General features: G+C 36.4%; 8 protein-coding genes and 2 pseudogenes across 10 annotated transcripts in view; 1 reads left to right on the forward strand and 9 right to left on the reverse strand.

Annotated features, from left to right (window-relative positions):
* Window positions 1-378, forward strand: part of LOC308641814 (olfactory receptor 4C16-like) — a 597-nt pseudogene extending 219 nt beyond the window's left edge. The window contains exon 1 of the transcript in view: window positions 1-378. This exon is cut by the window's left edge and continues 219 nt beyond it. The product of the transcript in view is annotated as an olfactory receptor 4C16-like (transcript).
* A 16,761-nt stretch (window positions 379-17,139) lies between these two features.
* Window positions 17,140-18,072, reverse strand: LOC308639050 (olfactory receptor 4C16-like; the record flags this gene model as incomplete). The annotated part of the gene is made up of 1 exon (XM_081277019.1): window positions 17,140-18,072. One exon carries the CDS (start codon window positions 18,070-18,072, stop codon window positions 17,140-17,142), a length of 933 nt encoding a protein of 310 aa, XP_081133145.1.
* Window positions 18,073-26,214: 8,142 nt separating this feature from the next.
* Window positions 26,215-89,041, reverse strand: LOC308641815 (uncharacterized protein; the record flags this gene model as incomplete). The annotated part of the gene is made up of 2 exons (XM_081280405.1): window positions 26,215-27,191; window positions 88,135-89,041. The coding sequence occupies 2 exons, from the start codon at window positions 89,039-89,041 to the stop codon at window positions 26,215-26,217; spliced, it is 1,884 nt and encodes a 627-aa protein (XP_081136531.1).
* Window positions 46,781-47,713, reverse strand: LOC308639068 (olfactory receptor 4C11-like; the record flags this gene model as incomplete). Its single annotated transcript, XM_081277052.1, has 1 exon — window positions 46,781-47,713. One exon carries the CDS (start codon window positions 47,711-47,713, stop codon window positions 46,781-46,783), a length of 933 nt encoding a protein of 310 aa, XP_081133178.1.
* On the reverse strand, window positions 55,668-56,600 carry LOC308639019 (olfactory receptor 4C46-like; the record flags this gene model as incomplete). The annotated part of the gene is made up of 1 exon (XM_081276960.1): window positions 55,668-56,600. One exon carries the CDS (start codon window positions 56,598-56,600, stop codon window positions 55,668-55,670), a length of 933 nt encoding a protein of 310 aa, XP_081133086.1.
* LOC308638859 (olfactory receptor 4C46-like) lies at window positions 65,835-66,773 on the reverse strand (the record flags this gene model as incomplete). The annotated part of the gene is made up of 1 exon (XM_081276749.1): window positions 65,835-66,773. One exon carries the CDS (start codon window positions 66,771-66,773, stop codon window positions 65,835-65,837), a length of 939 nt encoding a protein of 312 aa, XP_081132875.1.
* LOC308639151 (olfactory receptor 4C46-like) lies at window positions 75,590-76,519 on the reverse strand (the record flags this gene model as incomplete). The annotated part of the gene is made up of 1 exon (XM_081277221.1): window positions 75,590-76,519. One exon carries the CDS (start codon window positions 76,517-76,519, stop codon window positions 75,590-75,592), a length of 930 nt encoding a protein of 309 aa, XP_081133347.1.
* A 6,427-nt stretch (window positions 89,042-95,468) lies between the features above and the next one.
* LOC308639512 (olfactory receptor 4C46-like) lies at window positions 95,469-96,323 on the reverse strand (the record flags this gene model as incomplete). Its single annotated transcript, XM_081277730.1, has 1 exon — window positions 95,469-96,323. One exon carries the CDS (start codon window positions 96,321-96,323, stop codon window positions 95,469-95,471), a length of 855 nt encoding a protein of 284 aa, XP_081133856.1.
* An 11,582-nt stretch (window positions 96,324-107,905) lies between these two features.
* Window positions 107,906-108,820, reverse strand: LOC308641817 (olfactory receptor 4C46-like; annotated as a pseudogene). The gene has a single exon. The product of its transcript is annotated as an olfactory receptor 4C46-like (transcript).
* A 27,554-nt stretch (window positions 108,821-136,374) lies between these two features.
* LOC308641818 (olfactory receptor 4C46-like) lies at window positions 136,375-137,328 on the reverse strand (the record flags this gene model as incomplete). Its single annotated transcript, XM_081280406.1, has 1 exon — window positions 136,375-137,328. The coding sequence occupies one exon, from the start codon at window positions 137,326-137,328 to the stop codon at window positions 136,375-136,377; it is 954 nt and encodes a 317-aa protein (XP_081136532.1).
* Between the last annotated feature and the right edge of the window lie 6,851 nt (window positions 137,329-144,179).

The raw sequence follows: 144,179 nt of genomic DNA on the forward strand, positions 1-144,179 counted from the left end.
GCCTGTGCAGACATATATGTGACCAACCTCCTCCTGGTGTCCAATAGCGGGGCCATTTGTACAGTGAATTTTGTCATGCTCATGTTCTCCTATATCATCATCTTGCATTCGCTGAGAAACCACAGTGCAGAGGGGAGGAGAAAGGCCCTGTTCACCTGCATCTCCCACATCACCATGGTCATCTTGTTCTTTGGACCATGCATGTTTATATATACAAGGCCTGCAACCACCTTCCTCATGGATAAGATGATAGCTGTGTTTTACACCATTGGAACACCTTTGCTCAACCCTATGATTTACACACTGAGGAATGCAGAAGTGAAAAATGCAATGAGGAAGTTGTGGAGCAAGAAATTGGTCTCTGATGACATGAGATGAATGCCTTCATATTTTGTGTTGACCTGGAAGAAGTAAAAAGAATATTATCTTTTTATTGTTTGGTTAATATACTAAAAACTTATCTCCTATGGGTTAGTTCCTTCTGGAAAGGAGGAAGTGTACTTACAGACACTAATTAATGTTGAGTCAGGTTTAGTAGAGGAAGAATCAGCAATCCTGAAGAACCAGCATCACATAGTTGATGTCAGTGTCTGCTGCCATCTCCAGCAGTAAACAACTTCCAGGGACCATGGCTGCAGTAACCTTCAAGTGCCTGGGTGGCTGAGCATGGTGAAACAACTTTCTAGACCCACTGTGTGAAAGCAGAGTGTCCTGATTTTCTCTGGTCAGGGGAATTTTCACTTTTTCATCCTAGAGTTTGAGATGGGTGTGGTCTTGCCAATTCCTGAGATGATCTCAAGTCATCTTTCTTACTGTCTCTGGGCAAAGTCTTTTAGTGTTTCTTTAGTGGCTAAAATGTTGTTTTTAACAACCACATATTCATTAACCCACTTTTACTTGTAGTTTTCTGGCCAAACTGCAAGTTTTTCAGATTTTTCTGCTTTGATTTCTACTCCTGATCATCACATTATTTGGATAAAAGCTGCCAGCAATATCCTTGCCACTGCCTGAATACTGTTTCCTAGAATCTTTTTCCACCTGATTAATTCCATAACTTTTATATTCAGCCTCACTGAGAGTGTCAGGACATGGGGAAAATGTAGACAACTCCTTTGACAGTTTATTTTGGGGCTCACAGTTTCAGAGGTCTCAATCCATAGGCTGCAGACTCCATTCCTTGAAGTTCAAGGTGGGGCAGAGCATCATGGTGGAAGAGTGTGGCAGAGGAAAGCAGTGGGTGATATGGCAATAGGAAGCAGAGAGACAGATAGCTAGAGAGGCAGAAAGACAGAAAAGGGAGGAGAGAGAGAGAGACTCCACCTTGCTAGGGACAAAATATATACACTAAAGGAAAACACCCAATGAACACCTCCTTCAGCCATGTGCTACCTGCCTATAGTGATCATCAGTTAATTCCTATCAAGAGATTAATGCACTAATTGGGTTAAGGCTCATAACTCAAATATTTTACTTTCTTGCATTTTCTCACACATGAGGTTTGGAAGACACCTCATATTGTAACCATAACAAGTGGAAACCAGAGGGAAAACAAGTAATCTTATGAAAGTAGAAGGGAGAACAAGAGAGTAAAGAAAGGAGATCAGAGGAAGGGGGCAGGAGTCGGGCAAGGGGTGGTGCTGGATAATAAATTAATCAAATTATCTTATATGCAGGTATGTCACAATAAAATCCACTCTTCCGTATAATTAGTATGCAGAAATACAAATTAAATGAAAGAGAATCATCTTCAAAGCTTATTTTGTTCTTAGTTAAATATAGTTATACACATAGCTGAAGAAAAAAATTAAAGTAATCTTTTAAATAGAGTCTTTTGGCCATCATCATTTAAAATGATGAAGATTTTCTTAGAAATGTTTTTTCCTTGCTGATGAATTTCCACTATGAATAGATTGTATGATTTGGAGGAAAATATGTAACATATCTTTGATACCAGCAAACCATATTTGAAGTCTTGATTCTACTTGAATCCTACCTATATAATTCAAAATTTAAACTTGACTTTGAAATAATCAGCTCACGGAGATTCCAACATGGCGGCGGGCGCAGAGAGATCAAGTCTCTGACCTCTTCAGCTATGAAGGCATAGGGAGTCGTAAACAACCTAAATCTGTTTGCTCAGGATCACTAGGCAATGCTGAGCTGACGTGGACCTGGGGCGAACAGTCTGGGCCTCTCAGAACACACACTGAGCCCGGATCGGCTGAATTCAAGCTCCCGTTCGCCTGCTTCCCGCAGACAAACAGCTGTGACTCAGCACTAATCCATCCGGCTGAAACAACTGGTCAGCCCTTCTCATTCTCCGGAGGTAAATGCCTACCGAGCCTTCATAGGTAGTGGCCACAGGTTTGAAACGGGGCTTGGGAGAGACAGCAAGGACCCACCCGTTGCATTGGTCGCCCGGCAAAGGGAAACGAACTGTCGCCATTTGCAAGAGATACCACCATGGCAGAGAACTGACATCATCAGACTGCGGCGGAGGAGATAACTTCATTGAAACCTGCGGCTACAGGTGTGTAATTCCCTAGCCTTCCCTCTCCACACATCGGGGAAACCTTAAGGGCCCCTCCCAGCTCTCCCATAAGGGCCCCTCCCAGCTCTCCCGTGAGCACGATAGCCAGACCGAGGGAATCAGAGGTGGCGTGGGACCCGCGGCACCGCTCCCACCACTGCTGACAGCTGAGGTCTCTTGCACCAGCTACCGGGGGTGTGGCTAATGGAGGGCAAGTAAAATTCGCTGAGGATTCTCAGCCCCAAGCTCTACAAACTTAGGGTCTGAGGGAATGGCAAACTGGGAGAGTGTGCCCAGTCGTTCATGAAAACAGGGCTCCTGGGAGCAACAGACCTGGTGTGTAGCCAGTATTGTGGTGAGCGGCACCCATGAGAGGGGCCTGGCTAGAGAAAAAGTAGGAAGTGATTAGACACAAGAGGAGGCCCTAGGCACTCAGGATTGGAGACTCGCCCAGTCTGAGAGGAGCTGCTACACAGTGATTGGTTCCCGCGTATTGACAGGAGAAACTTGGCCTGGTGGGCACAGCGCCACCTACTGGAAGAGAAGTTAATCAAACTCTAAGACTGCATTTATTAGTTTTTTTTTCTTTTTTTTCTCTCTCTTTTTTTTTGATTTGGGTTTTTCTTTCATTTTCTTATTCTTTCTTGTTGTTTTTTTAATTTTTTTTATAATTTTTTTAAATTTTTTTTCTTCTAATTTTAATTTTTTTTGTCAAACTATTTTATTGATTGTTTAAAGCATTACATAGCTCATGATATATCATCTTTCATACATTTGACTCAAATTGTGTTTTGAACTCCCATTTTCACCCCAAATACAGATTGCAGAATCACATCTGTTGCATATTCACTTTTTTACATAATGCCATATTAGTGACTGTTGTATTCTGCTACCTTTCCTATCCCCTACTATCTCCCCTCCCCTCCCATCTTCCCTCTCTACCTCCCCTGCTGTTGTTCAATTCTCTCCCTTTTTTTCCCTCCCCCTTGCCCCTCATGACCTCTTAGGATTTTATGTATCATTGAAGGTCTCCTACCATTTCCATATGCTTTCCCTTCTCTCTCCGTTTCTCTCCCCCCATTCGTCTTTGTTTACTGTAGTCTTTTCCTCATGCTCTTCCTTCCTCTTCTGTTCTTAGTTGCTCTCTTTATAACAAAGCAGACATTTGGCATTTGTTTTTTAGGGCTTGGCTAGCTTCGCTTAGCATAATCTGCTCTAATGCCATCCATTTCCCTGCAAATTCTATGATTTTGTCATTTCTTAGTGCTGCATAATACTCCATTGTGTATAGATGCCACATTTTTTTATCCATTCATCTATTGAGGGGCACCTAGGTTGGTTCCACAGTCTAGCTATTGTGAATTGTGCTGCTATAATCATTGATGCAGCCGTATCGCTATAGTGCGCTCTTTTAAGGTCCTCAGGGAATAGTCCGAGAAGGGTGATAGCTGGGTCAAATGGTGGATCCATTCCCAGCTTTCCCAGGAATCTCCATACTGCTTTCCAAATTGACCTCGCCATTTTGCAGCCCCACCAGCAGTGTACAAGTGTATCCTTTTCCCCACATCCCCGCCAACACTTATTGTTGTTTGACTTCATAATGGCTGCCAATCTTACTGGAGTGAGATGGTATCTTAGGGCGGTTTTGATTTGCATTTCTCTGATTGCTAGAGATGGTGAACATTTTTTCATGTACTTGTTGATGGATTGTATGTCCTCCTCTGAGAAGTGTCTGTTCAGGTCCTTGGCCCATTTGTTGATTGGGTTATTTGTTATCTTATTGTTTAATTTTTTAAGTTCTTTGTACATTCTGGATATTAGGGCTCTATCTGAGGTGTGGGGGGTAAAACTTTGTTCCCAGGATGTAGGCTCTCTATTTACCTCTTTTATTCTTTATCTTGCTGATAAAAAACTTTTTAGTTTAAGTAAGTCCCATTTGTTTATTCTTGTTATTAACTCTTGGGCTATGGGTGTCCTATTAAGGAATTTGGAGCCCGACCCCACAATATGTAGATCATAGCCAACTTTTTCTTCTATCAGACGCAGTGTCTCTGATTTGATATTTAGCTCCCTGATCCATTTTGAGTTAATTTTTGTGGATGGCGAGAGAAAGGGATTCAATTTCATTTTGTTGCATGTGGATTTCCAGTTTTTATTATTTTTTTATTATTTTTTTAATTTTTTTTATTCTTTTTTTATTTCCTATTTTTTTCTTCTTTTGTCTTTTCATTTCTTTTCAATTATCTTATCCCCCCTTCCTTGAATTCTACCTGCTTACTCTCATTCTCTTTAGTGACTTCTTCCCTTCCCTTCTAATACCTTTCCTCCCAAGCATCTAATAAATTTATAGGAGTAAACAGTAACTCATCAGTCAAACAGAACAAGAAGTAACATGAGCAGCTTCAAAAAGCAAGGAAGAAAAGGAGTACAAACAATGCAGGACAGCCTAAATATTCAGGAGGACCTAGAGTCATCAGAAAAATGGTCATAAAAAGAACTCAAGGAACACCTTAGACAGATGGAATGGAACCTTAAAGAGGATACAAGACAGCAAATTCAAGCAGTGAAAGAACACATTGAGAATGAATTACATAAACAGATAAAAGAAGAAGTTAAGCATCTTTATCAGGAGATAGAGATTATAAAAAATAATCAAACAATAATTCTAGAAATGAAGGAAACGATAAACCAAATTAAAAACTCAATTGAGAGTATCACTAACAGAGTGGAGCAAGTAGAAGCCAGAACATCAGATAATGAAGACAAAATATATCATCTTGAAAAGAGTCTAGCCAACTCAGAAAGGCTGGTAAAAAATCATGAGAAAAACATCCAAGAGTTATGGGATAACATAAAAAAAACAAACTTACGAGTCTTCAGGATAGAAGAAGGTACAGAGATTCAAACCAAGGGAATGAGTAACCTGCTGAATGAAATAATTACAGAAAACTTTCCAGAAATAAAAAAGGAAACAGATATACAAATTGAAGATGCATACAGGACACCAAGCACACAAAATCACAGTAGACCAATGCCAAGACACATTGTTATGAAGATATCCAATATACAGAACAAAGAGAAAATATTAAAAGCTACAAGAGAAAGGAGACAGATTACATTCAGGGGTAAACCAATAAGGTTAACAACGGATTTTTTATCATTGACACTGAAAGCAAGAAGGTCATGGAACAACATATTTCAAACACTGAAAGACAATGGATGCCAACCAATAATTCTGTATCCAGCAAAATTAAGCTTCAGGTATGACAACGAAATAAAAATCTTTCATGATAAACAAAAGTTAAAAGAATTTGCAGCCAGAAAACCAGCATTGCAAAGCATTTTGAGCAAAACACTACACGAGGAAGAAATGAAAAACAATAACCAAAACCATCAGTAGGAAGTGCCTCGGTATAGACAGAGGGCGAGGGGAAAGATAATTGCTGAGGGCCATTGCCAAGTAGGAATGATGCATAGAAATTTCCTTGCCAGCGTACCCCATGTTAAATGGACTTGCCTTGGAATTTTGCTGTTGACATTGCATGTAAGGTGACCTTGTTCAAGGACCAGGGCGGATCCGGGTTTAGAGCTGATCAGGTTTGAGGAAGTATCCCGGTCCTTGGGTTTAGGGCGTTCCCGGTTTAAGACAAGTTTAAGGCATTCCCGGTATAAGACAATATGGGTTTTAGGGAAGTTGGAGGTTGAAGATTATTGTTGCTGGAAATAGGGCATTCCTGCTTCCTGAGCTCCCGTTGAGTTCTCCTGAGATTCAGAAAGTATTTTGGAAAAAAGCCTCATGGAGTAGGTGAATTGGGCGGCAGCAGAACTGGGATTTCCCCAGAACGTGTGTGTAGAGGCCGGTGTGAGTTCGGGAATAAAGATTGCTGTTTGAATCTACAAAGCTGTGTGGTGGCTCATGATTCTGTGCCCAGCCAAGACATTGGCATTTGGCGGCCCGTGCGGGGAACATCTGAAGAGAAGGTAAGTGAAATTGCTCACCCCTGAGGAAGGCGAGAGAATGGGTGACCATTTCAAAAAAGAATGTGTTCTTGTTTTGATTTATTTTGTTTTTATTTCAAGTTGCCTGTTCATAGAACTTTCTCAGGCAAACTGGGGAAAATGGTTGACTCAAGGTTTGAAGTTGTTCGCCACCAAGGAAAAGAAATTGTTAGAGGAAGGAGGCACCCCAGTAAGACCAAGAACAATTAGGGCATATGTTGATACAGTACAAAAATGTAGCCCATGGCTTTTTAGAAACGAGTTATTAAGTATATCAATGGGACCATCATGGTATCCTGTAGAAGAATTTTTCTTCAACAAGAAAGAGATGGCTAGTTCTGTTTACTACATTTGTCTAAGATCTTGGTTTTTACAGACATCTGATTAATTACCAAGCTAAAGTGTTAAAATATCAACCACTAAATATAAAATCAAGTACTCTTTACTTATTAAGTTCCATAAAGTAATAATATATTTAAACATTATGTGTGTTTTCAATAATTGGTAAATAGAAAAAGTTTAATATTGCTTTGGTCTGTGTCTTTGCTGAAACAAGGTTACTAAGTGTTAAGATTCTATCAGGTGTAATTTATATACAAAGAGTATAAGAAGTTTCAGTTGATTTATAAAAAGGGTTAATGGTTAAAAAAGAGATATAAAAAGATTCAAGATGTGGAAATATATTTTAATATAAAAGGTTAAAGGAAAAAGAAATGTTTCTAGATGAGATAATCTCTGTGCGGTAAAGTAAAAAGTTGTAAAATGCCATTTAAAAAGATTTTGAGGAAACTAGACTTAATTTAAAAGCTTGAGAAAGGAAGAAAGAAGAAAAAGGTATTTGTACATGGCAGATTGAGACAAAGCTTCTTAATGGAAAAAAAAAAAGCCTTTGGTTGAAGGGCAGCCATGTAAACTAACATTAAGGGATTTAAACAGAATCTAAGCCTCGTTTAAAAGAGTAAAGCTGTAGGTGGTGAAAAAGTACATTTAAAAGTACAGTATAGATGATAATTGGAAGGCTTTAAAAGGTTAAATTGAAGGTGGTCGAGATACCTTCATGGCGGAAAAAAGATTGCTTTACTCATCAAACTATTTAAATGTACTTATTAAACTATAAAGAGGGAGATGAGATAATCTTTGTGGTAAAGTAAAAAGTGGTAAAATGTCTAAATAAGTTTCAAAAGGATTTAAAATGTTAAATTGAAGGTGGTTAAGATGCCTTCATGATGGAGGAAAAAACCCCATGAAAATGGGAAGATAATAAAATAAAAGATATTTAGATAAGAAGATTAAAAATTTGAAGTGAAAAACTTTGAAGACAGAAGTATAGAAAGTTAAAAAGAAAAGATAAAGAAGATGTAGAAAGATAAAAAAGATGTAGGAAGACAAGAATTTTAAACCCACAGAATAGGAAACAACAACAAAAAAAAAAAACTAGGAGAGAAAAAAGCAACTAAGGGTAAATATAAAAACCTTAGAAGAAAACTAGAAGATAGAAACAAGATAAAAAAAATGGTTGAAAATGTCAAATAAAGGTATTTCAGATAGAAAATGCAAAAGGCTAAGATAACTATTAGATACAGACATTCAAGATAGAAAAAGGTAGAAGAGAGAAGTTTAAAGTCAAATATTGGATAAAATAGAAGAACAAGGAGATTATTAGTAATTTTTTTTCAAAAAGCGCATCAATTTTAATTTCTGGTGGTACAGAAATTAGAAGTCTCAGATGAGGGTGTTAAAATTTATAGACAAGAGTCAATTTAGAAAACATTAAACTAGAAGGAAATTAGTTTAAAACCACATCAAAAAATTAAAAGGACTAAAGTAATTCTAAAAAACTAAGGCAGAATGCTTTTGAAAGACTTAAATTTAAAAGGATCTTAAAGGGGTATATATCCCCCAAAGATAAACTTAAAATAACCCTTTTTACTCTAAACTTTCTAAATTTGGATTCATCAGGACTTAGTGCTGCAGAAAGACATATGTATCCGAAAAATGTACATAAGCCTAAGGTACTTTGGAAAGATATTCTAACAGGACAACGGAAAGGTCCTGATCCAGTTATTGTCTGGAGTCGGGGTTCCGTTTGTGTTTTTCCACAGGGAGAACAGCAGCCAATTTGGATTCCAGAGAGACTAACCAAAGCAATTTCTACAGAAAAAGAAGATGATTTGACTCAAATCCATAACAGCTGATATCCAGAGCTCCAGCTTGGCTATTCTTACATCTGTGACAGTGATTAACGAAGGTGTTTTTTTCAATATCTATTTTATTATTGCATTTTTCCCACATCATAAAGTTCGATTTTATTTTTGAGCTCATACAAACCTAGGTTAATGTTTTTCTGATCAGTTTTATTTTTTGACTGTGTTTTATTTTTTGACTGTGGAGTTTTAAACATTGCAATGGAGATTTCACCTAGGTAAAGATACAAGGCCTTTATTGTCTTATGTGTTGTATGCCATGTGTGCACACTTCTGTTTTGTGTTGTATGCCTGTATGTGTGTATGTCCATATTTCATATATGAGGAGTGCTCATGAAAAAATGGATCCGAATTTTTTTTTTATTCACGTGATTTAAATGGTTTAATTTAAATTAGGTAAACAGCTGTTAAGGATTGTTTTTAAAGGTGGTTAACAGATCTGTTTGTTTACTAATTTAAATTAGGTAAACAGCTGTTAAGGATTGTTTTTAAAGGTGGTTAACAGATCTGTTTGTTTACTTTCACCTTTCCTTTTCATTATATTTAATAATTCTGTTCCCAATGGCATTTCTTGTAGAAATAGATAAAGCAATCATGAAATTCATATGGAAAAATAAGAGACCCAGAATAGCAAAAGCAATTCTAAACAGGAAGTATGAATCAGGCGGTATAGCGATACCAGATTTCAAACTATATTACAGAGCAATAGTGACAAAAACAGCATGGTACTGGTACCAAAATAGGCGGGTGGACCAATGGTATAGAATAGAGGACACAGAGACTAATCCACAAAGTTACAACTATCTTATATTTGATAAAGGGGCTAAAAGCATGCAATGGAGGAAGGATAGCATCTTCAACAAATGGTGTTGGAAAAACTGTAAATCCATATGCAACAAAATGAAACTGAATCCCTTTCTCTCGCCATGCACAAAAGTTAACTCAAAATGGATCAAGGAGCTTGATATCAAATCAGAGACTCTGCGTCTGATAGAAGAAAAAGTTGGCTCCAATCTACATATTGTGGGGTCGGGCTCCAAATTCCTTAATAAGACACCCATAGCACAAGAGTTAATAACAAGAATCAACAAATGGGACTTACTTAAACTAAAAAGTTTTTTCTCAGCAAGAGAAACAATAATAGAGGTAAATAGGGAGCCTACATCCTGGGAACAAATTTTTACTCCTCACACTTCAGATAGAGCCCTAATATCCAGAGTATACAAAGAACTCAAAAAATTAGACAATAAGATAACAAATAACCCAATCAACAAATGGGCCAAGGACCTCAACAGACACTTCTCAGAGGAGGATATACAATCAATCAACAAGTACATGAAAAAATGCTCACCATCTCTAGCAGTCAGAGAAATGCAAATCAAAACCACCCTAAGATACCATCTCACTCCAGTAAGATTGGCAGCCACTATGAAGTCAAATAACAACAAGTGCTGGCGAGGATGTGGAGAAAAGGGTACACTTGTACATTGCTGGTGGGACTGCAAATTGGTGCGGCCAATTTGGAAAGCAGTTTGGAGATTCCTGGGAAAGATGGGAATGGAACCACCATTTGACCCTGCTATTGCCCTTCTTGGGCTATTCCCTAAAAGAGTAGAGGATAGGAAAGGTAACAGAATACAACAGTTACTAATAGGGCATTATGTAAAATTGCGGATGTGTAACCGACGTGATTCTGCAATCTGCATTTGGGGTAAAATTGGGGGTTCATAACCCACTTCAATCTAATGTATGAAATATGATATGTCAAGAGCTTTGTAATGTTGTGAACAACCAATAAAAAAAAAAGAGCATGCTACAGGGATACTGCCACATCGATGTTCATAGCAGCACAATTCACAATAGCTAGACTGTGGAACCAACCCAGATGCCCTTCAGTAGATGAATGGATAAAAAAAAAATGTGGCATCTATGCACAATGGAGTACTATGTAGCAATAAAAAATGACAAAATCATAGAATTTGCAGGGAAATGGATGGCACTAGAGCAGATTATGCTTAGTGAAGCTAGCCAATCCCTAAAAAACAAATACCAAATGTCTTCTTTGATATAATGAGAGCAACTATGAACAGAGCATGGAGGAAGTGCAGGAAGAAAAGATTAACATTAAACAGAGACATGAGATGGGAGGGAAAGGGAGAGAAAAGGGAAATTGCATGGAAATGAAGGGAGACCCTCATTGTAAAATTACATATAAGAGGTTGTGAGGGGAATGGGAAAATAAACAAGGAGAGAAATGAATTATAGTAGATGGGGTAGAGAGAGAAGATGGGAGGGGAGGGGAGGGGGGATAGTAGGGGATAGGAAAGGTAGCAGAATACAACAACTACTAATAGGGCATTATGTAAAATTGTGGATGTGTAACCGAGGTGATTCTGCAATCTGCATTTGGGGTAAAATTGGGGGTTCATAACCCACTTCAATCTAATGTATGAAATATGATATGTCAAGAGCTTTGTAATGTTGTGAACAACCAATAAAAAAATTAAAAAAAAAATAAAAAAAATAAAAAGAAATAATCAGCTCACTATTTTATTATCTTATTTTACACTGGAAATTCATAAATACTTCCTATATGTTCACAATTATTGTAGTGTTTGTGCAGCATTTTACATATGTCAATTTGCCAAATTTTCTCCTTGTGCTAAATTAAAATATGTGTATTAAATTAAAAATAATTTTATAAGGGCTGGGGTTGTGGCTCAGTGGTAGAGAACTTGCTTAGCACATGTGAGGCACAGAGTTAAATTCTCAGCACTACATAAAAATTAAAAAATTAATCTTTTTTAGTGCATTTTACAATTTCTAGCACATTTTACAGAATGTTTGAAATGAATATATAAAAGTCAAGAAAGAAGAGATCCTAATGTCATTTGATTAATAGTCATTAGAAAAAGTATAACAAGAGCAGTTTAATTAAAACAAAACACAAAATTTAACTGTGAAAGACCAATCAAGTGATTTGGAGAAGTTAGTCATTGGCAGTGCAATGAAATAAATAAGGTATGGAATAAGGTTTTAGGGAACACAATGAAAAAGGAAAAAACTTACGGAAATGGGGAAATTTAAGTCTGACCTTAATTGTGTTAAATAAAAAGAAAAAATTATTTCACTATTAATATATGATCAGCCTTGATAGTGGAGAGGAGGATTATTAATACTTATGATGAATACATATTTATTTTCTGCATAAATAATCTTATGACTATTTTTTAAAATTTTTGGTTACTAACCATAAAATCTATCCTGAAATTTAAAATTATATATTTAAAGCTATTTAAAATAATTTTAAAATTATGTTAGAAAAACTGAACAACTAAAGTCATGAGAGTTACATTTTGTTAGATTTGTCCAAGAATTGCAATAGGGATAGCCAATGGGCTTGAACCCAGGTACCTCTAGAGCCCTTAAGTCTTCTCCCAACTCTATGTGCACCTACTTCAGGAGCCTCTATACTCCATGCATTTAGGGAACTGGTTTTGGATGCTCATTATTGCATGGAAGGAAGAAAGAGCGAAAGGCCAATATGCATCTGATTTTTCTCTTGGAGTATTGTGATGTAACTCTCATTCTCATGCTTAGTACCCATAGAGTAAATTTTTATATTTTAAATATAATTTGAAAGCTACATACAAAGCATGAGGATTTTTTCACTGTGTTTCTGCTTAAGATATCTACTTCTTATTTTGGGTTAGAATTTAGACTTTTTTCATTTGTTGTTATGATTTCAAGAACAAAGATATTGCTTCAAATGCTGATCGGAATTGAATGACAACCAATGTGGAGTTTTTATTATATTCGTCTCATTTTTACATCTTCCTCTGCTTTGTATTCCTTGCATGCCAAAGTCTTCATAAAAGTCATTATTTTGAATAACAATAACGTCAAATATCCTTATTTGCCTGTTTTTCAAGAAAATTTTTCTCCATGGGTAAATACTCTAAAAATATAGCTGGTAGGCAACTATTTTTTTTAAAACTTGTGCCCTGTCTTGGGAAACAGGTATTTCAACTGAGACATCTGTTACAGATACAGAGAATTGAGAACTTTTTTTTACTGAGGTTTTCATTGCAATTAAAAAATGAAGAAATATTTAAAAAAATATGTTGTATTTTAGATCTGTAACAAATTAAGGTTTGAAAATTGTGTAGTACAAAGTAGTTTTCCTATTTACATTGTAATTGATGGAAGTTATTGTAAATAATCCTTAATAACCTGTTGGTGGTGTAATTTACTAATCATGAGTTTCAAATTGGGGCAATGCCATATCAAATTGATGAAATAGAAATTTCTATCATATTTCCCCCCATAGAAATATCATTTTGAACAACTTTCAATGTACAAATATCCTTTCACAAGAGTTAACAAACCAAGTGAGTGTTTATAGTACCTGAGTGTGTAACATAGACATTAGAAAAAGATGAATTTAAAGAGGTAGGAAGAACAGTTTTACTTTATGGGTGTCACCCGTTTTCACATCCCCAGGCATGAAGAGAGAGACTCCCTGTCAGGACAGAAGAGGGAAGGGAGCACTGCACTTTGCCCTAGACCCCTAAGCAGGGCCTGCCTCAGTGAAATCTAGTGCTGTGCAGACTCTTAGAGCTCCAGATTCTAGTCCCTGTACCTGTGGACTGAGCCTCTCACTCACCATGGCACCAGAGGCCCAGACTCTAGGCCTGTCTGGAAGTTCTTGGGGCCTGACTCACCACTAGCCCAACTCGAGTAGCCCTCAACCAATCCCACCAAAGGACTGATCTTGGCCCCAGGCACTAGAATGATCCAGACCCTAGTCATAGGCTGGTACCCACAAACTCAGTCTTTAAGGAAATCTTTCGGATATAAGCTCCAAGCTGGCAGCCATGGACTGAACTTCCAAGTCTGCCCTATTGCCAGGCAAGATTCTGTAGCCCCAGATCCAAGCCTGTCCCAAAGGACCAGGATTCAGGCCCCGTCCAGCACCAGGCTGGAACCTGTTACCCTATTCATTAGGCCATCACCATTTAATCAGAGTCCAGGACAAAGCCTGCAGACACAGACTCCAGAATGGTACCCATAGACTGAACTTCCAAGCCCTCCCTCATGCCAAACAGGATCCTATGATCCCAGGTTCCGGGCCTATTTCTTTTCCAGGATAGTCCCCCCTGACCTCAGGCACAGACTGGTGCTGTGGATACAGACTCCTTGTCCAATTAGCAGCAGGCTAGTCACTATGGCCTCACACTCAAGGCCAGCCCCTTCAGTCACACCAAAAGCAAATTAAGGGGCCAGTCTTTTCCTAGTAGTTTCCATTGCTGGACCAGCTCCCACAATCTCAATCCCCTGGACCATTATTGTTGGCCCAGGTTTCAGCTTTTCCCAGATGGATCTACCTTCCAGATCAGCATCCATATACCCAACATGCAGGCTAGCTGTAGCGGGCTCAGGCTTCAGGCCAATCTTCAAAGTTGCGGGTTACAGGCTAGCAACAGGCTGACCCTAGGCTACATGTACATAGTCTCCATGCCTACATCAGCTTAAGGCCAGTTTCAGGCTCCAGGATGGTCTGTGTGGTCCAAGATTCTTGAATATTTAGGATCCATGCCTTCTCCAGAAGACCTAGCATCAAAGTTCACCCCAGCAGACCCCAATGCCAGGATATTTCCCATGAACTGAAATTCTAGGGTCACCCTTATAGACCCAGGCTCCAAACCAGTTACCATAGACCCACAGTCTCATCTGGAGATTTGGTTCCCAGACAAAGCCCTATGAATTGAAGGTACAGGTTCATCAAAGTGGTGGAAGAACAAGGCCTAGTCCAGTTCCTAGAATACCCTGTAGATTAGACTGGCCCCTGTGGACATAGGCTGAAGTCCATCCACCGTGCACATAATCAAGAGATCCATCTCAGTGGGTCCTGGATTCAAGAAAAAATTCATGTACCTAGATGTGGTGCCTTCTAATTCCTGCTTACATTTCCCATCTGTTCTTGCAGTCTCTGTACTTTATCCATGAGAGCCTTGGCAGGGACTGAATGTCATGAATTCACAACTCCCGTGTTGAATCCTAACCCCAGCTGAGATACCATTAGGAGATGGCGACTTAAGGAGGCAATTCAATTGTGAAGGAAGAGTCCTCATGCGTGGAATTAGTGCCCTGACAACAAGAGACAAGGGGACCTGATTCCCTCCTTCTCTGCTCTCTGCCATAAGAGGACATGGGAAGAGGATGGACATCTGAAAACTAGCAAGAGGCCCTTCCAGACCCTGCTGGTGTCCCTCAATGAATGCTACTGCATCCTGGGTCTGGGTCCTGAGTAAGTTGGAGTGGGTGGATCTGAGCTGCTGGGCTTGTCCTCCCCAGGTGGTCCACTGGTCAGAAATGCTGGTCCTTCACCAGAAGATAGGCTCTGCTGAGTATCTGCCCCCTCCCCCCAGAAAGGGGTGAACTAGGCCTGCTGTGCATTGGGCCCCCTCAGAGGCTGGTGTGGTTGGTCTGGGAGTAAAGGCACTTTTTAGATCTCTAAATTTGAACATACTAAAATCTTTCTAGGAAATGTAGTTAAAGTCATTTAATGCAAATTACTCATGATAACCAGCATTCAAATTAATGTTTATGAGTACTTAATATTTCTCAATATTTAAAAAACTGGCACACAGAAATTATAATATTGTGCATTTAATCATGGCATTTGTACCATTTGTGTTTCACACTAGGAAAAATTTTGGGTTGAGGGCCACCAATATGTTAATAGAAGAAATACCAAAATTTTGTAAAAATTTCCAATAATACATTTTAAAAACTGATAATGGAAAGTTGGGTTTTCTGTTGTTAGCATAACTTATAAATATGCTTTCTTTTTAGGGCAGTTTTAGGTTTACATGAAAATTACACAGAAAGTACATAGAATACCTTAATAATGGCATTCTGCCCCTTATAGTTGTGCACGGCCCTGTTGTGGCCCCTTGCATTGGTGTTAAACATTTCTAATAATTTTGAACCAGTATTAATAAATTTTTACTGAAATTCACAGGTTTTGTTACTGTTTATTCTTTGTATTGTAGAATTTTGTGATAAATTTGTTGTCATGTATCTATTATACATGCATCGTACAGAATAGTTTCACTGTCCTGAAGATGTTCAGTGCTCCATTTATTCTTTGTTTTTCTTCTCTTCCTGAATCCCTGAAAACCACTTATTGTTTTGTTACTGTCTTCAGTTCTGCCTTTTCAAGGAGGAAAATTTATAATTCATACACTATAGTAAATATTTGTTACAAAGCTCAAATTCTCTTTTTGGTATTTCAAACTTTGTTAAAATCATTCATATTTTTAAAGTCTTCAACATCAACTGGTTATATATATTTTTACTTTGCAGTACTGAGGATTGAATTATGGGTGCTCTATCACTGAGCTACATTCATAATACTTTTTAAAATTTTGAGACAGGGTCTTGCTAAATTGAGGAACTGGACTTGAACTTGTGATCCTCCTCTCAGCCCCCTGTCACTGGGATTACAGGGGTACACCGATACATCTGACTCAACTGCTTGTATTCTTGCCTTATAATCCATATAAATGTATCATTTTTCATTCGTGTCATCTATGCCACAATCATAATAAGGCTCTATTATGAACAGATTTCAATAACTGTAATTTTTTAAGGAACCTAAGGTCACTCCTTCAAATTAGAAGCAACAAATTAGGACCATAAAGTAAATTTTAGGAAAAGAATGACTTTATTAGAAAAAGAAAATAAAACCACAAAGTCTGTGTAAGATCAAAGGACTACTTCTGAAGGGTGAAATTTCTGCCCATATTCTGCCTGTTCTGGAAGGTTCTTTGTAAACATAAGGTAAGAGTCCAAAGTATATTCCTTCAAGTATTGGTTTGGGGATTACCTAGATTATCCATAATGTTCACAATAACAGGAAACTTTACAATCATTGCATATGGTACATTCTGCTGAGTCAGGAGGAACAAATAAGTTGAGGTACATAATCAGATATAAGAAATTGAAATGTCTAACAAATAAGGCTATTTGGATGAGAGAGAAGCTGCCAGTCTGTGGATATGAGCATGTGGAAAAATATTGATAAGCAGAGAACACCAATGTGAAAAAAGACCAGACAAACACTAGATAAATTTCACAAAAGATCATAGGCAAATAAGAGAATGACACAGAAGGGAAAAATATTTAAGGCAGTAACCCTTATATATCTGTTGGCACCTCAACCAGTCTCATTTTCTACATATAGTCAATTCAAACTAACCAGTACACATGTATGCACATTTCCTAAAGGAACTCTCATTCACCTAGGGAATTTTCTATAAAATCTGCTATTAGAAGTTAAAAATTTCTATGTACTTCTTTTAGTTTAATCCAAAGTAAGAAGAATTCAAAAACCTCCATTCATCTCTTATCATCAGAGACCAATTGCTTGCTCCACAACTTCCTCATGGCATTTTTCACTTCTGCATTCCTCAATGTGTAAATCAGAGGGTTGAGCAAAGGTGTTCCAATGGTGTAAAACACAGCTATCATCTTATCCATGGGGAAGGTGGTTGCAGGCCTTGTGTATATAAATATGCAAGGTCCAAAGAACAAGATGACCACGGTGATGTGGGAGATGCAGGTGGACAGGGCCTTTCTCCTCCCTTCTGCACTGTGGTTTCTCAGCGAATGCAAGATAATGACATAGGAGAACATGAGCACGACAAAACTCACTGTACAAATGGCCCCGCTGTTGGACACCAGGAGGAGGTTGGTCACATATATGTCTGTGCAGGCGAGCTTCAACAAGGGTTCCAAGTCACAGAAGTAGTGGTCGATCTCATTGGGACCACAGAAAGGCAAACGCAAGGCAAGAAAAATCTGAACTAAAGAATGCACACAGGACCCCACCCAGGCCACAGCCACCAACACACTGCAGACTCGGCGGCTCATGATGGTCATGTAGTGCAGGGGCTTACAGATGGCCACATAGCGGTCAATGGCCATGAGGATGAGGATGAAGATCTCCAGGCAGCCAAAGAAATGCAATGAAAAGACTTGGATTATGCACTCACTGAAAGAAATAGTGGCCTTCTTCCAAAGGGCATCCACAATTGTTCTAGGGGCTATGGAAGTAGAGAAGCAGGTGTCAGATAAGGATAAATAGAAAAGGAAGAAGTACATTGGACTGCCTAGTGCCCGACTGGTCTTGATGGTGGTGATAATCAGCAAGTTACCCAGCAATGTCCCCAAATAGAAAAGCAAAAATGTAACAAATACTATTTTCTTCCTAAATGGATCTTGTGTCAACCCAAGTAAGATGAACTCAGTCACATTGTTGTTTAGCTGCATGATTCCATGAATGAGAGGATGGGGTGAATGTCAGATGATTTATCTGCAAAAGAGAATGGATTTAATTTATGGTGTATTCTGGTTAAGTTATGAAATATTTGAAAAAAGTAGTTCATGGTGCTGTGTGTGATTATGGAATATTTAAAACAAATATAATATTACTCTCTGGGTACCTTCCTGCTATGATATTTTAATTATTCATATCAAAACTTGATTCCTCAATTTTTAGTGACCACTTAGTCCCAGATATCATTTTTAAATAAGGATATGAATGTGATGCTTTCCTACACAATTCTTCAAAAACAACTCTTCTTAACTTTGGCATGATTTTGATTGATTTTGCAACTTAGATATATGAATTGCACCTACAAATTGTTTTTTACTTCTTTTTTTCATATTAAAAATTCTTGACAGTATATTTGCATGGTGAATACTTTGCATTAAAGACATATTTGATTGCCTTGGAGCTTCATGATAAAACCATAAAATCACATACTACCCTCAAACTCATACAGTTATTTATATGTGTAATAGTTACATATTTATGAAACTTCATTATAAAAATAAATGATTTATAGCTACATAAATAATTCTAATTCTCTGAATATTTACCAACATATATGCCAGCTTGAAAAGAGGAGTAAGAACCATTTGCTCTTTTCTATGATTCTTTTTAACCTTCAAGTATCTTTATAACATTTAGTATTTGACATTTAAAAAGGCACTTAAATGAATGCTCTTTTATAGTTTGTTATAGCTCAAAAAGTCCCAACTTTATTTTTATTGTTCCCTTTTCTGAAAAGCAATCTTAGAGCCTTCACAGTCCCAAAAGACATTAATTTAAAGAAGGAGTTTTCCTACTTGATAGTTAAACATTTTCATGGTTTATGTTTTTAACTTAATTTAGACCTGAATTGGTTGTGTGTTGTGGTTACTACCAGTCAGTTGGTTAGGACCAGATCAGGAACATAGTGTCTCAAACCTCACATTGAAATGTGAGAAATGACAGGGGATGTGGTTTAAAAAGACACAGAGTAATCAATAACCAATTTCATTCAATTTCTTTCCATTCCTTTCATACTCAATGTTTAGTCACTTTTCAAATGTCACTTTAAAAATAAAGTTTTCACTAGTATGTGTAAATATGTATAAGGGAGTGTTTATATATATATATATATATATATATATATATATATATATATATATATATATATGTGTGTGTATATATATATATATATATGTATATATATATACACACACACATATATATATATATATATATATACATATATATACACATATACATATATAACTATTACATATAGTTATTCATGTATATATGTAATTATACTATAGAATTATACATATAATTATATATAAATGTATATAACATCATTCCCATAGCCTACCAATTTTCAGGAAAAGCTCTTTTTTTATACTTATGTATATATTTTAAGATAAATTATGCATCATAAATACATATGACTTATTTAACTTTTTAATGATTTTTAGTCCTTTTCAAATATGTAACCAATAGTATCAGAATGACATTAAGTTCCCAGCAACTTCTGTAGCCACAAAGCCCATTTCAATCATTTTATATTCTAGATAAACCATTGTACATTCATCATGTATTTCTTGAGATCTTTGAAAACACTTTTCTGTGCCCCCAAGCACATTTCAAGGATTTTTTTCCAAATACAGTTTATTTTGTAATCTACAATACCCTGGATTCAAGATATTAGGGAACATAGTGCTCACACCACCAAATATTTACTGGAGTCTGTTATCTCATGTTATGTTCAGCTGCCTTGCAGGCATACTGAAGGTTAATATGTACATCCTATGGGATCTCTATCATGGGGAAGTGAAGAATCCAGATGTTAAAGCAGAGTAGAGTATTCAAGCTGATCTTGCTCCCTCCTTTCCAGAAGAGCCTTTTAATTTCCATCTGGTTAAACTTCAGGACTTATCTTTTGAGAAAGATCTCTAAGGCAGCTTTTGATGATAATCTTATGATAAAGAAAATTCTCATTCTTGGTCCCTACAAGCTTTCTTTACAGCTTGTAAATAACGTCATATATTACTCTTTAGCACACAAGCTTCCTTCCTAGAATGAAAGCATTGGAAAAATATGTTTTCTCAGGATATTATTCTCTAAGTTCCAAACCAACACCTGTACAATGTAGGTATCATCTAAATGTTTTTGAATCACTCATTCTTTACCACTTCTGAAATGCAATAGCATTTATCACTGTTGTAGTACTATGATTACCAAGCACATTAACATCATTAATTTACTGGGGCTTTCTATCTATCCTGTATGTAGAGACATAAACATGCTCCTAATTTATAAATCCAGGAACAAAATAAAATAATAATCTAAGATTGATTTTAAATAATTTTGCAAATTCACTCCACAACCTGAATTAGAAAAATTTTAACTTTAAAAAGCACCATGTTGGGCTGGGGATGTGGCTCAAGCGGTAGCGTGCTCACCTGGCATGCGTGCGGCCCGGGTTCGATCCTCAGCACCACATACAAAGATGTTGTGTCTGCCAAAAACTACAAAAAAATAAATATTGAAAAATTCTCTCTCTCTCTCTCTCTCTCTCTCTCTTTAAAAAATAAAAATAAAAAATAAAAAGCACCATGTTGTGATGTATGATATTGGGGATGTAAAACTCATAGAATGATCATTTTAAAGTGTTTGTGTTGTTTTTATGTTTGTTTCTCATGAATCCTTTCACCTTAAGGATAAAGGAAGAGGATTTACATGTCCTCTTGATATTAATTCATATTTTCATGTGTGTATGTGGGTTTATATACACATAATGGTTTGGAGACAAAAATGTCACTATAACGAGGCACATCCTGTAATGCCTGGTACAGTGAGTGGTGCACACCTTTAATCCCAGCTACTTGGGAGGCAGAAACAGGGAGGTTGCAAATTATGAGGCCATCTTGGGCAATTTAGGGAAATATTTCATTTAAAAAAAGACTTTAAGTATAGCTCAGATGTAGAATACTTCTGCCTTCAATCCCTACTACCACAAAAAAAAAAAAATAAGCATCAAAAACACATCACCTTTGAATTAATACTCACCTTGAATCTTCAGACAAAACCAGCCAAATTTAGAATGGAAAAATTTCTCAAAATTCTGTTAATGAACAGATAACTTGTTGGCATGGTCGGTACCAGAAGTGCTGGAAGCAAGGTAAAAAGCATTGTGTGGACAACAGAGGAGCGTGGAATACAGCGCCAGGGGTCTCCTATGATTCTATGCTACACAGGGAGATGGCAGTGAGGAGTCTTCTGCTCCTTCAGGTCTCTCTCTAGAACTACCCAACCCTCCCAGATTTAGTCTAATATACATCAGGAAAATATCTGTATTGACTTTATTTCTATTCAGAATTTCCCATTCTTTGTGGGAAAACTGATGTGCTCCCATGATGTTTTATTGCCCATAACCCAAATTTGGGAGTAATATAATCTACTCTCCTGGAGCTTCATGAATCCTGCTCATTGACCAAGACATGCCCTGGAGAACAGCCTGGTGTATGGTCCAGAGCTCATCATGGAATTCAGTACCAATGCCCATGCATTGTGTATCTAGCTGCCCCAAATATCATGAAATCAATGTACAGTTAGTTATTCCTCTTTTAAATGTTATGAGAGAGAGCAGGAGTATTGTGGAGAAGCAAGGGTAGTTTGGACAACACATTGAAGAAGTCTGAACAGAGCAAATATTGAAGAAAATGGAAAGCTCTTTATCCAAAGTATTTTCAGGAACTCCCTCCTGTGCTTTATCAATCAATCAATCAATCTATCTATCTATCTATCTTTCACTTTCATTACACAGTGTTTAGCCTATGAAGCATTATAATGTTTATTCTGAACAATAATGATTCTACTTATAAGTCTCAGAAATGTGTCAACTACAAATTATGTTCTTATGATACCATTTAGGAAACATGCAAGGAACACAAACCGTATAGTGTGATAAACAACATGCATTCCAGACTCTCACTTGTCAAAGTCATTATTTGCAATGCCCTTTTCTCTCAGTTCTGAGCAGTTCATAATCTCTGCTAATTTTTTGTACCAACCACCTACTGAGGATGTATTCTGCCAAGCAATTTAATTCAAAAACATGAATAGACTTTTTTTTTTTTTCATTCTTCCACTTGAAGAAATTGTGGTACATCTTAAATACTGAAGTCCTCCCTCTCCCCCCACATAAACATGGCTTTCACGTGCCTGGGTGCTCATAAATTTTTAGTTGAGCACAAAGGATATTTTTTTCTACCAATACTTGTTTTTATTCATTTATACTCTATATTAACATTAATCTAAAAGAAGCCATTTGAATTGTGCTTTAAAAACAAAAACCTTCCTTTCTCTGAGTATATGTCAGTAGTATAATCAGGAGACCTATAGAATTAAATTTTAAAGTTATTCTGGATTACTCTTTAATGATGCCTCTCTGTCCACAAAGACAGAAATAATATATTGCTTACCTGTTAGAGGACTCTCTGAATTAATGTCAGGTGTGCTCATCCTGTTTTTATAGAAAACTAGAAAATTAAGGTCCTCTCTATATTCCAGGGAGGTTATTTTAAGACATAATGATGTAAGGCATTAGTATCTAAGAGAGTATTATCCCTAAGGCTTCTCCTACTTTGCTGCTCATCAGCATGTTAATTGTAATGCACTTAAGTGTTGGTTTCCGACTATAAGAATAGCAAGCTGATCCTTCTCACAATAACTAATGAAATACAAACAAGGGTTTTGACATGTTAAGTACTCCAGGTTGAGCAAAGGTCCAGGGTCAAAGAGAAAAACCACCCATAGATAAGGAAGCAGAGAGTAGAGAAGGGGAATAAAAGAAAACCAAAGTGATACTAGTGAAAATAGAAGTGGATAATCAGGACACAACTCTATTCCTACCCAATGCCCTATGTTGCCTCATCTTGCTGTAGAAGACAAGTTCTCTAGGTCTTGTAATTAATTTGCAAGTACAATCTAGGGAAATCAGTGCAGCATTCTGAAATCACAGATTCCATGCTGTGGGCTTCAGACGCCCCCCACTACAAAACAACAGATTTATAGAATGTATTCTGAGGATTAATAATTACATTAAACATGGGTTGCAAAATAATTTTCAAATTAATTTCCACTTGGTTTGCTAACTCATGTGAGTAAAACGACACTTCTTAACAAAGACATTTGTATTGAAATAATTTTATTTTCCAAATATTTCTGTATTTGTCACTTTGCATTAGTTGTAATTTCAAGTCACATACATATTCCATGAGGTATAATTCAACAATAGTTCATGAGAGAAAAGTGAAGCTCATAGAAGTTAAGTGGCTTGCTCAGCCTACATGTTTAGTAAATTCATTAACAAGATCTGCACTAATGATAGTCTTATTCCATGGTTTTTAATATTTCCATATATTTTTCTACACCAGTTAAAAAAAAAAAAACCTAGAAAGCTATAAAAACACATTTCTATTGGCTGAGTGATGTGGCCTCAGGTTGTGGAGCTTAAAATCCATAGTGATTTAATGAGGTTATGTTGAAATTCAGGTATCCATGGGGTATGCAAATAGAAACGTTTCAGTTGACAGATGAAGACAGAGGAAGGTTTATTTTAAAAGTCTGAATTTCTAGACAAGGCTGTAGAGCTTGTTTTGGTAATCATTAATTTAAAATAGTAATTTAAATTATAATATTGGGTGAGTTCATCTGAGAAACAATTTGCGATATTAGAAAAGCCAATCACCCTTAAAATGTAGGATGACACCAGTCTCTAACCAAAGGGTAATATTGAAGTGACTACCCACCCTTCAACACACTAATCGAAAAAGAAATTATAAATTCTAATTGTCCCTGCAATTTAGAAAATTAATTTGTTGAAAACCATCTTTGACAGGAGACATGGTTGAAAAATCCTCTGTTGGGTTATAGGAGTGTATATTCTTGTTAGTGTGTGTGTGTGCATGTGTGTATGTGTGTGTGTGTGCGCACGTGTGTTGGTGTTATGCAAAGAAAAGATTGAAGAAATCTATGATGGACTCATATTCCCATGGTCGATTAATTATAAGACTCCCATTGTGCCTGATTTGTCAACTGTGGGACACCAATGTGAGCACTGGGTTTTATTATGTTTCAGGAAACAAATAACAAAAAATGGATATAAAAACAGAATATGAAGAAGCTACATAGGGAAAGATGTTAATACATAAGAAGGAGGCAGGGTCTAGGGAAGAATTGTTACTTTGGATTAGGCAGAGGAGAGTAGGGGGTATAGGGGTAGGGAGGATAGTAGAATGAATCAGACATTATTACCTTATGTGCATATATAATTAAATGATTAGTGTGATTCTACATCATGTACAACCAGAATGGGAAGTTATACTCCATTTATGTATAATATGTCAAAGTGCATTCTACTATCATGTACAACTAATTAAAACAAATACAAAATGAAACAATCAAACAAACCAAAACTGTGGAAGTGAAGGAAAATAATTTTTAAAAGTTCTGTTACACCATATCCATCTAAATCACAATTTCAGAGTGACTACCCACTCTCAAACATGATTGATCTAAAGGGAAACTATGAATTTTAATTATCTCTGCATTTTAGGAACTGAGTAGGTTAAATAATCATCTCTGACAGAAGACATGGTCTGAAATGGCCATATTTTCTTATTTAATAATGCTGAGGCTGGGGTCCTTATAATACACTGAAGCTAAGGAGTATTGACCCTTCATGGTATAGTTCAGGGCTTGCAAAACTACCATGGAGCTGTTAATATGCTCCTCACACTTGGGCATGACAATTCCATTAACAATTATAAATTGTGAATAATCTATACAACCCTTTGTAGACAGCACAAATAAACTGGTGGTACATGTTTATAATCCCAGCAGCTTGAAAGTCCCAGGCAGGAGGATTGCTAGTTCACACACAGCCTCAGCAAATTAGAAAAGCTCTAAGCAACTTAGAAAGACCCTGTCAAAAGAAAAACTAAAGAGGGCTGGGGATATGACTCAGAAGTGAAGCACCCCTGAGTTCAATCAGAGCAGTATTGTGCTCACCCCAATCTCATTGAAGAGAGACAAGCAGTATGAGGATTTTCTGAATGCCTATAGTCTTTTCACTTGTTTCTTTGACATTATCAACTTTGCAGATCATATCATTTTTATCTTCAATTTGGATTCTGTATCTTTGTCTTAAGTCTCTAAAAATACATTTTATCTTCAGTGCAGTTTTAAAAAGAACTTTTAGTTTGCAACATCTATTATTTTATTTTCCCATTTCTTGAGTCACCCAGTTTTGTTATTATACTTTCAATGCCTTAATGAATTAAGTAGCTGAATATCTCAAGGATTTTCACTAGCACATTTAGGAATCTCACAAATAGAGTTTTATCTTAATAGTGAAAGGAAATAATAAATTAAAATAAACTAAAATGTAAAAGAAAAGCCTCTGATTAAAAAGAATATAACTTTTCAAATAGGAACTAGCCATGAAATGAAATGTGAAGTCCTGATACACTGAATCCATTACTTTGCCTTAAAATGTTCATGAGGAAGACCGATATTTTGTTTTAAATCTGTTATAAAAGAAATTAAATACAAATAACTGTACATTGTTGGTAGATGTTCAGAAGTTTGAACAGGTAGGATTTTTATAAATATCTTCCTTCTTACCAAACCTGTATGCAGTGTTGTGAGATGTAACTCACAGGTAGCCAGAATTGAGCTCTCAGAAAAATTATGAGCCAGAATTGGTATTTTGGGGGAAGCTCCTGTCTATCGACCAGGAGAACAATTCATCAGCAAGGAAATCAAATGTAATGATATTAGAGTTCAAAGGGGTAGTCAGGAAGGTGGAAAACAAAAGACTCTTAAAAAGTCTATTGGAACATGATAATTTGAATACTCTATCTAGCACTGACACACACAAAAATGACTTAATATGGTCAACTAACTAAAAAAAAACTAAGAACCCCACAACATATGCAATGATAGTAAGATACATTCACAATATTCAGACATGATTGAATTCAATGTCTGTACTTATTCATCAAATCATAACTGAATAAGTATAAGACGTGGCCCTCAGTTCACACCTTGTTTTCTGATGCAGTTTTAACATGCCAAAGCTTTCTCATGGCATTTTTCACCTCTGCATTCCTCAGTGTGTAGATGAGTGGGTTGAGGAAGGGTGTTCCAATGGTATAAAACACTGCCACCATCTTGTCCATGGGGAACGTGGTTGGGGGGCGTGTATATATGAATATACAGGGACCAAAGAACAAGACAACAACAATGATGTGAGATGTGCAAGTGGACAGTGCTTTTTTCCTCCCTTCTGCACTGTGGTTTCTCAGAGAATGCAAGATGACAACATATGAGATCATCAAAATAACAAAGCTGCTGGAACAAATTGCCCCACTGTTAGTAACCAACAGCAGATTGATCATGTATGTGTCCATACAGGCAAGTTTTAGCAAGGGCTGCAGATCACAGCAGTAATGGTCAATCAAGTTGGGTCCACAGAAGGGCAATCTCAAGGCCAGGATAATCTGAGCAATGGAATGCATAAAGGACCCTATCCAGGCAAGGACAATCAAGATGTGACAGACCTGCCTCCTCATGATCCTTGGGTAATGCAAAGGCTTACAGATGGCCACATAGCGATCAGCAGCCATGAGGATGAGGACAAAGATCTCCATGCAGCCAAATAAATGCAGTGCAAAGACCTGTGTCATGCACTCATTGTAGGATATGACTTTCTTTGCAGAGAGAGCATCTATAATTAATCTAGGGGCTGTGGAAGTGGAAAAACAAGAATCAGCAAAGGACAGATAAAACAGGAAGAAGTACATGGGGCTTCCAAGTGTCCGGCTGCACTTGATGGTCACAATAATGAGCATATTCCCCACTACAGTTCCCATATAGAAAATTAAGAAGATTAAAAACACCATTTTCTGCCTCAGAGGATCCTGTGTCAATCCTAGCAATACAAACTCAGTCACATTGTTCTTTTGCTGCATCATCTCAGTTGATATAGGGGCATCACAATTTGGAAACCCCCTATCTGCAAAGAAGAAAAGAAGAAAATGTAAAATGAATACTAAACATGTATTTTTGAATATTAATTATCAAACATGAGGTTGAAACTTTCAAAGGGATTATCTTTACATTTATATATATATATTTTTTTCTGAATAACATTGAATATCTAGAATTTATTTAATGCATTACAATTTATTTAATGCATTTACCAATTATATTTGAAAATAAGGAAATAGCAAACTAATAAATAGCAAGAGCTTCCTCAGGCAAATGTGTGTGTGTGTGTATCACATTTAATATATAAAACCATAATTTTTCAAATACAAATGGATCACAGATCTGTCTTAAAAATTTAACAGAGGGCAAAGAATATATTACCAAACAGAATCTCATCTTTATTAAAAAGATTAAGAATATGAACAAATGCTCCATTTCATTCAGAGTTCATGCATTCAAATTAAAATTCCAGTTTGATATCCTTTGCACCTATATCAAATAAATAAAGCAATACTTTGATAACTGTCTTTTTTAACAAAAGATATGTAGAAATGTGTGAGAAATAGTTACACCTATCTTTGGTGGGTTCAAGTGTTTGCAAGCTCCTAGTGATCTCAAAGCTTGTAGTCTCACAACTGTACAAAGACATTGATCCAGAGATTCCTTTCCCTTAGTCACAGCCAGTCAAGCACAAAGAATCATTTTAGAGCTGATAAACAAATCCATCAAAGCAGCAGGGAACAAGACTAATACTGCAGCCCTTTCAGTGGTAGTTAAAAAGAAAAAGCAAAGGGAGGGCTGGGGGTATAGCTCAGATGGTAGAGTGTTTGCTTCCCATGCACAAGGCCCTGAGTTCAATGCCCTCTGAGTTCAATCCTTAGCAAAAAAAAAAAAAAAAAGCAAACTTTAAGATCAAAATGCTAATGAAAAAATCAAGGATGATACTGTTATGTAAATACTGATTACTATCAAGAAAACATTGTAAATTGTAATTCAAAATTTCAACAGGGGCTGGGCTCAGGGCCACAAACCTGCTTCCAATAGCCTCAGGAGGGAGGCTACAGCAGGATTTCTTGAGAGTTGAAAGATAGCCTCAGCAATAGCGAGGCACTAAGAAACTCAGTGAGACCCTGTCTCTAAACCCCTACAAAATAGGGATGGGGATGTGGCTCAGTGGTTGAGTGTCCCTTAGTTTAAAGTTTAATCCCTGGTAACCCCCCCCCCCCGCAAAAAAAAAAAAAAAAAAAGATTTCAACACGGTATTCTCATAGGATGATAAAATTTTCATTAACAGAAAAAAATATGCTTGCATATATATACATCCTTATAAAAATAAATATTATTTAAAAGACCATAAAATATTTGCAGGGTGGACACTGCTTTCTTTGAAGTGAGGAAGTGCTATTTCTACATGACTCTCTTTAATAATATTTGAAAATATTATTATATAATATTAAATATATAATCATACCCCAATTAGAAAAAAAGTTGAAATACCTTACCTTAGGAGAGACTATTATTCATATCAGCATGTTATTGATTCATCACAACTATCCTCTGTTGTGTACATAGGACAGATGTATTAATTTTAGACAGCACTGAGCTTCAGCAATAGGAGAGGTAATTGTAAGACTCAGCACTGTTTAAGTGCATCATAAACCACCACACTATATTAACTACAGGTTCACTTGCTTCATATGGATATTTTCTAAATATATTCCTTATGGGAGCTATTTAGGAAACAGAGATGAAGAAAACGTTCTTGTCTTCTATAATTAAGTAATATAAAATATGTTCATTTATATCAACAAATCAATTTTCTTATCTCTATAGATAGCTAGATTTAGATATGTAATCATCCTAACACATCTGTGTGGCACTGTGTATGTGTGTGTGTATGTGTGTGTGTGTATGTGTGTGTGTGTGTGTGTGTGTGTTTTAGGCATAAGAATGGTATATATTCGAGTAAATTGAATAAAAGAATCAAGATATTTTCTATGGATATAAATAGGTATTGTTGGGCTGGGGATGTGGCTCAAGTGGTAGCGCGCTCGCCTGGCATGCGTGTGGCCTGGGTTCGATCTTCAGAACCACATACCAACAAAGATGTTGTGTCCGCCGAGAACTAAAAAATAAATATTAAAAATTCTCTCTCTCTCTCTCTCTCTCTCTCTCCTCTCTCACTCTCTCTTAATAAAATAAATAAATAAATAGGTATTGTTCTATACCATTTTTTTACTTAGCTGCTATTGAAGAAAAGGTATTCCTACATTTCACAATATGAATGGCAACATCTAAAATACCAAAACTATTACTTCTATTTATACCTCATAACCATACCTATCAACAACCATACCAAGTAGTGCCACTTTCTATTTACTGTGCCTATTATTTTATTTTATTGGTACTTAGTTGTACATGACAGTAGAATCCATTTTGATAAAATTATAAAAGCAGAGGATTTATCTTATTCTAATTATGACTCTTTTTTTTTTCTGGTGGACACTATGGTGGAGTTCACTTAGGAAAATTATGTTACATTTATTCTTCTGTCTTTCAGAATATCATGCTAAGTGAAAAAAGCCAGTCCACAAAAACCAAAGGTTGAATGTTTTCTCTGATATGTGGAAACTAAACCACAATAAAGAGAAGGAGGGGAAAAAGAGAAGCTCAGTAGATTAGACAATGGGGAAAGACTGTAAGGAAGGGAGGATAGGAATTGGAGAGACAGAAGAATAAATCTACCATATATTTTTTTCAAAATCATGTTCTCATTTTAGATTGTAAAGCATTTCTATAAAATATCCTAAAGGTCCTATTCTTCAACAAAGCCCTGCAATTGTGTTAGATACTGGTTTTGACATTAATCTGATTCATTTTCTGCAAGTTTAAATACAAATCATACTAACCTTACCAACTTTGGCAAGATTAGAATGCAAGGTTAGAATGTTCATTTGCCCTCTTTCCAAGGTAATTTAGAGTCTACTTACTCAAAGGAGAATTTTAAATGTGGTCCTAAGTCAATCCCTGATTTTTCTGCAATCAAGATGTCTTTAATCTCACGAACAAGTTTGTGCTCTAAGCTGCATGCTGGAAGGCAAACTAAACTGGCTCCAGATTCATTCAGCACTTTCTGAAATCTTCCCACACACAGGATTTTCATTAGTACTTTCCTCCCTTTTGCCCGCCTTGGAGATGTATTTCATATGAATGATGCAAATTAAAGGTGTCGTGGGAAGAAATTCCCTGAAGTGTCCCATCCCTCTCAGGTGAAAAATAAGTCATATATGATGAGTAACTTAATCTTCAATTTATTTCAGATTATGAGATAAACAGGTTATTTATTCTTATAATTAAAGATACTAATTTGGGTAATACGTGGCAGTTTGGGCTAAAAAAATAAGTAGGAACTTATCTTCCAATACTATTCTCCAATAAAATGATAGTGCCTTTTTGAAAGAGTGTCTGTTTCCAGAACTGAACTGGCAATGCATAGGAGCAACTGGAGCATCTTACCGTGGTAGAGAATGGGTTATTGCTGAAACACACACACGCTCACAGTGATGGGCATGTGGGACAGGGATACAGGGTCAACTTAAAGAGCCTATAGGGATCAAAACTGAAAATATAGCAGCAACATAAGTAAGTAAACCATACTGAAATATAGCCTGAAGTATGACATATCCATCCAAAAGTCCACAGTGATATAATTGAATAAATAACAGAATAGAGGAGAGCAGAGAAACTTATATGAATATAAATTTGAAGTATTTGCAGAGACAAGGTGTCCTGGAAGTTTTAGAGGACACCCATGCCTTTTCTTGTGGGCTATGTGAATAGTGACTTCCTTCCAAACAAGATAGTATTGAATGGGGGACAAGTGGATACAGAGAGGAATGCAACCATGTCTGCCTCAACCAAGTGGGCAAGTTCCCAGCAAGTGTAAAGTCACACTGGTGGCACATACCCACTGATGTGACATGATAAAAATGAAACTTTATTTCTTTGATGTTTCTTCCTCCAAAATCTCACACTTCCAGGCTGAGTAATAGCAGGCAAGCAACACCTGAGGATGTTAATTCAAAATGTTGACTTGCTTTCCTGAAAAGGGTCAAAGTCATTGAAAAACAAAGACAGTATCCCTGTCTATCTGTGCTGACAAAAACACGACTAAATCAATGTGTCATCCTGGATAGGATTCTGAAGAGAAAAAAGGATATAAAAATTAGGATATCTGAATAAAATATGAATCTCAGTCAATAATTGTGTACTAATATTTATTAATTTGTTTTGAAAAATGTAATCAATAAATTAGCAAAAGACCTAAACAGATAATTCTCAACTAAAGAAATACAAGTGAAAACAAATACTTGAAAAAAAATGTTCAACATCTTTATCAATCAGAAAAATGGAAAACAAAACTTTGTTGAGATTTCATCACACTCCAGCCCAAATAGAAATCATCAAAAATACAAATAATAATAGATGCTGACAAAGGTGTGGGGAAAAAGGTATATTCACACAGTGCATTTGACTGCAAATTAGTGCAATCACTTTGGAAAGCAGAATAAAGATTCCTTTAAAGACTAGAGTGGAATCACCATCAATCCGACTTTCCCACTCTTTGCTATTTATCTAAAAGAATTAAAATCAGCATATTGTAGTGATATAGGCACTGAAATGTTTCTAGAAGTGTAATTCACAATAGCCAAATTATGGAACCAGCCCAGGTGTCCATGAGATGATGAATGAATAAAGAAAATGTGGTGCATATACACAGTGAAGTTTTACTCAGCCCTAAAGAAGAATGAAATTATGTTATTGGGTGGAAAATGGATGGAACTGCAGAACTTCATGATAAGTTAAATAAACCATACCCAGAGTTAAGGGTTGACTCTTTTCTCTCTAATGAAAAAGCTAAGGCAAAATAAAGGGGAAAGTGGGGGAAGGAAATGTGAAAATAGAAGGGAGATCAGAAGAAGGAGATGTTGAAGCTCAGATAATTACCACTGTCCCATCCTAATAGGCCATTGCTACTCTGCTGCTTTTAGGTTTTTCTTACACCATAGATTAATTTTGCCTCTTCTAGAAACTTATATAAATAAAATCATAAATAATGTATTCTTATGTAAATAAAATCATAAATAATGTACAGTTTTTTCATTCTTCAAAATATTGTTGCTATTCATTACAGGTATTGTGCATATCAGTGCTTCTCTCCTTTTTCTTGCTGAAGTATATTTCATTGTATATATACCAGAGTCTTCATTTTTTTTATTAATAGACACTTGAGTCTCTTGATGTTCTTACCTATTATTCACAAACCTGCCTAAATTGTACAGTACAATCATTTTATGAACATACTGTATTTCTTGAACAAAGAGCTAGAAATTGGATCATTGGGATATATTTTAAGTGCATATTTACTTACTTGGTGAGCAGTCAGAACTTTAATGGAAGTTGTTCTCTGTGGTGCACATCTGTAATCCCAGAAGCTCATGAGGGTGAGACAGGAGGATTGCGAGTTCAAAGCCAGCCTCAGCAACTTAGTAAAGCCCTAAGCAACTCAGTGAAACCCTGTCTCTAAATATAATATAGAAGGGAGCCCAGGCCCAGGTCAAGCCCAGGACTACCCCCAACCCTGCCCACCTGTGGGCCCTTCAGCATGCCCAGGTCTAGGCCTAGGACTGCCCATGCTGACCCAGGCAAGAGACCAGGCCTAGTCCACACCCATGGGACACTGCAGATGTTGCCATAGCTCTTGCTACAAAGCCCTCCCCACATAATGGCTTTCACTCTGGGAGAATAGACAGGGCCTGGAGCCATCTGAATCTCCAAACAGGCAGCCAAAAGCCATTGTAAGGCCACTCTTCCAGCCCCATCTCTGAAAGTGGTTGCATCCATCTTGGGACAATCCTACCACTATCTTTGCAATTGCTGCTACCATCTTTAGTTGCAGTAGCATCTATCTGGGGACACTGGCTGTGAACTGGAAGCCCAACACCAAGGTGAGGTACAGGTAATATGCAGGGTTATTCCAAAGTATAGGGTAGAAACTGTAATACTTCAGGTCTGCAGTGCAAGAAAGGTCAATACATTGACAACATGAAAACACAAGGGAAGAAAGTGCCCCAAAACAAACCAGGATACTACAATAATAGAATCCACTGACAGCACAGTTGATAAAATATCAGAGAAAGAGTTCAGAATGATCATAATTAAAATGATCTGTAATTGAAGAATGACCTGATAGAGCAAATATAGGAAAAAATTGATCATTCCAGCAAAGAGATAAGAGACAAATTCCATTGATCACCCCAACAAAGAGATATGGGAACAAATACAGGTAGCAAAATATTACTTCAAGAAAGAGATAGAAATTGTTAAAAAAAAATAAGAAAGCTTTGAAATGAAGGAAACAATAAACCAAATAAAAAACTCAATAGAAAGCATCACCAACAGACTAGATCACTTGGAAGATAGAACATCAGATAATGAAGACAAAATATACACTCTTTAAAATAAAGTTGACCACACAGTGAAGATAATGAAAAACCATGAATAGAACCTACAAGAATTATGGGATAGCATCAAAAGAACAAATCTAAGATTCATTGGGATATAAGAAGGTACAGAGATTCAAACCAAAGGAATGCACAATCTCTTCAATGAAATAATATCAGAAAATTTCCCAAACATGAAGAACGAATTAGAAAATCAAATACAAGAGACTTACAGGGAGGGCATCAAATGTACAAAATTACAACAGCTATACAGCACTGCACATTATAATGAAAGTGCCTGCATATAGAATAAGGATAAAATTTTAAAGGCCACATGAGTGGAATCAGATTACATATAGGGGAGACCAATTCGGATCTCAGCAGATTTTTCACTTCAGACTCTCAAATACAGGAGATCCTAGAACAACATATACCAAACTCTGTAAGAAAACGAATGCCAATCAAGAATCTTTTATCCAGCAAAATTAAGCTTCAGATTTGATGACAAAATAAAAACCTTTCATGATGAACAAAAGTGAAAAGAATTTACAGTGAGAAGCCTGCACTACAGTGCATTCTCAGCAAAATATTCCAGGAGGAGGAAATGAAAAATAACAATGAAAATCAGTGAAGGGAGGAACTATACTAAAGGGAAGACTAATCAAAGGAGAAACTAAGTCAAGTTAAAAAAATAAAAGAAAATATCCAGGAATACAAATCATATTCCAATAATAACCCCAAATATGAATGGCCTAATCTCACCAATTAAAAGACACACACTGAAAGATTAGATTAAAAAGAAGACCCCAAAATATGTTGCCTTCAAGAGACTCATCTCATAGAAAAAGACATCTATAGATGTAAGGGGAAAGGGTGGGAAAAACATACCACTCACATGAATCTCATAAATAGGCAGGGGTTTCCATCCTCATCAGAGAAAGTGGACTTCAAACCAAAGCTAGTGAAAAGGGATAAAGAAGGACATTTCATTTTGCTTAAGGGATTCATACATCAACAAGACATAACAATCATAAATATCTATGCCCCAAATGATGAGTCATCTATGTATGTCAAAAAAAACCTCCTCAAATATAAGAACCAAATGGACCACAACACTTTAATACAGTGACTTTAATACACCTCTCTCACTACTGGATAGATCTTCCAAACAAACAAACTAACTAACAAACAAAAAATAAACTATAGAACTCAATAAAACAATCAATAGTTTAGACTTCACAGACGTACATAGAATATTCCATGCATCAACAAGTGAATACACTTTTTTTTTCAGGTCAACCCTAGCCACCCTGATGACAAGTAGGAGAGGTAAAACTCAACTTACTAAAATTCATGATGAAAAAGGAAATACCACAACAGAAATTATTGAAATATAGAAGACAATTAGAAACTATTTTGAAAATTTATACTCCAGTAAAATAGAAGACTTTGGAGACACTGACAAATTTCTAGAGGCATATGATCAAACCAAACTGAGTCTAAAGGATACACAAATTAAACACATCAACTTCAAGCAAAGAAATAGAAAACACCATCAAAAGTTACCAAACAAGAAAATCCCAGGAACAGATGGATTCATAGGTGAGTTCTGCAAGACCTACAAAAAAGAAGTAATACCAATACTCCTCAAATTATTCCATAAAATTGAAAAGGAAGGGACCCTTCAAAACTCATTCTATGAAGGTAGTATCCTGATAGCAAAACCAGGCAGAGACATATCAAGGAAAAAAAATTCAGACCAATATCCCTGATGAATATAGATGCAAAAATTCTCAAAAAATTCTGGCAAATCACACACAAAAACATATTTTAAAAAATATTGCACCATAATCAAATGAGGTTCATTCCAGGGATACAAGGTTCAACATACAGAAATAAATAAATGTAATTCATCACATCAATAGATTTAAAGATAAGAATCATATGATTATATCAATAGATGCAGAGAAAGCATTTGATAAAATATAGCACCTTTTCATTTTTAAAACACTAGAAAAACTAGGGAAAGTAGGAACATACCTCAACATTGTACAAGATATCTATGCTAAACCCAAAGATAACATCATTCAAAATGGAGAAAAATTGGAAATATTCCCTCTAAAAATTGGAACAAGTCAGGGATGCTCTTTCTCAGCACTCCTGTTTAACATGTGGGGGAAAAGGAACCCTCATACATTGCTTGTGGGACTACAAATTGGTGCAACCAATCTGGAAAGCAGAATGGAGCTTTCTTAGAAAAATTGGAATGGAACCACCATTTGACCCAGATATCCCACTCTTTGGTCAATACCTAAAGGATTTAAAATCAGCCAACTATAGTGATGCAGCCACATCAAGTTTTACAGCAGGTCGATTCACAATATCTAAACTGTGGGACCAACCTATATGCCCTTCAATAGATAAATGGATTAAAAAAAACTGTGGTATATATACATAGTGTAATATTACTAAACATTAAAAGAGAATAAATTTGTGACATTTTCAAGTAAATGGATGGATTGGAGAATATTATACTAGGTGAAGTAAGCCAATCTCAAAAAAACCAAAGGCTCAATATTCTCACTGACAAGTGTATGTTGATCCATAATGGTAGAAGCATGGGAAAAGTGGAGAAACTGTGATTGGTAAAGGGGAAAAAGGGAAGGGAAGGGAAGGAGACATGGGGCAGGAAAGATGGTGGAATGAGATGGACATAATTACCCCAGGAACATGTATGACTGTACATATGGTGTGATGCTACATTGTGTACAACTATAGTAATTAAAATTGTGCTGCAGTTGTGTGCAATGAGTCAAAATGTATTATGCTGTCATATATACCTAACTAGAATTAATAGTGAGAGACCAACCTTGCACATGACTGAGTCACACTCCCCAACTCAGTGCTGAGGCATCCAGTTGCAGAAATGTGGCAGAACTTTCCCCACCTTTCTTGGGTTGAAGGGTGTGTCTTCATGCATGGGTGTGTCTTGCTACAGCCCCATGGGTGGTGCTATGCTCACCTGTTCCTTTGTAATATTAACCCTTTCCCTGTTTGGGATAGAATGTTCCATGGAAACACCTTTTGTGTGTCCCCTTCTTTTACTGTGCTCTTGGGTGTGGCCTACCTAGATGTCAGTCAACCTGCTGACAGCAGACATCATGAAGCTAGACCTGACCCCTTGTCTCATTTGAACAGCTTCTCCTCAATAAAAGGGGTCAGCATGTGTGGGCTCTCTTTCTCTCTCTCTCTTCCTGTGGACCCTTAAGGCCAGAGGAGCCGTCATAGCGACCACAAAAGAAAAAGGTATTTCTATCTCTTGTGTGGTTATTTTGTGCAGCCCAATTAGCTCAGTTCACCTGGAGTGACCCCTAAGCATTTTAATCACAAACAAAACCTGGCAATAAATAAATAAATACATGTAGTAATCAGAATTCTAGGACAGTTATTTATAATCCAAAAGGTAGGGACCCATGGTTAATTAGACTTCCTGAAAAAAGACTATGAGCAAAGGAGAACTGACCCTTTCCCTGGGCATAGGTTTTTTGCCATAATGCTTCTTATAATTTCATTTCACAACCAAGTCTGGTTTGCCATCACAGTATATTGATTGTAGAATATTTGGAAGTCTATATAGTGTAGATTGCTAGCAGAATATCTGTATAAGTGGAGACAAAAACAAACAAACAAACAGAGAAAACCAGAAAACAAACAAGAGAATAGGAGTGAATTAAAGGATAAGCATTGCAAAGGATCTTTCTAGTGGTCTGGTTTTTTTCATACACATATGCAGAAAATGGACATTTATTATATTTAATTGTTGATATGGCTGAATATCAGACTAAAGTGTTGTAGATAATGAATCCACAAAAAGGCCTTAAAGGTCTTTTCCCTGGAAGTGGGTGTCTTTGCACAATTGACCTTCTGTTGGACTGGGAAAGGCTAGAAACACTTTGCTCTGTAGAGCCCTAGCGTGGGACTGGACTAGTTTGCATGAATTGTTCAGGTACGCTCACTCCCATCTGGCTATTCCAATCAGCAATGCCAGGACTATCGGCTTATCTATTTCTCATCAAGGTTTAGTAAAATGAAAGGACAACAAAGGTCTGAAAGATAAATCTATGAAGAGGAAAGAGGGGGACCAGACTGCTTCAATAAAAACTGAAGGGTTTGGGAGCAGGTGATACCACAGTAAGTAGATGCAACTAGAAATTACTTTTAACCCAGCCCCTTGGTCAAAGTCCTTGATTGACATCCCTGCCTCTCTTTTGCAGAAGAGGCATCAATGTCTATTGACTTTCTACTTGAGAACTCAGGATTAGATAGATATTCACAGTTTAGGCACCATAATGAAAAAGGACAAGGTTGTGTCAATAAATTGCTAAGTGTTTTGCTGTGTTTGTATGGAGGTCTGTCAACCTCTTCTCCTAGAAGATGCATTTATTCTTGGACTGAGTCATGACTCAATTTGAGGTTAAGTCATTCAATCTGGCCCTGATCTATAGGACAGAAGACATTTCTTTGTATTTCTGGCATTTGATAGTATGTATTTTTAGTTTTTTTTTGTAGGATTTCCCTATGATAACTTGGAGCAAATTTGTAGGTGTCCTATAAAATTGTATAGGTTTATATATATATTTTTTGTAGATATAAGTATGGTGTACATTTGCATGAAGCAGCACCATAGAACTAAGAGATTTCTTATGGATACAAGTCAATAGAGTTCCACACTAGTCTATACTTAGTTGCAATTAGGGGAAAGGGATTCCAATTATATCAGTGGGAACATCATCACCAACAGAATTATCTAGAACACCCAAAATAGATGTTATTTGCATATATCAACTAAAGCTCCATTTATCAACAACCATCCCTAGTAGTGTCCATTTCCATCAGGAACTACAGTGCCCATTTTTTGATTGTTTGCTGTTGCTTTTAATCCATGTTCTCACTTTTGATTGGAAAGCATTCCTAGAAAAGACCCTACAGTTCCTATCCTTCAACAAAGTCCTGGAGTTCTGTGCTAGAAACAGGCTGTGACCTTAATCTGATTCATTTTCTGGAAGTATACATACAAATGAGTTAATACCAATCGTAACAACTTTGACAAAATAATGCAAGGTTAGCATGTTCATTTGCCCTCTTTTCAAAGTAATATAGAGGCCACTTACTCAAATAAGAATTTTAAAAGTTTTCCTAAATCAATGCCTGATTATTCTGGAATCAGGATGTCTTTGGTCTCACCAACAAGTTTATGCTCTAACCTGCATGCTGGAAGGCAAACTAAATGGCTCCAGACTCACTCAGCACTTTCTGAAATCTACCCACACACAGGAGTTTTACTGGGACTTTCCTCTCCTCTTGCCTTCCCTGGAGGTGCATTTTATATGAATGATGCAAATCATGGAAGTCCTGGGAAGAAATTCCCGCAAGTGTCCCTTCTTAAGAGGAGAAAAATGAGTTAAATGTGATGAAGAACTTCATCCTCGATTTATCTCAGATTATGGGATAAAGGGGTAGATTATTCTTATAATTAAAAGTACTAATTTGGGTGATAAGTGGCACTTTTGGCTACAAAACAAAACAAAACTGTAGGACGTGGATCTTTCTTTCCAATACTATTGTTCAAGAAAATGATCATTCCTTCTTGAAAGAATATCTGCTTCCAGATCTGTGCTAATAGAGAAACTGGAGCATCTTTCAGTGGTAGAGAGTAAGGGTGTCCTAAAACACACATTCACTCATGGTGAAGGGAATGTGGGACAGGGACCCTGGGTCAACTGAAAGAGCCTACAGGAGTCAAAGCTGTGAAAAGAGAAGGAGCAACATAAAGAAACTGTACTGAAACATAACCTGCACTATAACACATGCATCCAAGAATCCAAATAACTAAATTTAAAGGAGAGTAGAGAAATTTCTAAGAATATAAATTCAAAGTATTTACATAGATAAAGTGTCCTGGAAGTTTTAGAGAACACCCATGCCTCTTCTTGTGGGCTGTGCCTAGTGACCCCTTCCAAACAAGTCAGTATGTGATAGGGGATGAGCAACTACAGAAAGGAATGTGACCATGGCTGCCTCAGCTAAGTGGGCAAGTTCCCAGCAAGGGTGAAGCCACACTGGTAGCACAGACCCATTGACATGGTATGAAGAAAATGAGTTTATATCTTTGATATTTCTCCCTCAGATCCATGATCTCAGGCCAGTCAGACAGTTACAGGATTTAGTTCCAACTCTCTGACTTGCATTCCTGAAAAGTTACAAGTCCTCAACAAATTTTCCCTGTCAAGATGTGCTGAAAAAAAGGTGATGACTAAATCAATGTGTTATCTCAATAGGATTCTGAAGAGAAAAAGGGCAAGAGTTAAAAAATAAGGAGATCTGAATAAAGCATGAATCTCAATTAATACTCATGTACTGACACTCACTCTTTTTTTTTTTTTTGAAAAGGCAACCTATTAATATATTTGGCAAACATTTTCCCATTGAATTTATATATGGTGAGTTTTAAAAATACATTTTTATTAAAATTAAGTTTACATACAATGAAATGCAGACCTCATATGATTTGGTATTTTGATAAATTAATATTTTCAAGTAACTAATAACAAATTTAGAGTATAAAATTTTTCCAGTAACTCAAGGTGTTCTTTGTTCTTTTTCTTTTTCAGTTAAAAACTCCCCTAACCACTTACAATTCTGAGTTTTATCACCTTATATTCATTTTACCACATGTAGAACTTCATGTATATTAAACCACAGTGTTGAATCTTCTGTGCCTAGCCCTTAAGATTCATCAGGTTGCTGTGTGGAGAAGTAATCCATTACTTTCTTTGCTGAAAAAAATGTTTTCTTGAATGTGACATCTTCTGCCTTTAAAATGTACAACATTTGCTGTTAACATTATTATTTAGATATTTTAATCTAAGTTTACCATTCTTGTAATTTTTCCCTCCCTCCTTCCTTCCCTTCCTTCCTTTCTTTATTTCCCATCTTTGCTTTCTTTTGAACAATTGAATGATTGTTTTTGTTTCAGGTTTAATTCTACCTTTCCTACTGGCTTAAAAGCTTTTCCTGTTCATATTGTTCTTTGGTTAGGGATTACGATAAGATATTTTAATGAATAAACATCATATAATTAAATGTAGTAGTTACATAAAGTCACCACATTTTACCTTAAAGTGAATAAACTACTTTATGTGTGATGTAAGACTCATGATAGTGGGATTCCAGCTACCCTTTTCTTGTACTATGTGCTACCATTATACATTTTTTGGCAACATGTCTTTTAGAAGTAATAATTCAGTAATTATTATGTTGACTATGCTCAATATTTTTAAAAATACAAAAATTGTTCTTCATACATAATTGTTTACTTAGTGACATATGTCATGTTTTTTCCTGGGACATTGGATTTTTTATAAGGTATATATTCCTTTTATCATGATACCATAGCCTTGTATTTTGACTTTTGATTAGCTGAAAATATTATAATGTTGCTTACATTTTTAAAAGACTATATTCACTTAATATATATTTTTGTGGATCTCTTTTTTTGTAATGTTTTAATTTGTTTTAATTAGTTATACATGACAGTAGGGTGCATTTATGCACTTTGATATATCATACATAGATGGGATATAATTTCTCATTTTTCTGAGTGTACATGTTGCAGAATCATATTGGTCATGCAGTCACATATATACATACAGTAATAATGTCTGTTTCATTCCACTGTCTTTCCTATCCCGACATTCTCTCCCCTTCCCTCCCATCACTTCCCTCTACCTAATCCAAGGTAATGCTACTCTTCCCTAGTGCCCCCCACCTTATTGTGAATTAGTATTCACATATTAGACAAAACATTTTGCCTTTGGTTTTGTGGATTGGCTTATTTTGCTTAGCATGATATTCTCCAACTCCTATCATTTACTGACAAATGTCATGATTTTACTCATCTGCAAATCAAAACTTCTCCAAGATTTCATCTCACTCCTGTCAGAATGGCAATCATCAAGAATACAGGCAACAATACACATTCACAAGGATGTGGGGGAAAAGGTACACTTGCATTGTTCTTTTTTTCTTTTGTCTTTTAGGTACTTTGTGCTTTCATTTTTCATCATAGCCTTCCCAGTTCCTAATAAGTGTCAGCCATTATTGCTCATATTTTTCATTTTTATATAATGTAGAATGACTTTTAGTATCTGGCTGACTCTATCTCTTTCTTTCCATATATTTCCATATATATTCATGGATTTATGAAGTATATACACATTTTCCATATATATTTATTTCTCTCTATGTCTATATGTTTTTTATTTAATATGAAAATTTACATATATCTCCTCCAAAATTTTGCCTCATTCATTCATTCTCTTTCTCTCTCTCTCTCTCTCTCTCTCTCTCTCTCTCTCTCCATTTTTTTCTGTAACTCCATTTTTACAGAGGATCTTTGATTCTTTTTTTTAAGAGAGAATGAGAGAGGGGAGAGAGAGAGACAGAGAGAGAGAGAGAGAGAGAGAGAGAGAGAGAGAGAGAGAATTTTTTTTTGATTGCTTGTATTCTTTTTTTTAAAAAAAAAATTTAATTTTTTTTATTGGTTGTTCACAACATTACAAAGCTCTTGACATATCATATTTCATACATTAGATTGAAGTGGGTTATGAACCCCCAATTTTACCCCAAATTTTTTTAATATTTATTTATTTTTTTTAGTTCTCGGTGGACACAACATCTTTGTTGGTATGTGGTGCTGAGGATCGAACCCAGGCTGCACGAATGCCAGGCGAGCGCGCTACCGCTTGAGCCACATCCCCAGCCCTGATTCTTATATTTACTACTTTGGGTCTTGGTTCAGTTTTAAGAACCTTTTGTCTTTGGTATTTAGTTTGTATATTTTCTACTGACTTTTCTTCAAATGTACCGATTCTTCCTTCTTCATTTTTTAATTCTTCTCAATAACATTCAAAGATTATACATTTCAGACTTTTATCTTTTCTTATGCACATGTTTATTGCCATCAATTTCTTAGTCAGCAGTGTTTTAACAATGCTCCACAAGTATTGATCTGTTACATTATTATTTTTATTGTTTATTAAAATAATTTTTCTTGAGATTTTCTTTTTTTTCAAATAATTATTTATTTAGGAATATGTTTACTTCCAGTTGTTTAAAGATAATGCAAATAAGTATATCTATACAATGGAGTTTTACTCAGTCATAAAGAAGTGTGGAATTATAATTGTGGCTTTTGCAGGTAAATGGATGGAGAATATCATGTTAAGTGAAATAAGCTAGACTCAAAAAGTCAAGGATCAAATATTTTCCCTCATATAAGCAAAGTAAGATGAATAAAGAGAAAACCCCATGGAAAAGGAAAAAGATCAATGAGTGATGTAATCAATGGATTGAGGAGTTAGGAGGAAGGATTGAAAACAAAAGTAAGTGTAGATTGAAATTGACCCAATGATGCTATGAGCATATATGAATGCACCAGTGAATTCCACCCTTATGTATACCTATAAAACAAAAAATTAAAAAAAATACTAAGTGATTAGAAGGAATAACAGTTAGTATAGAGGTAGGGGAATGGGGGAGAGGGAAGAGGGGGAGCATTGGGGACTGAAAATGAACAAAACATATTGCATACACATATGATTAGGTTATAATGGTCCCCACTAATATGTAAAACTATAATGCACTCATTAAACCATCAATCAATAAAAACCTAAAAACAAATTTAAAAAAAACATAGATATTAAGTTTCTCGCCACAGATACAGAAGCATAGAATTTGGGTTCATGCAGTCTAACTTCAAAACTTGTACACTTACATTGAATTCTCCTTCCTTTCTTGAAGTTAAAATATGCATGAAATTATGACCATTGCACAGCTCATCTAAAGTTTTTGGATTTTTTAGGACTTTTTGCAGCAATGTTTGAATTTTGGGGATAAAGTTGGGAGAGGAAGTTATTCCTGACATGGGAGACTAAAAGAACAGGTTTAAAACTTTACTTCTGCCAGGCACTGTGGTGCATACTTGTAATTCCAGCAACTTGGGAGGCTGAGGCCAGAGGTCAGCAAGTTTGAGGTCAGCCTCAGCAACTTAGCAAGATGCTCAGCAACTTGATGAAAACTTGTCTCAAAATTTAAAAGAGTAGTGGGGATGTAACTCAGTGGTAAGTGTCCCTGGGTTTAATCCAAAAAATATAAATAATTATAAATAATAATAAACATACTTATAAATACTAATCATAAATATAATTAAGAAATTAATAAAATAAAGCATTCTGATAATTCTCAGGAAATTTATACATTTCTGTAAACTTTATATTTTCATTTTTAATTCTTTAATAGATATAGATAACTTTGTATATTTTTGCGTGACATAATTATGTGATAACAACAATAACAAAAAAAAAATCAGATCCATATTAGGCCCTCTCCTTATTCTTCAAGTGAAAGGATAGTTTGAATTTTAGGTGTATTGATATGAGTGAACTGGTCACTGTGAACTTATTCATTGGATGTGTGTGCTATCCTAGATTTTTTATGTTGATTGTCCTTCATTTTATCAGAAGTTTTTTTTTAAATGACAAATAATAATCATACATATTTATGGTGCTTTGAATCACATAGAATTATTTAAATTTTCTTTCCCTATAGAGGTGTTTCTTGTGTAATCTATTTATTTTCCTCTACATTTTAAGAATATTTCATTTTTTTCTGTACCTCTTATCTTGATTTATTTTTCTAAAATGCAAAGCTCTATAAATCCTCTGGTGTATATGTGTGTGTGTGTGTGTGTGTGTGTGTGTGTGTATGTGTGTGGCTTGTGTTATATATGAGTAAATTAGATAAGTCTATCACAGAACCAATTCATTTCAGGGTCTATAAAGTATAAAGTGTATTACTCCCTTTATGCATGAATTAACTTTAAAACAACCAGTTGTGGCAGTAAGATATGGTGAATAGTGGTAAGAATTTTCAATTAAATTATAAGGCAGAGTACTATTTTTAGTTTTTGTTCTTGCTAGACACACGTGACAGTAGAGCACTTTTTTATATATTATACACACAAAGAATAACTTGTTCCAATTAGGGTCCCACTATTGTGGTTGTACATAATGTAGAGTCACACTGGTGGTGTATTCACATATAAGGATAGGAAAGTTGTTTGATTCATTCTTCTGTCTTTCTTATTCCCATCTCCCCACTCTAACCTTTGTTCCCCTTTTTCTAATCCAATGAACTTCTGTTCATCCCCTCCCTTGTTATGGGTTAGCATCCACATATCAGAGAGAACATTCTGTCTTTGATGTTTTGGAACTGGTTTATACATTTAGCATGATAGTCTCCAGATCCATCCATTTACCAGCAAATGCCATAATTTCATTCTTCTTTATGGCTGAGTAATATCCCACTGTGTATATATATCACATTTTTCTTTATGTGTTTATCTGTTGTAGGCACTTAGGTTGCTTTCATAACTCGGCTTTTGTGAATTGTGCTGCCATAAACACTCATGTGGCTTTGTCACTGTAGTATGTGAATTTTAAATTCTTTAGGTATAAACTAAGGAGTAGAATAACTGTGTCAAATGAGAAAAGAACATTCATGAAATAATAAGGAATTCATTTTGGCTATAGGAGCAGCAAAACAAAGGAAGTTCAGGGTAAGTCAAAAAGTATGTTAAGATCAGAGCATGAAAAATCTGTAATTGAAGATTCTGTAACAATTGAAAGGCTACAAATATTAAATGACTAATGTTTAATAAATAAAGAAATAAATTATAAGGCACAGTATTAAAAAAATAATATGGAATTTGGTAACCATTACTAAAAATGTGGTATCATTCTCTACAGTGAAGTCAAAGAATTTTTAAATTTCAGGGTATAATCCGAAGCCTAGGCCTCTAAGGTACAACTGTTCACCATTCTTGGCATGAAAACCAATGGAAATTTTAATTTGTGAAGCTACACACAATACAAAGGCATAGAAAACTAACAAATAAAGAAAGGGGGACATAGCAGTATAAATGGAGAGAGAAAGGGGCTTTGCATAGCAGTAGTGAGTTCTCCCTGAGCCTACTCTCTAGACACAAGCGCTGTATTTCTGAATGTCCATGGTAATTTCATCAACATCATTCACTTCAAAGAAAATAGGTCATATCACTTTGGGGTTCCCGTCAGTTTCTACCTTTCTGCTCTTCAGTCTGAGAAAACATTTTGTATCTCTATATCTCTAGTTTTATTTAGCTTTCACAATGCCCACTATTGTACTTTTATTTAACTTAGATTTAGAGGGTCTTTTGCTACAAATGGTAAACATTAATTTTGTAAGAAAACCTGAATATCTCAAGGCTTTTCAGCATTAGCGTTAAAAAAAAAAAAACTCACAATGTTTTGATTAGAAATATATAGGTTAGAATAACTTTATATCAAAAGAGCCTCTTATTTGAAAATATGGAACTTTCCAAAGACAATCCAGTCATAAATGACATGGGCACTTTAAATACCAAAGATTCCTTTGTCTGTGAATGTTCAAGAAGACACTTGCTACCTACTGCGGATCCCTTACAGAGGGAGGACATAATCACAATAAAATGGCTGCACTTTATTTATATCTACTTATAAATTTCAGCTGCTCTGATGGTATAAATGTTTTCTGATCAGATCAGAGTGAAGATTGACGGACTTGTAGGTCATGTTCACAAGTACCAGAATGGAATCTCAGGGAAAGAAAGAGTCAGACTAAAGATGTCAGGGACATTAACAGTCGGAGATCAAAACACAGAAAACTCTAAGAAAGCCGGCACATGAGTTTAGAATGTATAGAAGTGGCCAGGCCCTAGAACCATAGTGGCTGGAAAGGATGATAACCTGTTGAGACAGAATATTTTCTATAACTACCTGACTTAAATTTCACAACAGCTCTGTAAAAAAGATACTATGGAATTCATACTGCTTATCATCTAAACAATATTCAGAACCCACAAACTTATATACAAGTACATATTACTCTCACAGTTATCACAAATTATCACATTTAATATTTGTAGAGATTCAGTCATATCATAAGTGTATAAACATGAGATTGGACTCTCAGCTCATCCCCTGCTTTCTGATGAAGTTTTAACCTGCCACAGAATTCTCATGGCGTTTTTCACCTCTGCATTCCTCAGTGTGTAGATGAGTGGGTTGAGGAAGGGTGTGCCAATGGTATAAAATACTGTCACCATCTTGTCCATGGGGAACGTGGTTGGGGGGCGTGTATATATGAATATACAGGGACCAAAGAACAAGACAACAACAATGATGTGAGACGTGCAAGTGGACAGCGCCTTTTTCCTCCCTTCTGCACTGTGATTTCTCAGAGAATGCAGGATGACAATGTATGAGATGGTTAAAATTGTTAAACTGACTAAGCAAATTGCCCCACTGTTAGTCACCAACAGCAGATTCAGCAAGTAAGTGTCCGTGCAGGCGATTTTAAACAAGGGCTGCAAATCACAGCAATAATGGTCAATCAAGTTGGGTCCACAGAAGGGCAATCTCAAGGCCAGGATAATCTGAGCAATGGAATGCATAAAGGACCCTATCCAGGCAAGGACAATCAAGATGAGACACACCTGCCTCCTCATGATCCTTGGGTAATGCAAAGGCTTACAGATGGCCACATAGCGATCAGCAGCCATGAGAATGAGGACAAAGATCTCCATGCAGCCAAATAAGTGTAGTGCAAAAATTTGAGTCATGCACTCATTGTAGGATATGACTTTCTTTGCAGAGAGAGCATCCACAATGAGTTTAGGGGCTGTGCATGATGAATAGCAGGAATCAGCAAAGGACAGATACAATAAGAAATAATACATGGGGCTTTCAAGTGTCCTGCTGGATTTGATGGTCACAATAACAAGTGTATTCCCCACTACAGTTCCCACGTAGAAAATTAAGAAGATTAAAAACACCATTTTCTGCCTCAAAGGATCCTGGGTCAATCCTAGCAATATGAACTCAGTTACATTTCTATTTTGCCACATGGTTTCATTTAGTGTGGGGATATCTCAGGTTGGAAACAATCTGCAAAGAAGAAAAGAAAAAATATAAAATAAATGCTAAATTTGAAGTAGAATACATATTCTTTGTCACTAAACTACAACTTTACAAGAGGTGCTTTTTTTCTGGATAACATGAATTTTCTAGAAACTATTTAATCTGTTGTTTAACTAAGTCAATCTCTCTTTACCTCTTGAAATGTTTTATGTCCAAATTCAGCATCTACAATTTTTTATAACATTATGTTATATACATACTTAAATTCTTTTTTTAAATTCTTGATGTTTGTGAATATTTAAAAATGTTTTTTTAGACCCTAGGAGACACATTAAAATAAAGGAAAAAGAGGAAAACATACATCAATGAGTATTTTTCCAAATTTCAGGTTCATGACTAAGGATTTTTAGAAATGTTAGCAGCAAATGCTCCAAGTTATAGCTGAAACTTTCAATAGAATTACAACTGATATTACCAGGTATTACATTTCCTGACTTCAAGGGAGAAAAGATAGAAATAAAATGGTCATTTGTTTGTTTTGACTATACAAAATACAGGATAAATTTTTCTATGAACCTTGTCACATATGCTCTCCAAATAATGGCACAGTCAAAAACAAAAGTTAACTATGAAGTGAATAAAATATGTGTAAAAATCTCTTGACTTAGGAAAGCATATTTGCTTCAAATTTAAGTGGATTTCACAGGTCAACTTAAAAAAAAAGAACACATACAGAATTGACAAAGTGCCAATTTTAAAAGACACCCTTTTCTTATTAGAAAGAATCATAAGGAAGTTTAATTTTTATTGACAAATATATTCAAATTAAAATTCCAAAGAAATATCTTTTAAGCCCTTGAACTAAAACTGTGATTTTTAAAATAAATGTCTTTTAATAAATACTTAATGACAAAGATGTGGAAAACAGTTATCTCTAAATATTCTTGGTAGGGATTTAAATGGGCACAATCTCTCAGGGGGGAATTTTCTACATTCATAAATAATAGTATTTATAATAAATACTAAAATATATTTCTTATAGAACTATATAGCCACTAATGGTCACAAAGAGCTTCCTAATAGCCCTTTCTCTGTAGGTGAAAGATAGATAACAATTTAGTGCCCATATCAGCCTCTGTGAGATTGAATGAATCAGGAATGGTACTTTCATGCAAACATTAAAAAATTATACACACATATACACACATACACACATGGGCCTTTTAAATATATTCTAAATTAAAATTTTCAAAATCTAGAGCAGTGCGGGGGAACAAGGTTGATTTTCTCGACATCAGAAGGATTTTCTTATAAGGCACATTCACTAAAAATGTAATTTCTATAGTTGTACCACAGGCAATGGCAGCATATGATAAGACTCCAAGTTTTTTAAAATATTAAAACCCCTATACTGTGTTTCAAATATGCATTTCCAATGAGATATTGTAATATAATCATTAAATAAACTTTTGATATTATCATTAAAAATAAAAAGAAAAGAAATAGATGTGTATGCTTTAGATGGTGACATTTTTGTTCACATCAGGCGATTACAAAGTGTTCATAGTCTGCGAATTGGAGAGGATATTGTATTTTTGGCATCAGAGATTGGAGGAAGACCTAGTTTTAAAAAGTATTCACTGTGGTAAAATTTGAAAATTTGTCATATTCTTTTTTTAAATTAAGTCTTAATAGTTATACATAGTAGTTGAATTCATCACAACATATTCATACATACATGAAAATTGATTTCACTTCACAATCCCCCTTTTCCCTCTTTTCCTTCAAGAATTCTGTCCCTTGCATTCTCTTTTCTCTACTCTGACTTCTTTTTGCTCATCTATTAATTTACACTTGATTGGTTCTTTGTGTTATCCTATTCTTCCCTCCCTCTTTCCTTTATTTTATTCTGGTTTCGGCATATGAGAGAAGACATTTGACCTTTGAGATTCTGAGTTTGGCTAATTTCACTCAGCATGAGAGTCTCCACATTCATCTGAAAATGTGTTATATTCTTGATGCATTAAAAATAAAGCTCTGAAACCCCTTACCTTAGTAGAAGTTCTCTTCACACTGTCATATAATTTTTTCTTAACAATTATGTTCTAGTGTAGGCAGGCAGTACTGTGGTATTCCCAAGGTAGGACTGTGATCCAGAGTCTTGATTGAGATGGTGAGTCAATTGCATGGGTATCTTAGAAATCCAGTGCTTTTTGATCACACTAAACACCACAACATTGCTATTACCTACAGGTTTGCTTGCCTTCATGAGATTTTTCGCATGCACTCAAACAGAAGTGAATATCAAATAAAAAAAAAAAAACTAACACTTGTAAATTTCATAGATAGATAAGAAAGATGTAAATTAGCATGAAGCAACATAAGGAAGAGGACTACATCTGTTCCTCATATCTATATTTCTTATAGATATAATGCAGTGGCATTCCATACTCTTCTATGCTCAATGGCCAAGAGGAGAAGGGATGCTTGCCTTCTACTGTATCCATTGCAACATCATCACCACTGGGAACCCTGAAATATTTTCCTGGAACACAGCAATAGTAACTGTTTTAATTTGCTTCTCATCTCCCTGTCTACCAATATTCCTTATCCACAGAGTAGTGCCCATGTCCATCAGAAACTGCTGTGGATGCTTTCTATTTCCATCTTCTTTCCTTGGATTGTAGTGCTCTCAGAGAAGTCTTGAGAATTTCTATCTTCCACAAGTGCCTACCATGTCTTAGATACTGGCTGTGGTATTGATTTTACTAATTTTCTGCAACTATTAAATATGACTAAATTACTTCCAAGTGCAATTCTTCCTTGCTTTGCTAACTCTTTTATAAGTTAAGTATGTTCAGTTGCTTTTTTTCCTTCCCAAGGCAATTTGGGAGTCATGTATTTAAATGAGAATAAAAAATGCTTCTCTAATTCTGTCTGAAGCAGATTCACTTTAAATTTGCAACTTGAAGCTTTTATTCTCATCTACATTTTAGAAGACAAGCTAAATTAGTCCCAGATTCACCCATTTCCTTAAATCCATGATCACACAGAATTCTGGTGTGAAGGCTTCTCTTTTGCCATCCTGGGAGGAGTATTTATACACAAATGATGCTAAACACAGGAATCTGGGGAAGAGTTGTTCTCTAAAGGGTCCCTCCCCTCCCAATTAAGAAACACAAATAAGTTGTGATAATGAATTAACCATCCATTTGTCTTATTGTGGGAAAAAGAGGTGGCCTATTGTACTTAAGTGTGCTAAAATGATCTATAAGTGCCATTGTTTAAAAGAATAAGAAACAATAATTGTCTAGAGTATTGGTATTATTTTTAGTAACATTCTCCAACAGAAATATTAGGAGTTCTCGAGGTAATGGCTGATTTTTGGTCTGGAGCACAAATTATATGATCAATTGAGCATCATGTAATGGCAGAAAGTAGGGAATTCTAAAATGCACATATGGTTAATAAGCATATGTGACAGAGAAATTGGAGTCGACCAGTAGAACACATCATAGTCAAAGCTATAAATAATTTGGACATCGAAATAAATAATACAATATCAAAATATATCTTAAAGTATAAAATGAATACCAATGAGTTCCTAAATATGTAATATAATGAGTAACTAAATAAAGAAGCATAAAATATCTCACATGAAAAAAATTCCAAATGATTTTTCAAATTTGACTACTTTAAGGTACTTCATATAAATGGAATAATTCAGTATTAAACTTTTTGTGCATGGCTAATATTTCTTAACACAGTGTCCTCAAGCTTCATCCATCGCAAGTATTGGAACATTCTTTTAATACTGGATAATATTCCTAGGTATGTATGTATCACGTTTTTAAAATCTGTTCTTTAGTTGTAGATCACTTGAATTGCTTATGTGTTTTGGATATTACACATAAGGTTGCCATATACATGAGTGCACATCTATTTTTTTTAAGAGAGAGTGAGAGAGGAGAGAGAGAGAGAGAGAGAGAATTTTTTTTAATATTTATTTTTTAGTTCTCGGAGGACACAACATCTTTGCTGGCATGTGGTGCTGAGGATCCAACCCGGGCCGCACGCACACCAGGCGAGCGCGCGACCGCTTGAGCCACATCCCCAGCCCGAGTGCACATCTATTAAAGTCCATGAGTTCGATTGATTTGTGTTTGTGCACAAAAATAGAATTGGATCATCTAGTAGTTAATTTTTAAGGAGCAAATCTCATAGAAGTCAAACATTGTATAGTCCCATAAATAGGACACAAGTGTTCTTATTTTTATATCTTTTCCAATTTTTTCTTTCTCTTTCTTTTCTTTTTGTTAATAATAGCCATCTGAAAGGTTCAAGGTTCTTTTTCTCTGTGCTTTCAATTTACGTTTCCCTATGAGTACTAATGTTGACAGCCATTTCTTCTGCTTATTAGCCATTTATTTATCTTCTTTGGAGAAATGCTCATTTAGTACATTGGTTATTTTTAAAAGTTGAAGAAATATATACAACTACATTTGATGATGGAGTAGTGAGTGCCATGCAGGCTCAACTTTGTTTTTGTGAGCAAGATAATATCATGTTGGACAGGTCAGTGTGCATGGTCATTTGGTGGCTAATGTGTTTGGGATTTTTAATGTCCCTCAGAAACCTATGTGTTAGGGGCTTGGTCCTCAGGGTGGTGCTGGGACCCTTGAGAAGCAAGTCTTTTAGGGGTTTTTCTTTCATTGGTGATGTGCCTCTGAAGAGAACTGTGGGACCTCACGCTCTTTCTTGTATTCTTGCCTCCTGGATATGATCAACATAGAGGGGCCCCATTGTTCTTTTGGTCTTAGATGATCCTGGAGGGCAATGGCCAAAATATTGACGGTTTTATTAAGATCTTTTATCCAACCCACATCTCATGGGGGCAGTGGGAATGGGATTCCCCTTGGTGGAATGGGCTGGCTGAGAAATGAAAGCTAAGAGAAATACAATAGCAAAAAATCACAGAACACAGAAAGTAGTTTCAAAAGTGGGGGCAGGATGGGCAAGCTGATCAGATGGACGGAGCTTCTGGCAAAATGGTGCCCACATCTGCTTTATTTATATTGGGAGACATCAAGGGCCTTCCATAGAATGTTCTTCTCCAAAAAAGGTTAACGTTGGGCTATTCCGTTCCTAATGGGCTACACCCATCTCTGGATCTACTATGAGGACTTTCCTAGGAGAGCAGAGGGAAGGGCCATGTGCTTTGGGCAATCTATTTCTATGGGAGAGCTACAGAAAGTTCCCAATTCCAGGTCTCTCTCTCCCTGGCTTCCAGGCCAAGAGAAGATCCTCCTGTATTTCACGGATGGCTTCTTATACTTTCATTTCTCTTGTTTTCGTCCTCCAAGTCTTAGTTGTTGAACACTCAGAAAACCAGTTTCACCAGTTTTGAAACAGGTGTGGTGCATTTTAACTTTTATAATATTACAGTTACCCTTTCCATTTGTTTGGGGTCAATATTAGTATTGGGAGTCAGTGTTATATCTTCCCTTTACATTATAACTTATTGTCTCAAATAACCTCAAAATTAACCTTTTGAAGTCCACTGGTAGTGGGAGGGAAAACATTTTTATAGGAAAGAGAGGCATTTTTCACTTGCAAAACTTATGTTTCTCTCTTCTCCATCTTCTGAATTTCCTCAAACATTTGGTGGTGAAAGTCAGAACCTGAATCGTACCTATGATTCTTCTCTTTCTAATCTTCCTCATAATCAGTTCTGTTGTCTAAAACTTAAAAAAAAAATTGGGCAACAATTCCTCTCTCTCCATGTCAGTTTGTGTTCCATAGATACAGAACTTGAACTGAAGATGTTTTAACAAATGACAAATGGAAGTCAAGAAAGCCAATATGGTAGGGGGAAGAAAGCATGTGGTCTCAAGTGAAGTCTGGCTTTAACTTTGGCCTCAGCAGCTCTAGAGTACTCACTGTTAACTGCACAACATGGTTTGCATGGAGGCCAGGGGACACAAACTTTTTGTACTCTTATAATAGTCTTTTGCTTTCCCCTCTACTCACAAAACAAGAATCTAACTACATTACTTGCTAGATTAAAAATGCTATCAAAATTTGACCCACGGACCTTACCATTAAGGTTTAACAGTATTATGAAACCTTTCTTAATCTTGCCTTTTTCTGTCTTTTGAGTCGTGGAAGTTAAAATTTACCTTTATTCTAGGTTAGTATGCAGTTTTTCTGCATAGTTTTTTTGGTAATAACCTCTGTATCTAGTACCTGTCCTAGGAATGATTTAGCCTTGTATCTTGCCTATTTACTGATCCTACTCTCTCCCTTGGATATGATTTTTATGATTTTTAATGTTTTCCCATTTAGGAATCTTTCTTGACCCATGCCTCACTTCCCTCTTGTATGGTTTCATAGCACCCTGTCTATCTTACCATTGTTAATGCTCTGCAGTAGTTTTCTACTCCTTTCTGGGAGTCTCTCAGTAGATTTTAAATGTATAAAGAAAGAAGCTATTTGTACCTTATGCCACATTAGAAACCCACCAAAATATATTCCCTGAGCACAAAATTTTGTTTATTAATGAGTGAAGGAAGAATTGCCTGAAAAGTATTTAATCCTGCAATTGCTCTGTGTGTAGGAAGATCTACATATTATGAGAAATGACTTTTAATGAAGTGTAATAATGAAATAATTACATTATAAGTTATTACATAATGAATTATTACATAATTACATAATGAAATGTAACCACAAAGTAACTGGAAAATGATAAAGAACCCTCATTTGTAGAATAATGATGTCTTCCTGAGGGAATATCAAGGCAAACACTTTCTCACATATTGTGAAATTCAATTCCATAATCTTTCCCATTCCTCAAAGTGAGAGGTAAACAAATTTTTGTTTTATTTAAAGGGCAATCAAGAATTCTCTACAGAATTCTCATCCGAAGGAAATAAAGGTAGAAAAAAATTCCCATGATCCCTTGTAATCATTTTAGTGTATATTTTATTGAATTCATTTTTGTGATTTATACTTTATTTATTTATTTAATATGTAATCAGGTACTAAACATTGTGCTACTTGTGGAAAATATTGATAGCTAGCAGGCAAGTACCTTATGGATTATAACTGCTCTTTTAGTAAACAGGAATTCTGAAGTGACATTCAAAAACTCTTTTATTTAGGTCATCACTCTTTCTAATAGGTTATCAGCTTCCAGTGACCTGAGCAAACAGCCGAGTTCAAAGGCTAAAAGGAAATGTAGAAACATGGTTGAATCTTTCTCACCACTTGTAGGGTAAATGAATGGCCATTGTTTTTTGCCCTGAAGTACTTAGACACCACCATCTTATTAGAAATATATGGCCATCCATTTTGACATATAAAATAAAAATAAATAATAATAAAATGTCTTGATTTTTAGTTATAGATAGTAAAAGAGCATTATAATAGGCTAAGTACAGTTCTTTTCTCAAAAATTCTAACCAATAAAATTATATTAATATTTTCTCATCATTCCTGTAAATGTATGATAGCAATTAAGCATATGGTCCAGAAAATTGGTAATATTCTGGTTACTGGGCCATTAGTACACCACTTCTTATAACTCCCTATTTCTGTCAGGTACTATATGGTAATGGTAGTGTTTACCTGATGTAGAGTTATAGACATTAATGATCAATACCAGTATTTTTTATATTCTTAATTTTTATTAGAAGGAAAAACTATAAATCCATATAAATGGATAAATCTAGGAAAATCAGGACCAGAATTAGTAGAAACTTGCAATATGAGTAGATTATCCTGGGTTAGGTAGTCTCTGATCTTTAACCTACTTATTCTTATTTCAATGAAGAGTTTATAAATAACAGTCCTTTTTTATCCAATCATAATCTTCTGAGATATTCCAAAAATTTCATTTATCCTTTCCTCACTTAAATCAATGTTGGAATTTAGGCAAATTCATTTATCAAGCAATTTCCTGCTAAACAATTTTCTCATAGCATCTTTCATCTGAGCATTTCTCAAAGTGTAGATCACAGGATTTAACATGGGAGTTATCATGGTATAGAATACAGCAACTGCTTTATCAATGGGTAAATTAGCTGGAGGTCTCATGTACACAAATATGCAGGGAACAAAGAAGAGGACAACCACTGTGATGTGGGAGACACAGGTGGATAAGGCCTTGCGCCTACCCTCCAGGCTGTGGGTCCTGAGAGAGTGCAGGATGACCACATAGGAGACCAGCAGGAGGAGGAAGTTTAACAGGCAGATGAATCCACTATTGGCAGCAACAAAGAGCCCCAGAGTGTGGGTATCAGTGCAGGCCAGATTGAGCAATGGGTTCAGATCACACATAAAGTGATCAATGACATTAGGGCCACAGAAGGGCAGTGGTAAGATGAAGAGGATCTGAATGATTGCATGGAGAAAGCCTCCCATCCAGGAGACTCCCACTAGCAGGGCACACACTCTCCAGTTCATGATGGTTGTATAGTGCAAGGGCTTGCAGATAGCCACATAGCGGTCATAGGCCATCACTGTCAGCAGAATGACCTCTACACCTCCAAAGAAATGTTCCCCAAAGACTTGGGCCATGCATCCTTTGAAAAGGATGGTCTTCTTTTCATGGAGTGCATCTCTAATCAGTTTAGGATTGTTGACAGAGGCATAGCAGGCATCAATAAAGGAGAGATAGGCCAGGAAAAAGTACATGGGGGATCCCAACAATGAGCTGCTAGTGATGGTTATCAAGATGAGCAAATTTCCTACTATAGAGATAATGTAGATGAGTAAAAATACAGCAAATACTATTTTCTGCATCTTTGGGTTTTGTGTAAGTCCCAGAAGAACAAACTCTGTCACATTGTTTGTAGTCTCCATGTACTTCATGTGGACGCTTGTTACATTACCTGAAAAAGTTGATACAACCTAGGATTTATTCAGATTTTCCATCCTAATAAATATTAAATGCCTGGATGCCACTGAGATGTGAAATCTTATGACATTTGTATGTTTTTGTGGTTGCATTTATTTATTTTTTGAGATATATCAAGGGGTTCTGAATTCCTGAAGATTACTCAAATTGCCTCCTGAGTGACTATTAGGAAAACAGAATATACATAAGGACTTTTGTATAGATAAGGATTGGCATCTGAGTACACTAACATATCTGGGATGACTTTGAGTCTGAACTGAAATAATGGATTTCATATACGAGTAGCAATTTAGCCCAAAAAAGGAAGCAAAAGTTGAATGTACTAGATATTCATATACAGGTGAAAAATTGTGTCCTTTATTATTAAGAAATGGAAAATTACAAAAAAAAGGAATAGAGAATGAGTGAAAGGATGACAAGGAGTTTGATTAAGGGGAATCTTGGGTACTAATCTCATATAGGTCTTCCTGTGTCCTAGATGAAGCTGAGCCAGGTCAGTACAGTGGAAGCCAGAGGCAAGAGCCGCAGGTAGCAGAGTATTATAATATTTGATATAAATATGATGGAAATGTAATGAAATACAAAATAGATAGTATAAAATAACCTATAATGTGTGTTTACACAATTCAAGAACTTATAGTTGATAATAAAATGTTTTAATGTGAATTCTGTGTGTTCCAAGGTACCAAGTACTCCACACACAATTCATTTTAATAATTAGAATAACCTAATAATAATTAGAATAACAAAATTATTTGTACATTTAACAGGTAAGGAAATGATGTCAGAGACTAATGTTTGCTGTTTAAAAGCAATGAAATATTATATAAAGCTTTCTGAACATTTCATGTATTTTAAGCGATTTTATAGATTCTTGTTGCAGATTATCTTTCTTGGGGTGCATTTCCTGCCACTTTGCATACCTAAATCATCATCTATAAACTGAGAATAACAATACCACCTCATCATTTTTTAAGAGAATTGATTGTTATATTATTGTATCCACCACGGTGCTGCTGGGGATACATATAGGAACTTTCATCCACTTTTGTAACTGCATGCACTCAGCAGAGAAGCAGAACTTTTCTCCATACAACAATCTGAGTAGAAATGCTTTCCAAAATTACTTTTAAAGAAGCCAGAGAGACTTACCTGTATTATCCACAGTATTTGATATCAGAAAGAGTCCAACTTGCCTGTGCTTGGACTAACAAGTGATGATTTGTGTCCATTAATATTCATATTTAGGTCATTTTTGTGTGAGAGATATATTAAATTTTGTTTTCATCTTCAAGATTAATCTGGTTATTAATTGATATGTCTCTTCCCTAAATAATGGTTCCTAGTGTAGACAGCTTGGTTTAGAAAGTACTTCATCTCTCTCTCAAATTGTTCAATGTCAGATTAGATTCATGACATATTTCAAATGTGTTTTGAAAATTTGGGTTAAGAATGAGATTCTCTGTGACAGTATTTGACAAATTTAGAAAAGTAATGTTAACCATATATGAAACACAACAATATTTAGTAACCCTCACCGCTTTTAAAAACCTACCTTTGCAATTCTAGATGATTTTTGTGGCATTACAATGTGTTCAGGCACAAATCCATCTTCAAATTAGTTCCTCTTGCAATAAGCAGAGTTCAATATGAAGGATAAAATGGAGTTGAGAAAAAGCCACTCAGATAATTCAATATCAAATCAACCATTTTTAAGGATGTGTCTTTATAAGTTTAAATCTTTCCATCTTACATAAGCCTAAAGTGATTTCACCAAAATCCTGAGATTTGAATTTAGAATGGATTCACTTGATTCACTATTATGGAGAAATGATCCTCATTACCTGGTTCTGGCCCATCAGGGCAGGATGTAGGAAACGCAGAGGAAAAGCTTTTTAGTGGCTCATTCCACTCACAAGGATTCTTGCTGTGGAGACATTAATGACAAGAAGGAATATTTTCACCTCACACTATCAGGATATTTAAAGAGGTTCTCATAAAAACTCAGGTACCTTCCTTGTAGCTTTCCATCCTCTCCCAGGAATTAGTTATCCCCTTGTTGGAAAAGCTTTGTGTTTAGAAGTGGGTATCCTGGCAGTGTGTTTGTGTGTCACCCACTCTAGAGTACAGATGGTATTCCCTGCACTTACAACATAAACAAGTGGGAGTTGCCTTTCCCTTTCCCAACCTGAGTTGCTAGGAGAGCTGAATACCAGGTAAATAGCATGGTGGCCTAAGTCCAGCCTGGGGACCAGTGGTGCAGGGTCCCTGATGATGCCTGTCACAGAGGGGCTTCTTTCTTCTGATCATTTTAAAACCACTTCTGAAAACTCCTTGTGATTGCTTGAGAGCTAAAGCAGTGAAGACAGAGCTTTACTGAGACACATTTTAAGTAGATAACTGCAAAACTGCTTTTTCTAATTTTCATAGTGTTTTGGAAATAGATAGGATCCTCAGAAGGCTCTAAATTAGTTATCCCAGATATCATGGTCTGGTCAGTGTAGATTAACAGGCAGCATGACAATTTGGAAAGAGATCTAAAACACAAGAAGAGAGTTTCAATCTTTCCATATTTTGTCACTTGGCGTTGTTTATTTTTTCCCATTCTGTATCCAGGTGTCAATTGTTTTGGTTTTCAATTGAAATTTCGTGATGACTATGAAGATTTTTTTCATATTCCTATCTTCTGTTAATGTTAATATTTTGTAAAAATTTTATTTATATCTTTGCATAAGTTAAAAGTAATCATTCTTTATTTCTTCCTATTTAGTTGTAAATGCTCAGCATTTTACAGATGCAGGTCTTTGTCATGTCTATAGTGTGTAAACACATAAACACACAATTTACTCAAAGCCTGTGAATTCTTTTATCATTTCTCAAATAACAGCTGTTTGGGTTATAATTTACATACAGAAAAATGTGCAAATATAATATATAAAAACCACTCTCTGCATTGGAGTTAGACTCTTACAGATTTATCATATGAATGTTGTCATGTCACATTTGTCCTTCTGTGCCAGACCTTTTTTTTTTTTATTTTCTAAACATATTATCTTCTGGGTTTGTCCATTTTGTTGCAAATGAAAGGATTTTTTTTTAAGCTGGAATAATGTTCTGTTATATACATATGTCAGACATTCTTTATGTAATGATCTATCAATGAATGTTTAAGTTTCTTTCATATTTGGCTATTGTGAACAACATATAATGGTCTCAAGAATGCACATGTGACTTGGAGATCCTGTTTTAATTCCTTTGAATAAATACCCAGAAATAGTATTGCTAGATTATATGTAGTTCTTTTTTTTTTTTTTGGTAATATTATAAAGGAATGTTCAAGCTGTTTTCCACAGACAGAGCCAATATTGCATTCACACCAACTATGACACGTTTTTCCTTTTCCCTATATAATTGTCTCTATTTGTTATGTTGATTTTTGGTTTATTTTTATAATATGAATCCTCCTGGGTTATGTTCATACTTTGCTTTGCTTTGATTTTTCACTTTTCCTGATGATTATAAAAATATTGACTTTGGGTTCATTTTTATATAGCTGTTGGCCATTGGTATTCTTTGGGCAAATGTCCATTCAAGGTCGTGCACATTTAATTTTTATTTATTTAATTTTCTTTTATGTTGAACTGATAAATAAAATTGATAAAATATACATATTAGTGGACTACTCTCATGTTTCAATACATATTTCATATTTCATAATGTTTCCACTAGGTATTTAACTTGATATAAATACCTGAGGCTGGGATTCCAGCCTCTTTCACTTCCTTCTTTACTTCCTGGCCATGATCTAAGCAGTTGTTTCAATGCCATAAGCATTTCTTATGATGTACTGCCTCACCACAGGGCTAAAGTAATGTAACCAACTGAAAATGGAATGGAATCTACAGACTCTGAGCCAAAACTTATCTTTCCTCTGTATACATTGATTACATCAGATATTGTAATATGGAGATGGAAAGGAAAACCAGGCCAAGAACTGTATGGAAATGGGTAACAGCTACCTATGAAGTATAGCAGCAATCTCCCTAAAAATCCTGAGGACTTACATTGAAATTCACCTGTAGGTGCCATCTATACCACAGGCATTTTACATACAATTGGACCATGTGATTAATATGACCTATGTGGTAGAACTCTGCCATTTGTTGTATAGACTTCTCTTCTTCTGGGCCCCCCTCAAAACTAGAATTTTGGGGGACATCCAAATAAGAAATATGTTGACTCTAAAATCCAAGTGATCCACTAGGAAGCATACCTCTGTTTTCCTTGTAACAGGGGCCAGATGCATCAACTTATCATTCCATTCACCTTAGAAGGGATATCTGGACATACCTCACAACACTGAATTCCTAGGTATTGAACAGAGGTAGAAAGCTCACAAATTTTATTCAGAATTATTTCTCTCACACTCCAATGTATTAACAATAAATCTAGAGTAGTTGCTTCTTCTCATCTACTGATAGTTCCAATAACCACAAACTAATCAATGTACAGGCCATAATGTTCTTGAGGAAGAACAAGTCAACAAGATACCTGTGAACTAAGTTATAGCATGGTTCTGGAACACTGGCATACATCTGAAGTTAGCCACACTTACCTTTTTAGCTGAAACCAAACTGATCCTTTATGGGAGAATAAGGAAAAAAAGACTTTGCCAAACCATTAGCTACATAGCAAGTACCAGTAGGATGTGTTAATTTGTTCAAGCAATGAAGGCACATCTTGTATAGCAGCTGTAATTGGAGCCTCCACCTGATTAAGCTTATGGTAACCACACCCCCATAACTGTCTGTTGTTTGCACAGCCAAAATAGTTGAGTTGAATGAAAATGTGGTAAGAATCACTACTGGACCATCTTTCAAGTCTTGATGGAGTCGCAATCTCTGAAATCCTTCCAGGAATGCAGTAGTGTTATTTATCATGCAAAATGCAATCCTGCTTTTGGTCTTCTATTTTCCTTTATAGAGGAAGCTCTACCAGCTTCCACTTTGCCAACCTCTCCCTAATATTCTTCACTCCATAGGTCATGGTGCCATTGTGGAGATTCTACCAATACCAGGTCCATTCAATTTTGCATTCCCAAAATGCGGAAATAGGCACCAAAGTAGTTTGAAAACCCACTTGCCTCATTCAGAGAATGACCAGAGTTATGTTTCCCTTCATCACCTAAGCTCCATGAGATCTTCCTCCCACTGCTAAGCCAGGAGTATATGTTAATTTGTTCAAGCAATGAAACCATGTCTGGTACAAGGCTGCAATTGGAACCTCTGTCTGATTAAGCTTATGTTAATTGACTATCATTTACCCATAACTGTCTATTTTTTTTTTTTTGTACAGCCAGACCATAGTGATGTTTTGGGTGTCCTTGAATTAGTGTCAGTTTATAACCAGAGTGAAGTTGTCCAGCATTGTCTAAACTAATGTACTGCACAGTTACTGTGGAAAAGGTTTTAGGTCCCTTTGTAGAAAACTGGGAGAAATATTTGCATATAAATCTTTGGCAGTTATTAGTGTCCTATCTCAAGTAGATCCACTTCACTTACAACTCAGGGGTTCTGGATATGTAGACTGGCTCAAGTCTGAAGATTGATTTAGGGATCATGACTTTCTGTTCCAATGATTTAATTTTGGCATTCATTTACTTATTACAGAATTTTTTTATGCTTAAATAAAATGAGAATATATTACATTTTCTTTATATCTCACTTCTGTAACATTATGATGTTATTTCTTATAACATAGTTTAATAAGCACAGACCTGTTAAATCAATCAGTTTTTCTGTACAGTAATCAGATTATTATGGTTTCTGCTTTATTTCTATTTTGCATAATGGTAACCACACCCCCAATACCTCTGAAACTTGAATGCCACCATTTAGTCCCTGCAACCCTTTGATATAATAACTCACTTAAGTTTTTCAGTTCGATTTCTGTTTCACTCACTGTAGATTTTCTTTTGGTCTTGTTGTAGCCAACTAGCCAAAATGAATCCTTCTTAACTCTATTAAGTGCAACAGTAACAGAAGAATCTTTCCTTACTGTGCCTATGACAATAAAGTTGGCATGATCACAAAGTATATTTGTTTTAATATTATCCCACACTTTTTTGAGTTTTTTTAATATCTATTTTTTAGTTATTGGCAGACACAGCATCTTTGTTTGTATGTGGTGCTGAGGATCGAACCCGGGCCGCACACATGCCAGACGAGCTCGCTACCGCTTGAGCCACATCCCCAGCCCTATCCCACACTTTTAATATGTATTATCACACATGTCCCTGTACTCCTATCTGCTAAAATCTTGTAGTCTTTGAAGTGTCATGCACCTATTCATGGGTCACACCTTGCATATATTTTAGGATCCCGCTGAGACTTGAACATCAATATAAGTCTGGAAGCAAAGAAGGGAGATTGGAGTTAACCCAAGGGGAGTAAACATTGTTTTACAGAGCAACCTTGCCTTTATGATCCCCTCAGGCAAGGTAGGCATATTCCTTAGACATGGTGGAGAGAACACTAACTGGTAGCAGGAGGGCACTTCTACTGGACTTGGAGAGGCCCCTTTCACTTGCAAAGTTTCATAGTTCTCTCCATTCCATTGTCTCAGTTCTCTCATCCATCTAGTGATGGAAGCCAGAACATGATCTCACCCCATAAATACAGTTTCTTACCTTTCTTAGATATCAATTCCCTTGTGAATTACCTGTAAATATTTGAGGAACTGTTTTTCTCTTTCTAATGAGTATTTAGTCTATAGATGCAGAACCTGCATTTTTATGAAAAATTTTTATGAAGGTTACATATGAAAGCAGAGGTTGGGGAAGCTGATAAGGTCAGGGAAGAACGTGTGTTGTCTATGTGAAGTCTGGTGTCATTCTGGGACCTTGGTAGCTCTGGAGTATGCATTGTACTATGATTGCACATGGGGGCAGCAGACCCAACCAATTTATACACCTGTGGTAGTCTTTTATTGTCTACTTAGGGCCTTGAGGTGTTGGGCATAAGCACTGGAAGAATCTTGCATTTTCTCTAGTGTAATTGTCCAGAGAAGGTTAGGGCTGTCAACTCTTAGCAGCCCAGACTTACAGTAGCTGGTTCATGGACACTCTGGCCTGGTGGAGTGGATCTGAGCTGGATCTAATGGTGTTTATCACAACCCATGTCAGAAGACCAGAGTTTAAACAACCAGCCTTTTACATTCAGATCTGTACAGTAGCCTGCTGTTCTCCTGCTGTGGATCTTGTCCCCTTCATGCCATTCTTCTTCAAATCTAACTACATCACTCACTAACTTAAAAAGACTTCTGATGTTTTTCCCATGGCCCACACCATTAAGCTGTAACAAGATTATGAGACTCTTGCCGATCTTGCTTGTTTCTGTCTCCCAAGTGTCAACAGTTACAAGAGCTAATTTTATAGTAGCTTGGTCTGCAGTTTGGTGGTGGTTGGCACTAGTGGGTTTCAATAAATAATAGTGGAATGAATAGTTTAATAAGCACAGACCTGTTGAATCAATTAGTTTTTCTGTATAGTTTTTTTTTTCTCTTAACCTGTTATCTATCTCCTGTTCTAGAAATGCTTTGGCACATACTCTTGCCTATTCCCTCTACCATACCGCAGGTGCAATCTAAGTATCAATTCTTGACCCAAACCCCAGATCTTTGAAATCCCTTCACTATATTTTCATAACATCTTGTTCATCTAAACATTTATAACACAGAGTATTCATTTTCTACTCTTTCTAGGATTCTCTTAATGAATTTTCAATTCTATAAAGGAAGAAGTAAAACTTCATTTTTATCCACATCTGAACATCCCCTCTAATATGCATGTACCTTAGGGAAAAAATTATGTGTTTATTAATTAGGAAGATTTGAGTGAAAAAATATTTAATCTTGAAATTTCTCTGTGTGCACACAGATCTTCATATTTTGAAAAACAGTTTTGAATAATGAAATGATCACAAAGTAACAGAAACACCATAAACAGCTCAGATTCATAGGATAATAAAAACTTCTTGAGGGAATATCAATGTGCGGTTTATTTTCATATGATGAGCAACACAATTCCAAGATTTTCTCATTCCTCAGTTTATGCAAGAATAAAAACAAAATGTGGGGTTCTTCTTAGAATTACATCTAGGATTCTCCTCTGAGTCTTCATGAGATTAAGGTAGAAAATATCTATTACTCTTTTCCTACCACTTTTATCCAATTGATATGTTATTTTATACATTTGGTCATTCCTTCAATATTCATCAGGTGCCAGACTTTGAACTATTTATGAAAATTTTTGGAAGCTACCAGGCAAAACTTTTATGGATCATAGCTGCACTTTTAGTGACTAGGAGTATCTGATCAACATTAAAATGTTCTTTATATGATTCACTCCTTCTGATGGGCTATTAGCCTTTAATTACATTAGTTCTAAATTGTAAAAGAACATTTAGGAACATTGTTGAATCTTTTTTATGTTAAAGTGGAAAATAAATGTCTAATTGTTCATTGCCCCCAAAGAACTTAGATACCATAATATTACTGGAAACACATGATCATATATTCTGATACATAAAATTATGAGATATATGAATGAAAATGATGTAATTTTTGGTTATAGATAATCCACGAGAATTTTGATGTGCAAAGCATAGTCTTTTTCTCAAAAATGTTCATTAGTACCATTATTGGAACTTTTCCTCATCATTATCTGATAGCATATGATAGGAGTTAAACAAATGATTTGAAATATCAGTGACATTTTGGTTACTAGATCATCAGTGTATCTGATGTATATTGATAATTTCTTCTTCAATTATATTGATAATGTCTTCTTTCTGTCAGTGTTCTATTAATAAAATACCCTACGGGTAAAATGATTATTGCTCCTCACCAGCATTCTTTCTATTTTTTTTTCCTTAGAGGAAAAGCCTATGAATCCGTATACATGGATAAAGTTGGATAACCAGGCCCAGAGTTAGTAAAAGTTTTCAAACATACAGGACATGGTTCTAGGTTAGATTGACTCCAATTTTTTAACAAATTTCTACTTTCTCAATGAAAAGTTTCTGAATAACAATTTTTAAAATATTTGCCTTATAATTATATTTTGCTGATGTGTTCCAAATTGTCTCCATATTCTCCTCAGCCGAACCACTGCTGGGTTTTAGGCACATTCATTTATCATCTGAAATAGCTTTACTGATAAATAACTTCCTAATAGCATCTTTCATCTGAGCATTTCTGAAAGTGTAGATAAAGGGATTTATCATGGGAGTTATCCTGGTATATAATACAGCAATTGCTTTATCAATAGATAAATGAACTGCAGGTCTCAGGTACACAAATACGCAGGGAACAAAGAAGAGGACAACCACTGTGATGTGGGAGACACAGGTGGACAGGGCTTTGCGCCTACCCTCCAAGCTGTGGGTTCTCAGGGAATGCAGGATGACCACATAGGAGACCAGCAGGAGGAGGAAGTTTAATGAGCAGATTAACCCACTGTTAGCAACAACAAAGAACCCCAGAGTATGGATATCAGTGCACGCCAGATTGAGCAAAGGGTTCAGATCACACATAAAGTGATCAATGACATTAGGGCCACAGAAGGGTAGTCGGAAGATGAAGAGGATCTGGATGGTTGCATGGAGAAAGCCTCCCATCCAGGACACTGCCACTAGCAGGGCACACACTCTCCAGTTCATGATGGTTGCATAGTGCAAGGGTTTGCAGATGGCCACATAACGGTCATAGGCCATCACCGTAAGCAGAATGACCTCTGCACCTGCAAAGAAATGTTCCCCAAAGACTTGGGCCATGCATCCATTGAAAAGGATGGTCTTCTTTTCATGAAGTGAATCTCTAATCAGTTTAGGGGTATTTACAGAGGTGTAGCAGGCATCAATAAATGAGAGATGGGCCAAGAAAAAGTACATGGGGGATCCCAAGAGTGAGCTCATAGTGATGGTTATCACAATGACCAAATTTCCTACCACAGAGATGATGTAGATGAACAAAAACACAACAAATATAATTTTCTGCATCTTTGGGTTTTCGGTAAGTCCCAGAAGAACAAACTCTGTCACATTGTTCTTATTTTCCATGAACTTCATGCTAAAGTTAATTACATATCCTGAAAATATTGATACAACATTGGGTTAATTAAACTTCTCCATTCTTGTAAATAATACATGCCTGAATTCTATGGAGTCATGGGATCTTATGTTTTATTGTTTCCCCTTCTTTGCATGTATTTTTTATTTCTTCAAGGGGAACACAATTATTAAAATTTCCTCCTATGCAGAATTTTTGAAAATATTGTATAGATGAAGAACTTTTGTAAACACACTAGGAAATCTGCCATCTGAGTATACTTAATTTTCTGAAATGAGTCAAAGCTTGGATTGACATAAGAGTTTATATACATTGTAGCAGCTTAGCCCAATAAGGGAGGTAAAGGATGGATGTAATAGATATTTCAACACTCGTAAAGAATTTTGCTTTTTATTGTTAGAAAACGGAGAATGATAAAAAGTAATGAAGAATGGATGGAAGAAAGACAAGGAATTTGAGGAAGAAGGAATCTTAGCTACTATTATCACGAAGGACTTGTAGTAGAGTATGTATGGATGTGGTAGAGTGAGGCTCAGGAGTGAGTGAAAGCCAGAGACAGGAAGCACAGGTAAAGTACTCATAATAGATGGTATAAAGAATGATCGAAATCGGGGGCTGGGGCTGTAGCTCAGTGGTAGAGAGTTTGCCTCGCACATGTGAGGCACTGGGCTCTATCCTTAGCACCACATAAAAATAAATAAATAAAATATGGGTATTTTGTCCATCTACAAATATATATTTATGTACATATATATATATATATATATATATATATATATATATATTTATAAATAATAATGGAAATCAATGAAAGTATATAAGTTATACTATATAATAGTCTAGAATACTTGTTGACAAATCTTATAACTATACAATAGTTGATATTTAATATTTAATGTGTATTTTTGCATTAAAAGGCAACAAGTACCATACACACGTTAATAGAGTAACCTTTATGGTTGGGTTTATTTTATAAATTTAAGAGGTAAGGAAATAATGTCATAGACTAATGTTTACTGTCCTAAAAACAATGGTAATGTTGGCTAAAGCTTTCTGAACATTTCATGTGTTTTAAGTGATTTTATACATTCTTGTTGCAGATTCTCTTATTTGGGGTGAATTTCCTGCCACTTTGCACTCCTACATCATCATCTATAAAATGAGAATAACAATCCTACCTCATTATTTGTTATGAGAATTAATTGTTACATGAACAGATTCACCATGGTGCTAGGGTTACATATAGGAACTTCTGGCTACTTTTATAACTGTACATCAACTCATCAGAGAAGCAGAATTGATACTTTGAGAAAAGACACAGAGAAATGTTTGACCCTGCAATAAACTGAGGAAGAATTATTTCCAAAATTATTTTTAAAGGAGCCAGAGAGACCTGTATTATCCATAGTAGTTGATGCCATGAACAGTCCCACTGCCCTGCGCTTGGACTAACAAGTGATGATTTGTGTCCATTAATATCCATATTTAGGTCCTCTGTGTGTAAGAGGTTTATTTAAATTTTGTTTTTCTTTTCAAGATGAATCTTGGTTATTAAGTAGGCTATTTTGTCCTGATGTTATTTGGTTCTTGGAAAATATTGTATGTCTATGAGTCTCAGATTGTTTAATGTTAAATTAGGTTAATAACATTTTTTAACTCATTTGAAATTTTGGGGTAAGGATGAGATTTTCTATGACTTCATTTGACAAATATAGAAAATCAAAGCTGTGTATGAAAAATAACAACATTTAATAAGTATCCACAGTGTTGAGAACCTACCTTTGCAGTTCTAGGTTATTTTAGTGACATTTCGGTGTGTTCGGGCACAAATGCATCTTCAAATGAATTCCTCTTACAGTAAGCATCTTTGAGTATGAAAGATAAGAAGGGGTTAAAAAGAAAACTACTCAGATAATTCAATTTCAAATAAACTGGTTTTAAGGGAGTTCTTATAAGTCTCAGTCTTGGTGCTCACCAAAGCCTAAAGCAATTTCAAAGAAATCTCAAGGTTTGAATTTAGAATAAATTTGCTTGATTCACTATTATGGAGAAATGATCCTCATTACCTGGTTCGGGTGCATTAGGGCAGGATGTAGGAAGTGCAGAAGAGACACATTTCAGTGAGTCATTCCATCCATGAGGCTTGCTCTAGAAATACTGATAACAACAAGGAATATTTTCATCTCACACTATCAGGATATTTAAAGAGGTTTCCATAGAATCTCAGGTACCTTGCTTGTAGTTGTTCATCCTCTCCCAGGAATTAGTTATCCCCTTGTTGGAAAGCTTTGTTTTAGAAGTGGGTAATCTTGGCAGTATGTTTGTGTGTCACCCACTCTAGAGTACAGATTGTATTCTCTGCACTTAGAACATAAACAAGTGGGACTTACATCTCCCTGTCTGAACCTAGGTTGCTAGGAAAGCTGAATAGCATGGTGGCCTAAGTCCATCCTGGGGAACAGTGGTGCGGCTCCCTGATGTATGTGTTACAGAGATGCTTCTATCTTATCAGTTTTAAACCATTTCTGAAAACCCATTCTCGATTACTTGATAAATAAAGCGCTAAAGGACTAAATGTCATGGCAGCTATTTTAAAGCACTTAGATCCCAAACCTGCTTTTTCTAATTTTCATTGTGTTTTGGAAATAGCCAGAATCCCAGAAGGCACTAAATTGCAGTTGTCCCTGGGCTCATGGGATGGTCAGTGTGGATAAATAAGAAGCATGAAAAATTTGGAGAGATATTTAAAACATCGGAAGAGAGTTCCAGTCTTTCCACACTTTGTCACTTGGTATTGCTAATTATTTTTCATTTGGTCATTCTAGAAAATAATAGTTGTAAATTATTGTGATGTTTAACTTGAAATTTTTTGATTACCAAGGATGTGCACTTTTTTTTTTCAAATGCTTTTGAACATTGGTATGTCATCTTTTGTGATATTTCTATCTATAATGAAAATATATTGGTTTTGGCTTTCTTTTTGTATATTTCAAAATATTTTCAACATATTGCAGGACTTTTGTTAAATACATAATATGTAAATGCACACATATAATTTTCTCAAAGCCTGTACATTCTTTTATATCCTCTCATCCACAGTTCACACCCTCTTTGCATTGATTTTTTATTTCTTAAAACCGCTTCTTTGAGGCATAGTTCACATAGAAAAAACTGTACACACATAAAATATGTGACTTGGTGTGTTGGGGGATACATATACCCACTTGAAACTGTCATCAGAATCTATGCTATAAAGTTCTCCAATCACATATCTGATCTCATTTGAAAATGTGCTCCCAACTTCTTGTTTACGATTATTATTGTGATAAGTACATCACACAAGGTCTACCATCTTAGAAAAATGTAATGCATACCGACAGTATTGACAATATCAGTACTATGGTGTGTAAACCTCTAGAACTTATTCATGCTGTGCAACTCAAGCCAGATGTGTTGACTAACATCTCCCATGTCCCCTTCTCCACCTCATGAAGCTGTTTCACACTCTGCTCTATGTGTTAGACTATTTTAGATTCATCCTATAAATAGGGTCATGTCACCTTGTTGTTGGAAATGGCAGGGTTGTCCTTTTAATAATGGCTGAAGAATAAGTTGTTACATGCATACATCACAAACTCTTTTCTAGTCATCTGCCAACTGAAATTTAGGTTTCTTCCCTTTCTTGCATACTATGAATAACATATAATGTATTTGAGAATGCACATAAGATTTTGGTTCTGATTTCAATTTCTTTGAATATTAGTATTATCTTGATAATGTGTAGCTTTATTTTGAAAGTTTTAAAGGAATATCCATACTGTTCCATAGAGGATGAATTGATTTACATTTCAATCAACAGTGAAACATTTTCCTTTACCCCATAACTTTGCCAATGTTTGTTATCTTTTTTTGTTTTAATAATTCCCATCCTTTCAGATTGAGTATCTCATTGTAATTTTGATATGCATTTTCCCTAATTATTATTGCAGAGAGCACCATTTTATATAGATGTTGACCATCATTATGTCTTTGGAGAGAAGTCCATTCTAAGTCTTCTATCTTTTATTTTTGTTTATTTGCTTATTTTTTATTTATATTAAAATTATACAGAAAATTATACATATTGTACTTATTAATGGTGCACTATGTTAAGTTTTGATGCATATATACACATTGCATAAAATTTAAAGCCTTTAAGACATATTTAAGTCTTAAAATTTCAGCATTTTCCTATGGCATACATCCTCAAAATATTTTTTTTCTACCTTTTTGAAACATACAAAAAATTATTCTTAACTATACTCACTAAAACTTCTCATTTCTCTCTAACTGTAACTCAGTATCGATTGATCACTATATCTCTGTCACCTGCTCCCTACCTTTGGTAACCACCATTGTACTCTCAACTTCTTTAAGGTACACATTTTTTTTATTTCTCATATGAGTGAGATCCTATGTTACTTGTCTATTCTGTACCTGATTGTTTCATTCAACATAATTATTTCCACACACTTTTATCTACTTTGCTGCAGAAAACAGGATTTCATTCTTCTGTATATGTACCATAACTTCTTTTTTTCATTTGTTGATGAGAAAGTAGGCTAATTCTTTATCAGAGCTAATGTTAATTGTGGTGTAATAAACATGGAAATGCAGGTTTCTCTTTGTATGCTGACTTAATTTCCTTTTATTGCCTTTATATCATCCTTTATTTAATCTTTCTTAGTATTCTGGATTAAATAACATCATCATAATCTTTTTCTCAACTTTAAAAATTTGCCATGTAATACATTCTCATTCACCAGAAGTAATGTTATCAACTAAAGCAAGCCAATATGTAGATCATAACACACTTTTTAATACTTTTCATTTTATGATATTCTATTAACTTTTAAAATTTGAATTATTTATACAAACATGGAGCACACCTTTTTTGTAATTAGGATCCAAGTCTTGTGGATTGTACATCATGTAGAGATTCACTGTGGTATATTCATATATGACCATAGGAAAATTATGTCAGGATCATTCCACTGTCTTTCCTATTCAATTTCCTTTTGATATGTATGTAGAAGTGGGATAGCTTGATTATTTGAAAGTTCTACTTAGAGTCTTTTGAGGAACTTCCATGCTGTTTTCCATGGTGAGTATATTAACTTATGTTCCCAACAAGAGTATGCAAATGTTTTTTGTCCACATCCTTACCATCATGAGTTACTGTGTTTGTTTGATAATAGTTTTCCTGGGAATGCCTTTATCTCTCCTTAATTACTAAAGTAGATCTTTGGTGGTAACAGTATTTTTGACTGACAGGTTTACATTTCTATTTCCCACTTCAAAGACCATAATTCCCATTGTAGGGTCTTAACCAAAAGGGAAGAACAATCACAGAACTCTTCAAGGATGTCAGGGCTCCCTTCAGAAATTTGTTTCTCATACTAGTGATTAAATGTTATGTCTTCTGGACCTTCATTTGGTGGTCAAGTAGGTCTTAAATTACAAATCATGCTACATTATGCAGTTATTTCATTTTTTATAACTTGTAAACCTTTGAGGAACTATTTCCTCTCTTTCCAGATCAGTTTGTGTTCCATAGATGCAGAATCAGAGGTGAGAATTTTTATGAAGGTGACATATGGAGGCAAGGACTTAGGGAAGCTGGTGAGGTGGGGAAGGGGAGTGCATTGTGTCAAGTGAAGTCTGGCTTCAGCTGGGAAACCCGGCAGCTCTGAACCCTTCACTGTACTGCATGGCTGACTTCACATGAAGGCAGGAACCCAACTGTCATAGTCCTTTTATTGTGCACTTGGGGCGTGTATGTGTGTGTGTGTGTGTGTGTGTGTGTGTGTGTGTGTGTGTGTGTGTCGGGGGGCATAATCTCTGGGCTGCAGCTTCCCATTTCTTTAGTGAAATTACCCAGAAAAGATTAGGGCTGTGAATTGCTAGCATCTCAGAGTCTCACTAGCTGGGTCTTAGGTACTCAGGCCTTGTAAGAGGAGATTTGAGATGGATTCCACAGTCTACTGTGCTTTCTCTACAGCAGAATCCACACTCTCATCATTACAATAGTCCATCTTATCCTGCTGCTAATCTCGTCTCTGTCATGTTATTTCAGTTACTGTAACTTGAGTTTTCATTGTAAAACTCAAACCTAACTATGTCACTCACTAGCTTAAAAGTACTTTTAATATGTTCTCCATGGCCCTCTCCGTTAGGGTTTGACAGGATTATGGGAGATGGGAGCCTTTGTGATCTTGCTTATGTTTATCTCTCCAGACGCAGGAGTCATAATTTAACCGTATAATAACTTAGTGTGTAACCCTATTAGCTTAGTGGCTAACACCAGTGGGGTTTCAATAAATAATCACTTCACTAATAGGTCATCTAATAATCACAACCATATTGGGTTGATTAGTTTTCTTACATGGTCTTTTATGCCTCCTGACACTTGTTGGCCATTACCTGTCCTAGGAATGCTTTGGCTCAATTTCTTGTCTCTTTACTGATTCCATTCTATTCCACGAGTATCATTTTTGATGGGTTAACATCTTGAAATACTTTCCTGACCATCCTCTTCAGATCTTTGTTTGGTGTTACTCCATTAAGCTTTCATAACACCCTTTTGATTTTACTATTTATAACTCTAAGATGTAATGTTCTACATCCTCCTTCAAGTCTCTCAATATATCTTTGGTTCTGTGAAGGATAAAGGTATGTATCTATTTATCCACCTTCAAAACTTTCAAAATATCAATATCCTTTGGCTCAAACCTAAGTGAGGCAAGAATTTAGAATTAAGTGATACACACACACACACACACACACACACTAGGGATTGAACTCGGGGGCACTCAAACCTATGTGAGGCAAGAATGTAGAATTAAATGATACACACACACACACACACACACACACACACACGACTGAATTTGGGGGCACTCAACCACTGAGCCACATCTCTAGACCTTTTTTGTATTTTATTTAGAGACAGGGTCTCCCTGAATTGCTTAGTACTTCACTGTTGCTGAGGCTGGCTTTGAACTCACGATCTTTCTTGCCTCAGTTTCCCAAGCCACTGGGATGACAGGCATGTGCCACCACACCTGGCTAAGTGTAAAATATTTCTAACACTGCTTTTTTGTGTAAGCAGAGCTACTTAAGTTTATAAATAGCATTTATTTACAAAAATGTGACTACAATGTAAGAGAAAATCATAAATATCCCCTACACATAGGAGAATGAAATCGTGTTGAGGGATATTAAAATGAAATATGTTTTCATTTTCTGAGAAACACATTTTCAAATTCTTTCTCAGTCCTCATTTTAAATTAAAGTAAATATACCACATGCCTCCTCTAAGAGTTCTCTCTGGGATTCTCCTCAGAGTCTAAGTGAAATGAAGGTAGAAAAAAATTTCCCTTGTCTCTGTTGCTCATCTCCTACTATGTTTTTAACTTAATTTATTTATGTTATTTTATACATTTATTTTTTCATTCTATATATATTGTGTGTCAGACTTTGTGTGATATGTCCTAGAGACTATTGTTATCTAGCAAGCAAGAACTTTATGGATCATAGCTATGTATTTAGTAAATAGATTTCATGTCTGATATTTAAGTATTTTATTTGATTAATAACTCTACAGAACCCTTCTGAAGATCACAAGAAAATTTAGAAACACTGTTGAATTTATGTTACTGACCATACAAATATTAAGTGTTCTATGTGTATTCAAGCTCTAAAATCCTACAAACCACAGTCTACTGGAAACATATGAACATCAGTTATGCTGTGTAAATTAATAATAGGTATTAAAGAAAACAGTTAGATTATTAGTCGTAATCACTTAATATATGCAATGCACCTAGCACAGTTTTGTCTGAGACATGGCAACTAGGGTGACCTTTTTCTCATCATAATCTGGAGATATATAATAGGAGTTAAGAGTATGGTCTGGAAAACCAGCAACATTCTGGTTATTGGAGCATCAATATATCTACATTGATAGCTTCATCATTTTGCCAGTATCATCACAGGTAAATGGAGATAATAGCAGTTGTCTTAGTCAGCTTTAACATTGCTATGAGCAGAATACCTGACAATAACAACCCAGAGGGAGAAAAGTTTACACTGAGGACTCATGGTTTCAGAGGTCTCAGTCCACAGATACCTGACTTTATTGTTCTGTGCCCAAGGCAGCACATCATGTAGGAACAGCCCATGGGAGGAAAGCTCAGCTAAGGGCAGGGTGGGGAGGAGACAGGGAGAAGACGAACTGCAGGGAAGATGCACTTTTCCAGGGCACAATATCAGTGACCTCCAGCCATGCTCCTCCTGCATCCAATTTCCACCTGGTCAGTCCATTCAAACTAGGATACACTGATCAGTTCACAGCTTTCATGGTCTAAATATTTACCTCTGATATTTCTATATTAACAGGTGCTTGGGGGACATACCTTGAATCTAAACCATAACAGCAGTGTATATATCTTACAAGTATTATAGAGATTATTGCCCAATACCAATATTTGTAATTATTTATTTTTCTATTTTCTTTGGAATTATAGCCTATGAATGCATATACATGCATACAGCTAGAAATACAAAGCCCCAAGTAAGAAGAATTTTACAAATATGAGAGAGTTGTCCTGGCTTTGGTTTTCTCCACTATTTTGCACCCATGTATGGCTGCCTCAATGAAGAATTTATAAATGACCGTATGCTTTTTTGTATCGTTTATGTATTCTTGCTGAGATTATTCAATATGTCTTTTGATCCTTTCTTCAGTTAAATTAATATTGGACCTGAGGCACATTCATTTGTCACTTGAAATGGCTTTGCTGCTAAACAATTTCCTAATGGTATTTTTCATCTGAGCATTTCTCAAAGTATAGATTAAGGGATTTAACATAGGAGTAATCATAGTGTAGAATACAGCAACAGCTTTATCAATGGGTAAAGTAGCTGCAGGTCTCATGTACACAAAGATGGACGGAACAAAGAACAGGACGACCACTGTGATGTGGGAGACACAGGTGGACAGGGCTTTGCGCCTACCCTCCAGGCTGTGAGTCCTCAGGGAGCGCAGGATGACCACATAGGAGATGAGCAGCAGGAGGAAGTTTAACAGGCAGATGAACCCACTGTTGGCAGCAACAAAGAGCCCCAGAGTATGGGTATCAGTGCAGGCCAGTTTGAGCAAAGGGTTCAGGTCACACATAAAGTGATCAATGACATTAGGGCCACAGAAGGGTAGTGGTAAGATGAAGAGGATCTGGATGGTTGCATGGAGAAAACCTCCCACCCATGACACTCCCACTAGTAGGCGACATACTTTCCGGTTCATGATGGTTGTATAGTGCAAGGGCTTGCAGATGGCTACATAGCGGTCATAGGCCATCACTGTAAGCAGAATGACCTCTGCACCTCCAAAGAAATGTTCCCCCAAAATTTGCATTATGCACGCATAGAACAAGATGGTTTTCTTTTTTTGGAGTGAATCTACCATTGGCTTAAGGGTATTGACAGAGGCATAGCAGGCATCAATAAAGGAGAGATAGGCCAGAAAAAAATACATGGGGGACCCCAACAATGAACTGGTGGTGATGGTGATTACAATGAGCATATTTCCTACCATACAGATGATGTATATGAGCAAGAACATAACAAATACAATTTTCTGCAACTTTGGATTCTCAGTAAGCCCCAGAAGAACAAACTCTGTCACATTATTCCTATTCTCCATGTATTTCAAGTGAAAATGAATCGCATTACCTGTAAAAAACAAATACAACCTTGAATTAAACTTCTCCATTCTCATAAATAAATAATGTGTGGATTCTATGGAGTCGAGAGAATTGATGTGGAGATTTTTGCATTTATATTGTTGAGTGAGGTGGAAAAAAAAGTGTTCTGAGTAATGATGATTACTTTCCCTTCTAGTAAAAATTCTGCAAAGACTATATATGTGAGAAAATTTTGTGAACACACAAGGCAAGAAGCTGAGTATCTCTAATTTTCTGAAATGACTCAGAGCTTAAATTGAATTAATAGGTTTCACTCATAGTGTCATTTAAACCCCCAAAGCAAGGTAGGAACTGAATGTGACTGCCATCAAGGTATAACTAAAGAATGTTGCCCTTTTTCCCTTATGAAATGGAGAAACATGAGAGCTAATTGAGAATAGGAATCAAGGATGGTGAGAAACTTAAGGAAGGGAATATTAGATGTTACTTTTGTAACCATCCTTTTGTGTCTTGGATGAAGCATAGTGGGTTAAATAAGGGGTGGAAGCCAGAGATCAGAACCCCATGTAGCAGAGTAATGGTAACAATTCATATAAAGAGATGAGGGCAACACTTACAGAAATGTAATCGGTGTACAAAAGAACAGCTATAAAATAATTAATAAAACTTGTTGAATAAATCTAATAAATTTGCAATACCTAATTATGAAACAACTAATATTTATTTCATGCATGGCATAGTACCAATGCTTTACCTGCACAATTCCTCTTCATACTTGAGGTAATCTGTATGACTGGTGTTGTTGCATCCTTCTTACTGGTAAAGAAATCATCCGAGAAACTATAGTGTAAGGCTTGCAGATGGCTCACAATAATCTTGATCATGTTTACTGATAGTAACTGAACTCTACATGGGTTCTAAGTGTTTTGCAGACATGTACTGATCTAGTTCTCACAACAAAATGAATGGCTAGTGTTGTTATCTTTTTATCCATCTTTACTCTTATTTATATATGCACAGAGAAGTTTTGAATATTTTTCTAGAAAAATTAACTAATAAGTAGCAGAGTCAAGAAGAGAATAAATAGATCATTAGATATTTTTTTAAAGATGGGGTTTTACGATGTTGCTCAGGCTGTCATTAAAATCGTGATTCTCCCGCATCAGCCTCCTAGTAGGTGGAATTATAGGAATGCACCTCTTTGTCTGGCTTCAAGTTAGTCCAATTTTTATTCATTTTTTTATCCTTCAGTTCTTTAACGTATATTGTTCTCCTCTTCCTCTTGAACTATAAATTCCATACTATGTTAAATAAATTATGTTGAACTACTTCAGAGAGAGTGTTTATGCAAAGCAATTTCATCAGCAGACACAAAGATACATAATTTTTCATTTGAACTCCCAAATGTTAAAAAAAAAAAAATGAGTGTTTCTTCATAGTCCAAAGGACTCCTTTCACTTGGCCTGTCCCTCACACCCCGTTCTGCCTTCTCTAACACCATTATAAAATATGGACCCACAGTCAGCTGGAAAATGTTGTACACAATCCTCATGAAGTTAAGTGTACTGATTTGAGCGTCAGTAAGACCAGATTTAAATCCTATTTCTTCTGGTTGCAACTTCTTTTATCTGGATACATTTCCTGGCTCTGCACCCATCTGCATTATCATCTACAAAGTGAGAGTGAGAATGTCACCTCATAGGTTTTATGAGAATTGATTGTTACATGAGCACATTCATCACAGATCTAGGGACACATATAGGGCTTTCATTTATTTTTATAACTGTGTATGCACTCAGCAAAGCTAAGTTGACAGTTTGAATAAAAATATGGAGACATTTTCAAATCTCCTGTCAGCTAAAGAAGAATCTTCTGGATTACTGCTTTTAAAGAAAACATGTGTTTTACCCACAGCAGTTGACCCCAGAAAGACTTCTTGTTTGTACTAGGGCTCTACAGCTGATATTTGTGTCATTTAATTTTTATATCCAAATCTTAAGTGTGTGAAAGGTGTACTTAAATTTTGCTTTTATCTGCAGAGTCTTGGTTATTAAATGAGGTGTCTCATGGCAAACTACATTTTCTTGTTGTTAGAGGGCTGGGTTTTATATAACGCTTCATCACTATGTGCCTAAAATTGTCTAATGTTAAATTTGCTCAATGATATTAGCCCACCATCTTTTGAAAAAGGGGGATGAGGATGAATTATCCTATAACAAATGACACTCAACAAATGACACTCTATGACTGCATTTGATAAATGTTGAAAAGTAATGATCTCTGCATATGAAAAATTACAAAATTAATAAATATCCACACTATAGAAAATCTTACCTTAGTGCTTTTAGATGATTTTAATTATGCTTTGGGTGTTCAGAATAAATTTCACCTTCAAAAAAACCTCCTCTTGAAATAAGAATTTTAATATGAAGTGACAACAAACTTCCAATGAAAATATTCAGGTAACCCAACATAAAATCGAATGTTATTAAGGATGTTTCCTTTAAAGTCTAAATCATTCTTTTTAACTTAAAGCCTAAAATATTTTAATAGGAAATCTGTGATTTGGATTTGCAATGGATTCACTTGATATGTTTTGGAGAATGAAATCATTCTTGCTCTGGTTCAGCAGGAAAGAAGGCAGGAGGTTGGAAGAAAGAGAATTCAGATGGGTCACTCCTGATGAATGTTGCTCTGGATGAATCAACTACCACAAAAAATATTGCCATCTTACAAGACCAGGAAATTTTAAGAGGTTTTCAGAAGAATTGAGGGACCTAGCTTATAGCTGTGCTTTCTCTCCCAGGAATTAATTATATCTTTTGATGGAAATATATTACCTTGGAAGCAGGTATTCTGGAAAGATATATTTGAAAATTACCAGCTTCTGAATGGAGACTTGTATTCCCTAAAGTTTTAGTGTAATTTCTTTTTTTTTTTCCTGAAGTTGGGTTGTTAGGAAAGATGAATTCCATGTAAATAGGATTGCAGCATTAATCCAGTGTGAGTACCAGTGATGTAGTTTCCCTGAAAATGTGTCACAAAGGGGGCTTCTTTCTTATCAGTATTAAATCCTTTCTGAAAACCCACTGTGAATTGCTTGAGAACTAAAGAAGTGAGGGCATATTAATGACAGGTATTTTATATGACAGCTATTTTTAACTGCATGTGCTGCTTTTCCTGGTTTCCAGTGTTTGGGAAGTAGCCAGAAACCAAAGAAAGGTCTATATAATAGTGTTCTCTGGGTCACAGCATGGAATGATTGGCAGCATTACAGATTTGGAGAGACATTTAAAACACAGTGAGAGAGTTCAAGTCATTCCACATTTTGTCAATTGGACAAAACTTCATTGTTACTTATTTGCCTCTTAGTCATTTTAGGATGTCTGTACATTATTTAAAAAAAAACATTCATTTGAATAATTAACATACAAAAGGCAGTACATATATAACATGTAATCTATGCCATGAAATTATTTGGTCACCTATCTGACCATCTTCAAATGTGTCCATCTAACTTCTTGTTTATTATTAGTATAATGATGATGATAATAACATACAGCACATAGTCTTCCCTTTGAGCAGTATTTTAAGCATCCTGGACAATATTGATCAGTATAAGCTCAATGGTGTATAAATCTCTAGAACTTATTAATATTGTAAAACCAAAACATCATACCCATTGATTGACGTTTTCTTCCTCTTCATTCCCCAGCTCATGACAACCACAGTCCCACTCTATAACTCTGAGTTAGACTATTTTAGACTTATCCTGTAAGTGATGTCATGTTGTGTTTGCCCTTTTGTGCCTGGCTTATTTTCTTAACATTAATGTTTTCTGGGTTGATCCAAAATGATACAAATGGCAGGATTTTATTCTTTTTCCTTTTCATTAATGCTTCATATTTATATATAACATCAAGACTCATTTTGACATAATTATACAAGCATGGAGTATAACTTGTTCCATTTCAGTCCCCAGTTTTCCTGTATACTGAATATTGCATGTATACATTTCTTTATTTTTATCCACCCATCTGTTGACAGGCCCCTGAGCGTGTTCTATAGCTTGGCTATTATGGGTTGTGGTCCTATAAAAATTCATGTGCCTGTATCAATATAGTATGCTGACTCTACTTCTTTTGAATAAACACCAAGGACTGAGATAGCTGCGTGAATTTGTGGTTCCATTCCTGGTTGTTTAAGGAAGCTCTATACCACTTTCCAAAGTTTTTATACTAATTTGCAGTCCTACTGAAAATGAAGGAAGATACCTTTTCTCACTGTGGATCAAACACACCTAAAAATTATACAAGATACCTTTCAAGTTCTAGAAGACAGGCTCTGCACTCAAACATATTGGCACAGGTATCCACTTCCTTAATAAGACTTCTAAAGCTCAAGAAATAAAACCCCCAAATCATAAATGAGATGGCATGGCATGAAATTAAAAATCTTCTGCACATCAAAGGAAACACCAGAATGAAAAGAAAGCCTACAGAGTGGGAGAAGATCTTTTTAAGCTCTTTCTCCAACAGAATTCAGAATACTTAAAAGCTTGACATCAAACAACAAAAACAACAAAATAAAATAGCAAAGAGCTCCCCCCCCAAAAAAAAAACAAGCCAACAAAAAACAACAAAATGCCAAATAACCCAATAAATAAATGGTGAAAAGAAAAACACATGACACAAAAGAAGAAATACAAATGGCCAACAAATATATTAAAAAATGTTCAACATCACTAGTAATCAGAGAGGCAAATCAAAATTGTGATGAGATTTCATCTCACTGAAGTTGGAAGGTAAATCATCAAAAATACAAATAATGATTTTCTTCTTTATAAAGCCTGATATTTTTGTTTTTGAAACTATTTTAGGAAACTCCATACTCTTTTCTGTAAAGGCTAAACTAATTTATATTAACAAAAACAGTGGGAAAGCATTTCTGTTTTCTCACATCCTTCACAACATTTATTATCTTTTTGTTTTTGTTTGTTTGATTTTTATAATTCCAATCCTATCAAATTAAGTTGATATCTTGGTGTGATTTGATTTGCATTTTTCTTGATGTTTATATTGACATCAAGCACCTTTTAGTTTATCTGTTGTCCACTGGTATGTCTTCTTCCTAGAAATGTCTATTCAAGGTACAGCACATTTTACTGGTATTAATTATTATTTTTAAAAATCCTTTTATTTGTCCTAATTAGTTACAAATGACAGTAGAATACATTAATGCACTTTGATATATCACACATAAGTGGAGTATAATTTATCTTTTTTTCTGATTGTACATGGTAGGATCACACTGGTCATTCAGTCATATATGTACATAAGGTAATAATGTCTGTTTCATTCCACTATCCTTTTTACCCCCATACATCCTTCCCTTCCTTCACTTCTCTAAAGTAACTCTATTCTTCCCTAGACTTCTCCCCATTGTTAATTAGCAACTGCATATCAGAGAAAACATTCTGCCTTTGGTTCTTAGGGATTGGCTTATTTTCATTTAGCATGATATTCTCCAGCACCATCTATTTACTGGTAAATGCCATAATTTCATTCTTGCTTTAGGATGAAGATTAATTCTTTTTAAACCAAGGTTTAAAAATATAAAAAGCTGTACATATTAATGAGGTTCCACTTGATACGTGTACACATTGCATAATGTTTAAATCATACTAATCATGTTTATCTCCTCAAACTTTTATCATTTCTTTAGAAATGTACATTGCATTATGTCACCCCAGTGTGCCACAGCACCCTGAGCTTCTTATTCATAACTGCAGCTCACTACCCATAGATCAGTATTTCCCCATCATCTACCTCCTGCTCTTCCCAGTCACGGCTAATCACCATACTTTTAATTTCTATGAGATCAACCTTTTTAGTTTCCAGTGTGGCTGAGGTCATACAGTCCCAAATTTATGTGCCAGGTTTACTTCCCTTAACATAATGACCTTCACCCTGTTGTTGCAAATGACAGAATTTCATTCTTATTTATGCTGAATTCTCTATATTTTAAAAACCATTCATCTATTGATAGACACTGATATATACCCAGGAGTAGCATACCTGGATTACATGGCAATTCTTTTTTCATTTTTTTTGAGGAAACTCCACACTAATTTTCATAGTGGGTAGTAGAGTTAAACCTGACTGGCAACTCTGCTCTTTTTGTACCTGGATATCCACATTTACTTAGGTTTGGAAAATATTCTTTTCTGATCCATTTGAAGAGGTTTTCCACAATTTGGCATTTTCAAGTCCCTCTTGAGACCCTAGAACTCAACTATTTTAACATTTAATTCTACCTTAAAGTCCCTATAAGTCTTGGTTCATTTCTTTTTATTCTTATTTTCTTTTTATTACTCAGACTGTGCATTCTCAAAGAACAGTCTTCAATCGTATTAATTTTCTCTTGTTTTTGATGTGTTTTTGCTATTGATGCCCTCTGATTAATTAAACAGTACATCTTGAGCTTGAGGATCTTTTTGATTTTTAATTTCTTTTCATTTCCATTGGAGTGTTGAATGATTTTTCTGTGTTTTTTTTTTTTTTTTTGAAAATTATTGAGTTTCTCTCTCTATCTCTATGAAGGGTTGCTTGGGTTTGGGAGAGAGAATTATGAATTAAGGCTGAAACATCACTTCTTTTTTTAGGAGAAAGAATGTTCATTACTGGCTTTTTTGGATGAAACCAAATTGCTTTTGATGGTCCTTTATTGAAAGGTATGGAGAAGGCTTTGCCAGATTATTTGCTACATATGAGACACTAGGGGGATGTTTTAATTTGCTCAAACAATGAAACCACATTTGGTACAGAAGCTGAAATTGGAGTGTCCATCTGATCAAGCTAATGGAATTTCACTATAATTTTTCCATAACTATCTGTCTTTGCACAGGACAAGTAGTTCAGTTGAATGTGGTGAGAATCACACCAGGATAGAGAGATTTACCAGCTTCTGCTTAGCCTTTTCCATCACAATATTCTTTGCTCCATAGGTTCAGTAGTCACAGCAATGCCTGATTATTTCTCTTCTTCTAATGCACAGATAACCTGAAAAAGGCTTTTGGGTATTTTGAAGACAGATCAAAATTTGAGGCAGTGCTCCTGGCTCCTACCTCAAGCATATCCAGCTTCTCTTTAATTTTAGGGTTTCTGGACCTGAGAGTGGCTCAAGTCTGGATGTTGATTGAGATGCGTGAATTTCTGATTTGAGAATTCAGTTTTTATTTCATTCACTTGAACTTTTCTGCTTCACTATATCAAAGTAAGAACTCATTAGGATTTCTATAGTGTTTCACTAATGGGAAGCCTGAAACCGACCAGCCAAGATCATAGGTCTTTTCAGGTCAGCTGGCTTCTTCTTTAATTCTGCTGTTCACTTGTTACCATCCAGGGATGTTGGGTTCATTGACTCTGTTCAGCAAAGAATTGTAGAACAAGACACAGAGCAGCAGGTTTATCGCAAAAGTGACACAGACACATCGCTCAAAGAGAAGCCAGGAATCTGTTGGGGTAGTTTCGTCTTGTCCTTTTTATGGTTTCTGGAATTTTCTCCCTCCTGTCTCCTCCCCTGTCCACATTTTCTTCAGTATTAATGATTGGAGTCCCCTCTGTCCACACATCTGTTTTAGTTTTGTACTGGATCCCTGGCTTAGGGGCAGGAATACAGACTTGTCTTTCTGATTGGAATCTCTGCTGTGTCCAGGAGCACTTTCATCAAGCAGAGCCTCCTTCTCTATGCTCCTTTTTCCTGTCCCTGCCCTCTACCCCCACCCCCTTACTCACCATCTTGCCATCTTGCCCTGGCTTCCTGAGCCCTTCTGTATCTCCCTCACACTGCGGCAACCAGAGGACTAAAACTTTGGATATCAAGAGTTGCCTCTTAACCCCTGCTATCCCTGGATTCAGTTATTGACTTTGCAGTTTAGAGTTTTCATGCTGGGGACCACAGTTGCCACTGAGGGGTTCCATCTAACAGGAAAGAGCAATCACAGAAGTCCTCAAGGATGCCAGGGCTCCTCTCACTCACTCACTACTCATGGTTATGATGAAAGTTATGTCTTCTGGACTCTCCTAGGGTGGGATAGTAGATCTTAAATGACAAATCACACTGTATCTGATTTCTCTATGCCTTTGAATTCCTTTTAGCCATTAACTCCTAAAACATTCTAATTTACTCACTGAGAGTCTCATTTGGTCCTTGTTGCAGTTGAATAACCAGAGTCCCTTTCAACTCCCGAGCTGCAGGGCTAAAGAGAGCACCTGATTAATGGAGTCTGTAACAGTAAATTTGACCTGATCCAAATTTATGTCTATTTCCTGATCCAAATTTATGTCTATTTCATCATTCTTGCATATTCCTAGCATATATTCATACATATATTCCTGCATTTCTGTCTGCATAAATTAGAAAAATCATGAAGCCTTTGGAGCATATTTCACCTTTTCATGGGTCACACATTGTGGCTCTTTTAGATCCCTGTTGGGACTTGAACCTAGTTATAGGTCTAGGAGCCAAGAAGGGGAGGGGGGTTAGGAGTCAGTCCCAGAGTCAGCCTTGTCTTGCAGGGAACCTTCCTCAGGGGAGACCTTTGTGGTTTCTTCAGGCAACTCTGGAGCATTCCTTAGACAGGCTGGGAGACCCCCTGCTCTAGTTGTAGGCACCTCTGCTGCAGATGGAGAGGCCCTTTTCATTTGCAAAGTTCTCTCCATTCCATCTTCTCACTTCCCTCACCCATCTAGTGTTGAAAGCCAGAACCTGGATCTCACCCATGACTCCTCTTTCTAACCTTCCTCATCAATTGATTCTCTATAACTTCTAAATATATGGGGAACTATTTCTCTATTTCAGTTTGTGATGATGATCCTGTTGTGGGTATTTCTACAAATTTGTCTTTTGGAAGCAGGGACTGAATAAGTCTGACAACAGAAGGAGAAAAGTGCATGGTCCCCAGTGAAGTCAGGCTTTAGCCTGGGACCTGGTCAGCTCTGGAGTGTTCATTATATGATTTAAAGCTTGGTCCCATCCCTGATGACCATCCAATAAGGAAGACAAGGTTTTGAGAAAAAAAGATAAAAGAAGTTTCATTGTTTTTCTAGCAAAAAGGAAACACAGAGGACTCCTGTCCCAGCATCTGTGATTCTGTCCATCAGGAGCAAAAGAGAGATTTTAAAGAGTTGTCCAAAAGGAATACCATTTTCCTCTGAAATTAGGAGGAGGGGTTATGGAGAAGAGATTAGGGAGGGAAAGAAGGAGAAGAGAAAAAACATGTCTGTTTTAGAGCAGTAAAGGCTATATTCAAAGCATGAAATGGACCACTGTCATAATTGTAGTACATAATTTGTTCTGCAGGGGGCAAAGGGATACAACCTTTTAACACTCTTGTGATAGTCTTTCATTTTTCCACTTAAGAGTCATAAAATAGTGGGAATAATCCCTGGATAGAATTTTCTATTTTCTTTGGTGTTTTTGTCCAAAGATGGTTAGGGCTGTGAACTCTTAGCAACCCAGTCACAATACCTGGGTCTTGTGCACAGTGGCCTGGTGGAGGGACTTGAGCATGATTCCAGTGTCCACCACTCTGTCTGTTCACCAGGAGGACCAGAGTTCAATCTCAGCCTTTTACCCTCAGATCATTATATTAGGCTTCTGCTTCCCTCCTGCCCTTCATAGTTCTTTATTCTTTATCATACTGGAAACCAAGTTATTATAAACTAAAATATAATTGTATCACTCACCATCTTAAAAATACTTCCTATGTTTTGCCCATGGTTTTTGCCATTAAGCTTTAATACGATTTTGAGCTCTTTTTTGATCTTGCTTGTTTCTGTCTTCCCATTCTCAGGATTGCAATTTACCTTTACACTATCTTAGTGTTCAGCTTGTTGAATAACAATATAAATTAATAACCACAGTCATGCTGCATGATTTAGGTTTCCTTCATGTTTTGTTTTTAACTGACCAGTCATAGAAATGCTTTGATCCAACATCTTGCCTCTTCACTCTCCTTGCCCAATTTTGTCCCATGAGGGCCATTTTTATGTTTTTCTTTCTGGGAATCCTTTTCTGTCAGCACCGTCTCTCCAGGTCTTTGTTTATTGTCCATCCAACATGTCCTCTTAGTATCCTATTCATCTTAACATGTTTGTATAACACTCATCAGTGTTTTCCACTCAAACCTCTGGTGTCTGTCACTTAAACACCATGAAAGAAGAAGCTAGGTGTGTTTGTTCACCTCAGAAGTCACCCAAAACATTAATATTTTGGGAATCAAATATTTGGGTTTATTAAAGAGTGAAAGAAACATTGATCAACAACAAAAATTATCCTGAAGTTGCTTTTGTATAGACAGATGAATACGTTTTACAAAATAGTTTTTACTAATGAATGTGACCACCATGTAACAGAAAAATCATAAACAGCCTCTATGCAGAGGATAATGAAATCTTGCTGAGAAAATATCATCATATAACATTTGCTCATATGCTCAGAAACTCAGTTCTCAATTCTTTCTCATTCCTCGGTTTACATAGGGTTAAAAAAAAAACCCTTTGGTTTCCCTCAGAGGTCAGTCTGAATCAGATGACAGTGAAAAAACAATCTGTAATCTTCAGGACTCATTTTTTTTACTCTATACTTTATTTTAATTATTTATGTTACTTTAACATTCATTCTTCATTCACCATTTATCAGAGGCAAATGTTGTATTACAATGGAGAAACTATTGTTTGCTAGCAGGCAAGTACTTAATGTAGTTTTGCTGTGCATTATTCAACTAGGAGTTCCTGTCTGACCTTCAAGCATTCTTTTATTTGACTCACCCCTCTTTATCATGGGTTATCAGAGTCCAGTGACCTGAGTATACACAGCCTTTCTGAAGCCTATAAGGAAATTTGGTTGAATCTGCATCACTTGCCAATTAAAGGTTAATATTGTTTCAGTTTTGTAGCCCTAAAGTCCTTAGTTACCATAATATTCCTCAAAACATATTACCATCAATTGTGATATGTATACTTATGAGAAATTTTTATAAAAACCATTGGATATTTAGTCATAGAAATTCAACTGTGAGTGCGTTCAATACTGTATTTCCCCATAAATGATAATTAGTACAATAATATGGTCTATTTAATATAATTACTTGTTCTTGTAACATAGAAATGAACAGTATAATCTGGTAAGTCATGTTTTGATTGCAGGATCATTGCTAGATGTGTTCAAATAACTTTTTTCTGTCATTTTCCTGATAAATAAAATGAATGAAGATAGCAAAATCAAGCCCTAATTCAGTAAAGGTTTGCAAAGATTCAGAGTTGTCCTGAAGTAGTTATTTCTCTTTCTCTGAATCAATTTTTTTTTCTTCCTTGAAAGCAGAAGATTTTTTCCTTGTTTGTTTTTCATTTTAATTATTGGTGTTTTACATTTAAGGATAATACTGGGATTCATGATGCAAATTCACACACAAAAAACATAATTTGTTAAATTTCATGAGATTGATCAAAAGAATTTTTGAATGATTTTTTTTTTAATAGCTTAAGTACTACTTGCTAAGATCATTCAAAGGGTCCTTTCCTCAGTTACATCAACATTGGTCTTCAGGCACATTTCCTAGTAAATAATTTCCTAATGGTGCTTTTCATCTGGGCATTTCTCAAGGTGTAGATCAAAGGATTTAACATAGGAGCTATCATAGCATAGAAAACAGCAACTGCCTTATCAATAGGTAAAGTAACTGCAGGTCTTAGGTATACAAATAAGGTGGGAAAAAAGAATAAAAGGATCACTGTGATGTGGGAGACACAGGTGGACAGGGCTTTGCGCCTACCCTCTAGGCTCTGTGTCCTCAGGGAGCACAGGATGACCACATAGGAGACCAGCAAGAGGAGGAAGATTAGCAGGCAGATGAACCCACTGTTGGCAACAACAATGAACCCCAGAATGCGGGTATCAGTGCAGGCCAGGTTTAGCAAAGGGCTCAGATCACACATAAAGTGATCAATGACATTAGGGCCACAGAAGGGTAGTCGGAAGATGAAGAGGATCTGGATGGTTGCATGGAGAAAGCCTCCCATCCAGGACACTGCCACTAGCAGGGCACACACTCTCCAGTTCATGATGGTTGCATAGTGCAAGGGTTTGCAGATGGCCACATAACGGTCATAGGCCATCACCGTAAGCAGAATGACCTCTGCACCTGAGAAGAAATATTCCCCAAAGACTTGGGCCATGCATCCATTGAACAGGATGGTCTTCTTTTCATGCAGTGAATCCACGATGAATTTAGGCATACTGACAGAGGCAAAGCAGGCATCAATAAAGGAGAGATAGGCCAGAAAAAAGTACATGGGGGAGCCCAACAGTGGGCTGGAAATGATGGTAATCACGGTGAACAAATTTGCTAACACAGAGATGATGTAGATGAGCAAAAATACAGCAAATATAATTTTCTGCATCTTTGGGGTTTGTGTAAGTCCCAGTAGAACAAACTCTGTCACATTTCTCTTCTCCATGTACTTCCTTTGCAAATTTATTATAGTACCTGGGGATGAGTGGGTAAAACTTTGAAATTATTAAACTTCTGTATTGTAATAAAATTAAAAGCCTAGATTCTATTGTGCACTGAGATTTGATGAGTGTTTATCCTTATTTATAAGTTTTTTTTCTTTTTTCTTTTTTTTTAAGGAAAACATTCTGTGTTTTTACAGATGACTCAAATGCCTCCTGAATGTTGATTCTTCCAGAAGCCTCTGCATGAGAAACTTACAGACACACAGCAGGAGCCCACCTGAGTACACTGTGAATTTTCAGATGATGAGACTAAACATAAGTAACAGATTGCACAGATTGTGGCAATCAATCCCATAAGGGAGGCAGAAGATGGATGCAACAGCCATCATTGTATAGTTAACAATCTTTATTCTTAGGAAAAGGAAAACTATAATACATAACTGAGAAAATTAGTGCAAGTGTGATAAGGAACTTGAGGAAGGGTGAATCTGGGGCATTACTATTCTAATTGCCACTGTGTGTCCTGCAAGACACTGATCAAGGTTCAGTGAATAGAGGAAGCCAGATCTGGGAACCCCCGGTAGCAGACTAGTGAGGAGAGTTGATGGAAAGAATAGCAGTGCAATAGAGATGGAAATGTAAGTATAAAAAGCTCTTGTGAAATAATTCATAATATTTAATGACTAAACCCAAGAACTTCATAATAGTCAATGACAAATTATTTTGCAGTGTTTTTCCTGTATATTTCTTGGTACCAAGTGCTTTGCACACATGATTCTTTTTAATACTTAGAGTAACCTGTGTGGTACATTCTACGTCATTGCATAGATAAGGAAACAATCTCAGAGACAAATGTTTGCAGTGGTTTAGCAATGGCAATGCTTGCCAAAACTCACTGAACTCCTTAGGTGTTCTCAATGCTTTTCCAAAAGTCTGCTGATTTAATCCTCACTTCAAGACTAGCAGTTGCTGAATATCATCATCTTATAGGTATAATTGTACTTATTTTGCTTGTTATAAAAGCAGAGAGAAATAAGAATCCTGCTCTAAAAAAAAGCAGCTAATACATGGCAGAGCTAAGAAAATGACTTAGATTTTTTTTTCTTATTCTATTTATTTTTGTCCTCCAAGTTGTCAAAATGTATTATCCTTGAAATTCTCAGCTTTAATTTATATCCCATATATTACCATGCTATAGAAATGTTATACTTGTAATCCTCTTTTGACATGAGCATAATTATTATAATTGATTAAATGCTACATGAGATACAACTTTGTAGAAGTAATTTCATCAACAAACAGTGATCCATTTGAACTGTCAAATACTAAGAAAATAAATGTTTTTGCATTCTTGGAGAGAGTATGTTTGTCCTTTCTGTCTCTCACAACCAATTCTCTCTTTTCCAATACCATTTCAAAGTGGATTATAGGCCCTGATGGAAAATTCCATTTTGTCACATAGCTAAGCATCTTGGCATGAGTATCAGGGAAAATCTGATTAGAATTCTGGTTCTTCCACTTGGAATTCTTCTTTTCTAGGGTAGGTTTCCTGGCAAAGCATACATCTACTTCATCTATCTATGAAATGAAAATTAAAAATATCATCTCATGGGTTGTTCTAATAATTGTTGCATGAACACACCTACCACTGTTCTGAGGACACATATAGGACTTTCCTCTATGTTTAACTGTATGCACTCAGCACATGTGCAGAATTTACACTGAAAAATAAAGGAATTCTCTTCAATATTACTTGTAAAGAAGCCACAGAGACCTATACTATCCATAGCCATTGATCCCAAAAAGATTTCTCCATGTTTTACTGTACTCAGTATCTGATGTCTTAGGCCATCTAGTATTCATATTTAGCTCTCATGTGTGGGAGGTACATTTAAACTTTGTTTCCACCTCTGTAAATTATCTTAGTTAACAAAAGAGTATCTCATGGTAAAATATTGGTTCTGTTTGCTAGAGAACTATGGTTTCATCTTTATGATTCTTGAATTGAATTGTTCATTGTTTAAATCATGTTAATGAGATTTGTTATTTCTTGAAAAATTAGACTGAACTTAAGTATTCTGAAATATAAAAATTAGACTGAACTTAAGTATTCTGAAAAATAATAATTATAGTACATGAGAAATAACAATATTTAATAAGATCAGTTCTGTTGAAGAACTTACCTTATAATCTTAGAGAGTTTTAATGATGCTTATAGGTATTCAGAAGCAATCCCATCTTCAAAGTGACCTCCACTTAGAATAAGAACCTTTCAATATTAAAATATAAGACACAATTGAAAGAGACTATACAGATAATTATATATCGAATCAACAGATACTAACGAAGTGTCCTTAGAAGTCCAAATCTTTCCTTCTTACACAAAACCTTGAATGCCTCACAGAAAACCCAGGGTTAGAATTCAGAATGGATCCACTTGATTCACTATGGAAATATGATCTGGGCTTCAGTGAATGAGGAACACAGTTTGAAGGAAAACATTCAAGTAGATATTTCTAGTCATGAAGAATCTTGCTCTTGAACTGACTGCAACATAAAGTATTTTCTCCTACACTATCTGGGTATTTAAAGAGGTTTCCACAAAGACACCTGGACTTGCTGGTAGCTGTGCTTTCTCTCCTGGGATTAATTATTTCCTTTGATGGGAAGGTTTTGTCATAGGAGCAGGCATCCTGGAAAGAGACTCTCCCCCTCTTGAGTTGGGAATTGTATTTCTTGCATTGGGGACCTATGCTTTTTTGCAAAACTGTGATTAAAGGACATAGGGCATGTAAAATACTGAGCACAATGCCCACACAGAGTATGGGCTCAGTTAAGATAAGATCTTCTTGAATCTGCTTATTGTTCTCTGGGTTGATTAATATAATGCAGTATTTCCTATCCAAACATCTAAATCCTTTGCAACTTGCTTTGCTCTAACTAGTGCATACATCAATGCAGTGTTTGAGAGTGTTTCATGAGCAATGAAATCAATAACAAAGAAAATTATGAGAGATTAAGGCAAAAACATAAAAGGAGTAATAGAATAAGAAGACGTTGATATTTCAAAAGGCAAAACCCCAAAAAGTGATTTAAAACCTTCTATGACATAAAACTAAAGCAACATAAATTATGTCTTTGCAACAAAAATCCCAAAGCCAATAGAAAATTTGGTGTTCAGCATTTACACAAGCACTGAGACATGGAAGCCTGAAAGTGCTGTCGGTGAATAGCATTTGAGGACAAAGCTCTGGGTGAGAAGGGCTGAGGTTTTCTGATGGCACTGCCACTTGGAGCAAACATTGTACTGCATGGCTGACTTCACATGAAGGCAGGAACCCAGCTGTCATAGTCCTGTGATCCTGTGATATTCTTTTATTGTGCACTTGGGGCGCACTCGCATGCCTGTGTGTGTGTGTGTGTGTGTGTGTGTGTGTGTGTGTGTGTGTGTTGGGGGGCATTATCCCTGGACTGCAGCTTCCCTTTTCTTTAGTGAAATTATCCAGAAAAGCTTAGGGCTGTGAACTTCTAGAATCCCAGACTCTCACTAGCTGGGTCTTAGGTACTCAGGCCTTGTAAGAAGGGATTAGAGGTGGATTCCACAGGCTACTGTGCTTTCTCTACAGCAGAATCCACAGTCTTTCACACACTCATCATTACAATAGTCCATCTTATCCTGCTGCTAATCTCGTCTCTGTCATGTTATTTCAGTTACTGTAACTTGAGTTTTCATTGTAAAACTCAAACCTAACTATGTCACTCACTAGCTTAAAAGTACTTTTAATATGTTCTCCATGGCCCTCTCCGTTAGGGTTTGACAGGATTATGGGAGATGGGAGCCTTTGTGATCTTGCTTATGTTTATCTCTCCAGACTCGGGAGTCATAATTTAACCCTATAATAACTTAGTGTGTAACCCTATTAGCTTAGTGGCTAACACCAGTGGGGTTTCAATAAATAATCACTTCACTAATAGGTCATCTAATAATCACAACCATATTGGGTTGATTAGTTTTCTTACATGGTCTTTTATGCCTCCTGACACTTGTTGGCTATTACCTGTCCTAGGAATTCTTTGGCTCAATTTCTTGTCTCTTTACTGATCCCATTCTATTCCATGAGTATCATTTTTGATGTGTTAACATCTTGAAATATTTTCCTGACCATCCTCTTCAGATCTTTGCTTGGTGTTACTCCATTAAGCTTTCATAACACCCCTTCCATTTTACTATTTATAACTCTAAGAAGTAATGTTCTACATCCTCCTTCAAGTCTCTCAATATATCTTTGGTTCTGTGAAGGACAAAGGTAAGTATCTATTTATCCACCTGCAAAACTTCCAAAATATCAATATCCTTTGGCTCAAACCTATGTGAGGCAAGAATTTAGAATTAAGTGGTACACACACACACACACACACACACACACACACTGGGGATTGAACTCGGGGGCACTCAAACCTATGTGAGACAAGTATTTAGAATTAAGTGATAAACCACTAAGCTACATCTCTAGACCTTTTTTGTATTTTATTTAGAGTCAGGGTCTCCCTAAATTGCTTAGTGCTTCACTGTTGCTGAGGCTGGTTTTGAACTCAGGATCTGTCTTGCCTCAGTTTCCCAAGCCCCTGGGATTACAGGCATGTGCCACCACACCTGGCTAAGTGTAAAATATTTCTAACACTGCTTTTTTTGTGTAAGCAGAACTACTTAAGTTTATAAATAGCATTTATTTACAAAATGTGACTACAATGTAAGAGAAAAATCATAAATATCTCCTTATACATAAGAGAATGAAATCTTGTTGAGGGATATTAAAATGAAATATGTTTTCATCTTCTGAGAAACACATTTTCAAATTCTTTCTCATTCCTCTTTTTAAATGAAAATAAATATACCATGTGCCTCCTCTAAGAGTTCTCTCTGGGATTCTCCTCAGATGAAGGTAGAAAAATTTTCTCTTGTCTCTGTTACTCTTTTCCTACTATGTATTTAATTTAATTTATTTATATTATTTTATACATTTATTTTTTCATTCTATATTTATTTGGTGTCAGAATTTGTTTGGTATGTCCAAGAGACTATTGTTAGCCAGCAAGCAAGAACTTTATGAATCATAGCTACGTATTTAGTAAATAGATTTCATGTCTGATATTCAAGTATTTTATTTGATTAATAATTCTAAAGAACCCTTCTGAAGATCACATGGAAATTTTGAAACACTGTTGAATTTATTTTACTGACCATACAAATATTAAATGTTCTATGTATATTCAAGCTCTAAAATCCTACAAACCACAGTCTACTGGAAACATATGAACATCAGTTATGCTGTGTAAATTAATAATAGGTATTAAAGAAAGCTGTTAGATTATTAGTCGTAATCACTTAATATATGCAATGCACCTAGCATAGTTTTGTCTGAGACATGGCAACTAGGGTGACCTTTTTCTCATCATAATCTGGAGATATATCATAGGAGTTAAGAGTATGGTCTGGAAAACCAGCAACATTCTGGTTATTGGAGCATCAATATATCTACATTGACAGCTTCATCATTTTACCAGTATCATCACAGGTAAATGGAGATAATAGCAGTTGTCTTAGTCAGCTTTAACATTGCTATGAGCAGAATACATGACAGTAACAAATGAGAGGGAGAAAAACTTATACTGAGTACTCATGGTTTCAGAGGTCTCAGTCCATAGATACCTGACTTTATTGTTCTGTGCCCAAGGCAGCACAACATGTAGGAACAGCCCATGGCAGGAAAGCTCAGCTAAGGGCAGGGTTGGAGGGAGATGGGTTGAAGGTGAGCTGCAGGGAAGAGGCACCCTTCCAGGGCACAATATCAGTGACCTCCAGCCATGCTCCTCCTGCATCCAATTTCCACCCGGTCAGTCCATTCAAAGTAGGATACACTGATCAGTTCACAGCTTTCATGATCTAATCATTTACCTCTGATATTTCTATATTAACAGGTGCTTTGGGGACATACCTTGAATCCAAACCATAACAACAGTGTATATATCTAACAAGTATTATAGAGATTATTGCCCAATACCAATATTTGTAATTATTTATTTTTTATTTTCATTAGAAGTATAGCCTATGAATGCATATACATGCATACAGCTAGAAATGCAAAGCCCCAAGTAAGAAGAATTTTACAAATATGAGAGAGTTGTCCTGGCTTTGGTTTTCTCCACTATTTTGCACCCATGTATGGCTGCCTCAATGAAGAATTTATAAATGACAGTATGCTTTTTTGTATCGTTTATGTATTCTTGCTGAGATTATTCAATATGTCTTTTGATCCTTTCTTCAGTTAAATTAATATTGGACCTGAGGCACATTCATTTGTCACTTGAAATGGCTTTGCTGCTAAACAATTTCCTAATGGTATTTTTCATCTGAGCATTTCTCAAAGTTTAGATTAAGGGATTTAACATAGGAGTAATCATAGTGTAGAATACAGCAACAGCTTTATCAATGGGTAAAGTAGCTGCAGGTCTCATGTACACAAAGATGCAGGGAACAAAGAACAGGACGACCACTGTGATGTGGGAGATACAGGTGGACAGGGCTTTGCGCCTACCCTCCAGGCTGTGGGTCCTCAGGGAGCGCAGGATGACCACATAGGAGATGAGCAGCAGGAGGAAGTTTAACAGGTAGATGAACCCACTGTTGGCAGCAACAAAGAGCCCCAGAGTGTGGGTATCAGTGCAGGCCAGTTTGAGCAAAGGGTTCAGGTCACACATAAAGTGATCAATGACATTAGGGCCACAGAAAGGTAGTGGTAAGATGAAGAGGATCTGGATGGTTGCATGGAGAAAACCTCCCACCCATGACACTCCCACTAGTAGGCGACATACTTTCCGGTTCATGATGGTTGTATAGTGCAAGGGCTTGCAGATGGCTACATAGCGGTCATAGGCCATCACTGTAAGCAGAATGACCTCTGCACCTCCAAAGAAATGTTCCCCCAAAATTTGCATTATGCACGCATAGAACAAGATGGTTTTCTTTTTTTGGAGTGAATCTACCATTGGCTTAAGGGTATTGACAGAGGCATAGCAGGCATCAATAAAGGAGAGATAGGCCAGAAAAAAATACATGCGGGATCCCAACAATGAACTGGTGGTGATGGTGATTACAATGAGCGTATTTCCTACCATACAGATGATGTATATGAGCAAGAACATAACAAATACAATTTTCTGCAACTTTGGATTCTCAGTAAGCCCCAGAAGAACAAACTCTGTCACATTATTCCTATTCTCCATGTATTTCAAGTGAAAGTGAATCGCATTACCTGTAAAAAACAAATACAACCTTGAATTAAACTTCTCCATTCTCATAAATAAATAATGTGTGGATTCTATGGAGTCGAGAGAATTGATGTGGAGATTTTTGCATTTATATTGTTGAGTGAGGTGGAAAAAAAAGTGTTCTGAGTAATGATGATTACTTTCCCTTCTAGTAAAAATTCTGCAAAGACTATATATGTGAGAAAATTTTGTGAACACACAAGGCAAGAGGTTGAGTATCTCTAATTTTCTGAAATGACTCAGAGCTTAAATTGAATTAATAGGTTTCACTCATAGTGTCATTTAAACCCCCAAAGCAAGGTAGGAACTGAATGTGACTGCCATCAAGGTATAACTAAAGAATGTTGCCCTTTTTCCCTTATGAAATGGAGAAACATGAGAGCTAATTGAGAATAGGAATCAAGGATGGTGAGAAACTTAAGGAAGGGAATATTAGATGTTACTTTTGTAACCATCCTTTTGTGTCTTGGATGAAGCATAGTGGGTTAAATAAGGGGTGGAAGCCAGAGATCAGAACCCCATGTAGCAGAGTAATGGTAACAATTCATATAAAGAGATGAGGGCAACACTTACAGAAATGTAATCAGTGTACAAAAGAACAGCTATAAAATAATTAATATAACTTGTTGAATAAATCTAATAAATTTGCAATACCTAATTATGAAACAACTAATATTTATTTCATGCATGGCATAGTACCAATGCTTTACCTGCACAATTCCTCTTCATACTTGAGGTAATCTGTATGACTGGTGTTGTTGCATCCTTCTTACTGGTAAAGAAATCATCCGAGAAACTATAGTGTAAGGCTTGCAGATGGCTCACAATAATCTTGATCATGTTTACTGATAGTAACTGAACTCTACATGGGTTCTAAGTGTTTTGCAGACATGTACTGATCTAGTTCTCACAACAAAATGAATGGCTAGTGTTGTTATCTTTTTATCCATCTTTACTCTTATTTATATATGCACAGAGAAGTTTTGAATATTTTTCTAGAAAAATTAACTAATAAGTAGCAGAGTCAAGAAGAGAATAAATAGATCATTAGATATTTTTTTAAAGATGGGGTTTTATGATGTTGCTCAGGCTGTCATTAAAATTGTGATTCTCCTGCATCAGCCTCCTAGTAGGTGGAATTATAGGAATGCACCTCTTTGTCTGGCTTCAAGTTAGTCCAATTTTTATTCATTTTTTTATCCTTCAGTTCTTTAACATATATTGTTCTCCTCTTCCTCTTGACCTATAAATTCCATACTATGTTAAATAAATTATGTTGAACTACTTCAGAGAGAGAGAGTTTATGCAAAGCAATTTCATCAGCAGACACAAAGATACATAATTTTTCATTTGAACTCCCAAATGTTAAAAAAAATGAGTGTTTCTTCATTGTCAGAAGGACTACTTTCACTTGGCCTGTCCCTCACACCCCGTTCTGCCTTCTCTAACACCATTATAAAATATGGACCCACAGTCAGCTGGAAAATGTTGTACACAATCCTCATGAAGTTAAGTGTACTGATTTGAGCGTCAGTAAGACCAGATTTAAATCCTAATTCTTCTGGTTGCAACTTCTTTTATCTGGATACATTTCCTGGCTCTGCACCCATCTGCATTATCATCTACAAAGTGAGAGTGAGAATGTCACCTCATAGGTTTTATGAGAATTGATTGTTACATGAGCACATTCATCACAGATCTAGGGACACATATAGGGCTTTCATTTATTTTTATAACTGTGTATGCACTCAGCAAAGCTAAGTTGACAGTTTGAATAAAAATATGGAGACATTTTCAAATCTCCTGTCAGCTAAAGAAGAATCTTCTGGATTACTGCTTTTAAAGAAAACATGTGTTTTACCCACAGCAGTTGACCCCAGAAAGACTTCTTGTTTATACTAGGGCTCTACAGCTGATGATTTGTGTCATTTAATTTTTATATCCAAATCTTAAGTGTGTGAAAGGTGTACTTAAATTTTGTTTTTATTTGCAGAGTCTTGGTTATTAAATGAGGTGTCTCATGGCAAACTACATTTTCTTGTTGTTAGAGGGCTGGGTTTTATATAACGCTTCATCACTATGTGCCTAAAATTGTCTAATGTTAAATTTGCTCAATGATATTCGCCCACCATCTTTTGAAAAAGGGGGATGAGGATGAATTATCCTATAACAAATGACACTCAACAAATGACACTCTATGACTGCATTTGATAAATGTTGAAAAGTAATGATCTCTGCATATGAAAAATTACAAAATTAATAAACATCCACACTATAGAAAATCTTACCTTAGTGCTTTTAGATGATTTTAATTATGCTTTGAGTGTTCAGAATAAATTTCATCTTCCAAAAAACCTCTTCTTAAAATAAGAATTTTAATATGAAGTGACAACAAACTTCCAATGAAAATATTCAGGTAACCCAACATAAAATCAAATGTATTAAGGATGTTTCCTTTAAAGTCTAAATCATTCTTTTTAACTTAAAGCCTAAAATATTTTAATAGGAAATCTGTGATTTGGATTTGCAATGGATTCACTTGATATGTTTTGGAGAATGAAATCATTCTTGCTCTGGTTCAGCAGGAAAGAAGGCAGGAGGTTGGAAGAAAGAGAATTCAGATGGGTCACTCCTGATGAATGTTGCTCTGGATGAATCAACTACCACAAAAAACATTGCCATCTTACAAGACCAGGAAATTTTAAGAAGTTTTCAGAAGAATTTAGGGACCTAGCTTATAGCTGTGCTTTCTCTCCCAGGAATTAATTATATCTTTTGATGGAAATATATTACCTTGGAAGCAGGTATTCTGGAAAGATATATTTGAAAATTACCAGCCTCTGAATGGAGACTTGTATTCCCTAAAGTTTGAGAGTAATTTCTTTTTTTTTTTTTTCTGAAGTTGGGTTGTTAGGAAAGATGAATTCCATGTAAATAGGATTGCAGAATTAATCCAGTGTGAGTACCAGTGATGTAGTTTTCCTGAAAATGTGTCACAAAGGGGGCTTCTTTCTTATGGGTATTAAGTCCTTTCTGAAAACCCACTGTGAATTGCTTGAGAACTAAAGAAGTGAAGGCATATTAATGACAGCTATTTTAAATGACAGCTATTTTTATCTGCATGTGCTGCTTTTCCTGGTTTCCAGTGTTTGGGAAGTAGCCAGAAACCAAAGAAAGGTCTATATAATATTGTTCTCTGGGTCACAGCATGGAATGATTGGCAGCATTACAGATTTGGAGCGACATTTAAAACACAGTGAGAGAGTTCAAGTCATTCCACATTTTGTCAATTGGACAAAACTTCATTGTTACTTATTTGCCACTTAGTCATTTTAGGATGTCTGTACATTATTTAAAAAAAAACATTCATTTGAATAATTAACATACAAAAGGCAGTACATATATAACATGTAATCTATGCCATGAAATTATTTGGTCACCTATCTGACCATCTTCAAATGTGTCCATCTAACTTCTTGTTTATTATTAGTATAATGATGATGATGATAACATACAGCACATAGTCTTCCCTTTGAGCAATATTTTAAGCATCCTGGACAATATTGATCAGTATAAGCTCAATGGTGTATAAATCTCTAGAACTTATTAATATTGTAAAACCAAAACATCATACCCATTGATTGACGTTTTCTTCCTCTTCATTCCCCAGCTCATGACAACCACAGTCCCTCTCTATAACTCTGAGTTAGACTATTTTAGACTTATCCTGTAAATGATGTCATGTTGTGTTTGCCCTTTTGTGCCTGGCTTATTTTCTTAACATTAATGTTTTCTGGGTTGATCCAAAATAATACAAATGGCAGGATTTTATTCTTTTTCCTTTTCATTAATGCTTCATATTTATATATAACATCAAGACTCATTTTGACATAATTATACAAGCATGGAGTATAACTTGTTCCATTTCAGTCCCCAGTTTTCCTGTATACTGAATATTGCATGTATACATTTATTTATTTTTATCCACCCATCTTTTGACAGGCACCTGAGCTTGTTCTATAGCTTGGCTATTATGGTTTGTGGTCCTATAAAAATTCATGTGCCTGTATCAATATAGTATGCTGACTCTACTTCTTTTGAATAAACACCAAGGACTAAGATAGCTGCATGAATTTGTGGTTCCATTCCTGGTTGTTTAAGGAAGCTCTATACCACTTTCCAAAGCTTTTATACTAATTTGCAGTCCTACTGAAAATGAAGGAAGATACCTTTTCTCGCTGTGGCTCAAACACACCTAAAAATTATACAAGATACCTTTCAAGTTCTAGAAGACAGGCTCTGCACTCAAACATATTGGCACAGGTATCCACTTCCTTAATAAGACTTCTAAAGCTCAAGAAATAAAACCCCCAAATCAATAAATGAGATGGCATGGCATGAAATTAAAAATCTTCTGCACATCAAAGGAAACACTAGAATGAAAAGAGAGCCTACAGAGTGGGAGAAGATCTTTTTAAGCTCTTCCTCCAACAGAATTCAGAATACTTAAAAGCTTGACATCGAAGAACAAAAACAACAAAATAAAATAGCAAAGAGCCCCCCCCCCCAAAAAAAAAGCCAACAAACAACAACAAAATGCCAAATAACCCAATAAATAAAATGGTGAAAAGAAAAACACATGACACAAAAGAAGAAATACAAATGGCCAACAAATATATTAAAAAATGTTCAACATCCCTAGTAATCAGAGAGGCAAATCAAAATTGTGATGAGATTTCATCTCACTGAAGTTGGAAGGTAAATCATCAAAAATACAAATAATTATTTTCTTCTTTATAAAGGCTGATATTTTTGTTTTTGAAACTATTTTAGGAAACTCCATACTCTTTTCTGTAAAGGCTAAACTAATTTATATTAACAAAAACAGTGGGAAAGCATTTCCTTTTTCTCACATCCTTCACAACATTTATTATCTTTTTGTTTTTGTTTGTTTGATTTTTATAATTCCAATCCTATCAAATTAAGTTGATATCTTGGTGTGATTTGATTTGCATTTTTCTTGATGTTTGTATTGACATCAAGCACATTTTAGTTTATCTGCTGTCCACTGGTATGTCTTCTTCATAGAAATGTCTATTCAAGGTACAGCACATTTTACTGGTATTAATTATTATTTTTAAAAATCTTTTTATTTGTCCTAATTAGTTACAAATGACAGTAGAATACATTAATGCACTTTGATATATCATACATAAGTGGAGTATAATTTATCTTTTTTTCTGATTGTACATGGTAGGATCACACTGGTCATTCAGTCATATATGTATATAAGGTAATAATGTCTGTTTCATTCCACTATCCTTTTTACCCCCATACGTCCTTCCCTTCCTTCACTTCTCTAAAGTAACTCTATTCTTCCCTAGACCTCTCCCCATTGTGAATTAGCAACTGCATATCAGAGAAAACATTCTGCCTTTGGTTCTTAGGGATTGGCTTATTTTCATTTAGCATGATATTCTCCAGCACCATCTATTTACCGGTAAATGCCATAATTTCATTCTTGCTTTAGGATGAAGATTAATTCTTTTTAAACTAAGGTTTAAAAATATAAAAAGCTGTACATATTAATGAGGTTCCACTTGATACGTGTACACATTGCATAATGTTTAAATTATACTAATCATGTTTATCTCCTCAAACATTTATCATTTCTTTAGAAATGTACATTGTATATGGACACCCCCGTGTGCCATAGCACCCTGAGCTTCTTATTCATAACTGTAGCTCACTACCCATAGATCAGTATTTCCCCATCATCTACCTCCTGCTCTTCCCAGTCACGGCTAATCACCATACTTTTAATTTCTATGAGATCAACCTTTTTAGTTTAAAGTGTGGCTGAGGTCATGCAGTCCCATCTTTATGTGCCAGGTTTACTTCCCTTAACATAATGACCTTCACTCTGTTGTTGCAAATGACAGAATTTCATTCTTATTTATGCTGAATTCTCTATATTTTAAAAACCATTCATCTATTGATAGACACTGATATATACCCAGGAGTAGCATAACTGGATTACATGGCAATTCTTTTTCATTTTTTTGAGGAAACTCCACAATAATTTTCATAGTGGATACTAGAGTTAAACCTGACTGGCAACTATGCTCTTTTTGTACCTGGATATCCACATTTACTTAGGTTTGGAAAATATTCTTTTCTGATCCATTTGAAGAGCTTTTCCACAATTTGGCATTTTCAAGTCCCTCTTGAGACCCTAGAACTCAACTATTTTAACATTTAATTCTACCTTAAAGTCCCTATAAGTCTTGGTTCATTTCTTTTTATTCTTATTTTCTTTTTATTACTCAGACTGTGTATTCTCAAAGAACAGTCATCAATCATATTAATTTTCTCTTCTTTTTGATCTATTTTTGCTATTGATGCCCTCTGATTAATTAAACAGTACATCTTGAGCTAGAGGATCTTTTTGATTTTTAATTTCTTTTCATCTCCATTGGAGTGTTAAATGATTTTTTCTGTGTTTTCTTGAAACTTATAGAGTTTCTTTCTCTATGAGGGGTTGCTTGGGTTTGGGAGAGAGAATTATGAATTAGGGCTGAAACATCACTTCTTTTTTTAGGAGAAAGAATGTGCATTACTGGCTTTTTTTGGATGAGATGAAATTGCTTCTGATGGTCCTTTATTGAAAGGTATGGAAAGGCTTTGCCAGATTATTAGCTACATATGAAACACCAGGGGGATGTTTTAATTTGTTCAAACAATGAAACCACATTTGGTACAAAAGCTGAAATTGGAGTTTCCATCTGATCAAGCTAATGGAATTTCACTATAATTTTTCCATAACCATCTGTCTTTGCACAGGACAAGTAGTTCAGTTGAATGTGGTGAGAATCACACCTGAATAGTGAGATCTACCAGATTCTACTTAGCCTTTTCCACCACGATATTCTGTGCTCCATAGGTTCAGTAGTCACAGCAATTCCTGATTATTTCTCTTCTTCTAATGCACAGATAACCTGAAAAAGGCTTTGGGGTATCTTGAAGACAGATCAACATTAATTTGAGGCAGTGCTCCTGGCTCCTACCTCAAGCATATCCAGCTTCTCTTTAATTTCAGGGTTTCTGGATCTGCAGAATGGCTCAAATCTGGATGTTGATTGAGGAAGCTTGAATTTCTGATTTGAGAATTCAGTTTTTATTTCATTCACTTGAACTTTTCTTCTTCACTATATAAAAGTAAGAACTCATTAGGATTTCTATAGTATTTCAATAATAGGAATTCTGAAATTGACCAGCCTAGGTCATAGGTCTCTTCAGGCCGTTGGCTTCTTCTTTAACTCTGCTGTTCACTTGTTACCATCCAGGGATGTTGGGTTCATTGATTCTGTTCAGCAAAGAATTACAGAGCAAGACACAGAGCAGCAGGTTTATCGCAAAAGTGACACAGAGCATCACTCCAAAGAGAAGCCAGGAATCTGTTGGGGTAGTTTTGTCTTGTCATTTCTATGGTTTCTGGAATTTCCTCCTCTCCTGTCTCCTCTCCTGTCCACATTTTCTTCAGTATTAATGATTGGAGTCCCCTCTGTCCACACATCTGTTTTAGTTTTGTACTGGATCCCTGGCTTAGGGGCAGGAATACAGACTTGTCTATCTGATTGGAATCTCTGCTGTGTCCAGGAGCACTTTCATCAAGCAGAGCCTCCTTCTCTATGCTTCCTTTTCCTGTCCCTGCCCCCTACCCCCACCCCCTTACTCACCATCTTGCCATCTTGCCCTGGCTTCCTGAGCCCTTCTGTATCTCCCTCACACTGTGTAACCACATGGTTAAATCTTTGGATATCAAGAGTTGCCACTTGACCCCTGCTATCCCTGGATCCAATTATTGACTTTGCAGTTAGAGTTTTCATGCTGGGGACCACAGTTTCCACTGAGGGGGTCCCTCTAACAGGGAAGAGCCATCACAGAAGTCCTCAAGGATGCCAGGGCTCCTCTCACTCACTCACTACTCATGGTTATGATGAAAGTTATGTCTTCTGGACTCTCCTAGGGTGGGATAGTAGATCTTAAATGACAAATCACTCTGCATCTGATTTCTCTATGCCTTTGAATTCCTTTTAGCCATTAACTCCTAAAACATTCTAATTTACTCACTGAGAGTCTCATTTGGTCCTTGTTGTTGCAGTTGAATAACCAGAGTCCCTTTCAACTCCCTGAGCTGCAATGCTAAAGAAAGCATCTGATTAATGAAGTCTGTATCAGTAAATTTGACCTGATTTATGTCTATTTCATCATTCTTGCATAGTCTTTGCATATATTCCCACATATATTCCTGCATTTCTGTCTGCATAAATTAGAAAAATCATGAAGCCTTTGGAGCATATTTCATCTTTTCATGGGTCACACATTGTGGCTCTTTTAGGTCTCTGTTGGGACTTGAGCCTAGTTATAGGTCTAGGAGTCAAGAAGGGGAAGTGGGGTTAGGAATCAGTCCCAAACAGAGTCAGCCTTGTCTTGCAGGGAACCTTCCTCAGGGGAGACCTTTGTGGTTCTTCAGGCAACTCTGGAGCATTCCTTAGACAGGCTGGGAGACCCCCTGCTGTAGTTGCAGGCACCTCTGCTGGAGATGGAGAGGCCCTTTTCATTTGCAAAGTTCTCTCCATTCCATTTTCTCAGTTCCCTCACCCATCTAGTGTTGAAAGCCAGAACCTGGATCTCACCCATGACTCCTCTTTCTAACCTTCCTCATCAATTGATTCTCTATACCTTCTAAATATATGGGGAACTATTTCTCTATTTCAGTTTGTGATGATGATCCTGTTGTGGGGATTTCTATGAATTTGTCATTTGAAAGCAGAGACTGAATAAGTCTGATGAGAGAAGGAGAAAATTTTGTGGTCCCCAGTAAAGTCAGATTTAGCCTGGGGCCTTGGTAGCTCTGGAGTGTTCATTTTGTGGTCTAAAGCTTGGTCCCATCCCTGATGACCATCCAATAAGGAAGACAAGATTTTGAGAAAAAAAAAAAAAAAAGATAAAAGAAGTTTCATTGCTTTTCTAGCAAAAAAGAAACACAGGGGACTCCTGTCCCAGCATCTGTGATTCTCTCCATCAGGAGCAAAAGAGAGATTTTAAAGAGTTGTACAAAAGGAATACCATTTTCCTCTGAAATTAGGAGGAGGGGTTATGGAGAAGAGATTAGGGAGGGAAAGAAGGAGAAGAGAAAAAACATGTCTGTTTTAGAGCAGCAAAGGCTATATTCAAAGCATGAAATGGACCACTGTCATAATTGTAGTACATAATTTGTTCTGCAGGGGGCAAAGGGATACAACCTTTTAACACTCTTGTGTAGTCTTTCATTTTTCCACTTGAGAGTCATAAAATAGTGGGAATAATCCCTGGATAGAATTTTCTATTTTCTTTGGTGTTTTTGTCCAAAGATGGTTAGGGCTGTGAACTCTTAGCAACCCAGTCACAATACCTGGGTCTTGTGCACAGTGGCCTGGTGGAGGGATTTGAGCATGATTCCAGTGTCCACCACTCTGTCTGTTCACCAGGAGGATCAGAGTTCAATCTCAGCCTTTTACCCTCAGATCATTATATTAGGCTTCTGCTTCCCTCCTGCCCTTCATAGTTCTTTATTCTTTATCATACTGGAAACCAAGTTATTATAAACTAAAATATAATTGTATCACTCACCATCTTAAAAATACTTCCTATGTTTTGCCCATGGTTTTTGCCATTAAGCTTTAATACGATTTTGAGCTCTTTTTTGATCTTGCTTGTTTCTGTCTTCCCATTCTCAGGATTGCAATTTACCTTTACACTATCTTAGTGTTCAGCTTGTTGAATAACAATATAAATTAATAACCACAGTCATGCTGCATGATTTAGGTTTCCTTCATGTTTTGTTTTTAACTGACCTGTCATAGGAATGCTTTGATCCAACATCTTGCCTCTTCACTCTTCTTGCCCAATTTTATCCCATGAGGGCCATTTTTATGTCTTTCTTTCTGGGAATCCTTTTCTGTCAGCACTGTCTCTCCAGGTCTTTGTTTATTGTCCATCCAACATGTCCTCTTAGTATCCTATTCATCTTAACATGTTTGTATAACACTCATCAGTGTTTTCCACTCAAACCTCTGGTGTCTGTCACTTAAACACCATGAAAGAAGAAGCTAGGTGTGTTTGTTCACCTCAGAAGTCACCCCAAACATTAATATTTTGGGAATCAAATATTTGGTTTATTAAAGAGTGAAAGAAACATTGATCAACAACAAAAATTATCCTGAAATTGCTTTTGTATAGACAGATGTATACGTTTTACAAAATAGTTTTTACTAATGAATGTGACCACCATGTAACAGAAAAATCATAAACAGCCCCTATGCAGAGGATAATGAAATCTTGCTGAGAAAATATCATGATATAACATTTGCTCATATGCTCAGAAACTCAGTTCTCAATTCTTTCTCATTCCTCAGTTTACATAGGGTTAAAAAAAAAAAAAAAACCCAGTGGTTTCCCTCAGAGGTCAGTCTGAATCAGATGACAGTGAAAAAACAATCTGTAATCTTCAGGACTCATTTTTTTTTACTCTATACTTTATTTTAATTATTTATGTTACTTTAACATTCATTCTTCATTCACCATTTATCAGAGGCAAATGTTGTATTACAATGGAGAAACTATTGTTTGCTAGCAGGCAAGTACTTAATGTAGTTTCGCTGTGCATTATTCAACTAGGAGTTCCTGTCTGACCTTCAAGCATTCTTTTATTTGACTCACCCCTCTTTATCATGGGTTATCAGAGTCCAGAGAACTGAGTATACACAGCCTTTCTGAAGCCTATAAGGAAATTTGGTTGAATCTGCATCACTTGCCAATTAAAGGTTAATATTGTTTCAGTTTTGTAGCCCTAAAGTCCTTAGTTTCCATAATATTCCTCAAAACATATTACCATCAATTGTGATATGTATACTTATGAGAAATTTTTATAAAAACCATTGGATATTTAGTCATAGAAATTCAACTGTGAGTGCGTTCAATACTGTATTTCCCCATAAATGATAATTAGTACAATAATATGGTCTATTTAATATAATTACTTGTTCTTGTAACATAGAAATGAACAGTATAATCTGGTAAGTCATGTTTTGATTGCAGGATCATTGCTAGATGTGTTCTAATAACTTTTTTCTGTCATTTTCCTGATAAATAAAATGAATGAAGATAGCAAAATCAAGTCCTAATTTGGTAAAGGTTTGCAAAGATTCAGAGTTGTCCTGAAGTAGTTATTTCTCTTTCTCTGAATCAATTTTTTTTTTCTTCCTTGAAAGCAGAAGATTTTTTCCTTGTTTGTTTTTCATTTTAATTATTGGTGTTTTACATTTATGGATAATACTGGGATTCATGATGCAAATTCACACACAAAAAACATAATTTGTTAAATTTCATGAGATTGATCAAAAGAATTTTTGAATGATTTTTTTTAATAGCTTAAGTACTACTTGCTAAGATCATTCAAAGGGTCCTTTCCTCAGTTACATCAACATTGGTCTTCAGGCACATTTCCTAGTAAATAATTTCCTAATGGTGCTTTTCATCTGGGCATTTCTCAAGGTGTAGATCAAAGGATTTAACATAGGAGCTATCATAGCATAGAAAACAGCAACTGCCTTATCAATAGGTAAAGTAACTGCAGGTCTTAGGTATACAAATAAGGTGGGAAAAAAGAATAAAAGGATCACTGTGATGTGGGAGACACAGGTGGACAGGGCTTTGCGCCTACCCTCTAGGCTCTGTGTCCTCAGGGAGCACAGGATGACCACATAGGAGACCAGCAAGAGGAGGAAGATTAGCAGGCAGATGAACCCACTGTTGGCAACAACAATGAACCCCAGAATGCGGGTATCAGTGCAGGCCAGGTTTAGCAAAGGGCTCAGATCACACATAAAGTGATCAATGACATTAGGGCCACAGAAGGGTAGTCGGAAGATGAAGAGGATCTGGATGGTTGCATGGAGAAAGCCTCCCATCCAGGACACTGCCACTAGCAGGGCACACACTCTCCAGTTCATGATGGTTGCATAGTGCAAGGGTTTGCAGATGGCCACATAACGGTCATAGGCCATCACCGTAAGCAGAATGACCTCTGCACCTTAGAAGAAATGTTCTCCAAAGACTTGGGCCATGCATCCATTGAACAGGATGGTCTTCTTTTCATGCAGTGAATCCACGATGAATTTAGGCATACTGACAGAGGCATAGCAGGCATCAATAAAGGAGAGATAGGCCAGAAAAAAGTACATGGGGGAGCCCAACAGTGGGCTGGAAATGATGGTAATCACGGTGAACAAATTTGCTAACACAGAGATGATGTAGATGAGCAAAAATACAGCAAATATAATTTTCTGCATCTTTGGGTTTTGTGTAAGTCCCAGTAGAACAAACTCTGTCACATTTCTCTTCTCCATGTACTTCCTGTGCAAATTTATTATAGTACCTGGGGGTGAGTGGGTAAAACTTTGAAATTATTAAACTTCTGTATTGTAATAAAATTAAAAGCCTAGATTCTATTGTGCACTGAGATTTGATGAGTGTTTATCCTTATTTATAAGTTATTTGTTCTTTTTAAGGAAAACATTCTGTGTTTTTACAGATGACTCAAATGCCTCCTGAATGTTGATTCTTCCAGAAGCCTCTGCATGAGAAACTTACAGACACACAGCAGGAGCCCACCCGAGTACACTGTGAATTTTCAGATGATGAGACTAAACGTAAGTAACAGATTGCACAGACTGTGGCAATTAAGCCCATAAGGGAGGCAGAAGATGGATGCAATAGCCATCATTGTATAGTTAACAATCTTTATTCTTAGGAAAAGGAAAAGTATAACACATAACTGAGAAAATTAGTACAAGTGTGATAAGGAACTTGAGGAAGGGTGAATCTGGGGCATTACTATTCTAATTGCCACTGTGTGTCCTGCAAGACACTGATCAAGGTTCAGTGAATAGAGGAAGCCAGATCTGGGAACCCCCGGTAGCAGACTAGTGAGGAGAGTTGATGGAAAGAATAGCAGTGCAATAGAGATGGAAATGTAAGTATAAAAAGCTCTTGTGAAATAATTCATAATATTTAATGACTAAACCCAAGAACTTCATAATAGTCAATGACAAATTATTTTGCAGTGTTTTTCCTGTATATTTCTTGGTACCAAGTGCTTTGCACACATGATTCTTTTTAATACTTAGAGTAACCTGTGTGGTACATTCTACTTCATTGCATAGATAAGGAAACAATCTCAGAGACAAATGTTTGCAGTGGTTTAGCAATGGCAATGCTTGCCAAAACTCATTGAACTCCTTAGGTGTTCTCAATGCTTTTCCAAAAGTCTGCTGATTTAATCCTCACTTCAAGACTAGCAATTGCTGAATATCATCATCTTATAGGTATAATTATACTTATTTTTCTTGTTACAAAAATAGAGAGAAATTAAGAATCCTGCTCTAAAAAAAGTAGCTAATATATGGCTGAGCTAAGAACATGACTCAGATTTTTCTTATTCTATTTATTTTTGTCCTCCAAGTTGTCAAAATGTATTATCCTTGAAATTCTCAGCTTTAATTTATATCCCATATATTACTATGGTATAGAAATGTTGTACTAGTAATCCTCTTTTGACATGAGCATAATTATTATAATTAATTAAATGCTATGTGAGATACAACTTTGTAGAAGTAATTTCATCAACAAACATAGACAGTGATCCATTTGAACTGTCAAATACTAAGAAAATAAATGTTTCTGCATTCTTGGAGAGAGTACATTTGTCCTTATCTGTCTTTCACAACCAATTCTCGCTTTTCCAATACCATTTCAAAGTGGATTACAGACCCTGATGGAAAATTCCATTTTGTCACATAGCTAAGCATCTTGGCATGAGTATCAGGGAAAATCTGATTAGAATCCTGGTTTTTCCACTTGAAATTTTTCTTTTCTGGGGTAGGTTTCCTGGCAAAACATACAACTATTTCATCTATCTATGAAATGAAAATTAAGAATATCATCTCATGGATTGTTCTAATAATTGTTGCATGAACATACCTACCACTGTTCTGAGGGCACATATAGGATTTTCCTTTATTTTTAACTGTATGCACTCAGCACATGTGCAGAATTCACACTGAAAAATAAAGAAATTCTCTTTAATATTACTTGTAAAGAAGCCACAGAGACCTATATTATCCATATCCATTGATCCCAAAATATTTCTCCATGTTTTACTTTACTCAGTATCTAATGTCTTAGGCCATCTAGTATTTATATTTAGCTCTCATGTGTGGGAGGTACATTTAAACTTTGTTTCCACTTCTGTAAATTATCTTAGTTAACAAAAGAGTATCTCATGGTAAAATATTGGTTCTGTTTGCTACAGAACTACTGTTTCATCTTTATGACTCTTGAATTGAATTTTTCATTGTTAAATCGGGTTAATGAGAATTTTTATTTCTTGAAAAATTAGAGTGTTGATGAAATTCCCCATGACTGAACTTAAGTATTCTGAAAAATAATAATTATAGTACATGAGAAGTACCAATAGTTAATAAGATCAGTTCTGTTGAAGAACTTACCTTATAATCTTAGAGAGTTTTAATGATGCTTATAGGTATTCAGAAGCAATCCCATCTTCAAAGTGATCTCCACTTGGAATAAGAACCTTTCAATATTAAAATATAAGACAAAATTGAAAGAGACTATCCAGATAATTCTATATCAGATCAACAGATACACTTCTAAGGAAGTGTCCTTAGAAGTCCAAATCTTTCCTTCCTACACAAAACCTTGAATGCCTCACAGAAAACCCAGGGTTAGAATTCAGAATGGATTTACTTGATTCACTATGGAAATATGATCTGGGCTTCAGTGAAGGAGGAACACAGTTTGAAGGAAAACATTCAAGTAAATCTTTCTAGTCATGAAGAATCTTGCTCTTGAACTGACTGCAACATAAAGTATTTTCTCCTACACTATCTGGGTATTTAAAGAGGTTTCCACAAAGACACCTGGACCTTGCTGGTAGCTGTGCTTTCTCTCCTGGGATTAATTATTTCCTTTGATGGGAAAGTTTTGTCTTAGAAGCAGGCATCCTGGAAAGAGACTTTTTCCCTCCTGAGTGGGGAATTGTATTTCCTGCATTGAGGACCTATGCTTTCTTGCAAAACTTTAGTTAAAGGACATAAGGCATGTAAAACACGGAGCACAATGCCCACACAGAGTATGGGCTCAGTAAAGATTAGATCTTCTTGAATCTGTTTCTTTTTCTCTGGGTTGATTACAATGCAGCATTTCCTATCCAAACATCTAAATCCTTTGCAGCTTGCTTTGCACTAACTAGTGCATACATCAATGCAGTGTTTGAGAGTGTTTCATGAGCAATGGAATCAATAACAAAATTATGAGAGATTAAGGCAAAAACATAAAAGGAGTAATAGAATAAGAAGATGTTGATATTTCAACAGGCAAGATCCAATAAAGTGATCTAAAACCTTCTATGACATAAAACTAAAGCAACACAAATCTCTTTGGAATAAAAATCCCAAAGCCAATGAAACATTTGGCATTAAGCATTTGCACAAGCACTGACACTTGGAGCCAACACTTATATTACCTCTGGAGTTTACAAACCATAATACCTTATAGAAATAAGTTCTAACAAACTCCAGTAAAAGCATTCTGCAATTTTATATAACTGCATGGAATTCAATTAACTCTTGGAATGCAATATGAACCAAACTGCATTAATAGTAGCTTAATAATTTGGGTGAACCAGAGTTTTGTGAGAAGGTGTTATGGTTTGGACCCAAAAAGTTGACCAAAATATCATGGTTGAATGGACTACAGGGAAATGGGACCTAGTTGGAGGAAGTAAGTCATTGAGGGTTTTCACTGGAAGGGTTTTTCTTCTTCGGGGCCCTTCTCTCTCTCTTCCTCTCTTGGCTTTCCAGCTGCCAGGAGCTCACAGATTTCCTCCACCATGCCCTTCCGCCATGGTATCTACGTCATCTCAGGCCCAAGGCAATGGGATCAACTCAACATGGAATCAAACCTCTGAAACCATGAGTCAAAATACAGCTTTCTTCTTCTCAAGTTGTTCATCTCAAGTATTTCAGTAAAAGCAATGAAAAGATGACTAACACAGAGAATTTTTCCATCTCCGCATTCCATCTTGAAATCTCTGAAAACTCCACAGATTTTGTACTTATGTTTAAAAAGTGCTTTGCAGTGATCTTCAAAAGTAATTTCTAATGGTAGCTGCAGTTTTAGATGGGGAAACTGAGAAGAGAGAAGTGGGATGATTTTTATAAGAGAAAGTGATTTACGAAGGGGAGACTAAGCATTCCAGACTCTGGGATTCTGGTTGTGCCCAGGATTTAGCATGTGGCATCAGCACCTGGGAAGACATTCCAACTTCTCTCAGTGGAAGAAAACTCATTTTAGATTTTAAGGACATAGGTAAACAGGGAGAAAAGATCAGGAAAAAAAGTGAAAAGGGAATGACAAAGGGAGGGAAAGAAAGGAAGAAATCACCTTACCTTCATACCCTCTTGTGAACTCTGCCCTAATCCACTTTGCCCTCTCAAGTACCTAGCACACACCAACACCTAGGCTTTCAGACAAGGCTCTCAGACCACGGCGTCCTAAGTACAAATCTGAGGTCTGCTGTTTTCTATCTGTGTGAGGTGGGCCTGATCTATAAACCTCTGTTCTTCATGATGATGTGGGAAATAAAACGGCCTCTTCTTTCTGTGCTTGCTTTGAGGTATTATGTCACTACAGGTCAACTGTTTAATTTCAGGTGCTCAAAAGTTGTTAATTACTATTGACACCAACATTCCTATTATACACTTATGCATACATGGGGAAATCTATCTTGGGAAACCAGCTAATGAGGGTAACCAAATAAAACCCTAATTCACAGGTTTCAGACTTTCTTTGAATTGTGTAGAAAATGCACTATTTTTCTTTTCATGCCTGAGGTTCTCAAACATGTAGTTCAGCATTAGATATATCAATTACCAGACTGAAAACAAAGAATTCCAAAGATCTCTGCTTCTTGTAGAATTCAAAAACACATATATGACATATTCTTGGCTGCCTTTAATGTCAACACCCAGGGTCCTCATAAGTGACCGTGTCTGATTGATGCTACTCTCCTGCTGCACTCCTGCCAGGCTCTCAGCCCTCACCACTGCCCGATTTCCTGTCTTCCTCAATAGTGAGCTATGTCTCATCTACAACACAGGCTGCCTTCATTCTTGTACTAAAGTTACTTTTTAAAGGTTTAGGCTCAAATCCCTCAAAGTTGTCAACAGACACAATATCTTTACTTATTTATTTTTATGTGATGCTGAGGATCAAACCTAGTCTCTCACACGTGCAAGGCAGGTACTCTACCACTGAGCTGCAGCCCCAGCCCAAAAATCTATTTCTGATATCTAGGCAGTAGAGTGGAGTTATAAGAGCACAGTCCATGAAATCAAATAAACCTGTATTTAACCTCTGGCTGAGTGACCTTCAGCAAGACACTTGTCTTGTGGCAGCTTAGTTGCCCTGCTCTTCTTCAGGTTGGAGTGGAGGTTAAGTGTTAAATAAATATAAAAGCAGGTGCACAGGGCCTGACACATCACCCTCTCCTCACATTTGCCTTTCTCCACTCTTCCTCAGCAGCCAGTTCTACAAAGAATTATCTCACCAGGTGTGTTCCCTAAAAAGCCTTAAGTTTGCATTTTTTATTATCTACCTGTGTAGCCCACAGGACACTGGCCATGAGGGATTTAGCAACATGCCTTGGTTGACTATTTCCTAAGGGTAATATAAAGAAATTTTCACTTTGTCCATCTTTCCCCTCCCCAAGGAGCTGGTCGTAAGTCAGACTTTCACCTGGAAGTAAATCTGCTCATGGAAAAAACTTTTAAAATGCCTTTCTCAACTCTTATACATTGTTTATGAGAACATAAATTAATACAGCCATTATGGAAAACATTATGAAGGCACCTCAAAAAATTAAAAGTAGAACTAGTGGGCTGAGGTTATAGCTCAGTTAGTAGAGTGGTTGCCCCCCAAGCACAAGGCCCTAGGTTTAATCCCCAACACCACACACACACACACACACAAAAAGAGCTTCTGTGTGATGCAGCAATTCCACCACTGGGAATATATCCAAAGGAAATGCAATCTGTGTGTCAAAGAGACAGCTGCCCTCCCATCTTTACTGCTGAACTATTCACAATAACCAAGATATGGAATCAACTTTGGTGTCCATGAATTGAGGAATGAGGGATGAGAATATGCTACAGGCACATCATGGACTACTACTATGCCATAAGAAGAAATGAAAGCCTGTTATTTGCAACAGTCTGGAGAGACATGGGAGTCATTATGTTAACTGAAATAGGTCAGGCATGGAAAGAAAAATGCCACACTATTTCACTCCTATGTGAAGGCTAGACAAAGCTGATCTCATAGAACTTAGGAACATAATAATGATTACTGGAGAGAGCAGGTGGGAGAAAGGGTAGGGGACTTGCCAGCAAGTAAAATGGTACAGTGAGATAGGTGGAATATATTATGATGTTTCCTTGCACAGTAGGGTGGGTGGATGGAGTTGACAAGAATTCATTGTGTATTTAAAAATAGCTAAAAGAGAATTTCAAATTTACTCACCATAAAAATATGATAAAAGGTTAAGGTAATGGACATGCTAAATGCCATGATTTGATGATTACACAGTTATGCTTAAATCAAAATATCCCATCAAACTCCACAAATATGTACAATCATTATGTGTCCATGAGAAGATTAAAACAATTTCAACGGTCTCTCACACTTATTCACAGAGGGCAGAGAACATAGAATCTGATCAGTGTAGTATGATTCCAGCAAAGAAAGGAGGCACAGAAATGCCCAGGTGGGAGAGATCAAAAGATGTAGTGTCTCAGCCCCAGCCAGTATTTGCAGAGTACACACAAGAGAAGCAAAATCTCTCCTAGATATCATTATGTATCACTTGAGCCTCGTGAACTATATTATTTCCTTGTGTAAAATTAAGAAGTAATAATTAGAAAAAAAGTAAAGGTCAGAAAAATACTTTCAAATCGAAACAGTCCTATGCAACAGGAGCATCACTGAACAAGATCCAAAATGGAAACTTAATATCAAATTCACATTGATTAAATTCTGTTCTTTTTTTTTTTTTTGGTTGTTGTTGGCTTGTTTGTTCATAGTGTGTGTGTGTTTGTGTGTGCATGTGCATATGTGTTAAAAAGAATGTGAGATTTTTTAATCTATTAGTGGAACTTGTAACTTTTTTCTATAGTATTGCATGATAAATTTATTGAGTTTTTAAATAGTGAAAACAGAATTTTTCATGAAATATTTCATTTCTTTTTGTGAAGCTCTCATTTTAAAAAATGATTTTTGATATCACATTCATCCATTCACTCAAAAACTGTCCATTGAATTCATACCATGTTATCAAGCACTGCCCTAAACACTTATCACATAATGTTGATCAGAGGAGATCATGTCCCTAATTCTATGAAACATAGCTTTTTTGTTGAGGGAAAATATACAAGATACAAATAAAAATACAAAATTCAGATGATAATAAGTACTATGAGGGAAATCTAAGAATAGAAAAGAAGTATTGGAGGAAGGGTTATGACTTTGTCATGAAAGCCCTGATAAATTGACCTTAGAGAGGAAATATGAAGGCAGGCCGGCAGCAGGCCAGACAGATACTTGGGTAGTGAGTGTTTCACAGAAAGAGAAAGATGCTTATTGCAATGTCCTTAACACAGGCTCATAGTCAGCATGTGCAGAATTGCAAGAAGACCAAGTGAGTCAAGGGCTAAGTCACAGGAGGTGACATCAAAAAACTCATGGATCATCAGTTCTACCTGTGTCTTTCAAACATTTAAGAACTTCAAGTTTTTGCTCTGAATGCTATGAGTAGCCATTGGGAGGTTCTGTGCTGGCGAATGACCCAATATTACTTAGGTTTTAGCAGCATCTCTATCTCAATATCTGCTATGTAGAGATGCATTAGGGGTGGCACAGACCATGATGGAATTAGATAGACCAATTAGAAAGTTATTACAATGATTCAGATGAGAAAATGATACTTAGCTTGGTCAGTATGATAGAAACAGAGGTGTGAGATATCAAGGCCCCTTCCAACAGACCAGGTTAATTACATAGTGGAGACATTTGCCTAGAGTAGACAAAACCGGGGGAGTGTCATGTCTTTTGCCTTTCTCTAGTAGAATTAGGACTTAGTATTTTTACAGGCAACAGTGTGAAAATATGGACTGTTTTCATTTCATGGAATTCTTTTTCCCATGCGTAATTTGGGTGAACTCCTACTTGGCCTTCTTTGCTTAAATGCTGCTGAGCTGGAAAGCATGTTTATCCTTATGGTCATCTCCCGTCTCAGCCTCCAGACTAGGTGAGACTTTTTTTGTTGCTTAGGATAGCCATAATAGATTCCCACCGATTTGGCAAATTAAAATAACACAAAGATTAATTATCTCAGAGTCTTAAGTCCAGGTGTTGGCTGCATTGATTCCTGTTGGAGGCTCAGAGGGAGAATCTGGCCACAACTCCTTCCTCTCACTGGTGGCTGCAAAATGCCTGGCACTTCTTGGCTTGGGTCTTCCTATCTCCAGTCTCTGCCTCCATCTCCAGATAGACTTCCCTAGGTGTTATAAGGACTTACCCCAGGAATCTCCACCACATTTTTCTTACAATGACACCCATGATTTGATTTAGGTCTGGCCTAAATCCAGAATGATATTGCCTCAAAAATTTTAACTATGACCCTACTTCAAAATAAGATGACATTCACAGGCACTGGGGCTTAGGACTTGAAATTATCACTTTGTGTTTACTATTCTGTCTCTAACAGGGCCCTCCCTTACTCCTCCTGAGAACCTTTGGCACACTTCAAATATCACTTATTATACTGTCCTGTAATTGTTCTCTGACTGGGCAGTTTGACTGAATAGATCTGAGTTTCTGAAGCATACAGACCATGTCTTCTGTCTCTCAATCTCCAGTTCCAAATGTAATTTCTGCTTGTAATGCATAATATCCACCCCTTATTGGATTAATTTATTACAAATCACAGAATTGATTTATATAATATTGCAAGATGGAGCTAAATCTCAGCAGCAGTTCAAACTTCCTGTTATCATCAGAAGAGACACATGTTTTCACCAAATGCCAACTAATGTTGGTGTTTCACAAATGCTTTGGCTCTGAGGGTACATAGAGCTTCTACAACTTTCAGTCATGGCACACCAGAGCCAGCCCTGTGAGCCCAACTCTAGGCCTGGGGATTTATGAGAATAACTGCTGAACCTAGCAAGGTACAACCGCAGAAGCAGAGGGTGATCCCTTTGGCAAAGGAGCTCTAGGCTTCATGAAAGACGTGAAGCATGAGGATCATCCAATTCACAAGGCCTGTGTGAAACAAGAAAGTGACAGAACCACAATGGCTATGTGACTCACAAGGGCAATGGTGGGATCCAGGGCAGCAGTAACCAGAGGAGCCAGGGAACCTGTACCTTGCAGGTTCTTGCACCTGAGACCACAAATCCATTTTACCACTTCCCACCTTGGCAGCTGCAGGAATTGGAAAGTGTTTTCCTAGAAACTCCATACCTGATGTACTCACAAGCAGTTCCATGGGGATCCCAGGGCCACCAGGCCTCCACTAACCTGCCCCTGCCTGACCTGAGCACATTGGCTACATCAGCAACATTTGCATGAATAGAAGGAGGAGCTCAGGGAGCAGCGCAGAAGCTGCAGACAGCCTAGTTCTGCCACAGAGTGCATAAGCCAGACTCCACTCATAAACATCAACATGCCACCAACCTTCCCTCTATACCCAGGTGCCCAGGTAAGTCCTTAAGTTCCAAAGAAGGAGTCCCCTGGAGCATGGTGTTTTGTCCTTCATCACTCTGAATACATCAACCCACTGCCTTCTGGATCCCAGGGTATCTGATGAGGACCTTATAGGGAAATCATAATGGAAGCATCTTCCTCTCAGCCCCACATATGGTAAAACATCCCTACAGTGTGTTAGAGAATGAAGCGCCTATCATGATGTGGGTTGCTACCATCCTTTGACACCAGTCATTCCAAGCTGAAAGAAAAGGGAATTGAATACCTTGAGTGTAGGTGTGATAAAGTTTTTACAAGCCAAAAGTTATTTATAGACTCTTGAACTCAAAATAAAAAGGGCCATTGAAGCATCCCACAGATTCTAATTTCTACACAAGTAAATATCAGTCTCCATAATCCACTAAAGCAAAAAGCTTCTCAAGCCTTTCTTACTCTTATTATGAAAGTGGAAAACGTTGGGGAGGCCAGAAAGAAAGACAGCTGCTGTGGGTTATGGGTCATTTCAGGCCCTGGCTGTGACTGTCCTTTTTTTGTGTGTGGTGGAGGGCATAGCCTCATTTGGTGGTTTTGGATTTAGGGATTTTGGATTTCTTTTCTTTCTTCCTTTTTTTTCTGTGAGGGGGATGATATTTTATTTTGCTTTGTTTCTTTTTTCTTTCCTTCCTTTTCATCTAAAATTGTTTTTGTTGTTTCTTACAAAGTGTAGTGAGAATAGTGAGTTTAGTAAAGGGTAAACTAAAGGGTAAGAGTGGCAGGTCCTCTCAATCAACTCCTTCTTCAAGGATATTCTCATGAACCATTATAGTGGCCCGAGGGACACCTTGCAGGGCAGCATTGCTCAGGTGAAACTGGTTCTCCTCACTGAGACAGAGGTTGCCATGGAAGTCCTGCCAAAGGTAGAGCAGAAGACCATGGACCAACTAACACGATCAAGGTGTTTCAAGGTATTGACACATTGAAAACATCTAGGTTGTGCTGGAGCATTCATGTGGGGACAGTTACTGCAGCTCATCCTGGAGGCATGAGGAAAGCAAAAGGAGGAGGCCCAGGGAAGGTTCACGCAGATCACATGCTCTGTGTGCTACTCCACAGAAGAGCACCACACACAGAGATCTGAAGCCAGCGAACATCCTGGTAGACACTGGAGGAAACATCAACTTCTTTGACTTTACCTGAGTTGCAGGTCACAGCTGGGCAGGGGTTGGACACATTCTGCAACAATCTTCTGTACTGTGCCCTAGAACTCTACGAGCAAGAAGATAACAAGCCTGTGGTGGGTGCCTGGAGCCTGGGTGTAGTTCTATTCTTCATATTCACTGACGGACCTCCAATTCGATGTGACCACCTTTGTGCAGCTGAAGGAGAAGGTCCTGAATTGAATACATGGTATGACATTCCCTTTCACGTTTCTGCTAAAGTACTTAGTGCCATCAATTACTGACCATCAACCACATATATAGGCTCACAGTAGACCAAATTTTGAGGCACCCATGGCTGAGCCAGGATGAGAAATATTCACCAACTCATCCTAGTGAGCTACTCACCAACCACTCAACCCCACAATAATGACAATCATGCTTGACATGACTTATATCCCACATCACATCTGGGAATCTTTGGTAAACACAAAATCTGACCATGCAATGGCTACATATCTGATGCTTCAGCACCAGGCAATCCAGGGAGCAATAAGCATGTTTGCAATTAAGCATGCACATCCAGAGGTGGGTCCTTGCTTGCACACTGCAGATTCTATCATCTTCTGTGTCTCCCAAAAGAGGAGTGCCATTGAACTTCCCCTTCTTGCTCAGCTGGCTGAGAAGAACCAGTAGTCAGGGCAACAGGGCAATAGAAGAGCAAGACTGCTTTTCATTCCTGTCTGCATCCTGCAGGTAGGTGAGCAATTTTACTCTCCAAATACCCCCCCCAACATGACCCTGAATACCCCTCCATCCAGCCCCTGGATGACCATCAGAGGATGGGAAGCAGAAAACAAGTCCTCTCACGGCACATCAGAAGAAGAAAACCCCATTTTCACTGGGAAGCCCCATGGTGAAACTGCAGCCTATACCTCTGACAACATCAAAGGCTGGGAGGGGATGGCTAGGAGGATTGCCACCTGTATTCTAAGAATACGTTTGTTGCTGCATGCTGTGTTGCCATGTGCTGGTCCTGACGGCCTGGATTTAGAAATAAAGTGACTCCTATGAAAGTGGACAGCTGAGCTAGCGACAAAGCCACTGGACAGCCAGAAGATCCTGAGCTCCACCGATCCTGACATTATTACATGGGAATCAGCCAGACATGGATTTAAACAGACATGGATTTTAAAATACAGGAGGGAGGAGAGCAAACTTCCTTGGGCTTCTGCATATAGAGTCCATTCACAAGAGTATCTGGAGCTATCTGGGCCTGAGTGAACCCCTGTGCCACCATCTGAGAGAAATATCAGAGACTGCTTTTCCTAGGACACTTCCCCTGTTCTGATTTTCCCTGTCCTTTTGCCCATGTTTCTGGAATAGCAGATATGGTTTTTAATAAATTTCTTTTACTTCTAAATCTTATAATATAATTGATGCTGTAAAGATTCAAGAACTCTTTTGACATCTATGTTCTTCTTCCGTAGAATGGAATATACATCATCGATCAAATTATATAATTGTGCATCAGGCAATTGAGGAAAAAATATCTTAACCATAAGTACAATGGTATTTTTCAATATTAGTGGTTTTCAGACAATTATTTTTGTCTAGTAGTTAGATAATTTTCTTCTTTCTCTAGCTTCATGGTACTGTCATTTTCCATTTGCTGTTTTCCAAAATTAGGGTCAGAAAACTTCAACATTCAGATGATATACTTAATAGTTATCTCAAATTAGGAAAAGGCTATTAATGACCACTAGCCATAAAATCCCCAAACTTGAGAAATAGTAGTAATGTAAGGGAAGGAGGAAAGGTAGATATCTGCCTACAGCAAGAGTGTTATCCAAGACCAAGCAGGGAGTAGAAGATTTATGGCATTTCTAAATATGAAGAAGAGATGAGAAAATGGAGAGAGGGTATGTGCCTCTCCATCTAGGAGTTTTCTGAGCTCATAAAAACAGCCTATGTGCATGACTTCTGAGACATGTCACTATCTATCAGATTTATAGCATCTGCTGGTTATTCTGGGACAGAGAATGAAAAGAATAAGTCTGGGGGCTGGGGATGTGGCTCAAGTGGTAGCGTGCTCGCCTGGCATGCGTGCGGCCCCGGGTTCGATCCTCAGCACCACATACCAACAAAGATGTTGTGTCCGCCGAGAACTAAAAAATAAATATTAAAAATTCTCTCTCTCTCTCTCTCTCTCTCCTCTCTCACTCTCTCTTTAAAAAAAAAAAAAAAAAAAAAAGAAAAGAATAAGTCTGATTATCAAATGGTAATGAATTTAGTAGGTTGTGACATGTGACATATTTAATAAAAGGCTAAATCAATTTATGTTCATTCTCTTGGCTTCAAAGGGTATTATTGTGATCAGATACAGCCATACTGAGGAAAAACTCCCAATGTAGGGCTGCAGACTGGTGCTTACCACATCAAAACACCGAACTACACAACAACACAGTTTTGTACTGTAACCTCTACTGCAGCATTTGCAAGAGAAGCAAGCATAGAAAGTTTCCTTTGTCATGCAAGAGAACTTAACATGCATGTTCCAAAACTCAAATGGTCAAAATCAGTCTCTACCTCTGGCTCACTGCTAAAAAAATGAAGGAGCACTATTTTACTAGTCAACTAGGCAGATATTAGACTAAATTCTATATTTAATTTTCCAATGGAAGATGTATATCAGGGGGAAACAAAGCATTGTGGGTTTTAAAAACCAACCACCCAAATAAACAAAAATAATAACCCGAACACCATAAAACTTCAAAAAACTTCTAAAAACTGAGGTTTCTAGAAAACTCTTTTCTGAATGCACTGTGACCTTAGTGCTTTACATGCTGATAAAATAAAGGTTGATAGTATTGATTCTGACCAAACAGACTCAGGCAGGTGCTTGTGAATTACATTTCCCTCCAACTACAAATACTCCAATAGGTTAACTATTGTCACATGTGTTAATGCTGCCATCTCCCACAAAATACTATTACGGATGAGTGGTAAATTCACAAATATACCAGCTGCTTTCAAAACTAAAGAATTGTTTCTCTCACTGTGTTGTCTTTCCATTCCTCCAAGAGTTGTAGACATAATACACAATATTTTTTTTTCATCATTCTAACTAGGTACAAGGTAACCAAATGTTCTCTGTGCTCCCTATCTTGTTGCTGCCTGTTTAGACAAATAATTTCCAAATGCCATAGTCCTCTGATTAAAGATCTGCGACACCTCTTCATTATTATCTACAGATGCCTTCTGTGGCATGATACATGAAGTCATTCATAGACTGACTTCATCCTAACCTTAAGGTTTCTCTCAAGAGGGCTTACCAAATTAGACTGCAAACAAAATTCTCCCCTAGAAAACTGAATTTCATGATTCTGTATCCTCTAATTCTCTTCTCCACCTATCAAATTATCCTTCAAATCCTAGATTTTCTGCAAAGTTTTTTCAGATCTCAGTAATATCAGAAATTTATTTTTCCTTACTGCCTCAACCCTTGCTGTTATCATCAGCCTTAAAAAAAAAAGAAAAACAAAGCATTGAACATGTATTGTGTGACAGATAGTGCATAGACTTTTTAAAATACCATTTATTTCTTTTTAATCTCACCCAAAATGCTATAAAATAAGTATTTTTCCAACTGTATAAATAAGCAAACATAGGTTTAAGGAAAACCAATACTTCTAAATTTACACAACACTTGAATGTTGATTCAGCTGTCCTATCACGTTACTAAAATTACTTATTTACACGAAATGTATTTCCATCTGCATTCACAGAAGAGTAAGAGCCCTGAGATCCATATGTATGTGTCTCTCCTAGCTCCCAGAATAGAGCCTGGGGCATATTAGGTACGTGGATGGCATGCATTGAATGACTAAATGAAAGGAGAATATGTACAAAGAACATATTTAGCTCTAAAGCATTTTTCATTTTAGATCAAAGTCTTCATCCTCCTGAGGAAATAGAACAAACATTTGGGAAATAGCTTGATTATAGTTCTACTCTCTAATGTAATCTTAATGATTCCACAATATAGAAATCAAAATCCTCCAGGAGACATATCAACTCAGGTAGCACAACTTCTCCTTGCCTCAGAACACTCAGGCACAGCAGGTCATCATGACATCATAACAGACCATTAAGACAGGACAGCAGATGATTATAACAACAGAGCAAGTGATATGACACCACAGCTGATCATTATGACAACACAGCTGATTGTTATTACATCATGACAAGTCATTATGACACCACAGCCGGTTACTATGACATTATAGCAGATCATTATGACACCGTAGCAGGTCATCATGAATTCATGTGAGGTCATCATGGCAACATTGCAAGTCATTATGACACCAGAGAACTTCATTATGGTATCATGAGAGATCATTATGACTTCATAGAAGACATTATGATATAATGTGATGTCATCATGACATTGTGACACCACAGCTGGTCATTTTTATAATCATGGCAAATCATTATGACTTAATATAAGCTCATTCTGACACCACAGCTGGTCATCATGACATCACAGCAAGTCATTTTTAACACCATGTGCCACAGTCTTGGCTGGGCACAGAATCACGAGCCACCACACAGCTTTGTAGATTCAAACAGCAATTCTTTATTCCCGAACTCACACCGGCCTCCACACACGTTCTGGGGCAATCCCAGTTCTGCTGCCACCCAAATCACCTCCTCCACGAGGCTTTTTTCCCAAAATTCTCTCTGAATCTCACGAGAACTCAATGGGAGCTCAGGCAGCAGGAACACCCTAATTCCAGCAGCAATAATCCTCAACATCGAACTTCCCTAAAATCCAAGGTCTTAAACTGGGAACGCCCTTAACCCAAGGACCGGGATACTTCCTCAAACCTGATCAGCTCTAAACCCGGATCCGCCTTGGTCTTTGAGCAAGGTCACCTTACATGCAATGTCAACAGCGAAATCATTAACATGGGGTACGCTAGCAAGGAAATTTTGATGCGTCATTTCTACTTGGTAATGGCCCTCAGCATCTCCCCCCTTTTGATTAATTAAACAACAAGCAGTGTGGCTTAAGGACCGTGCCTGGTAGGTTGTCCAATTCAACATATGGTTCTTACCCGTCATGGGAAAACTGACCTTTAGGCGTCAGCCTCCTGTCTTAGGTTGAATCCACTGCAATCAGATCAACCCGTCACTGACTACCGGTCCAGCATTCAGCCATGCTTGTGGATAGGCCTATGCACCAGTGGGGGGGTGAGGTTCTTGCCTCACCTCTGTTGGCCCCCAAATAGCCTTGGTGCCAGTGGGGGGGGGTGAGGTTCTTTGCCTCACCTCTGTTGGCCCCCAAAATTCTAGACCATCACTAGTAGAAGGGAGGAAGATACAGAAATGCCACGACACCAAGCCAATTGACGGCTCCTTTGGAAAAATTGTGTCACTGGTGACACCATCAGCAAAGATATGCCAGCATTACCACAATTAACATGGGGTGCGCTGGCAAGGAGATTGCATCACTGGTGACACCATCAGCAAAGATATGCCAGCAGTACCACAATTCGCTGCATCAGATGATATTTCACAATGCATGCAACTGATATATAGTCCAGGCAAGTTCTGCAAGCAGTTCAAATCGGAAGAGTATATTAATATGTCCATTTCTTCCCAAAGTAAATCGAGTCCTTGATTGAGCATTACTTGTTGAGTTATATTCATTGATGCATCAGTTTATACAGTTTACTGTGATAGCTATCATAGAAGCTGTAGTTTGGTTTTATCTTAGTCTTCACTGGCACTGGGATGGAGATGGGAATTCTGGCAATGACGCTAAAGAGACATTATCCTGAACAGAATTATTAAATATAATGAAAAGGAAAGGTGAAAGTAAACAAACAGATCTGTTAACCTCCTTTAAAAACAATCCTTAACAGCTGTTTACCTAATTTAAATTAGTAAGCAAACAGATCTGTTAACCACCTTTAAAAACAATCATTAACAGCTGTTTACCTAATTTAAATTAAACCATTTAAATCACGTGAATAAAAAAAAAATTCGGATCCATTTTTTTATGAGCGCTCCTCATATAAGAAATATGGACATACACACATACAGACATACAACACAAAACAGAAATGTGCACACAACATACAACACATAAGACAATAGTAAATAAAGGCCTTGTAGCTATACCTAGGTGAAATCTCCATTGCAATGTTTAAAAACTCCACAGTCAAAAAATAAAACATAGTCAAAAAATAAAACTGATCAGAAAAACATTAACCTAGGTTTGTATGAGCTCAAAAAATAAAATAGAACTTTACGATGTGGGAAAAATGCAATAATATAATAGACATTGAAAAAAACACCTTGGTTAATCACTGTCGAAGATGTAAGAATAGTCAAGCTGGAGCTCTGGATATCAGCTGTTATGGATTTGAGTCAAATTATCTTCTTTTTGGTCTGTAGAAATTGCTTTAGTTAGTCTCTCTGGAATCCAAATCGGCTGCTGTTCTCCCTGTGGAAAAACACAAACGGAACCCCGATTCCAGACAATAACTGGGTCGGGACCTTTCCATTGTCCTGTTAGAATATCTTTCCAAAGTACCTTAGGCTTATGTACATTTTTCGGGTACATATGTCTTTCCGCAGCACTAAGTCCTGATGAATCCAAATTTAAAAAGTTTAGAGTAAAAAGGGTTATTTTAAGTTTATCTTTGGGGGATATATACCCCTTACCAATTCCCTCTTTTTGCTTTAATAGGTATGTTTTAATAGTTTGATGAGCTCTTTCAACTATGCCTTGTCCCTGTGGATTGTATGGGATTCCGGTTATATGAGTAATACCAAATGATGAACAAAATTGTTTAAAAGAGGCAGAAGTATAACCAGGACCGTTATCAGTTTTTAACTGTTTAGGAACACCCACAGTGGCAAAATTTTGTAAGCAATGAGCTATAACATCTTTAGTTTTTTCTCCGGCACGAAGGGAGCCCATCAAAAATCCAGAAGAAGTATCAACTGTAACATGTAAATATTTTAATTTTCCAAATTCTGGCAAGTGTGTGACGTCCATCTGCCAAATATGGTTAGGTATCAGTCCTCTAGGATTGACTCCAAGATTAACTTGTGGTAAAAAGGTCACACAATTTTGACATTGTCTTATTATATGCCTGGCTTGTTCCTTAGTTATTTTAAAACGCTTTTGTAAAGTATTAGCATTAACATGAAACCTTTTATGAAAATTTGTAGCTTCTTCTAATGTAGAGAAAATACGTACGTCATGTGTAGTTTTATCTGCTAAATCATTGCCCAAACTAAGGGCTCCAGGCAATCCTGTATGTGCCCTAATATGTCCTATAAAAAATGGATCTTTTCTGTCCCATATTAGACTTTGTATAGTGGAAAACAAAGAAAAAACAGTAGAGGAAGGGGAAATCCTACCAGCATCTTCAAGGGAATTAATAGCATTAACTATATATTGACTATCAGAAAATAAATTAAATACAGAATCTTTGAACATCAAAAAAGCTTGTAAAACTGCATTAAGCTCTACCTTTTGAGCTGATTGTTTGGGTACTAAAAATGTAAAAGTTTGATCAGGGGTAACTACTGCTGCTGTACCATTATTAGACCCATCAGTGAATATATTTGGAGCATTCATGATAGGTGTTTTCCTTGTCATTTTAGGAAAAACTTTAGGATGCTTAGACCAAAAATACAACAAAGGATTCGATGGCAAATGATTATCAAATGAAACATTAGATTTACACATGATTATTGCCCAAGTATTTAACTCATTAGCTAACTCATCAATTTGATCCATAGTATATGGAGTAATAATTTTATTGGGAGAAATTCCAAACACTCCCTTTGCTGCTCTTATTCCTTTGAGTATTAATTGTCCTACAGCCTCAGGATACCTAGTAAGAATAGTGTTAGGAGAATAAGATAAGTGTATCCACAATAATGGACCTTCTTGCCAAAATACTCCTGTAGGAATATTTTTTGTTGGTAGTACAATAAATAATAAAGGCAAACTTATATCAATTCTATCTAGATGCATATTTTCCATATATGTTTCAATAATTTTTAATGCCTTTCTAGCTTTAGGAGTTAACATTCGGGGTGAATTTGGATCTGATGGACCCTTTAGAATATCAAATAAAGGTCCCAACTCTCCTGTTGGTATGCCTAGATAAGGCCTTATCCAATTTATGTCTCCCAATAACTTTTGAAAATCGTTGAGTGATTTGAGTTGATCTACTCGTATTTGAATTTTCGGTGGACGGACCGTGGTTGAGGATAATAGAACTCCTAAATAATTAATTGGAAAATTTAATTGTACTTTATCTATTCCTATCTCTAGATTATAATTTTTTAATAAGTTCGTAAGTGTGGCATAACATTCCAGCAATATGTTTTTATCTTTATGTGCTAATAATACATCATCCATATAGTGAAATATTTTTAGTTCAGGATTTTGATTTCTAAGTGGCTGGATTGCTTTATTTACATAGATTTGACACATAGTTGGACTGTTAGCCATACCTTGAGGGAGTACTTTCCACTCATATCTCTCATCAGGACCTTCATGATTTAATGCAGGGATAGTAAATGCAAAACGTGGACTATCCTTGGGATGAATTGGAATAGAAAAAAAACAATCTTTAATATCTATAGATAAGACATGCCACGTTTTTGGTAAAGCAGACAATTGAGGAATCCCTGATTGAGCAGGTCCCATAATGACCATCTCGTTATTAATGGCTCTTAAATCTTGCAATAATCTCCATTTACCCGATTTCTTTTTGATGACAAAAATGGGAGTCTTATGGGGAGATACGGAAGGTTGTAAATGTCCTTCCGCTAATTGTTGTTTGACCAGATCATGGGCTACTTGTATCTTTTCTTTAGTCAAGGGCCACTGAGGAACCCACACTGGTCTTTCTGATTTCCAAGTAATTTTGATTGTCTCAGTGGCCCTTTCTGAAAATCCGACCCATGTCTGTCTGTTCCTAGATCTAATTGGACTGGTGCTGCTAAACCTTGTTCTTGTTTTCCTAATCTTTTCTCTTTCTTAGCCCTAGTAGTGGGCACATTAGAATTGATGTTATTTGTTAACCTCAAACCTAGTTGATCCAGGACATCTCATCCCCATAAATTAATAGGAAGGTGATACAAAACATATGGCTGTATAGTTCCTTCACAGCCTTCAGGATCCTTCCAATCTAATACCATAGAACTTCTATGGGGATTAGTCGCCAGTCCTAGGCCTCAAAGCATTTGAGTGGCTTGTTGTAATGGCCAATGTTTTGGCCATTCTCGACGAGATATGATGCTAAGGTCAGCACCTGTGTCCAGTAGCCCATTAAACTCGTGACCTTGAATATTTAGTTTTAGCATTGGGCGAGAATCTAAATTTAAAGACAACATAGCCCAATCTACACCTGTGGAGCCTAATCCCTTAGAACTTCTTTCTACATTATGACTAGAGAACTTATTATGTAGGCTGGGTATTATTAACAATTGTGCTATTCTATCTCCAGGTGAAATTACTGATATACCTCCTGGAGAACTAGCTATAATTTTTATTTCACCTACATAATCGGGATCAATTACCCCAGGACTTATCATAAGTCCTTTTAATGTAGATGAACTACGTCCCAATAATAAGCCTACTGTTCCTTGGGGAAGAGGTCCTTTTACTCCTGTAGGAATGATTTGAACTCCCATCTCTGGAGTTAATACTGCTCTGGCAGAGGCGCAGATGTCCAACCCTGCGCTCCCTCGGGTTTGTCTGATGAGGGATTTAATGGAAAATGTGTCCTGGGCACCACCCTGATGGTGTTGCTGGGTTCCTCCACTGCCCCGTATATTTGTGGTTTTGGGCCCCGGAGCATTGGGCCCCTCACTCCGTTTTTTGGCAATGAAGCCTGATGCCTTTCTCCACGATATCGTGGGTAAATACCTGATCCTTGTCCGTTTTTTGATAACGGAGTACCTTCTATGGTGGTTTGAGAACGGCATTCATTAGGCCAATGTCTCCCTCTACGGCATCGTGGGCAAATACCCGGTATTCTATTCCTTTGATTTCTAGTTTTGTTAAAACCTCCTCTTATAGGGCAACTCCTTTTAAAATGTCCTGTTTGTTCGCAATTATAGCATGTTTCTGGCCTGGCATCTAAAGCCTGTTGTACTGCAGCTGCCAAGACTTGCCCTTGTTCATTAATATCTCTACATAGTTTAATATATGTATTTAAGTCTTCATGTCTCCATGGTCTAATAACCTCTCTGCAGCAACGATTCGCTTGGTCATAAGCAAGTTGTTTTATTAATGGCATTGCTTGATCTGTATCCCCAAAAATTTTGGCGGCTGTTTGAATAAGCCTATCTACAAAGTCAGCGTAAGGTTCATTAGGTCTCTGTATTACCTTAGATAGCTGACCTTGTGAATCTCCATGTCCTTGTAAAGTCTTCCATGCCCTAACTGCGTCTGCAGCATTTTGTGCATATATAGCAGGATCATATTCAATTTGTTGCCGTTGACCCTCATAAGGTCCTTTTCCTAAAAGCATATCTAGATTTCTTTGAGGGTAACCGGCTGCTGCATTTCGCCTAGCTGTCTCCGTGCAAAATTCCTCATTGGCAACTTTCCATAACAAATATTGTCCTCCATTTAGCACAGATTTACACATGCTAGCCCAATCTGCTGGCGTCATGTCCAAGTTAGTAATGGATTCGACCATGCTTACCGTGAAGGGAGCTTGGGGACCATAGGTTGTTACAGCCTCCTTTAACTGCTTCACTGTTTTAAAATCTAAAGCACGGTGAATTCGCTGCCCTCCTACCTGTTCAAGTACAGGGCATGCTAATCTTTGAGGTCCTGTCTCAGGATCCCACTTATCAACTACGGGGTTTGAGGGCCACTCAGCTGTTTCTATCGGTGGGGCTGTTGGTGGAATTACGCCCTCTGGTGATAAAACGGAGTTAGTAACAGCCTCTTGTTGTGGCCTTTTTCCTAATAACCCCTTTTCCTTTAAATTTTCTTCCTCTCTCTGACTAGCTCTAGAGACCTTCTCTTTTGTTTGATCTAAAATGTCTTTCTCCATGGTCTGAATTTCTAACAATTTACTTAACACCTTTTCGGTTTCTTTTTTACTAATTTCTAATCTTCTATAAAGATAACGCAACCCAATAAGATAACACAAAACAAAACCGCAACTGAATGAAACAAAAACTGAATAAAAATTCGCTGTATCAATTTTCTCTTTCTCTGGGCTGACAAACTTCAAACCTTGAGCCATCCATTTTTCCCAGTTTGCCTGAGAAATTTCTAGGGACAGGCAGCTTGAAACAAAAACAAAATAAATCAAAGAAGAACACATTGTTTTTTAAAATAGTCACCCATTCTCTCGCCTTCCCTCAGGGGCGAGGAATTTCACTTACCTCCAAGTTTCAGACGCTCCCCGTACGGGCCACCAAATGCCGCAGTCTTGGCTGGGCACAGAATCACGAGCCACCACACAGCTTTGTAGATTCAAACAGCAATTCTTTATTCCCGAACTCACACCAGCCTCCACACACGTTCTGGGGCAATCCCAGTTCTGCTGCCACCCAAATCACCTCCTCCACGAGGCTTTTTTCCCAAAATTCTCTCTGAATCTCACGAGAACTCAATGGGAGCTCAGGCAGCAGGAACGCCCTAATTCCAGCAGCAATAATCCTCAACATCGAACTTCCCTAAAATCCAAGGTCTTAAACTGGGAACGCCCTTAACCCAAGGACCGGGATACTTCCTCAAACCTGATCAGCTCTAAACCTGGATCCGCCTTGGTCTTTGAGCAAGGTCACCTTACATGCAATGTCAACAGCAAAATCATTAACATGGGGTACGCTAGCAAGGAAATTTTGATGCGTCATTTCTACTTGGTAATGGCCCTCAGCAACCATGGAAGCTCATTATAATATTACAGAAGGTCATTATGACATCATGGATATCATTATGCCACCACAGCAGGTCATTATGACATCACAGCAGATCATGTCATAGGGCTGGATCATTGTCTCTTGAGGTAGGAGAAAGAATCTTTGTCGTGTCCTGAACCACAATTTATTCAGGGTTATGTGGACCTGGCTATGGTGGGGGATTAAGAAAAGGCAGACACAAAAATAGAGAAAAAAGCCATGCATGGTAGTTCAGCCTACCTCTGGTGGCTGACAGTAAAAGGCAGTCCAATTAAAATTTATCAGCTTGAGCCTATGATTCTCTACTCTGGCAGCAGGTGTTTGAACCAAAGCTATGAACTGATAAAATTCTTTGGCTATCAGGGAATTTCCCTTTGAACAGGGTATGGTCATACAACTAGGTGGTCTCCATGGTGCCTTCACACTGAGAGTTCTCCAGAGGGGCGTGGCCTCTGTCTCTGGGCAGTTAAAAGATCATCATTCATTCCTGGGTCTGACAAATGTTCATTACTGGTACTTCTAGATGAAATCACAGTGCTTCTGAGGGTTTCTTATTGAAAAGCGTGGAGAAGCCTTTGCCAGATCACTAGCTGTATATCAGATGCTACAGGGATATGTTAATTTGTTCAAGCAAGGAAATCACATATAATTCAGCATGTTCACTTGAAGTCTCTTTCTGATTAAGCTTATGGACTTCCATTCTACATTTCCTATAACCATCAGTATCCTGAACAGGACAAATCGTTCAGTTGAATGTGATGGGAATCAACCCTGGTGTAGACCTTCAAGACCTTCCTGGTGGTAATAAGCTCTGAAATGCCTCCAGGAATGAAATTTATATTTGTAATGTAATACTATGCCATGTAAAATACAATTTTATATTTGTTTTACTATTTTCCTAGGTAGAAGTAATTCTACTGGCTTCCACTTGGCCTTTCCCACCATAATTATTTTCTCTCTATGGGTCAGGAGATCAGTGTGGAGATTCTACCTCTCCTGAGTTTCTCTTTCCTAATTTTAATTTCTGAACAGCATGAATGACCACCAAATGAGTCTTGGGACATCCAACAATGAGAGAAAGACTTGAATTAAAATTTCATTGATCACCTAATCTCCATGAGACCTTCGTCTTCAGGACCATACTAATATTTGGGTGTTCTTTAATTATTGTCAATTGATATTTGGGGTCCAGTAGTTGCATTTCCATTTGCCTAATGCACTGTGCCCTGAAAAAGGCTTTAGTGTACATTGAAGAAGAGTAGGAGAAAGTTTCACATAAATTTTAGACAGAGTTCCAGGGTGCTACCTCAAGCCACCCAAATTCTCTTTATTTTAGTTGCTCTGGATCTGTAGAGTGGCTCAAGTCTGGAAGTTGATTGAGGCAACATGACATTCTATTTTCAAAATTCAGTTTTGTTTTGATTCACTTAAGCTAAAATTTTTCTGCTAAACTATATCAAGTAAGAACTCATTAGGATTTCTATAATATTTCACTTTTACGAAGCCTAAAATCAACCAGCCAAGATCATAGATCTTTTCTGGTCTGATTATTCAGATTTCTTCTTTAATTTTTTTTCACTCCACAACCAATACTTTGTAGATGGAGTGATGTCACTTGACTCCTGCCATCTGTGGATCCACTTATTTACTTTGCAGTTAGTTTCCAGTCCAGGCATCAGAGTTCCCACTGTGGAGTCCCACCAACAGGGAAGAGCAATCACAGAAGTTTTCAAGGATGCCAGGGCTCCTCCCATAACTTATTAATCATAGTTTTGATAAAAGTTATGCATTGAACTCATCCAGGATAGGTGAGTCTTAAATGACAAATCACAGTGCATTCCAATTTCTCTAAGCTTTTTAATCCCTTTCTAATCCTTAACCCTTGAAAGCTCAGCATTTCTATCTCACTCATGAGGACTACATTTTGGTCCTTGTTGCAGCTAAATAATCAAACAGAGCTCTTCCTAACTCCATGATATATGATTCTAAGAATATTTGTTTTAGTGAATTTGCATCTGTAAATATGGCTTGATTCAACTTTGTTTGTTCCAACATTATCCCACACTTGATATTTATTGATAAGCATGTTCCTGGATTCCTGTCTACATACATTAGAAAAATGATGTAGTTTTTTGGAGTGTAGTGCACATAGGGTTACACTTTGCAGTTCCTTTAGGGTAACTTTAGACTTGAGTCTAGATATAGGTCTAGAAATAATGAAGGGAGGTGGGAGTTAGCCCCAAGCAGAATCAGCATTTTCTTTCAGGGAAACTTCCTCAGGGCAGAGAATCCTCAGGCAATGTAGAGTAATCCTTAGGAGTAAAAATACCACCTACTAGTAGCAGGAGGGAACTTCTAAAGACATAGAGCAGCTTTGTTAAACAATTGCAAAGACTCATAGATCTCTCTGATCCATCTTCTCAATTTCCTTATCCATCTTGTGAAGGGAGACAGAACCTGAATCTCACCTGTGACTCCTCTCTCTCCATGTCATTTTTTGTTACACAGATGCAGAACCAGATGTGGGGATTTCTATGAAGGTGACAGACGGAAGCAGGGACTGCAGGAATCTGACAAGGTAAGGGGAAGAAATATGTGTTATCAAAATAAGTTTGGTTTTAGCCTGGGACTTTGAGAAGCTATAGAGTATTCACTCTACTCCAAAACTTGTTCTGCCTGGAAGCAAGGGGGTTCCAACCTTCTTATCCTTATTGTCTAAGTGAGGACCTTAAGATAGTAGAGAAAATCCATGGACTGAAGCTCCTGTTTTCTTTAGTTGTTCAGAGAAATGTAGATCTGCGAGCTGTTAGAAGCCCAGAGACACAGTCGCTGGGTATTGTGCACACTGGCCTGATGCACGTGATCTGGACATGATTCCAGTGTCCACCACACTCTGCCTCTTCACCAGCAGGAACAGAGTTCAATCTACAGTTTTCACACTCATATCCTTACAATAGGATTCTGCTCTTCTGCTGTCAATTTTACTCCCTTCATTCATCTATCAAACTGTGTAGGTTATCACTGTAAATCTAAAAATCTAATTGCATCACTTGCCATCTTAAAAATACTTTCAATTTTTTTCCATGATCCTTACTAGTAATGTGTAACAGGATTTTGAGAACTGTTTTGATTGTACCCATTTCTGTCTTTCCAGTCTCAGGAATGACAATTTACTTTTTACACTAGCTGAGTGTGCAGTTCCACACCTGGCATTGAGTAGGGTTTAAGCAAACAATTGCTGGATGAATATTCAACCTAATATCCCCAAACACATGTAATTATTTAGGTTTCCTGCATATTTTGTTTATGCCTTCTGGACTTTATTAAACATCGCCTGTCATGGGGATGCATTGATTCAATCTCTTGCCTCTTCAGTCTCCTTACCTAATTTTGTCCCAAATGTGCCATTTTTATATCTTTTCTTGTAGCAATCTTTTCCCATTTACACCTCTCCCTCCCCAGATATGTGTTTGTCATCCATCAAACATGCTTTCATAGCCCTCTGTCCATCTTAACTTGTATATATAATTCTCAGGAGTTCTTTCCACTCCCTTCTAGGGAGTCTCTCAACGAATCTTAAGCCCTGGGAAGGAAGAAACTGGTGTGTTTTCATTCATCTTGGGGCAATCCCTCAAATCACTGTGATTTTTAATGAGTGAACAAATCAGTGAATGAAAAAACAAACAAAAATACTGAGGTTGCTTTTGTGTAGAGAGAGCTATATACTTTGACAAATATGTTTTACTAATGAAATGTTACCACAAAATTACAGAAAAAAAGTCATCAATAGCCAACATGCATAGATAATGAGATCTTGCTGAGAGAATATCAGGGTCTAATGTTTTTGTTTGTATGAAGAGAATGTCAGTTGCAACCTCTTTCTCATTGCTCAGTTCATGTAGGGCAAAAAAGAAAACAAAATGTTTTCCTCCCAGTCTGAATCAGATTAAAGGTTAAAAAAAATTAGTCCCTAGTACTAATTTTACAGAATTTATTTATGTGTCTTTTTGCTTTTACTCAATCATTGACTGCTTATCAGGGACCAAACTTGATGCTGCTTTAAAGTACTGCTAGCTAGCAGGCAAGTAATTCATGGAGGCCAGCTGTGTATTATCAAATTTGAGTTCCTGTGAGACAATCAAGTTTCTTTACGTGATCCATCTTATGGGTTATCAATATAGGAAAACATGAGCTATAAAATTTTTTCTGAAGACTAAAAGGAAATTCAGAAACATGGTCAAATCTATATTATTTACTACTCAGAAGTTAAATGTCCCTAATGTTTATAACCCTAGTCTGTAATACCACAATATTATCCAAAATGTATTACCTAAAATATAATATATAAGTTTTTAAAAGATATTTATAAAAATTATTAGATTTCTATGTATAGAAAACCAATTATCAAACAGAATTTGCTCAGAATAGTATTTTTAAAATTATAATGAACACATTTATGTGATCTATTTATTATCATTGCATGGCCATGTAACATGGAAATTAACAGTATGATTTGGAAAACTAGTCATATTAAAAAAAATGGTGAAAATAGTTCTGCTTACTATAAAGATTTCTGCTTAATACAAATTGTTAATTATTTATTTTGTTGTTATTAAAAGATAGCTTATGAATTTATATACATGGATAAAGCAAAGAAAACCAAGTCTTGATTTGGTAGATTTTTTTCAACATGTAGCATGGTCCTGAGTTTGTTGTTCCTTTTTATTCACACATTTTTAATTGCCTCAATGCAGAATTTAAAAATATTGTTGCATTATACTTATACATAAGAAGGGTATGCCCTATTCACACATGCACATAACAAGTTGATTAATCACATGAATTACAAATGAGATTGAATAAAGCACAGTTTTGAGTAAATATGACTTTTATCTTTATCTTTAAAGTGCTGCTTGGTGAGGTCATTCAAAAGGGCCATTTGACACTTTCTGGTAAACTCAATGTTGATCTTCAGGCATAGTTATTTGTCCAGCAGAAAGAAACTTTCTAGTAAATAATTTCTTAATGGTACTTTTCATCTGGGCATTTCTCAAGGTGTAGATCAAAGGATTTAACATGGGAGTTATCATAGTGTAGAAAACAGCAACTGCCTTATCAATAGGTAAGGTAACTGCAGGTCTCAGGTACACAAACATGGAGGGGAAAAAGAATAATACCATCACTGTGATGTGGGAGACACAGGTAGAAAGGGCTTTGCGCCTTCCCTCTAGGCTCTGTGTCCTCAGGGAGCACAGGATGACCACATAGGAGACCAGCAAGAGGAGGAAGATTAGCAGGCAGATGAACCCACTGTTGGCAACAACAAAGAGCCCCAGAGTGCGGGTGTCAGTGCAGGCCAGATTGAGCAAAGGGCTCAGATCACACATAAAGTGATCAATGACATTAGGGCCACAGAAGGGTAGTCGGAAGATGAAGAGGATCTGGATGGTTGCATGGAGAAAGCCTCCCATCCAGGACACGCCCACCAGCAGCATACACAGTCTCCAGTTCATGATGGTTGCATAGTGCAAGGGCTTGCAGATGGCCACATAGCGGTCATAGGCCATCACGGTAAGCAGGATGACCTCTGCACCTGAGAAGAAATGTTCCCCAAAGACTTGGGCCATGCATCCATTGAACAGGATGGTCTTCTTTTCATGGAGTGAATCCACAATCAGTTTAGGCGTATTCACAGAGGAGTAGCAGGCATCAATAAAGGAGAGATAGGCCAGGAAAAAGTACATGGGGGACCCCAACAATGAGCTGGCAGTGATGGCAACCACAATGAGCAAATTTCCTAACATAGAGATGATGTAGATGAGCAAAAACACAGCAAATATAATTTTCTGCATCTTGGCGTTTTCTGTAAGTCCTAGTAGAACAAACTCTGTCACGTTGTTCCTTTTCTCCATGTACTTCCTGTGCAGCTTTATTACCTGAAAAACATGAATGCTACCTTGAATTTGTTAAACTTCTCCATGTCACAAAGAAAGGAAGCCTGTGAAATCTCATGAGTTCCAGGCTTGTTTCATGGATTTTGTTGAGCATAAAATATTGGTTCTGTTACCTTACAGATTATTCAGATGCCTCATGAGTGATGATTGGGCAAGAAGCATATGCATGAGAAATTCTTATAGACATAAAAGTCAAGAGGACCTTGGAATACATGGACTCCTTTGTGGAAACTAGAAAACTAGGAGAATAAATATAAGTAAAAGATTGAATAGATTGCGACAGTTAAGTCCCTAAGGGAGGTAGAAGATTGATGTAACAGTCATCATGGTATAGTTAACAATTTTCATCCTTATTCTTAGGAAAATGGAGACTACAAAACATAACTATGGAAATGAGTGCAGTATGATAAGAAATCTGAGGAAGGGTGAATCTGGGGCATTACCCTTGTAAATGCCACTATGTGTCCTGGAAGAAGCTGGTCAAGGCTCAGTGAATAACAGAAGCCAGATCCAGGAACCCCAGGTGGCTGACTATCCATGAGAGTTGATGTGAAGAATTTCAGTGCAACATCGATGGAAATGTAAGTATAAAAAGCTACTCTGAAATAATTCATAATGCTGGATGATTAAACCCAAGAACTTCATAATAGCCATCAATAAATTACTTTGCAATATTTGTTCAGTGAATTTCATGGTACCAAGTGCTTTGCACACACAATTCTTGTTTTTTTTTTTTTTTTTTTTTTTGTAGTTGTAGATGGAAAGAATGCCTTTATTTTATTTATTTTTATGTGGTGCTGAGAATGGAACCCAGTGCCTCACACATGCTAGGCAATCGCTCTGCCACTGAGTTACAGTCCCAGCCCCATATGTTTCTTTTTAATACTTAGAATAACCTGTGTGGTAATACTACTTCACTACACAGATAAGGAAACAATTTGAGAGAAAAATGATTGTAGTGGTTTAGCAATGGCAGTGCTAATCAAAAGTCATTTAACTCTTCAGGTGTTCTAAATGCTTTTGCAGATGTCTGCATATTTAATAATCACTTTAAGAGTAGTGGTTGCTAGCTAGAATCATCTTATAGGTATATTTAAACTTATTTTGCCTGTAATGAAAGCACAGAGAAATTAAGAATTCTGCTCTAAAGGAAGAAGCTAATAAACATACGATCTAAGAACAGAACTCAGGTTTTTCTTATCCTATTTATTTTTGTCCTCCAAATTTTTAGCTTTAACTTATATAACCCATATTGCCCTGTTTTAGCAATGTACTAATAATTCTCTTTTGACATGACCATAATTATTATGATTAATTAAATACCACCTGAGATACATCTTTATATGAACTAAGTTCTTCAGCAGACTCACAGACATATAATGATTCATTTGAACTCTCAAATATTAAAAAAAAAATGTTTCTGCATTCTTGGAATTTATCCTCTCTGTCCCTCACATCCAATTCTCCCTTTCTCAGTACTGCCATAATGTGGTTACAGATCCTGCTGGATATGTTGAAAACAACTATCACAGCGTCTTGGCTTTAAATTAGTTAAAACTGATTAGAATCCTGGTTATTCAACTTGAAACTATTTTTTTTCCTGGCAAAGCACCCATCTATTTCTTCTATCTATGGAATGATAATTAAGAATATCACCTCATAAGTTGATCTGATAATTGATTATTATATGAACATATCCACAACTGTTCTGAGGATACAGAGAGGACTTTTCTTTATGTTTAACTGTGTGCACTCAGCAGATGTGCAGAATTAACACACTGAACAGTGAAGGAATTCTCTCCAATATTACTTGTAAAGAATCCACAGAAACCTCTATTATCCATAGCCATTGATCCCAGAAAGATTTCCCATATTTTATTTTACTCAATATCTGATGTCTTAGGCCATCTGGTATTCATATTAAATATTTTTGTGAGAAGTTCATTTAAATTTTGGTTTTGCCTGTGTGAAGTATCTTAGTTAACAAAAGAGTGTCTCATGGTAAAATAGGCTTCAGTTGCTAAAGGATTTTTGCTTCATTTTTGACTCTTGAATTGTCCACTGTTAAATCAGGTTGATTAAATTTATCATCTCTTGAAAAATTAAGGTGAGGGTGAAACACCCTATAATCTTACTTAAAAATGTTGAAAAGTAAAATTTCAGTACATGAAAACTAACAATATTTAGTGAACATCAGCCCTGTTGAAGAACTTACCTTAGTAATCTTAGAGGATTTTAATGATGCTTGTGGGTGTTCAGAAGCACTCCCATCTTCAGAGTGACCTCCACTTAGAGTAAGAATCTTTCAATATTAAAATATGAAAGAGAGTATTCAAATAATACAATATCAAATCAACAGATACTAAGGAGTCTAAGTCCAAATCTTTCCTTTCCACATCAAACCTTGAACGTATCAAAGAAAACCCAGGGTTGGAATTTGAAATGGATTTACTTGTTTCATTATGGAAAAATGATCTCCAGCTCTGGTCTTTAGGGCAGGAGGTAGAAATTTTGAAGGAAAAAAATTCAAGTGGGTGCTGTCATGATGAGTCTCATTTGATGAAGTGACTACTATAGATGGTATTTCTTCTTACATTATCTGGGTATTTATGGTTTCCATAAAGTCTCTTGGACCTTACTGGTAGCTGTGCTTTATCTCCCAGGAATTAATTACCTTTGATGGAAAGGTTTTGCCTTAGTCTCATCCTGGAAAGAGATTTTGAGAATCTCCCCCTCTTGAGTGGGGAACTGTTACGTCCTGCACTTTGGACCATAAGCCCTTGAGAGTCCCTATTCCCTCTATGAACTTGTTTTTTTTTTTTTTTTTTTTTGCGGGGGGGGTGGGGGGAAAGCTGAATGCCAAGCAGACAGCATGGCAACAGGAGTCTTGGCGGAGACCAGTGGTGCAGTTTCCCTGATGCTGCATGTCGCAGAGGGAACTTCCTGCTTCTGACTGATGTTGAACCATTTATGAAACCTATTGTTGATTGCCTCAGAGCAAAGCTGTGGAGGCATAAAATTAATAGTAGTATGTTAGAGTACTTTCCTCCAAAAGCTGCTCTTCTTATTTCTCAGAGTGTTTGGAAGTAGCCTTAACCCTGGAATGTTCTATATTACGATCCTCTTTGGGTCTCATGGGCTATCCTGGTTAAGAGGCCACACTACAAATTTGAAGATGTACTTGAAACAGAAAAGTCAAGTTATTTGTTCACTTGATATTTTTACTTATGTCCAATTTATTTTTTTAAGGAGGTACAGAGTGGTAAATTATTGTAGCTTTAATTCAAATTTTACTAATTATTTATGTTAATTTAAACTTTCACAGTCTTATTGGTCATTAGTATATCATCTCTTGTGAGGTTTTCATCTATAGCTTTACCAGATAAAACAGAAGTTTTGGCTTCTTCTTTTGTAGTTTTAAGTGATCTCAACAGGTGTTCATCACATATATAATATGTAATATATATATATATATATATATATATATATATATATATATATATATACACATACCATACACAATTCAGTCCAAGTCTGTGAATAATCTTTTCTTATTTAAAATTTTATTTTTGAACAAGTAATATTTTATTGGTTCTTTTTGGTTATACAAGACAATAGAATTAATTTTGACATAATTATAAAAGCATAGAATATTTTTGAAGTACATTAACATAAAAAGCCCTACATATATAATATACATAATTTGGTGAGTTTCAAGTTATAGATTCCTATATAAAGCTGTCACCATACTCCATGTTATAAAACTATCCAGTCTCCTATACAATCTCCTGCAAAAATGTCCTCTCATCTTTTTGTTTATTATTATTGTTGTGATAAGAACTCCAGACACAAGATCTATTTTCTTAGCAGAATTTGGGGTGCTGAGCTCACCTGAACATCTTCTACCCCTCTACTCAGTATCCTTTGCTCAATAGTTCTTTATTCTCTGTCCCCTACTCTTTTAGCCACTGGTACCTTCATTCCATTCTCAATTTCGATGAGATCAACTTTGTTAGATTCCATCTGAGTGAGATCATATACTTGTCTTTGTGTCTTACATATTTCACTTAACATAATAATCTATAGTTCTACTCACACTGTTGCAAAAATCAGGATTTTATTCTTTTTATGGCTGAATCGATCTCCATTGTGTATATATATCAAAATTCATTTTCCATTCATCAACCAATTTACCTTGCGTTTGTTTCCTATTTTGTTTATTACAATTTGTTATGTATTGAACATGGGAGTGCAGATGTCTCTGACATATTAATTTTATTTCCTTTCGGTATATACCAAGTAGTAGGATGGCTGGGTTATAAAGCACTTCTAATTTTAAGCTTTTGAATAATCTCCATATTGATTTCCATATGGCTGTACTAATTTACAATTCCATTGACATGGTGCTAGAGTTCCCTTTCCTCCATATTCTTGCCCACAGGTTCACATGTATTATCTTTATTCTACTTGACAGTAATCCTTTTAACTAGGTTGAGGTGACATCTCATTTTGGTTTTGCTGTGCATTTTTCTCTTTTAACCTACCTGTTGGCTATTTTAGCATATCTTTTTTTTTTTGGAAAAAAATCTCCCCAAGGTATTATTTGCACTTTTTAAATCAAATTGATTTTTCTTTTCTTTTCATTATTTACTTGTAAGAATTTCTCATATAGTTTGGATCTTAACTGTTACCAGATAAGTTTCATGAGTATCCTTTCCCACTTATTAGGATGCCTTTTCATTTTGGTGTTTTCTATGTGATGCATTTTAAACTATTATTTTTTTTAGTTTGTTATAGTTCCACTTTATTTTTCCATTTTTTCCTTCACTGTTGGTATAATAACTAAAAAAAAAATCACTGCCAAGAAAAATTTCAAGGAAGTTTACCCCTACATTTTCTGCTATGAGTTTTAGTGTTTCAGGTCTTATATCGAAGTCTTGAATCAATTTCAAGTTAATTTTTATAAATGGTACCAGATAATGATCCAGTTTCATATTTATGTGTGGGAATCAACTTTCTCCAATAATTAACAAGAGAATATCCCTTCCTTATCATACATTCTGGATCAACAATTAGTTGACTGTATGTGCATGGTTATGTCTGGTCTCACTAATTTGTTTCACTGGGCTCTGTGCATATTTTAATGACAGTGTCATAATATTTGAGTAGTATAGATTTGTAGCATATTGCAAAATCAGGCAGTGCTATGCCTCAGGTTTGTTCTTAGTTTTTAAGATTGTTTTGGCTTTTTGGCCTCATTTGTAGTTCTATATGAATTTCAGTGTTTGTTTTTTTCTATTTCTGCAACAAGTATCATTGGAATTTTGATAATAATTTCATTGGATTGGTAGGTTGCCTTGGGTAATGTGGACATTTCAACAATATTAATCTTCCAATTCATGAGTATAGGCTTTCTTTTAATTGATTTATATCTTCTTTATTTTCTCTCTGAAATATCTTATAGTCCCTAAAGCAGAGGTCTTTCATCCACAGGGTAATTTAATCACATGATTTTAGTCTTTTTGAGGCTATAATACATGGTAGTTTTGCACAGAGATACAGTCCATTGTCTCATGATTATTTTGTATCTTGCAACTTCACAGCATTCATTTGTTAGTTCTAACAGACTTTTATAAAATCTTAGGAGTTTCCTAGCTATATAAGATTATGTCATTTTTTTGCCTGTTTTCTAGGATTCTGTTTTATAGAATTGATGGGTGATGGCCTGCTCCTTGGTCCTGTACTTACAAAAAAGGCACTTAGCTTTTTACCATTTAAGATAGTATAACTGTGGGCTTGTCATAGATGGATTTAGTATATGGAATGTTGAGAAATATCACCTGTATACCTAAATAGTTGAGTGATTTATCATGGTTAATATTAATACTCTTATGATAGTTTCTTAGCTCATTGATATAATTATGTAATAAAGAATTTAGAATTCATTAAATGTATATTACATAACATCAGTAAGTTTGGACTTTAAGGAAATTATTCTAGTTGAGGGGGAAATTATCACATTATCAATGTTATAACATTACAGAATCACTCATGCCAAGATTCTAAATAGAAATAAAAGAAAGCCTTAAAGCTCTCTGTATGATCACTTTAATGTTACTGGCTTTCTTTTTGCAAATATAACTACACAGGCTTTTGTTGCAAAAAAAAATGCCTATGGTAATTTTTCCCTCTGGTCCATCTTAAGTCTTTTAATTCAAAGTATTCCTAGTAATGCAGACCTAAAATTTTTTTGTGCATTGAAGATCCAAAAGGGAAGACAGCTGCTGTCTATATCAATTTTCTGTTTCATGTTACAGAGAAAGATAAGAAGAATCAGCCTGAAGAACAACCTTGACATTGCAGAGAAATATAAAATATGAGACAAGATTAGCATAAATATTTTGTCTTAAACTGGGAAAATCTTTGAAGTTTTGGACATCTATTTACATAAAATTTGATTTTAGTAAATATTAATTTTTAATTTTAAGTTCTTGTGGAATATTTTAATGGTAGTTCTTTTTAAGAACAGACATTTAGGATGGTAATTTGAGGACAAATTCACTTGAGGGGAAAGTTATTAAGCCTTTGAATTTGTGATATGAGAAGTATTGTAAAAATATGAGTTTTTGAAACATACAAATATGGATTATATATAGACTTTTCTATTTGAACTTGATTGTAATATTCCTATTTGCAAACAGGGGAAACAATACAATAACATGTATCTCATTAGCCAAGGTAAAAATAAAATAGATAAATAAATGAAAAATATTTAATACCATGCCCAGAATATACTAATACTTGTGGCA

Source organism: Spermophilus citellus (assembly GCF_964194105.1).
Source record: "Spermophilus citellus genome assembly, chromosome: 2".
Classification (NCBI taxonomy): Eukaryota; Metazoa; Chordata; class Mammalia; order Rodentia; family Sciuridae; genus Spermophilus; species Spermophilus citellus.